At 36.2% G+C, this 123,310-nt stretch overlaps 8 protein-coding genes and 2 long non-coding RNA genes across 13 annotated transcripts; 6 read left to right on the top strand and 4 right to left on the bottom strand.

Annotated features, from left to right (window-relative positions):
• The first annotated feature begins 5,898 nt into the window (after positions 1–5,898).
• Positions 5,899–7,344, top strand: LOC124377286. 3 transcript variants are annotated; one of them, XR_006924085.1, is made up of 4 exons: positions 5,899–6,225; positions 6,532–6,637; positions 6,928–7,025; positions 7,182–7,344. It is a non-coding gene; the product is annotated as an uncharacterized LOC124377286 (long non-coding RNA). The 3 variants fall into 3 exon arrangements; XR_006924084.1 differs by having other exon boundaries at positions 5,899–6,637; XR_006924083.1 differs by lacking the exons at positions 5,899–6,225; positions 6,532–6,637 and having other exon boundaries at positions 6,806–7,025.
• A 13,362-nt stretch (positions 7,345–20,706) lies between these two features.
• On the bottom strand, positions 20,707–27,268 carry LOC124377275 (leukocyte elastase inhibitor-like). 2 transcript variants are annotated; one of them, XM_046836690.1, is made up of 8 exons: positions 27,113–27,268; positions 26,009–26,186; positions 23,628–23,732; positions 23,187–23,327; positions 22,356–22,473; positions 21,883–22,025; positions 21,378–21,545; positions 20,707–21,296 (listed from the first exon to the last, which is right to left on the bottom strand). In XM_046836690.1, exons 2-8 carry the CDS (start codon positions 26,174–26,176, stop codon positions 20,889–20,891), a joined length of 1,251 nt encoding a protein of 416 aa, XP_046692646.1. In that variant the 5' UTR covers positions 26,177–26,186; positions 27,113–27,268; the 3' UTR covers positions 20,707–20,888. The 2 variants fall into 2 exon arrangements, with proteins under 2 accessions (XP_046692646.1, XP_046692647.1); XM_046836691.1 differs by lacking the exon at positions 23,628–23,732.
• Positions 27,269–31,526: 4,258 nt separating this feature from the next.
• On the bottom strand, positions 31,527–34,457 carry LOC124377154 (syntaxin-11-like). The gene is made up of 2 exons (XM_046836514.1): positions 34,280–34,457; positions 31,527–32,629 (listed from the first exon to the last, which is right to left on the bottom strand). The coding sequence occupies exon 2, from the start codon at positions 32,625–32,627 to the stop codon at positions 31,806–31,808; it is 822 nt and encodes a 273-aa protein (XP_046692470.1). The 5' UTR covers positions 32,628–32,629; positions 34,280–34,457; the 3' UTR covers positions 31,527–31,805.
• Positions 34,458–38,722: 4,265 nt separating this feature from the next.
• LOC124376753 (syntaxin-11-like) lies at positions 38,723–41,258 on the top strand. The gene is given in 3 exon segments (XM_046835998.1): positions 38,723–38,897; positions 39,750–39,891; positions 39,894–41,258. Coding segments are annotated over 3 exon segments (912 nt in total). The 5' UTR covers positions 38,723–38,885; the 3' UTR covers positions 40,652–41,258.
• A 1,292-nt stretch (positions 41,259–42,550) lies between these two features.
• Positions 42,551–46,789, bottom strand: LOC124376755. The gene is made up of 3 exons (XR_006923888.1): positions 46,652–46,789; positions 44,409–44,533; positions 42,551–44,154 (listed from the first exon to the last, which is right to left on the bottom strand). It is a non-coding gene; the product is annotated as an uncharacterized LOC124376755 (long non-coding RNA).
• On the top strand, positions 45,933–50,078 carry irf4b (interferon regulatory factor 4b). The gene is made up of 9 exons (XM_046835997.1): positions 45,933–46,035; positions 46,350–46,547; positions 46,706–46,892; positions 46,989–47,074; positions 47,155–47,269; positions 47,388–47,495; positions 48,198–48,530; positions 49,345–49,457; positions 49,630–50,078. Exons 2-9 carry the CDS (start codon positions 46,350–46,352, stop codon positions 49,789–49,791), a joined length of 1,302 nt encoding a protein of 433 aa, XP_046691953.1. The 5' UTR covers positions 45,933–46,035; the 3' UTR covers positions 49,792–50,078.
• Positions 50,079–51,969: 1,891 nt separating this feature from the next.
• exoc2 (exocyst complex component 2) lies at positions 51,970–73,652 on the bottom strand. The gene is made up of 28 exons (XM_046835996.1): positions 73,501–73,652; positions 70,003–70,130; positions 69,695–69,871; positions 69,481–69,607; positions 69,062–69,175; positions 68,093–68,217; positions 65,863–65,943; positions 65,251–65,396; positions 65,014–65,095; positions 64,511–64,613; positions 64,318–64,436; positions 62,615–62,725; positions 62,396–62,520; positions 62,243–62,311; positions 61,954–62,111; positions 61,749–61,870; positions 60,603–60,664; positions 60,401–60,481; positions 60,208–60,267; positions 59,988–60,049; positions 59,091–59,157; positions 58,562–58,678; positions 56,808–56,949; positions 55,521–55,576; positions 54,362–54,484; positions 54,204–54,265; positions 54,006–54,065; positions 51,970–53,019 (listed from the first exon to the last, which is right to left on the bottom strand). The coding sequence occupies exons 2-28, from the start codon at positions 70,118–70,120 to the stop codon at positions 52,926–52,928; spliced, it is 2,763 nt and encodes a 920-aa protein (XP_046691952.1). The 5' UTR covers positions 70,121–70,130; positions 73,501–73,652; the 3' UTR covers positions 51,970–52,925.
• Positions 73,653–103,595: 29,943 nt separating this feature from the next.
• On the top strand, positions 103,596–105,067 carry foxq1b (forkhead box Q1b). Its single transcript, XM_046836526.1, has one exon. It carries the CDS (start codon positions 103,682–103,684, stop codon positions 104,648–104,650), a length of 969 nt encoding a protein of 322 aa, XP_046692482.1. The 5' UTR covers positions 103,596–103,681; the 3' UTR covers positions 104,651–105,067.
• Positions 105,068–110,442: 5,375 nt separating this feature from the next.
• foxf2b (forkhead box F2b) lies at positions 110,443–113,878 on the top strand. The gene is made up of 2 exons (XM_046836620.1): positions 110,443–111,734; positions 112,414–113,878. The coding sequence occupies exons 1-2, from the start codon at positions 110,816–110,818 to the stop codon at positions 112,614–112,616; spliced, it is 1,122 nt and encodes a 373-aa protein (XP_046692576.1). The 5' UTR covers positions 110,443–110,815; the 3' UTR covers positions 112,617–113,878.
• Positions 113,879–114,016: 138 nt separating this feature from the next.
• foxc1b (forkhead box C1b) lies at positions 114,017–120,276 on the top strand. Its single transcript, XM_046836619.1, has 2 exons — positions 114,017–117,778; positions 117,896–120,276. The coding sequence occupies exon 2, from the start codon at positions 118,364–118,366 to the stop codon at positions 119,636–119,638; it is 1,275 nt and encodes a 424-aa protein (XP_046692575.1). The 5' UTR covers positions 114,017–117,778; positions 117,896–118,363; the 3' UTR covers positions 119,639–120,276.
• Positions 120,277–123,310: the final 3,034 nt, after the last annotated feature.

The raw sequence follows: 123,310 nt of genomic DNA on the forward strand, positions 1-123,310 counted from the left end.
TTTTTCCTTTGTTTTTTATTTTGAAAGAATGGTTTTTCCTTCTTTTAATTTGAGTTACATGGTAGTGAAGTATGGAAAAGAAGCCATGTTGGTTCATTGGGCTTATTGACTGCTTGCACATAGGGGAGAGAATAGCTCAATGTGTTAAGGCATTGGTTTATCTATGTGCAGGTCCCCGCAAGGTTGTAGGTTCAAGTCCATGACACATACAAGGTAACAAATGTTTCTTTTTTTTTTAATCTAATAGTTTGTCTACATTGTGACATTAAACTGTAAATCTATTTAATAATTAAAAAGACCTGATTAAAAGATTGCTTTTTCCCTTTGTCTTTTTTGAAAGAATGGTTTGTCCTTCTTTTACTGAGTTACATGGTAGTGAAGTATGGAAAAGAAGCCATGTTGTTTCATTAGGCTTATTGACTGCTTGCACAACGGGGAGAGAATAGCTCAATGTGTTAAGGCATTGGTTTATCTCGCAGCACGTCCCCCCAAGGTTGTAGGTTCAAGCCCTGACACAGACAAGGTAACAATTATTATTATTTTTTAATCTAATAGTTTGTCTACATTGTGACATTAAACTGTAAATCTATTTGATAAATAAAAAGCTCAATGTGTTACGGCATTGATTTATCCATCAGCAGGTCCCCACAGGGTTGTAGGTTCAAGCCCCAACACACACAAGGTAAAAAATGTTTTTTTTTTTTGTTTGTTTTTAATCTAATAGTTTGTCTACTTTGTGACATTAAACTGTAAATCTATTTGATAATTAAAAAGACTTGATTAAAAGTTCGCTTTTTTCCTTTGTCTTTTTTGAAAGAATGGTTTTCCTTCTTTTAATTTGAGTTACATGGTAGTGAAGTATGGAAAAGAAGCCATGTTGGTTCATTAGGCTTATTGATTGCTTGCACAAAGGGGAGAGAATAGCTCAATGTGTTAAGGCATTGGTTTATCTATCAGCAGGTCCCCACAAGGTTGTAGGTTCAAGCCCCAACACAGACAAGGTAAAAATTTTTTTTTTTTTTTAATCTAATAGTTTGTCTACTTTGTGACATTAAACTGTAAATCTATTTGATAATTAAAAAGACCTGATTAAAAGATTGCTTTTTCCTTTGTTTTTTGTGAAAGAATGGTTTTTCCTTCTTTTAATTTGAGTTACATGGTAGTGAAGTATGGAAAAGAAGCCATGTTGGTTCATTAGGCTTATTGATTGCTTGCACAAAGGGGAGAGAATAGCTCAATGTGTTAAGGCATTGGTTTATCTATCAGCAGGTCCCCACAAGGTTGTAGGTTCAAGCCCCAACACAGACAAGGTAAAAATGTTTTTTTTTTTTTTTTAATCTAATAGTTTGTCTACTTTGTGACATTAAACTGTAAATCTATTTGATAATTAAAAAGACCTGATTAAAAGATTGCTTTTTTCCTTTGTTTTTTGTGAAAGAATGGTTTTCCTTCTTTTTATTTGAGTTACATGGTAGTGAAGTATGGAAAAGAAGCCATGTTGGTTCATTAGGCTTATTGACTGCTTGCACAAAGGGCAGAGAATAGCTCAATGTGTTAAGGCATTGGTTTATCTATCAGCAGGTCCCCACAAGGTTGTAGGTTCAAGCCCTGACACAGACAAGGTAACAATTATTATTATTTTTTTTTTAAATCTAATAGTTTGTCTACTTTGTGACATTAAACTGTAAATCTATTTGATAATTAAAAAGACCTGATTAAAAGATTGCTTTTTTCCTTTGTTTTTTTGAAAGAATGGTTTTCCTTCTTTTAATTTGAGTTACATGGTAGTGCTATTTGATAATTAAAAAGACTTGATTAAAAGTTCGCTTTTTTCCTTTGTCTTTTTTGAAAGAATGTGTTTACCTTCTTTTAATGAGTTACATGGTAGTGAAGTATGGAAAAGAAGCCATGTTGGTTCATTAGGCTTATTAACTGCTTGCACAAAGGGCAGAGAATAGCTCAATGTGTTAAGGCATTGGTTTATCTATCAGCAGGTCCCCACAAGGTTGTAGGTTCAAGCCCCAACACAGACAAGGTAATGATTTTTTTTTCTTTTTTTTTAATCTACTAGTTTGTCTACTTTGTGACATTAAACTGTAAATCTATTTGATAATTAAAAAGACCTGATTAAAAGATTACTTTTTTCCTTTGTTTTTTATTGAAAGAATGGTTTTTCCTTCTTTTGATATGAGTTACATGGTAGTGAAGTATGGAAAAGAAGCCATGTTGGTTCATTAGGCTTATTGACTGCTTGCACAAAGGGGAGAGAATAGCTCAATGTGTTAAGGTATTGGTTTATCTTTCAGCAGGTCCCCACAAGGTTGTAGGTTCAAGCCCCAACACAGACAAGGTAAAAATGTTTTTTTTTTTTTTTTTAAATCTAATAGTTTGTCTACTTTGTGACATTAAACTGTAAATCTATTTGATAATTAAAAAGACCTGATTAAAAGATTGCTTTTTTCCTTTGTTTTTTGTGAAAGAATGGTTTTTCCTTCTTTTAATTTGAGTTACATGGTAGTGAAGTATGGAAAAGAAGCCATGTTGGTTCATTAGGCTTATTGATTGCTTGCACAAAGGGGAAAGAATAGCTCAATGTGTTAAGGCATTGGTTTATCTATCAGCAGGTCCCCACAAGGTTGTAGGTTCAAGCCCCAACACAGACAAGGTAAAAATTATTATTTTTTTTTTAAATCTAATAGTTTGTCTACTTTGTGACATTAAACTGTAAATCTATTTGATAATTAAAAAGACCTGATTAAAAGATTGCTTTTTTCCTTTGTTTTTTGTGAAAGAATGGTTTTTCCTTCTTTTAATTTAAGTTACATGGTAGTGAAGTATGGAAAAGAAGCCATGTTGGTTCATTAGGCTTATTGATTGCTTGCACAAAGGTGAGAGAATAGCTCAATGTGTTAAGGCATTGGTTTATCTATCAGCAGGTCCCCACAAGGTTGTAGGTTCAAGCCCCAACACAGACAAGGTAAAAAATGTGTAGAGCCCTGTTAAATTAGGGTCTAATAATTATTTGGTTTTTATTTTCTTTTACACTACAGAGTTCAAACTTGTTCATTTGAAAAAAATATATATATAACTAAGGAAAAAAAACTTATAAAAATTGTTGTTTAAAGAATAAGGTGTTTTCTGACTGACCTCTGAGGTCAGAGGTGAGAGGGGAGGGAGGAAGTGAAGTGTGAGAGAGAAGGACGACACGAGGAGTCCGGGAAAAAAAAAAAGGGTGCGCTAATCGTTCGGTGCAGGTGTGAAGTCTGACTATTGGGTTGTGGACTATATACAGGAACACTGAACAGAGAAAAGACTGTTTAGAAACAATGTGGATGAACTCTATGTAGAGTGTGTGAGCTTAAGAGTGACGGGACTCAGGTGCACGCGTTAATGTGAAGGACAAACCTGACGCAGTTATCTGAATCACAGGACTACATTAGCTTCACGTGAGTCGTACATTTTGCAAAGTCATAAAGTTTGACTGTACAACCGTTGTGGAACGATTTGCAACGCGAATGGTCATGCAGTGAGTGAACAACGGAGACGGTGAAGGCCGCGCGATTTTTCCGGAGAGACCGAGGACACGTGGTGGCCTATGCTGCATCTCTGCCATGTTCAAAGCATCGGATGTATAATTCGCACAGTGCGTGTTCGTGGATAAACACAAGGGAAACTGAATCGATTGAACGGATAATCCAAGTGTGTGTTTCGTGTACAGGTTTCACTGTCCCATTGGATTTCGTGAGTACTAGCAACTGCACACATTTTCACATGAGCTCCAACATAGCGCGCCAACCAGAGACTTAAATCCCAGCTGGGTACTATTTCTTTTGTGGGGTTTTCTTTTCTTTTGTCTTCTTTAAATTTGTTTGTGTTAATAAATGTTTGTCCATACAATATATATTCTCAAGTTATTTCGGAATGATATGTCTGTTATTTCTGAATGAAGAGAATGTCTAAAAGAAACACTGAGGTCTGAAGCCCGAGGTAAATAACAGTATGTTGGGGTTACTTTGATAGCAAACAAATTACACCAAGTAAATTTAGATGTGCCTCTCACGTGTAAAACTACCCTAGACATAATTTGAGCCATTGAATCAGTGAGAGGGCTACAAATGTTTTATTTTATTTTTTTAAATCTAATAGTTTGTCTACTTTGTGACATTAAACTGTAAATCTATTTGATAATTAAAAAGACCTGATTAAAAGATTACTTTTTTCCTTTGTTTTTTTTTTTTGAAAGAATGGTTTTTCCTTCTTTTAATATGAGTTACATGGTAGTGAAGTATGGAAAAGAAGCCATGTTGGTTCATTAGACTTATTGACTGCTTGCGCAAAGGGGAGAGAATAGCTCAATTTGTTAAGGCATTGCTTTATCTATCAGCACCCACTTAATCTGTGCACTAATTGATCTGTTGGACTAAGAAGCCTACCTAAGTGAGTATTCAGGGCTGAAACAGTTGAGAGCCCACGAAAAGATCCTTTCTTTATAGTAGAAAGGGGGCCACCTCCGGGGTGAAGATCTGACTCACTTAACTGTTTTGTTTAGCTTACCCTGATACCTGCTCTAGGTCTAAATTCTATAACAATATGTGCATAGTTGTAACTAGACTCCGAATTTTTCTTATTCTCTTTGAATACATTATTCAGTGAGAGTAAACTGTTATGTATACCTTATAACACTGCTAATAGACATACTGAACCAGCACTGAGAAATAAATGTCTCATGATGTCTTGGAGAACGTGAAACAACTGCTGAAAAGTTTTTTTAAGAAGATTAAGAGTTTGTTTTTGTTTGTCTTTATCTTTTCATTTGCAGTTTGTGTCACCCTGTTCTGTTCCCCGGATGAACATCCTATGTTTTGGTGTGTGATGCTAAATCATAAATTATTTAAAGTGGCTATTGTTAGTGTTAAGATGGTTTTCACACTGTTTCACACACATTCCTTTGTCTGCTCGGTGTCTATAGAATATTTACGATGTTAGTCTGTAAGGTAAACAGGGAGTCCTTATCTGGACTCACACATCGCCAGCTAGTATATCCTCTTGTCTAAACAGGAAACAACTAGGTCAGGTTTCTTTTCTCTGTATGTGTATAAATACGCTCTGCTACCTGCAATAAACTGAAGAGGAAGCATTTGCTGTGTGTGGTGTGATTCTTCCCTGAATTCAGAAAGGCCTACGGGCATCGCAGATCGTATGGAAAACCTCTCCAAGAATTAAGTTTCGTTTGGGCAGGATAAAAATCTAACACTTTGTCTTTTTTGAAAGAATGTTTTTTCCTTCTTTTAATGAGTTACATGGTAGTGAAGTATGGAAAAGAAGCCATTTTGGTTCATTAGGCTTATTGACTGCTTGCACAAAGGGGAGAGAATAGCTCAATGTGTTAAGGCATTGGTTTATCTATCAGCAGGTCCCCATAAGGTTGTTGGTTCAGGCACATACAAGGGTAAAAATGGTTTTTTTTTTTTATCTAGTAGTTTGTCTACTTTGTGACTTTAAACTGTAAATCTATTTGATAATTAAAAAGACCTGTTTAAAAGATTGCTTTTTTATTTGTCATTTTTGAAAAACTTGTTTGGCCTTCTTTTAATATGAGTTACATGGTAGTGAAGTATGGAAAAGAAGCCATGTTGGTTCATTAAGCTTATTGACTATTATTGAATAGCTCAATGTGTTAAGGCATTGGTTTATATATCAGCAGGTCCCCAAAAGGTTGTGGGTTCAAGCCCTGACACAGACAAGGTAATAAAAAAATATATATTTTTTTTTCTAATAGTTTGTCTACTTTGTGACATTAATCTGTAAATCTATTTGATAATTGAAAAAAAGACCTGTTTAAAAGATTGCTTTTTTCTTTGTCTTTTTTGAAAGACTTGTTTGGCCTTCTTTTAAAGGTAGGCATGGTTATTTCTCTTGTAAAGCTTTTTTAAGTGTATTGTATTAAATTGACTTGTAATTGTATTTTTTAAGTGTGATCCAACAAAATATAATATTATTTTGGGAGCTGTCCTTGAGCCCGGGCACTGGACATTGGCTGTAAGAGGACTGCTCGTTTTTTTTGATAACCTTTGATAAGAATTTAAATATATCCAATAGATGTGAAAGAATATATGATTAATAACAATTTCTATAGGCAATCTTTCCATCTGAAAGAAGAAGCCTTATATTGGATCCCCTGGGAAATTATTCGAAAAAACTTCAACAGTGTTTGCAGTCCACAAGGTAACCACTGAATTTACCTGAGACAACTGGGCAAGAGCATCTCCAAAACTATAGCTCTTGTGGGGTTTACTAGTCTGCAGTGGCAGTATCTATCAAAAGTGGTCCAACGAAGGAACAGTGATGAACTTGCGTCTCATTGGCTGCTTGATTAAAGACTGACCTGTGTGGTCCGATCCAACAGACGAGCTACTGTAGCTCAAATTGCTGAAGAAGTTCATGCTGTTTACGGCTGTTTTAGCAGCAAAAGGGGGACCAATATGTGTAAACATGTAATTGGCATATTTTTACTTTTCTTATACCTTTTAGGGCCTTCATCAGAAAACAAGGCTGCCATGTATTCAGATGGGCATCCAGCACAGATGCACACTGTTGTCAGAAAGATGCCACCTCATGTGGGATATTTGTCCTGAAAGTAAGTTTATGTTTTTGTCATTTCGTTTGTCATTTCAGTCATTCTATGTCTACCGTATTATTATTTAAACAATGTTTTGATGTCACACATTCTTTGGTTTCTATTTTATTAACAGTTTGGTGGTCTATATTTTAATTATTTTCTAAACACTGATAAGATTGCAATGACCCTGCTAAAGAGACTGGTACTTTTCTTTTATTCTATGGTTTTAACTTATGTAATACATTATTTAAATGATTAACACATGCATGCAATTATTGACAAGTTGTATTGTTTTTAATGGTGACCAGATGACCTAACTGAGCTGTGCCACAACTGTGGGGAGAAGAGCAATGGGCAAAAGAAGACAGTGAGGAAAAAAAATGAACAACCCCTATCATCTACTTGGGTAAAATGCTGTTAAAATAAGGCAGTTCATGACAGTGTTCTGACCATTTTTAACCCCTTGTACATAGCATCTGTCTTAAAATAGAATATGGTGTATGTGGATCCCAGCTCAGATGTTTCAGATATTTACCTTGAAATGTTTACTTTGTTGTTACAGATTCAGTGTGACGTGTGTGACCGGTGGTTTCATATGCAGTGTGTTCAGGAGAGCGATCCCATCAAGTCCTACAGCTGTGCGGCGTGCACATTTTAAAATTCTCCTTCCTTCCCGTTATGATTTGCTATTAATATTTTAGTATTAAAGTTACCATTAAAACAAATAAGTTGTAAAAATGTGTCATTATTATGATTATCATTTTTAGCACAAGAGTATTAAAGTACACAGAGTACACACTATACAAGAGTATTAAATGGGATGTATGTTTTACATTTGTGGTTAAAATTAGTGGTTAAGCTTAGTGTAAGCTTGTCACTGTTGACTTGAGACCCGAATATTTTTTCAGGATATAATACAGAGAGTGTTAGGCATCACCAGAGTGAATATGAAGAACATTCAAGTTAATGCATGTGAGATATAGGGAGGTAACGTATTTTAATAGCCTTTATTAATGCCTTATCGAATTTGGTGACCCTGCTGTAAGTTTGTCACTGTTGACTTGAGACCCGAATTATTTTAGGATATAATACAGAGTGTTAGGCATCACCAGAGTGAATATGGAGAACATTTTAATCATTGCATGTAAAATAGAGGAAGGTAACGGATTTCGATAACCTGTAATAGTGCCTTATCAAATTTGGTGACCCTGCTGTGTAAGTTTGTAACTGTTCACTTTTCAGGATGTAAGAGAGAGAGAGAGGGTTCGGTATCACTAGAATGAATATGGAGAACAATAACAAATTTCAGTCTTTTATTCAGCACTTTATTACCGAATAAAAATAACTCCATACATTATATATATATATATATATATATATATATATATATATATATATATATATATATATATACAGTGGAACCTCGGGTTACGAACGCCCCTGGATACGTAAAATTCAGTTTAAGAGTCGCAATTCATAAAAAATGTTGCCTCTAGTTACAAGAAATTTTTTAGGATACGAGCGTTGCGCACAGAAAAATCGCAGGCAGGTTAGTTATTTTACGTATCACCACATGCTCTCGCTGCGCTCTCGTGCAGCACATACACATCCGCTCGTCGCTCTAACAGTGTGGAATTACTGAACTTTAAATACTGTACGTATTCCTATCACCATGCCGCCAACAAAGAAGCCTGGGAAAATTTGTATCGGGATACGAGCTTTTCAGGTTAAGAGTAAAGTGATGGAACCAATTAAACTCGTAACCTGAGGTTCCACTGTATATATATATATATATATATATATATATATATACACACACACACACAATTAACAGTCTAAAGCAGGGGTGGCCAACCAGTCAGAGAGCCACATTTTTGACTGTGTTACCGCAAAGAGCCACATCATACACATGGGCACACATGAACATCACCCATACCTTCCTCTTACACACACACACACACACACACACACACACACACACACACACACACACACACACACACACACACACACACACACACACACACACACCTCTGCCCCGCCAGATTTATTGTAAATGTCACACACAAACATGACTGAAATTGACTCCTACAGTTCTAAGACCACAGGCCAGTCATTTTCAACAATGAACATTGTGTGCACTGTCTCACACACACACAAACTCTGTTTAACCAAGTCCACAAACAAAAATATAATAATTTACAATAGCGTTTTTCTTTTACTATGCATGTTACTTAGTGGGAATTTTGGCATTCCTTGCCTTGAACAATCCCCTTCAAATCTGCCTCGTATTCAGTTGTTGCTTCTCGAAGCAAATTATTTCACATGGGTGTCAGTCAGAACAGATCGATGCTTTGATTTCACGTGTTTCAGGGTAGAAAACACAGACTTTGTGTTTTTTTTTATGTGCGTGTTCACTTCGCTTGAGTTCAATACGGTATTTTCGTCAAATGCGCATGTGCGTGAGATGAATATACCGCAGGGGTGGGCAATTCATTTTTTACAAGGGGCCACATGAGAAACCTGAATTGTGTCAGAGGGCCACACCAACGATAATATTTTAGAGATGCACCGAAAAGAAAATTCAATTCAAATGACAATGAAATATATAATTTTTTGTGTTATGCCTTTTGCCTTGGCACCATCACTGGAAAACTTTTCTGCCTTTTCAAAAACGTCCTCTACAGACGGAGTGCGCATGCTCGGATTGACTTTACTTTTCTGCGCCGCGTTCTTCTCATATTTAGAAGGCAATCGGGATGTTTGGATTTCAGGTGATAAATTAAACCCGACTTGGAGAAACTCTTTGCAGATACACCCCCTTTTGAAATTTCAGCACACCAGATTCTTGTGCAAGCAGTCAATAAGCCTAATGTACCAACATAGCTTCTTTTCCATACTTCAACACCATGTAACTCATTAAAAGTAGGCCAAACAAGTATTTGAAAAAAGACAAAGAAATAAAGCAATGTTTTCAACAGGTCTCTTTAATTAACAAATAGATTTACAGTTTAATGTAACAAAGTAGACAAACTATTGGATTTCAAAATAATAATAAAAAAAAATTCTTGGCAATACTGGGGCTTGAACCCACAACCCTGGGGGAGTTGCTGATTGGTAAACAAACGCCTTAACCAGTGAGCTATCAGTTCTGCTTTGTGAAAGCAGTCAATAAGCTGAATGAACCAACATAGCTTCTTGTCCATACTTCAACACCAAGAAACTCATATTAAAAGTAGGCCAAACAAGTCTTTCAAAAAAGACAAAGAAATAAAGCAATCTTTGCAACAGGTCTGTTTAATTTACAAATAGATTTACCGATTAATGTAACAAAGTACACAAACTATTGTATTACAAAATAAAATAAAAATAAACACTTGGCAACACTAGGGTTGAACTCACAAAGTTGTGGAAGCTGCTAATTAGTAAACCAACACCTTACCCACTGAGCTATCACTTTTAACTTATGCAAGCAGTCAATAAGCCTAGTGTACCAACATTGGCTTCTTTTCCATACTTCAACACCAAGAAACTCATATTAAAAGTAGGCCAAACAAGTATTTCAAAAAAGACAAAGAAATTAAGCAATGTTTTCAACAGGTCTCTTTAATAAACAAAATGATTTACAGGTTAATGCAACAAAGTAAACAAACTATTGGATGTCAAAATAAAAATAAAAATTAACCCTTGGCATCGCTGGGGCTTGAGCCCACAACTTTGTTGAGTACTGCTGATTAGTAAACCAACACCTTACCCACTGAGCTATCATTTCTATAACGGGTAAGCAGCCAATAAGCCTAATGTACCAACATAGCTTCTTTTCCATACTACAACACCATGTAACTCATTAAATGTAGGCCAAACAAGTATTTAAAAAAAGACAAAGAAATTAAGCAATGTTTTCAACAGGTCTCTTTGTGACAATAAACTGTAAATCTATTTGTTTATCAAAGTGGACAAACTATTAGATTTCCATATAAAGAAAATTACCATCCTTTGTGATGGCGAGGCTTGAACACACAACCCTGGGGGGAGCTGCTGATTGGTAAACCCACTGAACTATTAGCTCTGCCTTGTTTAAGCAGTCAATAAGCCAAATGAACCAACATGGTTTCTTGTCCATACTTTAACACCAAGAAACTCATATTAAAAGTAGGCCAAAAAAGTCTTTCAAAAAAGACAAAGAAATAAAGCAATGTTTTTGACAGGTATTTTTAATTAACAAATATATTTACAGTTTAATGTACCAAAGTGGACTGAAATTTCAAAATAAAAATCTAAATTAATCCTTGGCAAAATTGGGGCTTGAACCCACAACCATGGGGGAGCTGCTGATTGGTAACCACCACCTTACCCACTGAGCTATCAGTTCTGCTGTTTGCAAGCAGTCAATAAGCCAAATGAACCAACATGGCTTCTTGTCCATACTTCAACACCAAGAAACTCATATTAAAAGTAGGCCAAACAAGTATTTCAAAAAAGACAAAGAAATAAAGCAATCTTTTCAACAGGTCTCTTTAATTAAAAAAATTATTTATAGATTAATGCAAAAAAGTAAACAAACTATTGAATTTCAAAATTAAAATTACCCCTTGGCAACACTGGGGCTTGAACCCACAAACTTGTGGAGAACTGCTGATTGGTAAACCAACACCTTACCCACTGAGCTTTCATTTCTATCTTGTGCAAGCAGTCAATAAGCCTAATGTACCAACATGGCTTCTTTTCCATCCTTTAACACCATATAACTCATTAAAAGTAGGCCAAACAAGTATTTCAAAAAAGACAAAGAAATAAAGCAATGTTTTTAACAGGTCTCTTTATTTAACAAATATATTTACAGTTTAATGTAACAAAGAAGACAAACTATTGGATTTAAAAATAAAAATAAAAATAAAACTTCAGTAATACTGGGGTTTGAACCCACAAACATGTGGGAGCTGCTAAGCAGTAAACCACCACCTTTCCCACTGAGCTATCACTTCTGACTTATGAGCGTAATGTGTAAAAGTAGGCCAAACAGATATTTCAAAATAGACAAAGAAATTAAGGAATGTTTTCAACAGGTCTCTTTAATAAACAAATAGTTTTACAGTTTATTGTCACAATGTAGACAAAGTTTTTGATTTCCATATAAAAAAAACATTATCCTTTGCTATGGCAAGGATTGAACCCTCAAACCTGGGGGAGCTGCTGATTGGTAAACCAACACCTTACCCAATGAGCTATTATGTCTGTCTTGTACAAGCAGTCAATAAGCCTAATGAACCAACATGGCTTCTTGTCCATACTTAAACACCAAGAAACTCATATTAAAAGAAGGCCAAACAAGTCTTTTAAAAAAGACAAAGAAATAAAGCAATCTTTTCAACAGGTCTCGTTAAATAACAAATAGATTTACAGATTAATGCAACAAAGTAGACAAACTATTGGATTTAAAAAAAAAAAAATTAACTTTGCGATGGCAGGGCTAGAACCCACAACCTTGTTGGGATTTGCTGATCGGTAAACCAACACCTTAACAACTGAGCTACCATTTCTATCATGTGCAAGTAGTCAATAAGCATAATGAACCAACATGCCTTCTTGTCCATCCTTCAACACCATGTAATTAATATTAAAAGAAGGCCAAACAAGTCTTGTAAAAAAGACAAAGAAATAAAGCAATCTTTTCAACAAGTCTCTTTAATTAACAAATAGATTTACAGATTAATGCTACAAAGTAGACAAACTATTGGATTAAAAAAAAAAAAAAAAATTAAGCTTTGCCACGGCATGCCTAGAACCCACAACCTTGTGGGGAAGTGCTGATCGGTAAACTAACACCTTACCCACTGAGTTACCATCTCTGACTTGGGCGAGCAGACTTGGCTTCTTTGCATACTTCATCCACATGTAACTCATATTAAAAGTAGCCCAAACAAGTCTTTTAAAACAAACAAAAACAAAAAGCAATCTTTTAAACAGGTATCTTTATTTAACAAATAGATTTACAGTTTATTATCACAAAGTAGACAAACTATTAGATTTAGAAAGAATAATAAAAATGTTTTGCTGGCAATACCAGGGCTTGATCCCACAACCTTTTGCGGACGTGCTGATCAGTAAACCAACACCGTAATCACTAAGCTACCAGTTTCCACGTTTGCAAACAGTCAATAAGCCTAATGAACCAACATGGCTTCTTTTCCATACTTCAACACCATGTAACTCATATTTAAAGTAGCCCAAACAAGTCTTTCAATAAAGACAAACAAGGCAATCTTTTAAACAGGTCTCTTTAATTAACAAATATGTGTACAGTTTAATGTCAGAAAGAGGACAAACTATTAAATTTCAAAAGAGAAATACAATTTTACATTGGGGATGCTGGGAATTGAACCACCAACATTGTGGGAAGCTGCAGATCGGTAAATCAACAACTTAACCACTGAGCTACCAGATCTCTCTTGCGAAAGCAGTCAATAGGCCTAATGAACCAACATGGCCTCATATCAACCTCATATTAAAAATAGGTCAAAAACATAGTTAAAAAAAGACAAATAAATAAAGCACTCTTTTAAACAGGTCTCTTTGATTAACAAATAAATTAACAGATTAATATCACAAAGTAGAAAAAGTAGTAGATTTCAAAAGAGAATTAAAATGTTTAATTTGGCAATGCTGTGGCTTGCACACGCAACCTTGTTGAGAACTGCTGAAAAGTAAACCAACACCTTACCCACTGAGCTACCACTTCTGATGGGTGCAACCAGTCAATAAGCCTAATGAACCAACATGGCTTCTTTTCCATACTTCAAATACATGTAACTCTTATTAAAAGTAGGCCAAAAAAGTATTTCAATAAAGACAAAGAAATAAAGCAATCTTTTGAACAGCTTTCTTTATTGAACAAATAGGTTTACAGTTTAATGTCAGAAACAAGTCAAACTATTAGATTTTAAAAGAGAAATAAAAATTTTCACTGGAAATGCTGGGAATTGAACCACCAACCTTGTAGGGAGCTGGTGATGAGTAAACCAACAACTTAACCATTGAGCTACCACTTCTAACAGTTGCAAGCAGGCAATAAGCCTAATGAACCGACATGGCTTCTTTTCCACAATTCAACATCATGTCTTCTTTTTCTTTCGGCTTTTCCCATTAGGGGTCACCACAGCCAATCATCCGTCTCCATGGTCTTCCTTTTTTCCTCCTTCCTGGCGGCTCCCTTCTCATCATTCTCCTACCAATATACCATGTCCCTCCTCTGCACATGTCTAAACCATCTCAATCATGCCTCCCTCACCTTGTCTCCAAAACGTTCTACATGTGCTGTCCCTCTAATTAACTCATTTCTAATCCTGTCTATCCTCGTCACTCCTAACGAAAACCTTAACATCTTCAGCTCTGCTACCTCCAGCTCCGCCTCCTGTCTTTTACTCAATGCCACTGTCTTTAAACCATACAACATCGCAGGTTTTACCACAGTCCTATAAACTTTCCCTTTCACTCTCACAGATATTCTTCTATCACAAATCACTCCTGCTATCACTCTTCTCCACCCACTCCACCATGCCTGCACTTTTTTCTTCACTTCTCTAACACACTTTCCATTACTTTACTCTGTTGATGCCAGATACCTGAACTCCTCTACCTTCTCCACCTCTTCTCCCTGCAATTGCACCCCTCCACTGCCCTCCCTCTCATTCACACACATGTACTCTGTCTTACTTCTAATGACTTTCATTCCCCTTCTCTCCAGCACGTACCTCCACCTCTCCAGGCTCTTCTCAACCTGCTCCTTACTCTCACCACAAATCACAATATCATCCACAAACATCGTAGTCAATGGAGACTCCTGTCTGACATTACATTTACATTTGCGGGATTTAGCAGACACCCTTATCCAGAGCGACGTACAAAGGTGCTTTGAGTCTCTAGTAATGAATAAATCTACACTGGTACGCAAGATTACAAACTCAATATAAATATAACCCTTGAATTCTACAAGCTTGGATGTGCTAATTTAAGTATTTCAGGAAGAGGTAGGTCTTCAGTCGTTGCTTGAAGATAGTCAGGGACTCTGCTGTACGGACATCTAGGGGATGTTCATTCCACCACCTCGGTGCCAGAACAGAGAAGAGCCTTGAAGTGTACCCACCTCTCATTCTGAGAGAAGGAGGTACCAGTCAAGCAGTACTGGAGGATCTCAGACAGCATGGTGCAGTGCGAGATGTGATGAGGTCACTGAGGTAAGATGGTGCTGGTCCATTTTTGGCCTTGTAGGCAAGTATCAGTGTTTTGAATCTGATACGTGCAGCTACTGGAAGCCAGTGAAGGGAGCGCAGCAGTGGGGTGGTGTGGGAAAACTTGGGCTGATTGAACACAAGTCGTGCAGCTGCGTTTTGGATCATTTGCAGTGGACGAATAGCGTTCAGGGAAAGACCTGCCAGCAGAGAGTTGCAGTAGTCAAGTCTTGAAATGACAAGAGACTGAACAAGCACCTGGGCAGCCTGTGTGGACAGAAATGGTCGAATCCTTCGGATGTTATAGAGAGGAATTCGACAAGAACGAGCAACATAAGCAACATGTGGGAAGAAGGACAGTTCATTGTCTATAGTTACCCCAAGGTTACGAGCAGTGGCTGAAGGAGAGCAGAGAGTCATAAAGTGTTATTTGAAGATCTTGACCTGGAGATAAATCACCTGGGATGACCAGCAGTTTTGCTGGGGTTGAGTTTTAGTTGGTTAGCACTTACCCATGAAGATATGTCTGTCAAGCATGCTGATATCTGAGCGGAAGCTGTGGTATCTGATGGAGGGAAAGAAAAGATTAGTTGAGTGTCATCTGCATAGCAGTGATAAGAAAACCCATGCGAGGATATGACTTCGCCAATGGAGTGGGTATAGAGGGAGAAAAGGAGGGGACCAAGTACCGAGCCTTGTGGGACACCAGTGGTGAGTCTGCACAGGGCAGATGTGGATCCCCACCATGTTACCTGGTATGAGCGACCTTCCAGGTAGGAAGCAAACCATTCCCATGCTGTTCCGCAGATACCGAGGCTCTTGAGGGTTGACAAAAGTGTCTTGTGGTTGACTGTGTCAAATGCTGCAGAAAGATCCAGGAAGATAAGTACAGATGACAGCTTGGCTGACCGAGCAGCATGCAGTTTTTCAGAAACAGCCAAAAGAGCAGTCTCTGTGGAATGTGCTGCTTTGAACCCAGACTGATTAGGATCATGGAGGTTGTTTTGTGAGAGATAGACAGACAGTGGTTAAAAACAGTGCATTCCAGAGATTTAGAAAGAAAGGAGAGAAGTGATATCGGTCTGTAGTTGTTGATGTCTGATGGATCCAAAGCAGGTTTCTTCAAGATTGGAATGACCCTTGCTTGCTTGAAGGTAGTTGGTACATAGCCAGATGTTAATGACCTATTGATGATTGTGGAGATGAAGGGCAGGAGATCTTGTGTGATGGTTTGAAGCATAGTTGAAGGGATTGGATACAGAGGACAGGTGGTGGGATTGCAAGATTGGATGACTTGCAGTATCTCATCTTCTGTTAAGGTTGAGAAGCTTGACAGAGACATAGTGGATTGTTGGCTGTGTTGTGTAGTCATTGTTGGGGAGGAAGTGAATGTCTGGCAGATTTTCTTAACCTTCTCATCATAGAAGAAGGCAAAGTCATTAGCAGTCAGGAGGATGGAGCAGGTGCAGCAGGGTTGTTGAGTAGTGAAGAGAAGATGTTGTGAAGCTTACAAGGATCTTGTGCAGAGGCCTCAAGCTTTTCCTTGTAGAAGGCAGTTTTGGCAGAAGTCATCTCCAAAGAAAATTTAGTCAGGAGTGCACGGTAAGATGCGAGGTCTACATCGAGCTGTGATTTTTTTCCACTTCCTCTCTGCAGATCTGAGCTCTCGTCGACTACTGCGCAAAACTTCTGACAGCCACAGTGTTGGACAAGAAGACTTTTTGGGTTTTGTAGTCAAAGGGCAGAGGAGGTCCATGGTTGAGGAAAGAGATGAGAGGAAGGAGTCCGTAGCAACGTCTAAGGGTAGAGAGAAAAGGAGTCAGGGTCAGGAAGAGATTAAAGAGTACAGGAAGCTACAGAGGATGGGGAGATAGAATTAAGGTTAGGACGGATAAGAGAGACATGTAAATTATTTTTAGGTTGAATAGGAAGAGTGATTAAAAAGGAAACCAGGTGATGATCAGAGATTGGAAGTGGAGTGGCAGTCATGTCTGTAGCTGGAGTAGGGTGGGTGAAAGCCAGGTCCAGGACATTTCCTCCCTTGTGTGTTGGAGGGCAGCTGTTAAATGTCAAGGAGAAGGTATTCAGAAAAGGCAAGAGGCAAGATGACTGAAGTTTGTCAGATGGAAGGTTAAAGTCACCAAGAACTGTCAGAGGGGTGCTGTCAGAGGGGAAAGTACTGAGGAGTGTGTGTATCTCTTCTAGGAAGTCTCCAAGGGGGCCAGGGGGGCGGTAGATGACAATGATGAAAAGGTTAATAACTGAGGTAACTGAAACTGCATGAAATTTAAAAGAAGACATGGTTAAATAAGACAAAGGGAGAGGTGTGAAACACCATCACCATGATAAAAGTAGACCTGTACCACCACCTCTACCAGTTTCTCTTGGTGAGTGAGAGAAAGCATAGGCAGAAGACAGAGCAGCTGGTGTAGCAGTGTTCTGTGGGGATATCCAGGTCTCAGTAAGAGCCAGAAAGTCGAAGGTGTAGTGGGAAGCCAAGCCTGTGATAAAGTCAGCTTTCCTTACAGCTGACTGGCAATTCCAGAGCCCACCTACCACCGCTTTTTTAGATTGAGGCAACCAGGGAGGGTAGATGAGGGTACTGGCAATGTGACATCTGTTCTGTGGATGGGAACATCTGTGTCTGTAAAAGATGACTACACAAATGGGTTTGAGGCACATGACTGATCTCCCAATTTGAGATCAATGTGTTTTAAAAAAAAAAAAAAAAAAAAAAAGTACAAATAAGAATTTATAGATAAACACTAAGCGTTACTGGCTTAAGGGGGGCTACCTACAACTGCTACAGAGCACCTTCATAATAATAATAATAATAATAATAATTTGTTACATTTATATAGCGCTTTTCTGCAGCACTCAAAGCGCTTTACATATGAAAGGGGGATTCTCCTCAACCACCACCAATGTGCAGCATCCACCTGGATGATGCGACGGCAGCCATATTGCGCCAGAACGCCCACCACACACCAGCATATTAGTGGAGTATAAGTGAGTAAGCCCTGCCCACAATTCACACCTCAAGTGAGACTGAAACTACCCTTGATTAATCACCTGACCAAACTAATAAGCACAGACCAACACTCTAGAATCAACTGAGTCAAATAGATATACAAAGTTAGAAGTTAGAAAATTACTTTCTGTTGAAAGTAAACTCTTTGTAAACTTTCTGGCTCAGCCAGAAAGGGAAAAAAGTGTATTATCATTTAATGATCATGATTTAATAAAATTATAATAAATTACTAATACTACTAATAATAATATATTCTTTTAACCAAATCACATTAAAGTATTTTTTTTTACCTAAATTGACAATTAATGAATGTAGATTCCCCTGGCATATAATAATCCATGCGAAATAAGGATTAATAGACCTGGAGTTGGCCAACCTCTTTTTGCTTAAATTCCTATTGCCTTTAATAATAAGTGTTTACATATAGACAGATCCACAATAAATTACATTAAGGGCTTCAGTTTTAACAGATCTATTATATTAAATTATTTAATGCATTTTCATTTTTTGTAACAAAAATAATAATCTGTGGCTCAGTGTACCCAGAAGTTTCATTCTGGTGCATCAACAGTAAATGTACTTAATATTATACGTTAATATACATTTATAAGTAAATAGTATAATAATCTATTTTGTAATTATACATTACATTTATATTTTATTATTGACCAATAGATGGCGCTAGAGAGTGGGAAGGACACTTCCAGAACAATGTAACGGTGGGGTCGGCAATACCGTGTGTGACCTCTAGGGGCGCATAGATTACACAGTCACACAGATTTTGGTCTTGAAAATGGACCCCATGGGGTCTTCAGAGAAAACCTCACTGGGAGTGTCTAGACACTGTTTGGGAGGTGTTGTATGGCTTTGCTGATGGGTCCCCCAGAAGTGTGCATTCCGGTCAAAGTCCCCACCGGGATAGGAGAATGAGAACAAGAACACACACACACCCACACCCACACACACACACACACAAAACAGTAACTTGTAGGTTGTTATCTTGGACAGGCAGCATAGGGACCTTAATAATTTTACATTAACTGAATGACTCAGTTTTATTCTATACCCAATATCGCCATCTACTGGTCATTTCATATTAACCTGCTCATCACACTTGCTTTTATTTAAGCATAATACGCTGAACATTAATGTTAAAATGTTTATATGTAATTAAGAGGGTTTATATGGGGCAGTGACGTGACTAATTCAAATAAATTCCGTTGCGAGACAGAAAAAGTCCTAAGTCACAATATGCTAAGTAAAGAATACAATAACAAAGCGATGTTGGATAATGTCATCTAGGTCAGTGGTCCCCAACCTTTTTTTTGCTAAAATTGGTATTTTCTAAATATAATAATAAACGTGAAACCACTGAGTTGTTTTTTGTTCATCGTGATAGCTTGGGGGTTTAAATTTAGCGGTAATGTATTATGTGTTAGCTTCCAGAGCAGCAGCTTTAAGAAGGTAGCGGATGGAGGTAAGACATGTGACCAAGGCATCATGACATGTATCAAGAGTGAGTCATAGACAGATGTGGTAGAAAGAATCCGGTAATTTATCCCGAAATAAAACAAAATCAGATAATAAATAAAACGGAAATAATGCAAGTTATGTATTCTTTCTGTGCGGCCTGATAACAATTGACCAATGGATCGATGTCCAGATGGTCATTGGGACCGGTAAAATCATAATACAGGTCAGAATTATATAAATACAATAAAAACATTTTACAGTAATTATTTTACTGTGAACTTTCTGACGCGTTATTTCAAGCTGCACTTCAGATGTCCACTAAGAGAGGCAGACCCAGTCTATCTACAGTGCATGCTCTAGTTCTATTTGTCTCAAGATTATCACCAAACTTGAATGGCACCTTGTTGTCCACTCATATAAAATCAGTGGGATTACTACAAAGTGTATAAAGCATAGTTACACTGCTTGTATCAGGGAGAAATTGCTTAACACAAGGTCAAACCCCAGCACCACCAAGCTGCCACTGAGTGCTGTATCTTGGCTGAGCCTGTGTTCTGACTGAAGCTACCTAGCAAGGGATATGTGAAGAATAATTTCTCTGTGCTGTAATGTATGTGAAAAATTGTGGCTTTTCTTCCATTGTTGGTATGACTTGATATTAAATAATTTTTAAAACAAATATATATATATATATATATATATATATATATATATATATATATATATATATATATTAAATGGAAGACATCACCAGATGGTTCTGTTTGCAGTTTAAAAATAAATGAAAATCTCATTATATTATTTCATTATAAAGAAACACAGCTTATTTATGCCAAAGTAATGATTGCAATAAACTCTACTTATTTCTTGTGCAGAGTTTTAGACGAAGCTCTCAGTGTAGCCTCTCACAGGTATTCTCACACTATTTATTCGCAGGACAGTTAATACCAGTGGTACTATCTCGTCTGTCACAGGCAATACACCATAACAGGGCCAGAAGACCTCGCCACATATGATCTGCTTTGCATTATTGTATACCTACCTCTGCCTCTACGTAAATTCTTGAAACAGATTTCATATGTTTTCGCCTATGAACTATTGTGTATGACCTGGATTATTATAGAATTCTGACCCAATATTATATGATCTCTCATCACGTGGACCATATATGCGCACTCGTCTCCAACAGCAACACAATTTTACCGGAAAAATCATAGATCAGTTGATAGGACACATACCCAATCTTCTTTTCCCTTTCCGTTCTGAACCAGCAAATTAGATTTTTCTTGTATTTTTCTACCATTTTGTCTGTCACCAGCACTGTTGTGAGTAATGGTTAATATAAAACACTGACGTGTTGTGAAGAACATGTTTATTTCATTTGGTTAATGAATATCATCCCATTTTGCCAAAGTGCTTGCTTGAAAACGTTAGTTGATAATTGTACAAAAATTCATTATCTAAATATGTTTATTTAAGACACAGTTAACTATGACATCAACTAACTGCATAGCTTTATATTTGCACTTGAGGTAATTTAAGGAGAGCTGTAGCGTCCACAGAAGAGAATGCTCCTGGTTGGTTTGTGTTGAATGAAAAAGAGGAAGGGATGGTCCGCCCGAAATTGCTCCGGGGGTAGCATGGCACAACGCAACATCATGATAGCTGCAGTAGCCGCAGCGGCTTCAGTGCCTTCTTCATTCACCTCTACAAAGGATTTATGCACGACCTTGGAGAGCACCAGATCATCGCCAGGAGACATGCGTGAAAAATCACACTTGCAAGGGTTAAAGGCATCTGTCATGCCCATGCTGACAAGCAGATCTTTCATGTCGTAGGTTTCCTCCAGTTTGAACCGCGGCAAAGACACCTGCACCTCCACAGTATCCATCATTTCAGGCCGTGTCCACTCCATGTAATTCTCATAATTGAGCTTTTGCTCAAGCTGAGAGAATACATACATCCAATATATAAATTAATCATGGATTATAAGTAGATTTGCAAAGCATGCTAATTTATTATTTACCTTCTTAAGGCCGGTAGTGTCATCTTGGATGTCAACAGGTAGCATAATCAGCATGCTGAGCTCATTGCCGTTGTATGGCATTTCAAGAATCCTGCACTGCACATCAGGAATAAAGGCCAGGGGAAACTTTGCCTTCTGATTCATCATCTGCACTGGTTTGGTTTCTTTCTGCATATATAATCAAACATAAAATGTTAAAATATATTAATTAATATTAATTTAAATAAAATTCATAAAAAAATAACAAAAATATGAATGACATATTTTCATATCTTGAATGTACTGTGATTTTCACCTCCACTACATAGAATGTTCCTTATTCATGTCAATTGTCAGAACTTGAACAAAAACATTTAATATTTTGTTGTTTAGACATTAGATGTCAGTTCAATTTCTCACAAACCAAAACAGAACAAGGTAGGAGCCCACCAAAGATACACAGGAAAGAAGAGAAAGGAGGAGGGGAAAGAGTGAGAATGCAATTTAATAAGTGCATGGCACCCACCTTGTTGATCTTGAAAGGATGCTCCCTTGTTGCATTTGCATTAAACTGCTGCTCCCAGGTTCCCTTAAAATAGATGGCATTGACCAACACAAGTCTGGTCAAACTGTCAACGATTCCTTTTGCCAGCAAATTCTTGATCTTTTCTATTGTGAGCATTTCAATTTCAAAATAACATATGGTTAAGCAACATTCATGAATATAAACATTTTCTAAAGAAAATTTACTAATACTATTAATTCTATTCTTAATAGTGGTATTCTACTCCTGAAGGGATTTATATACTAGACTTTATATACTATATACTAAATAAAAATCAGTAAAATCACAAGGGAGGAAACTAAAAGGTGCACTACAGATAAACTAGCTTTATGGAAGGTAACAATTAATTCCATTGAAGCTGATTAATTAGCTTAACAAGGATGCATCAGAATATAGTATATACGCAAATTAGAATAACATGTTCGAATACTAACCATTTGTTTGTTTCTCCACCCAGTTATTAATATTGACACGTGCAGCTTCTGCATTTGCTTTAAAGTCAACAGTTTCCAGCTCAGCATTGTAGTGTGTTTTTGTGTCACTCATAAATTTCTGTTTAAAAAAACAAATCAAGTAAAAACAATGAAATATTTGTTACATTTATAGATACAACAACTGCTGTAGAATAAATTTAACTGAGCAAAAATGTCAAATTCTGGTACAATAAATGAATCGCAAGATTATTTTACTGTAGTTATAGAGTTTGTGCTGGGCTGTTACATTAGCTATATAGTTACACATAATTCACATTAATTAATTATTAATAATTAATAATTAATTAATCATGCACATGTTTTTATCAAGATCAACTTAAAAGGTTGTACACTAACATGGCTTTAGAGGCTTTTGATTTGGGCCCAACAGAATAGGAGAATGGGATAAACTGAAAACTGCACAGGACCTTAGCAGAATGTCACAGGACACTGCCATGTCCATACATCCTATAAAAATGACCTTATCATACTAATAGCCAGACAATAATTAATCAGTCAACTAAACGCTTAACCAACAAGTAGACTTTTTTCTTTGATCAAGACTGACTTGTCACCTTTATCTACCTCAATCCAATGATAACATTATAGGATATTAAATAATAGTTTATTACCTTAGAACTATAGGTTTTGACTAATATACTGAATACACTATCATACCTGATATATTTCTAATATATTTAGTAAGTTACTAAATCTACAACATGGGTTGTCAGATGTTACAAAGCTGTATATCATGTTGAAGAAAGGGCCTCTTTTTATCCAGACACTCACCTCCACAAATTGATAGGACTGCTCTCCATAAAGCCTGTTGGCCATGCTGAGGGAATATGGCGCTCCTGCTTTGTTCAATTCACTCATCAGCTTGCTCATGCTGGCATGGATATCATCCTTGACTTTGTCGTGGTGCAGGGTCTAGGTCAAATGGATGAAGATTAAATCGAAATAATAATAAAAAAAAAGTAAAAAAATCTATGTGGTAAGTAAAGATAAATTCCATCTTTTTATCCCATGTTTTTTTTTATATAAATCATCCTTTTTAATATGTAAGCTGTGTAGTACGAATGCAGAGGAAGTAGGGCAGCACTGGATCCAAGTTATCTACCACCAAGAAGGAGCAACTATATGTATGCCATATATTACCATCACCAATGTTATTGCCAAAATAATACCCCCACTTTGTTAGTGCCTCCACTGATTATTGCATTTAATAACCTTTTGTAAAGCCGCTGGTAACTGGACCTTCTGAGTTTGTTGTGCCTTTTGGACTGCTACTGGTTGAGCAGATTTAGGCTTCACTGGTTTGTTGAAGCACAAGACCTACAGTAACATGTTAATCATCAGAATTGCAAAACCCTTTTCATTGCATTCACCAGTTGTTTTTATGAACAACAGATTTTTTGGAGTCATATACTTAACATATAAAAGTGTATTTAAAAATCATAACCATGACAGTTTTTTATAATATGCAAATTCATGGCACAATAGGAACTGTGCTTACAGGCATTTAAACAGGTCACACATTTCACATACAAGTTTCATCACACTTCATGATCAACTAATTTTTGCACAATATGAATAAGTAAGCACAAAAGGCTTTTTTTTTCTTTTCATCTAAAATGAGTAAGGCAAACAAAATTTGACATCGAAAACTCGTAATTTCCAGGACTTGCAACACTTTGCCTTGCCCAAGTTAGCAAGAAAGGAGTGCCTGATAAAACATCATTTATCAACTACCACACTGTAACTTGCATGGACAGGACTTGCATGAAACGCAACAATACTGGAAAACAGATTGCAACAATTTCTATTTCAGTGAAGTGATTCACACTCAATCAACAAGCTGTTTTGTGAGCCAAGTTGGCTGAAGGACAAACATTGCTGTGACATTGTAAAAACCTTTGGCAAGACCAAATGAGCAATCTATTTGGCTATTGCACGTTACATCTTGCCATTTACTTGAGAAAAGTTGAGAAATTTTCCCACTCTCATGTGAATTGGAGGTGTGAATTTAGATGCTGTTATGATGTGCTTCTTTATCATGTGGACAAACTGAATCCTATCATATCAAACCAAAGGAATATAGTTGGTTACCAACTAATTAGACAGACAATTCAACAAAATAATAATAATAATAATGATGAATAAAAAGGCATGTTTTCAGCACATTTTATTATCACTGATCCTTGTGCTTTAAAATAATACCAAAATATAATTTAGATATTAGTAATACATACAGTAATACTGTACTGTAGTAGTATAATACAAAGATTCATGTTCATCAGCATCAATATGGCCTGATTTCATTTGAAGTTCATTGTCTTTTTTTAATGTTTTTCCTTTAGCATTCTCTTTGTTAATATATATTTTTTTGTACTCAGCATTTCTGTGTCTTTAACTGACTGAATAGTCTGTGGTAGTTTACAGATTTTAGTGAATCTGAACTGCAAACACAGTCAAAGCCTAAGGAATGTGTTATGTTCAAGTTCTGAACTGGTTTTAGGAGTGTAGAACACCTTTGGAAATCCATTCAAAATTGTACGTGTTTTATTTTCATTAATATTTACCACAAATCTGCACTTCACTGAGAACACCAAACGCCTAGTAGAGCTGTATTAGGAGATGGAAAAAGCTAAATCTGGCTGCAAGATACAGAACTGTAACAGACAAACTACGCCTAAGCCAAGTAAACATCACAAAGAGAGACACAAAGTTTTATTGGTGACAGCAATGGAGTAACTATAGAAACACAACAGAGTCACGCCTAAATGGCTGAATAACTATAAAGCTGTAGCATGTACTCAGTTCAAAGTTCACATGAACTTTGTGCTGGCAGGGGATTTTGTAACAATTCCACCCAACTGAATACAGTAAGATTGGAGGTGATCAACTTATCTAAAGACTTTTATCTTCAAAGTAAAATGTAGAAACCTGAGCTTTGAACAGACACTTGGTTGATAGTGGATTGATATGCAGTCTCAGCATGGTAAAAAATGTAATACTTATTTCTGTTAACAGCACAGTCGTTTTTGGGATCGGCCCTGCACAGGTTATACACAGGATTGATTCTGTTTGAGCAGTCACAAAAGTATGCAAACTAACAGGTTTGATTCATGATCATGATACCCATGGGTAAGGTATAGTTAAGCTAGTATAGGAAAACTAAAAACAGGCAGAGGATGTATTGGATATTTGTTTATTATCCAAAAAATTATGTCAATAGTGAAATAGACAGATGCCTTATGTAAAAATATGTAAAAACATTAAAAAATAAATAAAATAAATAACACAATATTTAAATTTATTAAAATAAACTCCTTCAAGAGACTCACTTTTTCTGGTCTGAGTTGTTCTCTTGTACCAATTATAACTCCAGACCTTAAGTTTAGTTTTATCTCATTCAACATCCTGTCTCAAAAACACATTTTCCCATGTGATAAGATGAGGGATGCATAACTAGTTCTCATACGTGTCTATTTTTTTTTCTCATCTTTGTTTACATTTATTGTCTTATACGTTATTACGTTAATAATATTATACATTATCATTATTACTATTTTTATTTTATTTATTATTATTATTATTATTTTTCTAACCTCAGACATTTGAGTTGCTGTGTTGCCTGCAGCTCCGAGAGACACCATGGCCAGCGCAGAAGAGATGCTGAGAGGAGAGTAGAAGACATTTTTGGTTTTGTTGCCCTCCTTGATCTTGCTGAACAGGTGAAGGGCAAAATTGGTGTTTGCAACTGAGATAGACTCCATTTTGCAAATTCTAAAAGAGAAATAAATAAGCATTTAGATACATAAAAAAAATCACTGATGTAATACACTGTTGATTTGCTGCCTGATTTGTATAAATGTGTAAGGCCATACTGGTGCAGCAGAGAAAAGCAAACATTAATAACATTAAATATTTAGTTTACCTCTAAACTTAGTGTTAGTTTGGTTGATATATGTTTCATATAATCATGTCTTTTGGTCAAATGGTTTCTGCTTGTACTATTTTTTAAATACCAGCCAAATTTAGCTATAAACTAGTATTATTAATTGGCTATATAATAGTAACAATTATGAAGAAGCCTTCAAATAGGCTTAACTAGTGCAATTATACCCATTTGCTTTATACCCAGCTGATGTCCACAAACGTTTTTGCACCACCGACCAGTTTCACGCACATAACCACACACAATAACGTGCATATATAATATGATTTAATCACAAATGTAATTATTGCATATATAATGAACAGGCACCGTATGCATAATCAGTGTGAGCTTAATTTATCAATGCATGGGGAAAAAAACTAATGCGGGAAACTGACATAAGCAGAAAATGTCAACATATAACAAAATGTATTTTATTATTATTCCTGCTGGCCCGGTGTTGGAGAACCCCAGCAAGCTGCGCCACGTCCTGTTCAGGAAGCTCCATGCCAAAAGCACTTACAGCAAAACAGTCTAATGAAAGTACAGAACAGGGCGTGTGCGCGAATAAGAAAAAGGTATTTAATCTAATACTGATCTAATCGATACGGAAGTAAAAATCTAATAGTTTTCACTTTCACTGAATATTTGTAAACAAGAAAAAAACTAAAAACATGGTTTGATGCTTCCTTGGTACCTGATACATGCGCTGCCCAAAATGACAGCAGAAAGTGACGCTTAAACTCCAAACCCCTCAACACTTCAGGACACTTACCGCACTTCCTACGATGTTCAAGTGATCTGATCAAATGCAGTCGGTCGCGATCCTCAATGTGTGTACAACTCTATATATATCAATCCTCAGCCCACCTCCTGCCTGAGTCAACTTCAGCAGAAGACTAGTCCGGGAAATGACGTCACGTGTCACGCGGAATGGATTCCACAATGGCGCAGTGCGTGTTGTGTGCAAAGATGCGACTATATACAGAAAGGGAAAAAAAGTTTGCATGGATTGAATCCGTAGTGTTGTGTAGCCTTTAAACGTTTCGAAACCAGTCTGCGCTAACATTCACGCACATTTTACCCTCTGTCTTGTGGGAACCAATCTTAATTTTCTCATACTTTAACCAAGCTGCAAATTGTGGGTGTGACACAATAATATATCTTCGCCAATTTGGTTCAAGATGGCCAAAATATTCTCTCCTTAGTGGACATTACAACGGATTTTGTAGGAGAGAGAAGCTTTTGATGGTGATATAGAGAAGGAGGTTTGAAAATTTAAGGATCACATTTCTGACAATGACTTTGATAAACAGGATGAGATTGAAATCCAGCTAGTTTCAAAACAAAGACCAGCCCCATGACCAGAAAAAAGCCCTTCAGCAGCTAGCAGGTGAAGAAATGTGGATGTAAAAAAATTGTGAAATTGAATGCTCTTCCCAAGAAATAAGCCACTCTGCATGACTGCCAGTGTGATATGGATGCAACCAAGAGTCAAGAGTGAGTCAAGAGGGATGATTGTTACTCATGTGCAGGACATTAAGTCTTCTTTTGAGCTTTTTATTCCAGATTCTATCCAGAAAATTATTTTGGATTGCACTAATTTAGAAGGAAGGCATGTTTTTGGAGAGAGGTGAAAGGAGATGGACCAAACCCATTTACATGTCTACTTTGGGGTTCTTATTCCTGCTGGAGTTTTCAGGTCCAATGGGGAATCCACAGAATCCCCGTGGGATGCAGAAACTGGCAGAGAACAATGTCTATGGAAAACTCCATAATTTCCAGGATAATCTGCTTTGATAACCAGTGTTGTGCTAGTTACTAAGAAATAGTAACTAGTTACAGTTACTAGTTACTTCATTCAAAAAGTAACTCAATTACTTTGTTGATTCCTTACACCAAAAAGTAATGCATTACTGTTAAAAGAAACTTTTTATTTACTTTATTAAAGAATGTTCTTTAATGTTCCCATGAATGCCCTTTTATGCGTTATGGTCTATACAAACACAAAACTGACTTAAACACAAAGTAGTTTTTAAACAGTATTTTATTTTAGTCAGACCAGCACAAACTGAATATATCACAAGCATTTCTGAAATAAATAACAAAACAAGCTGAATATTATATTCACAATCAAAAACTAAAGTGGCTTCTGCATCATAAAAGCTGTTGTGTTGAGCCCTTAAAAATGTTCCTTTCACAGCTTAAGTATAAAAATGATCAACAATGTAAACATAACACCGGGTTAGCTTCTAGCTTCGTCGAGGCATGGAGTTTCTGGAGGAGCTTCAACAGATTGGAGTTGCTGTTTATCGCAGTAGATACGACCTTCGAACCAGAAAGACACAGCTTACATTTGCCTAAAATGTTTTTGTCTTTATGCTCAACTAAAGTGAAATAATGATCATATTTCCACTTTGAGAAACTTGTCTTGCTCTTGCCTCGACTTGCCATTACTGCCGCACAGACCTGAATAAACAGAAACACGCCCTCAGTGCGTCTTCTTCGTGTTTACAATGGTTCTCATCCTACAATGTGTCGCTGCTGTAAACAGGTTAGACTGTAGGCTACACTTCAGCCGAAATTAATTAATTTAAAAAAGTAACAGACACCGCATTACACAGTAACGGAGTTAATTGATTTAAAAAGTGATGCGTTACAGTATTAGTTGCTGTCAAAAGTAACTGCGTTACAGTAACGCGTTATTGCCCTGTTGATAACCTAGATGACAGACCAGCTCGATGGCAGAGAGACAAGCTAGCTGCCATCAGTTCAGTGTGGGACAAGGGGTGCACCCCCCCTCACCGTTTTACAACCTGGAACCTAATGTCACCATTGATGAGCAGCTAATGCCATTTAGGGGCCACTGCCTCTTTAAGCAGTATATACCATCTAAACCTGCAAATTCTGGTATAGAGATTGGGGCTGCCTGAGACGCCTCATCCTTACAGGCTTGGAACTTAAAGTCTACAAGGGAAACCTGATGGAGGTGCCCGTGAGAATAATAAGGGAATGATAGTTGTTCTGGACATGTCTGTGTTCATTTTCTTTTTTTTATTAACATTTTATTAAAAAAACAAGCAAAAACAAATATATAAATGGTATAACAAAAAAAAAGGGCAAATAATAACCATATGTGCTTCTTATATTAATTGTATTTGGGATGAAGAAAAATATCTGTTGAGCAGTTCAACATAACATTTTTTGATTGTGTTGAATTAAAAGCCTCACAAAATGCAGCATCCACAAGACTCATAGACACTGGCTGATTAATAAAAATATGAACACCACCAAGGTTTAAACTATTCATACTAGTGACAACTATGCATTTGAATGTTTTTGGTTGGTGACCATAGAATTAGATTAGTGTACACTCAGGGTGCCTTTTATTATGAACATGATTTTATAGAGCAATATTCACTGTTTTAGGACTGCAACTAATGAAAACATTACAAATTATGGCACAATCGGCAGCTACACGGTAATTGCATATGTTACATGGATTGCTATGGGTAACCTGTGCATAAAATGTGTAATCTGTATAGTACAGTTCTAAATTATTTTAGGGGGAAAGCATTGTAATTGTTAGTTATCTGCCACCAAGCTCCTGCTAAATAAACCTTCTGGACTTTTATGCCCATTGGACAGTTGCTGGCTGATCAGACTTAGGCTTTACTGGATTGTTAAAGAACAAGGGTCAATTATAAAACAGTATTTTTCATTTTTAAGTTTTGTGCATGTATTGTACCAAAGGGCAGTATAACATCATGAAGATACAGGTCAGTAACCCTAGGTATTAGTTAAGCTTATGTAACCGTATACTTCTGTGGTCTGCGTTGTGTTGAAAATAACCGACAGGAGAACGCCAGATTTGGTCTGCATAGAGAATGTATTTTTATATACAGATTGTCACAACAGCTTCAGCTCACACACCGTCAACACTCTTCCGCTCGGGAGAGAGAAGGAAAAAAACCGTTAAAAGAGCAATCAGCAGATATGGCTACCTGGACTGAACCACTTTGTTGTTAAAGGAAGGGGGGGAAAGGAAGGTGAACCCATTATCTAATTACAGACCCTTTTTTTTTTTAAATGTATTTTACCAAACACTGATGATTTCAACAAATATAGAACCACAGTGAATGCATAAACAAGAAAATTTAGTGAAATAAAACTATTTCAACCTTGTTACACTTATGTCATAAATAGATTTTGCCAGTTTGGTGGTGGTGTTGTATGATGTGAAGGAAAACCTTTTTTTTTTTTTTTTATCAGAAGCTATGAAAGAGTGAAAATACAGCAAGACACCACCTGTCAAAGGCCTCCGGGAACAATTAAGTTTGTCTTTATAGTTTAAATAAGGCAGGAGTGCAGATGAGTGGTGCTACACACCACCATCATTTAATGAACATAAATCATAACACAGAAATTGATGGTAATGATTATGATTATGTAATATAGCTTAATTTGGCTTTATAGACAAGTGCTTTTATTTTCAAGTTGTTAGACATGTTTTTTTTTTTCTCAAGGTAGGTCCTAATGTAAAAAACTTTCTTTCGGCTTCTCCCGTTAGGGGTCGCCACAGCGGATCCTCCGCACGTAATGTATCTTCTAAATATTGCTACCAATACCATGCAGCTACCACTAGAGGGCGTATATGTCTTATTCGTGTTAACTTGATTAGCGCTGTTCTTTTCTTAGTAGATAGAAGCTAAAACTCCAAAACACTGCCTTCATATTACCTACTGTATATAAGATCACAACTATTGAAAAACTATTTATTTTTACACTATTTTAATGCACTATATATATATATATATATATATATATATATATATATATATATATATATATATATATATATATATATATTAAAAATAATCACTTGAGACTTAATGAACTAATAAGCATCACTGTAGTTACAGCATTGAAAGATCATATGGAATTTCCTGAAGAACAACTATTAAGTCATTGTGGATGAGATTATGATTAATTGTATTTATATATATATGTTTAGTTTTTTGAAGCGCTAAATATGTGTTTATACTGGAGTTGTGTCTAAAGCCTTCCCAGAAGAATGGAGACATACGTGTGGTGTGGTCAGGTATCCAGAAACTTTTATGCATACAGAATCTACTGATGTATATTGTACTGTATATGAGAAAGTTAGACACACACTCTAAACAATACTGTTCATCATTCATTAATTTACAATTTATTTATTACCTGCAAAAGTCACACATGCATACTTCAATTATTTCAGAAAACCTTTTTGTCCAGAAGGTTTCTTATACAGCTCGGCATTTTATTCATACACATATACATACTAATATATATATATATATATATATATATATATATATATATATATATATATATATATATATATATATATATATATATATATATAAATAAATATATAAAAGACAGCAAGCTAATTAAAAACAATAAACAATGCTATAACATGTTGATTAACGCTTCCTAAAAAAGATTTTCTTGAAGGGGTTATTATTATTATATTTCTTTGCTTTTCCAAGTCTTTCCAGCATCCCCTTAATATCTGCATCAGTTTTTTGGACATTTGTCTGTATGTAGTTAATCATGCTGTTCTGTTCTTCTACCAGCATTGCTATGTCTAGAAACACTTCATGGATGCTGCTTATGCGGCTTTCCAGTTCCAGCAGCTCAGCATGTCGACTTTCGATTTGGTAGAGAGCTGACTGTACTGTTTTCCCCTCTGTAACCACGTTTTCACTAAAGATGTTCCACTGGTCATTACTTAGCATTTCTTCAACCTGCTCACCTGTTACCTCTCGTCCTACAATCTCCATCTGCCTCTGAATGTGTAGTTTGCATGTTTCCCTGTAGCTCATTTCTGCCTTGTTGTATTCCATCATCACATCATGGAAGCTGCTGTTCAAACCAGCAAACTGTGTTCGTGCGATTCGATAAATTGCACTGTGGAGCCCATGCTTTTTCTCCAGCTCGTTAGAATGCATATCCATGTTGCGAAGACGTGAAAGTACGTCTTTAGCACGGGATTTGATGCTAGCAGCAATGGCATTAGAGTCTTGCTTTGCAGTGCTACAATTTGGTAGCTCATTCAAAATACGAGAGTTTTGCTCTTCAAGATGCTTCACATCTAAAAGGATGAGTTGAATGTCATGGCGAATGTTACTAGCCTCAACAAATATGGCTTCCATCTCAGGGTCGGTGTTTAGTTTCTGAGGAGGTTCTTCCATATGACTGCTGGATGCCGAAAAAGCATAAAGGTGGCTTAGTCTGTCCCTCATAGCTGAAAAAAGATGAATGGGCATATGTCAAAATACCAAAATAAATGTCATGAGACTCAATGAGAGTTCTCTTTCTTTTCTCCCAATCTAATTTGCATGTATTGGACCTGGCCAACAAGACAGACTAGTTTTAGTCTTTCACCAGCAGTGTTATAGTGTGTTTCTAAGGTGAAAATTTTCAATTTTATTAGGCACATTCTCCATACAAATGGACTTTGTACCTTTAACATCTGCTAAGAAAAATCTGCCATTATATGTGTGTGTGTGTGTGTGTGTGTGTGTGTGTGTGTGTGTGTGTGTTTCTATGTTGGGGGTAGGGAAACCATGTTATTATTGGAGGGGTTTTTGTCTTAAATTACTGGTGAATGCACACATATCACATAGCTGCATTAATAAAAGAATAAAAAAAAGTGTATTTTGTAAAAGAGTGTGCAGTTTAGTTCTATGCAACTCCCTGTTCAATCAAAACAGAACACCCACAATTAACCATGCTTATATAACCAGTCTACCTAGTTGGAAGTTTGAGGAACCTGGGAGACATGTATACTTACATAGCACAAAAAATTATCAAATGGAAATTATGAGCTGTTTAAACAAAATCATGTCCTACAACAATTTTTTTTTACATGCCTACAACTTTATGATTAAACTAACTAATATTATGACTATAACTATCACACACTACATTCTAGTCCATTTTTTCGAATAACCCTGTAATATGGCACAATATACAGACATTTGGCATACAGACTAGCAGCTCTTTTTAATAGGATTTTGGATGTACCAAAGGTGCTGTGTTCAATATAGCATGTGTGTTGCCAGTGTGAGGCATATAATGTAAAGCAAATCTACACTTTCCAGCTTCGAAACCAAACACAAGACCTGAAATTCACCCAAAAACTTAAAGCATTGGAAAGTAAGATACATATAGGCAAACTGTTTGTATGTACACATTCAGACATATTTTTTATATTCTGATTATCTAATAGGTTCTATCTGGCAGTTCTTTGAATTGTTGTATATGCTGTTCCACCCCTGAGTATGAGGCAGCTTGAATTGTGCACTGATGGGTCTTTATTACCGCTTTTTGCAGTATTAATATGTGACCACTAACTGCAAGCAAAGCAACAAAACATGTCAAACAACAAAATAATTTTAAATGCACCAGGTTGTAAATGATGAATTTGTTGAATGGCTGATGAGGCACTGGGTGGGAGTGGTGGTGGGACTTCCCAGGAACATTAGTAAATGATTGAATGACCCCATGTAGACAAAAGGCTCATGCACTTTGTGTTTTAGGTTTCGGGTATTCCAACATATCTGACAAAATTATCCAAAGCAATAACAATATATACAAAAAGAACTTTCATGTAATTAAAAGCATAACTGATATCTTATATCTAAGATCATACTCATAAGCATGTCCTGACACTAATGCGTGTTTATGGTTCTAGCTGTTTTTTTCTCAACCGTCGTCATGCAATCGATCACGTGACTTGGTTTTGTTTGAACTAGGTAATGAGAAAATTGTCGTATATAATTCTGCATAAACATATGTATGTGTGTGTGTGTGTGTGTGTGTGTGTGTGTGTGTGTGTGTGTGTGTGCATCCTACAGATCAAATAACCGAACACGTTAAAAAAAATACTCACTTTAATAGAAGACAGGTCGATACAGGCGCCAGAAACAGGTAAATTCATCACGTGACCATGGGGCGGTTTCAAGCGTCTGGGCAGACGTGCGCAGATGAGCTGAAAATGCCCTGTGCGCGTGATGGACAAATCACATTCTGCTTCCTGCTTTTTTGTGTGTAACTCCGCCCCAATGAGATCCTGTGACGTGTAGTATCCTGTAGCCTGCATAACCTGTGCATGTGTTTTAGACCTGTGCATGTTTTGCAAAAATACAACAGTGCAAAGTGACGCTATATGACTTAATATCTGATCTGTTGTTGTTTTTTTAACTGTTATATTAAATATTAAAACACTGTTAAGTACAGCTTTCGTTGATTTGACTATATATATATATATATATATATATATATATATATATATATATATATATATATATATATAGTGATCTGGTAGCTATTGTATAGCTATTATTATAATAGTTATTAATATTATTAATGCTGTTAAATAATTGGTTTTTAATAAATATTTCATACAAATTAAGGAGGTCTACTAAATATTAAGTCTAGTCTATTTCCTTCAGAGTATTTTTTTTATGTGTTTTTGGCCAGATGGGTAGAGGACCACAGATCTTAATACTTTTAATTAATGCAATACTCATACAGTAACTGATTCAGTGCTGCTGAGTGCAGCATTACAGCAACCAATTGTCTTGAGTGACAAGTTCAGCAAACACACCTCTCTGTTTGGTCATTTAAATGTTCCAAGTCTTTCTAAATGAAACCAGAATATACCATTCTAGTCAAAAGTTTGGACACACCTTCTTCTTCAGTGTTATTTATATTTATTTAGACATCCAAACTATAAAAGAACATGCTTCTTACTTATGAAACACTAAACGGTTTAGCTCCCATGTACCTATCCAGTCTTTTAACACGCTACAATCCGTCACGCTCCTTGAGATCTCAAAACTCGGGACTTCTAGTAGTTCCTAGAATAGCAAAGTCCACTAAAGTCAGTAGATTATTCTCACATTTAGCTCCTAAACTTTGGAATAGTCTTTCTGACAGTGTTCGGGGCTCAGACACACTCTCACAGTTTAGGTGAAACATAAAAACATATCTTTTTAGCAAAGCCTACACATAACACACATCACATATCATAACCTTGTGCTCCAGAACATCTGATTACATGCACATTATCAACTTGTGCTGTTAATATCATGAACAGCAGCTACTCTAATTTCTCTCCACTGCTTCTCTTTCTCTCCCCATCCCGAGGCATCCTGAGGTTTGGCCAGCTCCAGTCACGTCCCACCTCATGAAGATTATGGACCTTTAAAGAAATAGATGCGGAACTCGCAAATTTCCCATACCACCCAGAGACATACCAGTGCCAGCTGGATCCCACTTCATGTGTGGAGTTTTGACATTGGACCTCCTGGAGTGTTTAAAGGCTCTGGCATGGAGAAGCTGGTGCTGGATCTGTGATGATCGAAAATGTTGAGCTCTTTTATGAGTTGCTCAGTAACTTCTAGTTTTATAACCACAAATTACTGTATAAGACTGTAAAAAGAACATCACTTATAATCTTACACTCCAGTGCTCATGTTAGTTCCCACTCTACAGTGTTCTGTATTGTTTAAAGACTATGATCACACTCTTGATGTCACCCAAATGAGGATGGGTTCCCCTTTTGAGTCTGGTTCCTCTCAAGGTTTCTTCCTCATGACATCTAAGGGAGTTTCATCAGGGATAAATGCACACCATTCACCTTGACTGTTGATTTCTGTAAAGCTGCTTTGAGACAATGTCTGTTGTGAAAAGCGCTATAAAAATAAACTTGACTTGACTTGAGTTAAGAAAATAGTCAATCATTACTTTAAGAAATGGTCCAAAAAACTTTAAATGTATCTCTAAGTGCAGTCGCCAAAACCACCAAACGCTATGACAAAACATCCTCTTATCAGGACTGTCCCAGAGAAGGAAGACCAACAGCTACCTCCATTGCAGAGGATACGTTTATTAGAGTTACCAACCTCAGAAACCACCAAATTACAAAAATGCTTCACAGGGTTAAAGTGCCAGACATATTTCAACATCCACTGTTCAGAGGAGACTACTTGAGATAGGCCTTCATGATCAATTTGTGGCAAAGAAAACATTACTTCAAAAGATTAACAAGCAGAAGGGACTTGCCTGGGTCAAGAAATATAGGGAATAGACATTATATCAGTGTCCTTTGGTCTGATTAATCCAAATTTGGGATTTTTGGTTCAAACTGCTGTCCTTGTTAGATATAGATCGATTAAAGCAATGGTTTCCATTGTAAAGCATGAAGGAGGAGGTGTGATTGTACTGTTTACACTGTTGTTGACTTATAATCAAAATTGAGTGCACTCTTAACCAGGATGGCTACCACAGCATTTTGCAGCGACATGCCATCCCATCTGGTTTGCACTTAGTGGGACATTTATTTGTTTTCCAACAAGACAGTGACCCAAAAACACACCTTTAGGTTATTTGTTCAAGAAGGAGAACAACAGAGATCAGATGACCTGTCCTCCACAGTCACTTGATATAAATCCAGTTGTGATGGTTTGGGATGCGTAATACTGAAGATTGAATGAAAAGCAGCCAACAAGTATTCAACACCTCTGGGAACTCCTCAAGTTTGTTGGTCAGGAAGACCATTCCAGGTGACTACCTAATTAGGCTGACCAAGAGAATTTGTCATGAAAGCAAATACTTTAAAGAATAGAAAATATAAAATATATTCTGTCTTATTTAACATAATTTTGTTAAGTACATAATTCTATATTTGTTCTGTTGTAATTTCAATCTCTTATTGTCAGTATTAATATACAGTGTAACATTAGAAACAGTATAAATAAATACATTTTAAAAGAAAACATTAAATAGGAAGGTTTTTCACCTATTGACTTTTTTTACTTTTGGCTGGTATTGAATAACTTCTAAAAGTGCTAAATCCAGTATATTTTATACTTCTGTGTCAGTCTGACTGATGTGCTTCGGATCCGTGAATACGTGTACGCGCGCTCTCTTGCTACTTTCTCAATATGCTCTTTTAGCGATGACCTAGCGACACCTTGTGTTCCAACTAAGAACCTCAAATAATTTAACTATTTGAAAAAAAGAAATCTCAAGATTGACCCCTTTTTTAAAATAGTTAAATTATTAGAGGTTCTTATCTGTATATCTCCTGTATATATATCCTTCCGATCAGTAGCCCAGCACCTTAACTGCTGAGCTACCACTCACTTGATTATATTATATAGCTACTGATCAGAAGGTCGGGGGTATTGACGGTATCTCCAAGCTGCTCTTAGACAAGACCCTCTGTTCTGTGGGGGACCCTCTGTTCTGTCCGTATCATAGCCGACACTGCGCTTTGACCCCAGCTTCCGAGCAAGCTAGGATATAAATAAAGGCTATTATATTTCTATATATGTACAGTACAGACCAAAAGTTTGGACACACCTTCTCATTCAAAGAGTTCACTTTATTTTCATGACTATGAAAATTGTAGAGTCACACTGAAGGCATCAAGTGCTATTTGACCAAGAAGGAGAGTGATGGGGTGCTGTGCCAGATGACCTGGCCTCCACAGTCACCGGACCTGAACCCAATCGAGATGGTTTAGGGGTGAGCTGGACCGCAGAGTGAAGGCAAAGGGGGCCAACAAGTGCCAAGCATCTCTCGGGGAACTCCTTCAAGACTGTTGGAAGACCATTTCAGGTGACTACCTCTTGAAGCTCATCAAGAGAATGCCAAGAGTGTGCAAAGCAGTAATCAAAGCAAAAGGTGGCTACTTTGAAGAACCTAGAATATGACATTTTTCAGTTGTTTCACACTTTTTTGTTATGTATATAATTCCATATATAATTCCACATGTGTTAATTCATAGTTTTGATGCCTTCAGTGTGAATCTACAATTTTCATAGTCATGAAAATAAAGAAAACTCTTTGAATGAGAAGGTGTGTCCAAACTTTTGTTTTGTACTTTTGGTTTGTACTGTGTATATATATATATATATATATATATATATATATATATATATATATATATATATATATATATATATATATATATGTCTCCCATCTTCTGTAACTCTAGAGCAGCAACTCAAATAACAAACAGGGTAAATCAGCATATTTGGATGTGGGTCTTTCCACACATATATAAATATATATATATATATATATATATATATATATATATATATATATATATATATATATATATACACACACACACACACACACACACACACACACACACACACACACACATACTGTAAATCTGGATAAGAATGGCTCTGAATGTAAATGGTAAATGTAAGCCTAAAGATATGCAGCTCATCTGCATGCCACAAAGAAAACTTCACATATGCAGATATTTCCGCCTACAGTCAGTGACACTATTTTAAGTGCGGGTCTTGCGTAAAAAGGTGCGGTGGCGCTCTGTCACGCGCGCTGATGAGCGAGAGCCCTTCTGTACCTCACCAACATGAAGCACCCTTGATATGGCATCTGTAAGACGTGTTTCCAAAAAGGGTTAATACTGCTGACGGATCCGGCAAATCACCAAGGTATTGTGGAACAAAATGTTTCATGAAGTGAGTATTGCCATCATATTTTAAAGTCGGTCTAATCCATAATTATATACGTCTCTATTATTATTATTTTATTATTTTATTCATAAAGAGTTTTGGAAATCGAAGCAAATACCCTGGTTTTGTCTGTGGTTTTTTTTCTGTTTTGCACAAACAGAATATTAAATAAAAATTGTTTGTTACATTTGTTTAACAAATGCATTTTTCTAAACACAACATTTAACAAAGACGATTTGTTAAGTTAAACGTTAATCTTGAAGTGTTCCTTGTTTTTCTGTCAGGGGAAACCTATAAGGTCCTATACTGAACCCTGAGTGTTGTTCAGAAAATCCTGTAAATAATAATAATAAAGATACCCATAAAAGAACTTCAATTTCTCATAGTGTGTGTGCAAATTACCTAACATTTGCACATTTCCTAGCATTACTTCTGGATTAAAATACCATCATGCAAGAGTTCTAAAATATTTGTGCAAACTTGTTGGGTGAGTGACGCCACCCTGGAATAGTTTTGCTAAGTAAAACTTGTTGTGTGACTTTATTCTTTTGAGAGGTAAGAACAGGACACATTAACCCATTCCTTCCATTGACAAAAGTCATTCAAATAAATAGCATATTCTTAATCATTTGTGAAGTAATATTTTACAAAACCTCAATTATTTGTATAAAATATAGTTCCATGTCAAACTAAACTTGTTTCAATTATTATTATTATTTTTTTTTGTGTGTGTGTGTTAGATGTTTACTGGTATTTACAAAAAAAAAACAAGGAAGGATAGTTGTGTGCTTGAGGCACTTATGCTGATAATGCACTGTTTCAGGTATACCTTAACCCTTCTCTTTCCTTTCACCTAAGGCAGCCATGAGGGACAGACTCAGTCACCTACAGGAACTTTCTGTGTCCACAAATAATCTGGAAGAGCAGGAATATGCAGAGTCAGTCTCGGACTCATTTAGCAATGTGGAACTGGAAGAAGAATTCCAGCAGCAAGCCATCATTTTGACAACAATGAGATGGACGCTGTGTTTGATGAAGCTCAAGAGATAAGGCGTGAGGTTCAGCTCATTCAATTGGATGTAAAGCGGCTCAGAGAGCAAAACACACGCCTCCTAAGTGAACCAACTCGAACCAGCACAATAAAGCGAGACTCCAATGCCATTGCTGCTGATATCAAAACCCGTGGAGAGGATTTGCTGAAATGTCTTCGTAAGATGGACTCTCATGCCAAAGAGCTGGAAGAGGAGCATGGTATCAATTCGGCGGTAGCCAGGATTGCTCGAACGCAGTATGCTGGCCTAAGTAACAGCTTCCGTGATGTGATGATGGAATACAACGAAGCAGAGATGAACCACAAAGAAACGTGCAAAACGCATATCCAGAGGCAGATGGAGATTGTAGGGCGAGAGGTGACAGGTGAGGAGATTGAGGAAATGCTGGAGAATGGGCAGTGGAACATCTTCAATGATAACGTTTTGACAGAAGGAAAAACAGCACGATCTGCACTCAACCAGATTGAAAGCCGACACCGTGACTTACTGGAGTTGGAGAACCGACTCAAGAGTGTCCATGAGGTGTTCCTGGATGTGGCCATGCTTGTGGAAGAACAAGGGCCCATGATAGACTACATATTCACCAATGTTCAGAAAACAGATGCTAAACTCGAAGAAGTCCTAATTCGACTTGAAAAAGCAAAGAGACATGATCAAAACAATCCCTTCAAGAAAATGTTCTGTAGCTGCTTTCCATGCTATAAGTAATTTCTATGGGCAAAATAATCTGCCCTTCGATTATATGGATGTTCATGTACAGAATGAAATGTCTTTTCAGTTTGTTTTTAACAATTTCTATTTGGCTAAACTAAAAAATTACAGGTAGTCTTCATATAGATATAAAAAAAAAACATAATATAAGATAACAGTTTACACAGAGATTTGATTTTTTGCTCAACTTTGTTAAAACAACAGACAAAATGCTATTTAGGTGGCATGTGTGTGTAGCTGATGTTTAAATTGCACAAGTGCACATAATGAAGTATAAGGCTATATATGTACTATAAAATATTAAATAGCCTCATGACATTCAATCCTAGCCTTATTTCTTTAGAAACTGCACCTTTCAGTGATATAAGTTATAGTCAGACATAGTAAATGAAGTTACATTTGTTTAGGTATTTGCAAGAAAATATAAATTATAATGTTTCCAATGTTTATTACTCTTATGTAATTGTAACATGGAAATGGATTAAACAGTTAATACACTGTACAATATAAGACAATATAAGAATATCTATGTTCAAACATTGAGAGATAAAGTACCATAAATTTTAAATGAGTGTTTCAGAGCTTCTTGTAACTTTTCATTAAATGTTAAAGTATATGTGGATGTAGATGTGTGTGTGTGTGTGTGTGTGTGTGTGTGTGTGTGTGTGTGTGTGTGTATATATATATATATATATATATATATATATATATATATATATATATATACAGTACAGACCAAAAGTTTGGACACACCTTCTCATTCAAAGAGTTTTCTTTATTTTCATGACTATAAAAATTGTAGATTCACACTGAAGGCATCAAAACTATGAATTAACACATGTGGAATTATATATGGAATTATATACATAACAAAAAAGTGTGAAACAACTGAAAAATGTCATATTCTAGGTTCTTCAAAGTAGCCACCTTTTGCTTTGATTACTGCTTTGCACACTCTTGGCATTCTCTTGATGAGCTTCAAGAGGTAGTCACCTGAAATGGTCTTCCAACAGTCTTGAAGGAGTTCCCGAGAGATGCTTGGCACTTGTTGGCCCTTTGCCTTCACTCTGCGGTCCAGCTCACCCCTAAACCATCTCGATTGGGTTCAGGTCCGGTGACTGTGGAGGCCAGGTCATCTGGCGCAGCACCCCATCACTCTTCTTCTTGGTCAAATAGCCCTTGATGCCTTCAGTGTGACTCTACAATTTTCATAGTCATGAAAATAAAGAAAACTCTTTGAATGAGAAGGTGTGTCCAAACATTTGGTCTGTACTATATATATATATATATATATATATATATATATATATATATATATATATATATATATATATATGTCTCCCATCTTCTGTAACTTTAGAGTTAACTCAAATAACAAACAGGGTAAATCAGCATATTTGGATGTGGGTCTTTCCACACATTATTCCCTTTTACTTTTCTTTAACAAGCAATGCTTAGAATTTATTGATTTTAAAGTGTTTTACCAACTTGGGGTTGGAATAATGTTCTACCTTAAACTAATCCCTGTGTGTGATTCTGTCTTTTTATATATAACATCCAAGCTTCTAACACGAACATCTATAATCTTGAATGCTAACATATATGTTAGCATTCAAGATTATAGATGTTCGTGTTAGAAGCGGTGCTTGATAAAATAATATTACTTACTGTTACTGAGGGAGTAGCTTGGATGTTTATTATTCTTACGTAATTGTAACATCAAACCCTAACCCTTACACTGGATTTCTCTTTTAAACGTGAGCATAATGATTTAAATCATAGCTATTAAAGCATTTTGGGGGGAACTTTAAAGAGTCAAATAGTGTGTCTTTGAACTGGTATACTAGGAAGAGCACACAATTGTTGGTGTACACCACACACATTCCTTTTAAATCAGATAAACATGTATTATGTGTAGGCCAAGAGATGTACACAGTCTGCATTACAAGATTACAGGCATGCACATTCTTCCATCTTCTGTTCAAAACTTGAACAGAAACATGCATCCAGGAAATGTGTGGATGCTTATTGCCAATTATCAATCGTCATGCCTAAAAAGGACTGAAAATTGTAAAAATCTAAGATATGTTAACAGGCAAATTTGAAAACATAAAGAAGTAGCAGTGTAGCAGGTACAAAAGTTTCTCATTTGCTTCCTCTGCCAGAATGAAGAAAGGTTGGATGGTCTGTTGAGCATTAATGGAGAGGACTGAAAAAAAACATACAGCCACGCACGAGAAGAGGCATCAGGCAGTCATCTAGGAGCAAGAGCAAATTGGACATCTAAAGTCTAATTTCAAGGCAGAAGAACTGACATTGTATAAGATGTACATGCATTATAGGGAGAAAATCCACAATGAAAAACAACCCTTAGCTGAGTTATCCAATCATTTCCAGGCTTATCTTATCTTGACCAACAAGAACAAGAGAAATAATTACATATAGAAATGTAAAAATGTAAAAATACAATACCAGTTTTTCTAAAGACACAATACACATTTTAGGTTTTATGGATATTGGGGGAGATGGAAAAATTATAAAGGTTTGCATTTTAAAAATCATTATTTTGATCTTTTCACTGCAGACAAAAAAAAAAAAAAAACCAAACACAAAAGGCTATAAAGTGCTCTATTGAATATGCCTGAAATGTTTTCAAAGAATTAAGGTAGAATAACAAATACCAGGCACATCATGTCTGGCACTTCCTTTAGATTTTAACCTTCTTCACATGGCCAACCTGAATTCCAGCTAAACCTGTTCTTCTATCTTATTTCTTAGCAGATATCTTAGAATGTAACACTGAAAGCAGTAACGTTTTTAATCATGTAGCCAAACCTAGTATCACTTTTTGAAGAAAAGGCCTGAAACCTCAAGTGTTTGTTTTCAGGTTGGACAAGACAATCAGTCATTTTAATACAATACAGAAACACACAGACACAAGTGAAAAGTAGACACTAAACTAGGCAAGAAGCCATACCAATTACACTGCATGAAATCATAATACCCTCAAATACCCATCCTTTCATATAAGAGTAGCTTGATGACTTATCCAGATGAATAAGCTCACCTTGTTATTATTTTGTTTATACCTCTAAAAATGTTTACTTTTATTCTACTAATAACCTTGAATCTAAAGCTGTCAAAGCTTGTTCATCATTATTCTTTCTTTTTTTCTTTATTTTCAACATTTCAGAATTTTCTGGAGACATCCAAAGTATGAAATAAAAAAAAAAAAAACATGTATGGAATTATGTAGTAAACAAAATAGAATATGACCAACTTTTCCAAAGTAGTCACCGTTTGTTTTGACGACAGCTTGACATAGAGATGGTTGTTGGCTGCTTTTCATTTCGTTTACAATCCAACTCATCCCGAACCATCACAACTGAATTTAGATTAAGTGATTGTGTAGGCCAGGTCATCTGATGCAGAATTTCATCACTCTCCTTCTTGAACAAATAGCTCTTTCATAACCAAGAGGTGTGTTTGGGGTAATTGTCCTGTTGGAAAATAAATAATATTCACACTAAGTGCAAACCAGATAAAATGACATGTCACAGCTAAATGCTGTGTTAGCTATGCTGGTTAAGTTCCCCCCTTAAATTTGAAAAAGTAACCAACAGTGTCAGTGTCACCAGCAAAGCCCATCCATGCTTCACAGTGGGAACTACACATTCAGGAACAGTCCGTTTACCCTCTGTACATCTAACAAAGACACGGCAGTTAGAACCAAAAATCTCTAATTTGGACTCACCACTGATTTTTCCACTGATTCAATATCCATTCCTTGTGGTTCTTGGCCAAAGCAAGTCTCTTCCGCTTGTTGTTCTTTGAAGTAATGGCTTATTTGCCACAGTGGATGAAAAAATATGTCTGCCACTTAAATTTAAGAGAAACATTTATGTAAATCAGCAGTTTCTGAGTCTAATAATTAAAAGAAAAAATTATCCTCTGCAGCAGAGGTAGCTCTTCTTCCTTTCCATAGGTATTTATAAGAGACTGTTTCATGATAACATTTGATGATTTTGGGGGACTGCACTTGTGAAGACATTTTTATATTGGTAAAAGAATGCTGAGGATGGAGCCACCAGGTAGGAGGAAAAGAGGAAGGCCAAGGAGGAGGTTCATGGATGTGGTGAGGGAAGACATGCAGGTAGTTGGTGTGAAAGAGGCAGATGTAGAGGACAGGGTGGTATGGAGACGGATGATCCGCTGTGGCGACCCCTAATGGGAGCAGCCGGAAGAAGAAGAAGAAGAAGAAGAAGAAGAAGCACTTGTGAAGACATTTAAAATTCTTGAGATATTTGGGATTGACTGATCTACATTTCTTAAAGTAATGATGGAATGTCTTTCCTTCAGTGGTTCTCATTTATTGTTTATAAATCTCTCAAAATTGTACATTCATAATGAAGACATCGCTCGCGCTATGGATTCTTTAGCATTTTATATCCAGTTTCAAAAATTTCTCTTAAAAAAATTAATTCCTGACAATTCCACATATCAAAGTGAATTCATGAAGGATGGAAGGAATAACAGTTATAACAGTTAAGTAGATCATTCAAAAAATTTAAAACACACACACACACACACACACACACACACACACACACTTGTAATATAATAAATGAAAATAATTGTATATATATATATATATATATATATATATATATATATATATATATATATATATTTATATTTATTTATTTATTTACATTTTATTAAATCAATTTAATTAATTACTTAATTTAATCAATATAATGAAGTGTATGGCATTAATTTGAATCATTTTATTTGATTTTTAAAACATTATTTCATGTATTATTTACCCATTTAATTTTAAATTGATTTAATGATGTAAATTATTGATGGTCACAAATATAATAATAAACTGTGTTAATTATATATATATATATATATATATATATATATATATATATATATATATATATATATATATATATATATATATATATATATATATATATATATATATATATATATATTGCATTTCTTCCCTAACCGTACCGAAATTAAACCGAACTATGTCTTAAAAACCGAGGTACGTACGTACGTGAATTTTGTGTACCGTTACACCTCTTATTCTAACTGAATTGGTCGTGATTTCAGAGAACGATAACGATATTTTGAGCGAGAAAAAAAACAAACAAAAAAACTCCAGTCACGCCGCGGATGAACCCACGCGAGTTTCCCCCTGAGGGTTTTGCTTACGGGACGTTCGCTTCTGACACACCATGCACGTGCGCGCGCGCGCTCGGCAAATGCCCCGCCCCTTTTTGGACGCGCACCATTTAAGATAGTTCGCAGGTCGAGAGTGAACCTGCATCCCTCTGACACACAACGAAACCAGCCTCTGCAGCGAGGTAAGCACGAGCCATCTCAGCAAATCATACAAAATGACTGGTTGTAGAATGTAAAAGGTTATGTGCAGGTTTTAAAGTGCTATTTATATATATATCGTACCCAGGACTTGTTTTTTGACCAGTTTAGAGTTTTAGATCACATTCCCTACCTTTACTAGGCAGGTGGTCCCAAGGTGACACTGGTCTAAATTATCCATGAGCTTTGGATCACAGTGGATTCGAGATAAAGTTTTCGAGAGGAACATTTTTGTTGCTTTAGTTAGGGTTCTTTTAGGAACGCAGTCTGATCTCTGGTGGTGCATGTCTTGGGTTAGATGTGCTCGGATGGAGAACGCGCGCCGCTGGGCGGCTCGGGAAACGGCAAGTTGCGCCAGTGGCTCATCGAGCAGGTAGACTCCGGAAAATACCCCGGACTCGTGTGGGAAAACGAAGACAAAAGTGTGTTCCGGATCCCGTGGAAGCACGCGGGGAAACAGGACTACAACCGGGACGAGGACGCAGCACTTTTCAAGGTAGATTTTATTCGAGAGGAAAAAGCGACTAAACAGAATGCGCTCATGGTGCATTGATACCAGTCCGTACTTCAGTATTATATAAAATCAAGTGTATACTCAACTTTTCCCAGGTGAGTTTTCACCTGCTTGCGCTCACGTTTTCATCCTTTCCGTAGGCTTGGGCGCTGTTCAAAGGCAAATACCGGGAAGGCATTGACAAACCCGACCCTCCCACGTGGAAAACGCGTCTACGGTGCGCGCTGAACAAGAGCAATGACTTCGAGGAGCTGCTGGATCGCAGTCAGCTCGACATCTCGGACCCTTATAAAGTTTACCGAATCGTTCCCGAGGGCGCCAAAAAAGGCAAGTCATGTGCACAGAGACGAGCGCGCGCGCGCGCGCACCCGCCACCTGCAGACCCAAAACCTTTCCATTAAACCTCCGATTTCTGTATTACAGCCTCCAGATCTGTAGAGGACACGACCCCAAACCCAAGCCCTCAGAGTTATCCATTACATCCACCCTATGCGCCTTTGCAGAGTCAGGTAAGCGCTAATGCCACTTTCATTTTTGTGGTGACACGTGTGTGGATGCAAGCGAATCAGTAGTGAACCTGTGCACGCAGGTCTGCAGCTTCATGTCTCCAGCAGAGAGGACTTGGCGGGACTTTCTTCCAGACAAGTCTCCTATAGCTGATATGTCTTTCAACCAAAGTCCATACACCTCTCGGTGGGATGCAGGTACACTTAATATTGGTATTAAGGTCTTTCAATATGTGCCATGAATGTGTAAAACAAATGTATTTATTATAAGGGACTGCACATAAAGAAATGTCTGTTCCTCTGTTCTTCTGCTCAGGATACCAGTTTAGTGGCTCTTTCTACAGCTGCAGCGCCTCAGAACCTCTGCCATCGGCATTTACATTAGATGCCAGCATGAAGTCAGCAGAAGCCATGGCCCTCTCAGGTACCCATGCATTTATGCACATGGGCTTTTGGACAGTGCGGCTCTAGAAGGATGTATTATATTAAGAATGTCATAGTCAGATATTTTTGGTCATATGAAGGCTAACAACTTCCCTTATAGGACAAGCGGCTTTCAGACATGCTTTGTTCTGTTTGTAATACCCAGCAGATTTTAGACCAAATATAAAAAAAATTTAAGAAAGATGAATTGAACCAACATGAGCAAGATGAGCAAGGTATGTCCGCATGAATTACATAGGAGCAATATACCTTACAGATGTGGATGGGCAGACTTACTTCAGCTTGCACCTGCCACCCTTGCCAACCATGTGGCTGTACCCTGTGTCTAGTGTCATCAGATGTTACATCGAGTGCACTGTTAACATGGATGTAGATCAGATGATTAATCCCTTGTTTAAGCTTTTTTTGGATGTATTTTGTATGTTTTAAAACAGAGTTTCAATTAAGTTCCACCCAAAACAAATGATCAAACTTCTCAACGGTTTTCTTTTATTTAAAGATATTTTTTCCATTTAAAGAGTACCCACCTGTTTATTCGCTTAATTTTCATTCTACAATCAACTATTAGCTCTTATATGACTATAGCCATGACAGCTCTTCGAATATGATAAGACCCCTGACATTTATGAAACTTTAGCATTTGTTTAAATGTTGACCTTGTCTCCCTTCCTTTCTTGGTTAGATTACCGGCTTCATTTGGCAGTATATTTCCGGGAAGCCCTTGTGAAGGAGGTGACTGTGAGCAGTCTAGAAGGTTGTATTCTGGGTGCGAGCAAAGATGGTTTGCCATATGGGGCTTCTCAAGTTCCGGAGCTTGTGGAGCTTCCACAGATTGAACACAGCTCACTGGAACATGGGGTTCTGCTATGGATGGCACCAGATGGGCTTTATGCTCGCCGCTGCTGCCCCTGCAGGGTGTATTGGGAAGGAGGGCACAATCCCTCTAACAATAAACCCAACAAACTACAGAGGGATCAGACCTGCAAACTGCTGGACACTCAGCAATTCATCACAGGTTCGAATCTTATTTTCAAAAGATTTGAGAAATATAAGTTTTATTAAAGTTCAGATACTGTAGGAAGTGCATTCCTTTCATTTAAATGAACTTTTGAGTTTGTTGTATTCTCTTGTTCTTCCTTTCTTGTTCTTAGATCAACTGGTATATCTCTCATCTTCAGTTACAAAGCGAGTTACCACATAAATCAGCTAAAAGCTTCTAGATAATTTCTTTTCTGTGAATTTACCACACTGAAGACCACCAGGGAAATTATTTCCAATTATTACAGTAAATAAGGTCACTAAGAGTTACAGTAAACATTTCACCACAGCACACTCAGGATACTAGGCACCACAACAGATAATCTCAGTGTTCACAGAGGCCACCCACCTTTTTTACGTCAAGCTTGATTGGTTGCAGCACATTTGCATACATGCACACAGGACTTTCCAGGATGTGATTAGTGTACAGATGAGAATCCCCATCATGCCTCCATCAAATGACTTCTTGTAAAACAGATGGAGATTAGGGTAGAAAATGTGAGTGGCCTGTATGATATTTTAAACCCGGCTGACCAAGTAATTTCAAAGAATAAGCTGTTACTGTCATACCACTTTTGTGGGGAAATAACCTCCCAATTTTTAATGTGTATAAATAAGAACATTGGTTCAACAGTCTTCCATGAATAACCACAGTTTTGTTGTTTTTTGGCATTTCTGATCACTTAAGAATTAGATGTTTGTTTTTAATGATTTTTCTCAATTTTTTTTTTTTTTATCTGTAAGAAGTTTGTGTTCAAATATAGTGATCTGTTTTTCCCCCTCATTCTCAGAATTACAGAGCTATGCTCGACACATACGTCCTCTACCCATGTCCCAAGTGCTCCTGTACTTTGAGGACGACAACACAGAGCCACAGAGACCAGGAAGGACCCTCACTGTCCAGGTATTTTATTATGAAAAGTTGACTTTTCATCATTCACAATTGATATGACTAGATCAACATTAACTTAACTTTAAAAGCATCTTTTTAACACAAGATAACTGGCATGCTTTAGCTCTTATTTGGGTTTGGATATAGTGTGTAAACTGAAAATCTGTTTTCCTTTACATTCTAGGTTGAGCCGCTTTTCGCTCGACAGCTTCTCTACTTCACCCACTCGAGCAGCATGAACTACATCCGCAGCCACAACCTCTCACCTCTGAACCCAGAACACACAATATCCTCAACTCAGGACTTCCACAGAATCATCAGCCATCACCACAGCAGCAGTCTGTAAAATTTCACCTGGCAAAGCTATCACTGAGGAAGACAAACTGAAGAACAAGATGGACTCAACAAATACACTGTCATGGTTCATGTGTGACACAGAGTATTAACTTTACCAACTAATTTCTCCAAACGCACTCAAGCAGCTGGACTTTTGTTTGTAGAATGGACCAAAGATGCTGGTTGCATGTGTCTGATTAGCACTTGGCATTTTTTCCCCCCTTTATAGGTTTATAGTTCTTTAATATCATCTCAGGGAACTGTAATGAAAACAGTATTAAAAGTTGTTATATCAAAGTCTGATTTCATTGTGGTTTATATGTACAAATACATGCTTCCACATGCCTATAAAACATCTGAAAAGAGATTGATTGATCACTCAGGATGTTGAATGATAGCATTAGACATGCTGCTATTGGGAAGAAAAATGGGTAAGCAGTGTGCTATGTGTGAACATATAAATATATGTGTACACACAGGAAATGTGGTTTGTGAGACAGGATGGTGATGGTTGACAGACCTGAAGACTGATGACATCACAGGAAGAGGTAGATTTTTTTTTTTTTACCTAAATAAGTTTTTTGTTTCTGACAATAGTTAAGTCTCCAGAAAGGAAACTTGGTGTATGATCGTCATTATTTTACTTGCGACAAATATAAAATACCTTAGGGCTAGGTAAACAACAACAACAAAATGATACAGCCAGGTTGTTCAGTGTATTTTGTCCTAGATTATTTGGGCCACATATTGTGTGCCTGGCCATTTGATCATCAAAACCTTTTATACTGCTCCTATCTTGTAAGTATAGAATTAGTGGCTGTAGCCATGCACATGCTCTGCAAACCCCCCACTCCCCTATCAACAGCCAGCAACTAACACTGACTTTGCAGAGTTTGTTGCATTCGTATAAATGTATATGGGGCAGAACTGTTACTTGTTCACACTTCCTGGCTATTTAATTAGACACAAAGATATTTTGTTCATGCAGTCTGTTTGAGTCCAAAATATAGTAATAGCTAGTACAATAGGTATACCTGGTAGAATGTGTGTAGGTTGAAGATGTACCTAATAAACTGGCAATAACACAATAGATTTCTGAGAGGATAATAGCATTTTAGGAGAAAACAGCGAGATTGAAAAGAATACAGCTCACCACAAGTATGACCACCAGCATCATTTCAGAATTTCATCATATCTAAAATCTGATGTAATCTGAAACAACTGTTTTGTTTATAGCTGCTGCTATTGTCCACTATATATTCTAATATAAATATTTTCTATATTCTACTATATATTCGACTCTCCTGATTTTTTTTTTACATGCACACAAAATTGCTTTACTATCTTACATCTCAAATTAAAAGAAAGAAATATATACATAAAACAAAGAAAATAGACAATTAAAAAAAGAAATTCATAATTACAGCTCTGAATCCTTAAAACCTCTATGAAAATCACCCTCAGCTTTATATATAACCCTATATCAATTCAGAATCACCAGACTTCACTGAAATGAATAATAAGGGCAGGTATACCTTAATACTGAACATCTGCACTTGACATCCTCTCTGTGGTTATAATACAGAACTTTGTAAACATGTTTGGATCTACTTCCTTTTGCCTACGTATAATGGAAAGACAAAATCAGAAAAACTTCCCTTAACACCTTAACCTACACCCACTAAGATACCTAAAACCACACAGGGCTTTGAAAAAGTCCTGTCTTGAACCTGTTCCTTTAAATAGGACCTATGTTAAGTAGGTGAGCACTAATTATAGACAAGTAAATAAACAAGTCAAAGTAGCTCAGAGCATTTAGAAAAGAAGATGGAATGTTATTTCACAGAACATTTGCAGTTCCAGTAAGTAAATGTCATAAAAAACATAAACAGGAAAAAAGTTATTCAGCTTGTCATTAGCTTTAAATTTAATTATTTACAACAAATGGAACACTTTTCTGATCACTGGTGACTAAGCATGGTCTCTTTTTTTTCTACTGTGAGGATGATTATTTTCCATTTTTATGGTGCTACATCATTACCTTTTAAACATAAATAACATGCAGGTCAAAAAGCTACAATTAAGACTATTGGTTGCAGACAACATTTAGAAAAGTTGATTATAAAGAGCTCAGTGCAATTACCCCAAATTATTTTCAGGAGTCATTAATGGGTTAAATATTGAAATATTGTGTTAAACAAAATTACTTTTTAATAGTAAGACATCACAAAGGTCTAACATATCAACTGATGTTCTTTATAAAGCAGCTGATCAACAGAAATCTTTTAATTTCAGTTAGAAAATCCTTGCCCCAATGATGCAGCAAGAGTCCTATATGGTGGGGAGGGACAGGGTGTGAAACTTTCTGAATGATACTAGACTGGGTGTGTATCCATCCTCACCAGACAGGGTGTGTGCTGATGGTGGAGGCAAGGATGGATGAGCAAAGTTCAACTATACAGAATATTACTCACTGAGACAATTTTATTAATATTACAAATGCAAACATTTCATTAGTTTTCTAATATATATGTAATATACACAGTCAAATTCACAACTATAGGCTCCTCTACCCTCCCTGGCAAAATAAGTCCTGTAACTGTTATTAAAATTTAACATGAGTATAACATAAAAAACCCAAACTTCAACCATCTGCATCTCCAGTTTTTTCTATTCTTAGGGTAATACTTGTTTAATGCCCTTTTCAGTTAGACCACAGGTTTTTCATCTATTTCATATTTTTATCGTCTATAAACGGTGTTTTTGAATGCATACTTCTATTGAAATGGCCTTTTGAGAATAATTATTGTCAAAGAAATGTTGAGGAGTAATTTGACTAAACCAGCAAAACTGTGCAATGACTCATCTTTAAGGGGGCCGCTAATTCTGATGTTGACCAAGATTTGAATGGTATCCGTTGTACATCTGTGATGGACCACACTTGTATTTTCCCTGAATCTACACACATCATTGTTTGACACAATTGTTTGAGTGTGGATATATTTTAATGGACATTACAGCCAGTTGACAAAATTCAAGTATTAGGAGTATAATAAACTTTTTAGTCATGTACTATGGTGGAGTGAAATGCTTGGCACTGTAGATTAGTGTTTAAGCACAAGGTAAAGGTTATATATCATTGGCTTATCTTTTGATGGGCTGAACATTTGAAGGCTGGAAACAGGTGAGCTGAAAATGCATACTGCTCTTAAACTTGTTCAACAACTCCTCCAACAGCCTGAGAGACAAGAATAGAGAGAGAGAGAGAGAGAGAGAGACAGAGAGGGGTGGGGGGTGTGTATTGTGAAAAAAAATGCATATACTGCTACTTTCAAAGTGAGGTAACACCAAAGACAAACCACTTTTTAAAAAAAAATAATTATTAAAAAAAAATTAATTAATTAATTAATTGTTTTAATTATTATTTTTTTTTGTCCTTGATGGGAGCTCTACCTTGGTTAGACCAATTCCAAAATCCGTATTGTTTATTTGCTAGTTACAGCACTAATTCCTTCACTAAAATCCTACAAACATTCAAACACGTCTTCTTAAAATACCGTGCTAAAGAAAGACTCAGAAAGGATGGCCAACCCGTAAAGCATGCGCCAGTGTGACATTTAATCAAGAACTTTAATCAAAACAATTTGCATAGGACAGAAATCATTTTAATCCTTTAATTTGTCTCATGTGTGTAAATAGATTTTACATTTACCTGATGGTTTCCTATTTTAATAAGCAAATTAAAAATGTGTTATTCATGAAAGAATAATCGACGATTGTTTAGATGCTGAAGTCTTCTGTAGAGAGATGTTTATTAAACATTTACTGTGCCTCAAGTGTCAGAGCAGAAAGTTTTCCACCACAGGAGAGTCTTCAGGAAACTTTGAGCATTTCGTTATTAACTGTTGGATTTTTCTTATCGATTTTAAAGTAGACTAGAAAAGGGAGGCTGAAGTATTGAATATCAACTAATCTGTTACGCAATATTGCTGTTCATTTATATGTGAACAATTTTACCTGCAGTTTGCTGTGGTATGAGAAGAATAAAACAGCTTCTGGACTTGCTGTTATAGCAAAATATTATTCTAAGTGGATAAATCCAAAATTCATGATAGCAATTAGAATCCGTTTAACTGTTCCCCTACTGCACATATTTTAATAGTTACTTCAAACGACTACTAATGATGTTTGTTGGGTTAAAACAGATTTAAAACACAAACTCACTTCTTGTCAGCTCCACTGTGAAGCTGTGGCAGGGCCTCGACTGCTTGCTTGAAGCTAGCTCTGGGGGAGGGGATAATAATAATAATTAGTGACCAATAATCACATCTTTAAGCTGTTTAACTAAACTGTGACATGCTGACTCTCTGGCTGTGTTACTGCGAGTGATATTTCTTTGATAGAAGATGTGTGTGCTCTCACTGGCTGTCTGGAGTCAAGTAACAAACTACAGCGTCCCTCAGTGCGCAGATTTCCAAACGTGCCTAAAATAAAAAGCAAACAAAAGTATGCCAAAACATCTCATTTCATGTTGATATGTCAAGCCTTTGAATTTATATTATGTACTATTTTTTCTGTACCTGCAGTGCACCGTTCTTGCTAAAGCTTGACACACACTGCATTAGACGACTCATCTCTTCAGCCACAGATTCCACAATCTTAGACAGAACCCGTGAAACCAAGTCCTTAGAAATAGTGAACACCTAGCAGGAGACAGCAGAGACAGAAATAAGACATATCTGAGAAAATTCTTTTTTGATATTAGAGGGAATAGGTTTGGTTTACAAAGTTTGCCTCTGCATTTTTTAACTGGAACTGTAGATAATGTGGTACATCCACCCAACCATCTATCCATTCATTCATCTACTGTATATTACTGTATAATCTGATCGCACATTGTACTATCAACTGAAAACAATTCATACTGTCAAGTAAAATTATATCCCAATTTGGTAAACTTTCATCTTCCACCATGAGCAAGCTTTCCCAATCACATGACTGCTACCAGCTAAACGGGCTACCAAATACTTCCTCCGAGATAACACGTCACAGCTCATAAATGCCCATGAATGGTTGGTGATACATAAACTGTAAGGAGAGAGAGTGATGCTTTTATCGAAGAATACTCTTGCTCAAAGGCCTTGCTCAAAGTTGCATGATGTTGGCATGTGAAACCACAACCTTCTGATTAGAAAATTTTTCCAATAATCTAATTCCTAACTAAGAAACTTGCTGGCCCTAGACCAATCTGGCAACCCTGTCATAATGTTTTCTACGTATACTTTATGCTTATATAGAGCTCTACTCCACCTGACCAACATGGATAAGCCACCACATACATGTGTTACTGCAGCGACACAGTTGCTCACCAGTTTTTCATACATGTCTCTTGACGTTTATCAAAAAACGTGTCATGTTACTACAAAACCTAAAAATGTAAAGCTTAGGCTGAGGACTTAAACAGGCATTAACATAAACTTGTGATTTGTATAAATAAATAGCAGCAGATTTCTGGTTTTAAAGCACACACTGAAACCTTATTAAACAGTGTTCTGATTTGGGTTAAGTGTGTACACTGAGAAGTGCAAAGCACTTACAATTAATAAAAGTTGATAAAAAACAAGCTCACAAGATCACACCTTATCCCCCTTTAGGTTATTCATAGTGGTCAAGTGTGAATTGCAAAGATATAAAAAAAACTGAGACAGATCTAAAGTATGATGAGGTTTTATAGCTTACCTCAGCATGAACAGAGATGATGCTGACCAAAGCTTCCTTCAAATAACTCCGTACCCCTACGAGAGAGACAAACACAGTGAGTGAGACACAGAGAAAGAAAGAGAGAAGGCAAGTGACATGAGAGACATAGAAAGAGGCAGAATGTTAAAGAATCATGTGACATGAGTAAACACTCATCAGAGTACAGGGTGTTTCTCGTTCTCTCCCAAACCTGATGAACACTATGGGGATGCTTTAGGTGGTTTAAACACAAGACATGGAAATAAATGTTGCATATTTATTGCACTGTCATGGGTATGAACTGCGTAGCTCACATCTAACAGATGTTTAGGTTTCAAGCATATTTATAATTCAACTTAGCTTTTAAACAGAACATCTAAGGTGGCGATATGTATACAGTAAATGTACAGGCAATTCTTAACCCTGGCACGGTTAGTCAAATTGATAAGTTTTACTACTGAAGAGTGCGTCATTTTACTTTAAAATGAACAAATCCCAGATGTACAGTCAGCAGATACAGCAACATTCATTTTGTTAAAATGCATGACGCCTAATAAAGTACATTAACTTCTATACACTGTATGTATACAACAAATTCGTCCATCACTGAAGCAGCTACATTTTTCAGGCAAGAACCTACACTGTAATTTAAAACCACAGATTTAGTTGTTAGCTGCTTTAGATAAGTAGTGTGTTATCGGCAGATTTAGCAGGTTAAAAATAAATAAATAAATAAATAAATCACAAAAGAGAAGTGAGAGAATCTTTGTAATTAATCACTTTCTTTTTTTTTGTTTTTGATAAAGTGTATCCTGCACATGTGCTGCAAATAATTATTCTCTTTTAATCCTGGGAATATGATGAAATGGCTGTACATCTTCACCTCCACATGCAATAATCTCATGTTGAGATGAATAAACTACAAACACAACACTGATGAGTCAGGTGTAAATCTAATCATTATATCAACATTCACACACAGACAGATCTTGACTTTAGATAACCAAAGATGACTGAATGATTCAAATCGACATTTAAACTATATAAAAAGAGGTTCATTTCATAACGATAGAGAGCAAATGTGAAATTACAGTGAAATTCAAAGAAAATGTGCACTGGTGTGTGTATGTGTGTAAAATTTTCCATTTAGTCTCTTGAGAACTGTATTCTTTTTCTTTTGAAATGTGTCTGTGTGTAAAATCTCATTAATAAAGCCAGTCCAAACATGGATTTCTACCAGTGCATTCAATTCATCATTACATTTTATACATCAGTGTGCAGCAGTACCTGTTGGTGGTAGGCAGTCTTTCCAGTCAAAGTAGCCTGCATAAATTCCTGGCTCCAGAGAGCCCACTATGGGATCAGACTTCTTCTCAATGTACGACTCTAGTAGTCGTTCATCCAACTCACGAACTGCCTCAGTGCTCACCTAAAACAGACACACATGCAAAAATCAAAATACATATGAACATAAAAGTATTTATATGTTTGAATAATGCTTTTGAACTATACGAGAAATGGTTTTAAAATGGTTTTTATTTAGCACAAAACTTTCTCTGACACAGAGGTCACACACACACAAAATAAAGCATTCACTAATGCATGTCTGTCAGCTTGACTACATTTCCCTGAAGTCAAGAAACTACCATCACATTAATGAGAAATGTAAGCTTATTGATTACTAAGTGTGAAATCGTTTTTACATTCATTACCTTTTAATAATGAAACAATTTAATCCCAAGAACTGATGGCTTGGCCATATTTCACCAACGGTAATAAAGATATAAAACATGAGCTAGAAAAGCTTTTAACATTAATAACACTGTTATATTTATGCAGCAGTCCACCCGTGTGTCTGTTAACATGTCCATCCATCTCTTTGACTGGCTAAAATAAACATTATTGTTGTGTGCTGTCAAAGATGAGTGTATGAAATATGTAAATATGCATGAATAAAAATGAATGTAATGAATAGGTTCACATACTGTTAAGGTCAAATAGTCAATCAGTCTTTCCTCAATACATTGTTTCCTGTTTAAATAATATGTGAAGGTTATTTAAGGCACACATGCACTATAAGGGCAAAAGTTTGTAGAAGCGTGACCATAAGGTTCATATGTGGTTTTCGAACCAGCTGTTCTACATTCTAGTCCCTATTTGCTGTTATTATATCCTCCACTCATCTGAAATTTGGAGTGTGCTTGTGGAAATTTGTGTTCATTCAGATAAATGTACTTACATAGGTTTAGGAGGCCTGTAGTGCAGCCAGCATTCCAATACCATGTTCAATAGGGTTAAGGTCAGAGCACTATAGCAAGTCACTCAAAATGTTAAACTCTAAACCATTTAAACCAGATTTATATAGTTCTTGCTTTGTGCACAGTGACATTGTCATGCTAAAATATGTTAGAGTCTAATACTTCAAGTAAAAAAAATAATAAAATGAATGCTACTGCCTCCAAAGACATCCTATGCAATTGGGTACCTCCAACTTTGTGGTAACAGTTAGGAAAAGAACCACATATGACTGAAAAACCAAGGTATTAACCAATGAAGAGGTGCACAAAAAAACTGAAGAGGAAGCTTTGGCACAGAGACCCTTGCCAAACTAAAATTAATTTTTATTTTTATTTTTTGAAAGAAAGAAAAAAAAAAGATTTGTGGAAATGGAGTACCAGTTACTAAGTTGTGGCATTTTGTTTAATGACTTGTGACACAATGTGTAGTTGTTTAACAAAAGTATTTGTATTTATGTGTTTGGAACATTATAAGTAACTGTTTATGTTTTATACCACATTGTTAGTCAGTAAATTCAGTATGTCCTTAATGTTATTATTTCCAGTGTAATAACTTGTACATTGCCCTGTCGACCCATAGCACATATCATTGTGACATTAAAATGAAAACACTCACTCAACTTCTAAGAAATCCATATCCATGAATCATTTACCAAAAAGCAAAATAATAAAACAACACACACACACACACACACACACACATACACACACAATTCATGTGTAGGTGTGAGAAAGTGCGCTTACTCTGGTAATCTTTTCAGCTGTGGTAAAACCGTGTTTCTCCAGGTGCTCAGCAAGGTTAAGGAAGGTGTGTCTCTCCAAATACTGACAATTACTCAGAATTATAAGAAGGCGCTGTTCCTGCACACACACACAGTTTTAACTTCATTAACTGTCTATAGAACAGGCTTCTCTGCATTGTGAAGAAAAAAAGTCTATAATTACTTTATAAGTCTGCATTTTACATCAGATTTTATAAAACATATGAATCATTAAAGTAAGAAGTGAAGGGTATGCAGGATGAGTAAGAGATGTGTGATTGAAAGCACACAGACAGAACGGAGGGGAAATCAACAGTCTTTTCACCACATAGAAGGGAAAGCCCCAAACTTCTGCCTTGTCTATATCGCTGTTAAACCAGCTAATTCTGCAATTAGTCTATTTCTACCAGTTGGGTGTTATGGCATACTGTATGTTTTATATTAATAAAAGGTAGTAAAAAAAAAAAAACATACAAAATTAATAAACGGGTGTCAATTAAAAAGAATCTTACTGATGATGGACCAAAGTCTTCGTAAATGCTCCCAAAGAAATCAGGGGATGTCATATCCACAGACAAACTGAAATACACAATTGATATTAGAAATGATGGTGTTAGACATAAACAAAGGAGAAACATTTAAACTGTAACTAAATGCAATTGATTAAAAATGAACTGACACTTTGACCTGCTTTCACTTTAGTTTCGTACAGTGTTGGTTAACGACATGCTGATAGTCTTGGCAATGTAATTTTTTTCATATTCTACCATAATACCCAACCACTCAGTAGCTATATCTTTGCTGTCACAAATCTACAAACAGGGAAGGCGGGGTAAGCGCATGCTTCCACTGATGCATGCAAATCTTTTTAAACCGCTCAGGTGGCATCACAGAGCAGCATAACACACTCAGGGAAAAACACTGTCTGCCCTATTCTGCATGCTGATTCTCACAGATGCATATGCTTTCAGAAAGCACTTCCAGTCCCAGATGGCTGTGGCATTGTTAGGATTTAAACACACAATCTCAAAAAAAAGAAAAAAGAAATGCTTGAATGATTTTCTCTTGTGCCACTCGAGAGCTTTTGCAAGTGTTATTTGCTGTCATGTGAAAAAGAAAGTACACCCTCTGAATCCTATAGTCTTGTATATCAGAACATGATCAAAATCATCAGGCGTTCAAGCAAGTCTTGAACCATCGTTATGGAGGAGTTCTGGCTCACTCTTCTTTACAGCATTGCTTCAGTTCATTGAGGTTTGAAGAACTTTGTTTATTCTATCTTTTAAGGCCCTTCTGTAGAATTTCAAACAGTCTAATAAAGACTAATAATACTGCAAATTATTATAATTGTTATTTTAATTACAACAACAATAATAATAAGAAAAATCTGACACACACAGAGAACTTACTGGGAAGTATCAATGTCTCCATCCGTCTTGGTGCTTAGCTGCTCCAAACAGTTGATGAACACCTAAAAATCATTAGAATCACAGTCTTATCAGTGCCTCCACATATCGCTGTCCGGATTTATATTTATTTACAATAATGCTTCAGACCATTGACCTTAGCATCATTGCAACATTCGAACCACAACCATCAATGTGTGCCCTGTTTGCTTCTGCTACACACCTTCATGATGCCTGCACATAGCTCACAGGCTTTATTCTGAGCTAGCTCCAGCTGAAAAACCTAAAGAAAATAAAGAGGGTGAGAAAGTGAAAGAAAAGCAACATCACAACCACAACTCTGTTATGATTTTATTCATTCTGATCACATATGGTTTTGGGAGGTTTTGCATTCAGACATAAATAGTGTTTCTTACATTGATCTCTCCATGCTTGCACTCCATGGGCTCCTTGAGAGACTGCAGCATCTGCACCATGCACTGCTCAAACTGAGCCGGCTGGGGGACGAAAAAAAAAAAAAAAAAAAAAAAGTTAAAAATCTGGTACTTCTTTTATTAATTACAATCTTTAAGCTTGATCCGCATAAAAAAATATAAATAAATAAATAAAAAGCATCACCAGTGATGTGATTCCCTCATTATCTACTATCCAGTCTTCTTTCTCTGGAAGTCTCTTGACATCTAAATAAAGACAAAAACATGCTCAAAATTTACACTAAAGCGAAATATGCACAATTTGTTGCCTAAAACTGCAAATGAATGTCTAAAACCGTAATCATGATCATTTACTTAATATTCTAAATCTTATTTCTTTTGCACAATTGGTTTTAACCAAAAGACAAATATTTTTCATCACTCAGCATATTATGCCTATTATATCTGAATTCCTTTTACAGCCGCTAGCTTGTCTGTTATCTCTGGATGGTTCTTATTCTATAGTAACACTGGCCTACAAAGTTCAATGCAGACTGATCTAATACACCGACAAGCAAGATAATAAAAGCCAAATGTCAAATACTGCATTTTTTTATATTACAGTATAATGTCCTATAATATTCGGTGCTGCTCTGTACCTCCCCCTGCTGGCCTTTAGGGCCAATAGGACTGTATGGTGCAACAATATGTTTAATGTGTTATGAGGAGGTGAGGAGGAAAAAAATCCCTCATACATTTATACTTAGGTTGTACACATCCAGATAATTCTCATGGATTTTGTAGGAACCTCATGAAATTCATGGATTATTTTTTATATCAGTCTCCAATTCTCTGAAGCAGTCTCCCTGATTAAAATCTGTAGAGCTTCAAGTGGGGGGGAAATTTAAATGTTTTTCAGCTGTGGTAAAGATAAAAAAAATTAAGTATAATTTCTCTGTTATAGAGTCAAAGCAAGAGGTCTCAAAATGAAAAATCTTATTAAATCTGATCTATTGAGTCATGTCTAGATTAACCTAAAAAATCTGATAAAATTTGTGAACAAGAGTGAAAGTTTACTATTGAGAGCAATTAACGTGTGAAATTAATTTCAACTTTGTTAAATCAGTTGGCTGATAATCTAGTCATACAGTATTTATATTTTGGATATTTGCACTATTGTGTTGAATTATACTGGTTAAAAGGATGAAAGTGCTACCTACATAAAAGGGGCACCTCTGGAAATACTGCGACACTAGAAAGCATGCAAGTTCTTTATGACAAACTTCAGGTAATAGTTATGAAAATACAGAAATTGGTAATAGGGTCACTAGTGGCAATGGACATGACTTGCCTTCAGCAGTGTGCTGCAGGGTGATGAGCAGGCAGTGCATTCGCAGGTCAAGCAGCAAATCCTGAATCACCTGCAACAAATCATTGGGAATCTCTAAAGCCGAGAGAGCCTCATGACTCAGCCTAAAGAACAGATAAGAAAAAGTGAGTAAAAGGCTTTTTTCAGTTTTGGATGAGAATGTCACTTATCCCTTCTGTTCTCTCACCTGACAGTGTGTATGGTCTGTGTAAGCCAGGCCCCAGTGAGGGGGGGGTTGGTGTTCCAGCCTCCATATATACGCAGCTCATTCTCAGAAAGACTACTGGGCAACAGAGCACCACGCACAAGCTGAACCAAACGCCGAGTCACCTCCTCGATCATGCCCTACACACGAACACATTCAACAATTATTATTAATTTATACACAAATCAAGTAGCTTAACTAATTTTCAACGTAACAGGTTAAAAACAACAACTTTACGTGCATTCAAATTCATGTATTATTAGTTACTCACTTTAAAGTCATTTTGCCTCTGTCGGGCATTCTTCTTCAGCTTTTCCACCTGACTGGACTTCTCCCCTGTCTGTCAGAGAGCATGCACATTGTCAACTTTTTGCCTAATCAAATCAGCATTTCCCTTGTACACTCTCATCTGCATGAAACATACCTCGCTAAAAAGACTGCCGTTAACATAGGAGATCCACAGCTTCCAAAAATTCGGCAACTGACTGATGACAACGTCTGACAGCTTCTCCACAAATCTGACCTGCTGAGGGCTCTTGTATTGCCAGGCTGAGAGAGGATGATCAACATTACAACAAATACCTTTACTCACAATTATACATCAGGACATATACAACTGAACATTGGCAGGAAAACTTCTTACAGTCATCTCTAGGAGTCTGGAAGCTGCCGCCTCTGTTCAGGGAGGAAGTGTGACTGATTCTGCTCAGAGCTGATGAGCGAGGTTCTCCATCCAGCTCCAGTCCTCCACCCCCTACACAGGAAACGAGAGAATAGGGAGAAAGAAAAAATTAAAATGAGAACCAGGATATTTGTTTTCAACACTAGATGGCACTAAAGGACTACTAGTTACTGCATAGTTTTTACATGCCACCATGAAACAGATGTTCACAAAGAAAATACAGTGACGACTTATACTTACAAACACATACATTTACACAGAACATCTTTTCTTTTAGCAAAATAATCAGTGCAATTGCATTTCATAACTTTAGAAGTCTAGTCACTCAATTTAATTTGTGTCGTGCTTATCCTCTCTTATTTTTCAGTCGCTCTTATTTTCTCTCTCAACATTTCTCAGTGTCAGGCTGCTCCCCTCCTTCGCCACTCTGTGGAACCGAGGACATCCTGTTCTCTGTCAGGTCATGACCAGACCACACATACACTGCTCTCTGACTAAACACACAAGCGCACACCACATGGTCCTATGAACACAGTCCACTCAGAGAGATCACACAAGATAGTAGAGATTCTTCTATCAAATACATCTGAAAACCATAAAATGAGTGTTGGTCCACATCAAGGGCATGCAATGTGAAGATCCGGACCATAACTGGAGATCTCATGAGAGAGTCCAATGAGGGGCTAAGACTTAAACCTACTTATTGTTTCGTAATGTTTAAGTGTTTCTAGCTCTGTAGTAACCAGATAAACTTATAGTTTAAAGAATAACTAATTTTCCACAGTGGCAGTACAGTATACAGTAGCCTCTGAACATTTTTGAACAGCAAGGGCAGTTTTTTAATTTTTGTTATAAATGTTTACATTTTCTTTCATTTTATTTCCTGATATTTACGTCTGAATGTGTTGGAACATGGAACAAACTAGTTTTTAAGTGATTAGAAATGTGGAAAAAAGTGTTTCTTGTGGCCCAGTTGTGCCCTTTTCAATTTACAATAAAAAAAAAATTTACCAGCTCTAACAGTGTCTTTCTGAATGTCTATCAAAAGACTATCAGGGTACAATTTCCTCTAAATTGTAGTCAAATTTTCCAGATTGTTATAGTAAAAATAATAATCTGATTTGGAGTTCCCCCTAAAGCCATGGTCCTTTAAGAACACTAAAATATCTGAAAGATAACATCACCACAATGCAATTAGGGGTTCAGAGTTGCACCAGGTTCAGAGTTCAGCCACTGAACGGCATAACTCACCATTGCTTGGCAACAACTGGAAACCCAGGATTTTGCATATCCTGCCTTTGTGTGCGTGTGTATATCGCATTCCCATGAAGCAGAAAGCAGATGTAAATTTAAACAAGCATTAAAAAAACCTCAACTCTTGTAAATCAATCAGTGGTCTGCAAGTTTTTTAGTGCCACCTGGCATGGCTAGTATTGTACCAGGGTTTAAAAAAAATAATTAAATACATTTTGCACTGGAAGCTGTTCTGGATGAAAATTATGTAAAAGCACAAAAACCACTGCAAATCCACCTGCACATCAGACTCTAACTGACTGTTACCAGGCTCATTATATATATATATACTTGATTTGCCCCTGAAACTAGAGAACTATAAACTCAGCAATGCTGGTGTGCACATGTTTAGAGTGTGTCGTTTTCCAGACCTCTCTGCTCCTTAATGAAGTCTTCTTTACAGTTCTGCATCAGCTGTAGTATCCACTTGTGTTGCGCCACGATACACTGCCACGCTGGGTCACCTGAAGCATGCAAGTCTGACAGGTACCTGTTATTCAAACATACATGAGTAAATGTTCATGCCATGCTATAATGAATAGTAATGGCACAATATCTACCCACCTGATGTAGCGTTTCTGATCATGCAGAGTAGAAGGCATCTCCAGTAGTTTATCCAACAGTAGATTCCTCAGAGCACCGATACGGGTTTCCACCTCAGTATACACTAAATTAACACACAAATTCATATACATCACACAATATTCAATGTAATAATCCATTATAATACATGAGTAAGGTATGATTTTTTTTGAGAGAGGTTTTACTGTGTAATAATGGTGAATGTATTGTAAGAAGATGCTGTAGTTGCTTCTGCTTTAATCACTAGTAATATATCCAGATCACCACTATTTTAATGTCATTGGTCAGTGCACCTGGCATCTGATTTGGGGCAACTTCTACAAATACGAGTCTGATAAGTAAAAGTACAAAAAAACGAAAACAAAAAGATGCTCCACAGTACTAACTAACAGTAGTAATGAATCTTTGATTATTGTTATATTAGAAAATAAAAGATAGCATTATGTATTGCGAGTTATAAACTCACAACGCAAAGTTTTAGGTACCTTTTTTAAAGACAGGAACCTCTGTGTTTCCAAACAGTGACTTGGCTTTTTCATAGTCATTAATGACCACATCATAATCCCCCTAAAAAAAAAAAAAACAAAGGCATCAGAAATGACCAAGATGTTAAAATTTGCAACAACACAACCCAATATCAACAGAAGCTGCTACACATTATATGCTACCAATCCATTCCCCCACCAGTGGACCCCTTGTACATCAAGCGTTTTCAGCTCTACCTTCTGAATATTGCGCTCAATGTTGAGTGGCAGGTTGAAGAGGAATTTGAAACGCTGCAGTACGTTGAGGGCATTGCGTGTCGAGTCTGCTTTATCCTTTCGGCCCAAAACCTCCTGAAACAAAGTGTCAGCTGTATTGCTTGCCCCTGAAAGAGGGAGAACACATGAAACAAGGGTTACAGATCTCTAGCATGCACACAGATGAAATCCATTCGGCCTGTCTCTCTCTGCTTGGGTGGTCATGGCCCTGTTGTATGCACTAGGTCAGATTCTTTTAACTAGAACAAGACCTTGAACCACAATAATAATAATAAAAAAAAAAAATCAGAGCAGCTGGCCAAATTATTCACATTTTCCCCACATTGTGCCCTGCACCGGCTGAGCGAGAGACAGTCAGGCACTAAGGGCAGTTAGAGATAAAAGCTTGTCAGTGTGATTGGTTTATTTACATGTGCTGCAGGAAACGAGTGTGTTTATTAATCTTTCATCACAACAGTCAATTTAGCATCCAGCAGGGGAGAACTAGGGGTCTCCTTTTAACTGTGAGATTGGGTGTGTATGTTTGTCCATGTTTATTTATGTGCCAAAGAGGGAGCTTCTTAATGATCTTACTGTTGAGGACATTTTCTAATTGCCGAGTCATGGAGCCCTCCACCTTCTCTGTGCCATCTGATTCGAGCTTTTGATGAATAGCTGTAACAGACAGATAGAATGACACGTCATTTGTGGATTATACAATCTTTTTTTGCTACCACAGCACAAACCAAAGCAGAGATAGAAATGCACACGCACACTCATAATATGACCAAAAGTATGTGGACAGCCGTTTCTAATGTTGCTGTAACTTTAAATCTCCCTTTAACTGAAACGTAGTAACACAAACTAGGTATACGATAACAATGCCCATGTGCCAAAGATTCATAAACACATGGTTTGCAAAAGATAAAGTGAAAGAAGTGTCCAGCACCTTAGACTCTACACTGACTGGTGTATGACATCAGTGTCCGATCTCACATTAATCTTCAAGTTGAATACACAATTCCCTACAGACGCTCGAGAGGGTTATCCATTTTTTCAGCAGAGTGAAGTCTTTTATAACAGCAAAGAGCGGTCTAATACTGGAATGCAATGCTGAAAAGCACATATTGTATGGGTGTGATGGTCAGGTGTCTGCATACTTTTGCCCAAACAGTGCACAGACACAGACGCACACATAGACTGTTTCCTGTGTGCCTCAAGACAGTACTCCCACATATGATTTTAATGAAGATCTGATACGCAGCGTGCTCCCACACACATACAATACACAAACCCACACAGACAGACTGGTGACGGCAGAGCTAACCTCCAGGCCCCTGAGGTCCTCAATGCTGTGCGGATCATTTCCTGTGTCCTTGTGCTGTGTTTTGACTTGGGCTATATGAGTTTTGGAAATTTTCTCTGGGAATCTGTGCAGCATCCTTTAAACACACCCCCACTTCCTTTCAGGACAATGTTAATACAGTAAATTAATAAACTAGGGGTGTAACGGTACATGCATTCGTGCCTAAATTCTTTTCGGTACAGGGTTTACTGTTGGATGCACATGTGCACCAAATGAAATCCTTTTTATGTGTGGAACATGGTTAAAATCTGAATTCCCTCAGGAACATATTGAAGTGGTGGACTGCAAGTTTGATTAGTATCTGCCTCACACTGTTGTGTAGCACAGTTTATTTTTTTATTACTTTTAATCTTGAAAACAAACACAAGACTCTAGAGTTAGCGCAGTGCCACTGTGGCTACTTACTCCATAAAAGAAATGCGATATGTAGTGCCTTGTTTTGCGCGTGCTTTTGCGTTTTATGTCCAGCTTCAAGACTTTCTCTTAAAAGGAGAAAATCCTGACAATTCTGAATATAAAGACAGTGAATGTATGAAGGATGGAAGGAATGAAGACATTTGTTAAAGTATGCTGAAATAAGTAGAACATTTTTTTTTTTTTTTATTAAATATTAAATGTAACACACACAACTGTACTACCCAAATAGGGGTCAAACAAATGTAAAATATTTAATAAAATTATTTATATAATTATATAATCAATTTAATGTGCCAATTTAAACAATATAATTTAAAAAAGTTTTTTGCATTAATTAGATTTATTCTATTTAATTTTTTGGTTTTATTTTTATGAAATATGATATTTATATATTATTATATATTAACCAGGTGTTTTCTTTAAAATTGTTTTTAAACTGTAAACTGTTGATGAATTGTTAATAATAATAAACTGTGTTAATAAAAAACAAAAAAATATATATATATATTTTGCATTTCTTCCCCCTAACTGTCCCGAAATTGAACTTAACCCTGACTAAAAATCTGAGGAATGTATGAAACCGTGACTTAAAAATCGAACCATTAATTTTGTGTACCATTACACTGGTATATAATAAACCTATAATAAACCTGATTCAAACACCATCCTTACAAACCCTTCTGACCAGCCACATACATGTGTATTGTTATTTAACCTCAGTGGGACTTGCCAACTTGAACTGAAATACTGTACAATCTTAGAAGAATGTTACACAATTTACTCACAAATTAGGCTTTATGAGCATGTAACTCTATACCTTCAATCTCATTAAAATGTCATACACTACAATGCCACAATCTGTCTGCAATTACCCCACTTTTGACAACATAATCATATCATGATTAATCCAGTCATATTAGTTCCCATTAGAAGCCATGCTGTGTCACAAAAATCAGAATGAGACAAAATTTTCATATTTTCATATCATGAGCATAGGAATTTAGTAAATGCACCATAATGAATGTGATGGTCCGTGCATACCTGCTAGAGCATCCTGGGCTTCAAAGAAAGTACTAAGTCCTCCTTTCACACAGGCCAGACTGCCCTCATTCTTCTTACTTGCCTGCTTTTTCAAATTCCCCACTGCCACACGCAGCTGCTCAAAACTAGCAAAGCATAGAAAAATGCAATACATTAACGAGCAATACAGTGAGCTCATTTTCAAGCTCAATATGGTGAAAATCATCTAGATTAACACTTCAATAATTGATTCTGAAGACTTGGTACTTAGAAAATAAAGTTAGCCAAAACTTGTTATGGAGCCTATTAAAGATTTCTTTTTTCTATCATGAATAACACAAACACTGAGTGCAACACTATACTAACACTGGGTAGGATGCATTGATCCATGTGAGATTCTGGTTTATGTTGACTTCTGTTGATTGCATCACACAATTTTTCATGTACACTTTCATGCTGCGAAAGTCGCATCCTATCCTCTTATCTTGAAAGTGTTCAACTGAATCAAAGAATGTGACTGGCCATTAAAGAATATTTTACTCATGTTCACTTATGTGGAACCCAACAAAGTAATTTGCTATTGTAGGGTATTTGCCCTACAAATGCCATTCTGAGTCATTCTGAGTCACTGACATTCTGAGATACTTTAATTACCAAGTAAGGATTTAATACTCAAGGTTTCATTCATAATGTTCATGATACAAAGGACTTCTTAGGTCCTCGATCTGCCACAGTCACTCTAATAAATGCCCCAGTGTGAATGGTGTAAATCACATCTGACTGTTTCAGATTAGTGAGTGTAGCTCGTTTCTAATAATTTAGGTGCACATGGTTAGTTGATTAAAATGGATTTTTCCTCCTTTTTGGTTGGAATAAAAATCGACAGCTAAAACAGACTGCTGCAGATAAGATTAAACAACCTATATTCCCTGTTCCATTTAACATCCATAATTACCATATAATATGTATATTGTCCTAAAGTTGACTAACCTGGTGGTAGAGTGGTTCTCAATCAGGTACCAAGTGGCAGAGAAATTCTCACTCGTGAAATCTCCGCTCATCCCCGGAAACCAGCTCTCCAATTCTTTCTGAGTATATTTTCCCCTACAAAAGAAAATAACAACAATTAAACCAAGCTTAATTTATAATCTGCCATATATTTTCAGTGTGAGATATCTATAAACAAAGACATCTATTCATAACCTTTTTGAAATCATAACCCAACTTCTTTTTGTCGTCTTCTTATTATAAATCACTTGTTAAAATCACTCAAAAATGTCACTGGTTAATGTTGATTTGACAGGGGAAAGAATATTATCCCACCCATCCATTTCTATCTAATTAAATGTTAATATTTTTAGAACTTGTGTATGTTAACAACAAAAATGTCCATGTCTGCTTTGACATACTTATCAGTTTCGATGCCCAGTGGGTCGGCCTGGCGCAGAGACAGGGGTGAAATGCCTTTGTTCCGGTTTAGTCTCAGGTCGTAGTAATTCACCTCATCTACCCATACAGCAGATTGCTCCAGAATGTCTGAATGAAAAATTGTGCACGTGAGTTACATCAGCTACAAGTATGCACACGGATGCAGAACATCATGAGAAAGAAGAAAATTCTAACCTATCTTATCAGCTTTGAGGACTTTGAAGGAGACAGTAGAGGTGCCTAAGCCTCCACTCCTGGTCGTGACGATGATCTCGCCCTTGTCGTCTTTAGCAGGACCAACGCGGCACACAATCTTACTAGCAGACATCCATTCAGCAGTCAGCAGACAGTTATGCCCACAGATAGACAGCCCTGATGAGGTGTTACATAGAGACTGATAAGTACAGTTTCTCATTTTCTACTCTTAGACATAACAGTTCAATCATACAATGATTTTTGCTGCATATAATGCTCCAAAAGAAGCAAAAATAATATTGACTTACCAATAAGGTCTTTGGGTCCATTTCCCAGGTTTTCACCACGGATCGTGACTTTGGTCCATGGTGTGCCTTCATTGGGTGAGATTCCAGTAACTAACGGAGGCTGTCGTGCTTGAGACATGGCTCACACACTGTGGAGAAAAACAAAAAGACAAAGACTGACTGAAAAACTTTATAATGTGTTGCCCTCATACTGTACAGTTCATTGGGCAAAAATTCTAATGGCTAAAATGAATAAATGAATGAATGAAATTATACATAAATAAATAGTTATGTTAAGTTAATTGAAAGACCAAATTGAAATTGTAAGGGTTTCACTTGATGTCAGGTCCACACATATAACACACAAATAAATCCTCTTAGGTATACGCATCTACAGAGCAGGTAAAAAAAAAAAAAAAAAAAACAGTGCAGACAAGAACAAACTAATCAATTCAGACCTTGATGAAATGAGAGAACAACAGCCTCTTGCTGTAATCACCAATAATGTTGAAAATGTCAATAACTTTTGGTCCCTTTTTACCATGAAGAATATTTGAATCTACTTTAATGCTTCTACACATTTCTATGATGAACTGTGCGTTGTTTGGCTTCAAATTGAGTTTAAATGCATATCTGTGGCTGATTTAATGCTGCCCAAACAGAGGCAACCAGGCATTACAAAGTGATTTACTCCTCAGCAATTTGTAATTGATTACAAATTTATTTTTGATTTTATCCACTTATTTATAGTTAGATTAACACTGTGGCCGATCTAGAAAACAGGCTATCACTAACAATACAGCAAATAGAAACAGTCAGTCCATCACACAAGACAAAATATTCAGCTTCCTAATGAGAAACTAAACAGCAACATTCTCTTTCCGGAATCACCGACACTGGAAACTCGTTTTAAAACTATGAAATGAAATGTTTCCTATCCTATAGTTTGACTAACAGTTGGATTTTAAAGTTTTTAATACTCTAATCAACACAGGCATTGACACATTGATGCTTTTTGCAAATGTATGTTTATTATTAGTGAAACCAAACTCAACATAGAGCATGAAGACAAAATATTCTTGCGAATGTTTTAAACTAACTATGGCGTTTTTATTACATAAATCATAAGTAAACAAAATGGAAATTTTGGTGTTTCCACACGGACGTTTTAATTGCCGGGTTGTGTGCATGATGGCGGATTTTAGTGCTTGATTTGAGACTTGGTGCATCAGTAAAACTAATGTTTAGTTATTAGGAATTATTGTACACCAGAGTTTATTATTAAACAATTATAATATATATATATATATATATATATATATATATATATATATATATATATATATATATATATATATATATATATATATATATATACACACAGTGAGGAAAATAAGTATTTGAACACCCTACTATTTTGCAAGTTCTCCCACTTAGAAATCATGGAGGGCTCTGAAATTGTCTTCGTAGGTGCATGTCCACTGTGAGAGACAATCTAAAAAAAAAATCCAGAAATCACAATATATGATTTTTCAACTATTTATTTGTATGATACAGCTGCAAATAAGTATTTGAACACCTGTCTATCAGCTAGAATTCTGACCCTCAAAGACCTGTTAGTCTGCCTTTAAAATGTCCACCTCCACTACATTTATTATCCTAAATTAGATGCACCTGTTTGAGGTCGTTAGCTGCATAAAGACACCTGTCCACCCCATACAATCAGTAAGAATCCAACTACTAACATGGCCAAGACCAAAGAGCTGTCCAAAGACACTAGAGACAAAATTGTACACCTCCACAAGGCTGGAAAGGGCTACGGGAAAATTGCCAAGCAGCTTGGTGAAAAAAAAGGTCCACTGTTGGAGCAATCATTAGAAAATTGAAGAAGCTAAACATGACTGTCAATCTTCCTTTGGACTGGGGCTCCATGCAAGATCTCACCTCGTGGGGTCTCAACGATCCTAAGGAAGGTGAGAAATCAGCCCAAAACTACACGGGAGGAGCTGGTCAATGACCTGAAAAGAGCTGGGACCACCGTTTTCCAAGGTTACTGTTGGTAATACACTAAGACGTCATGGTTTGAAATCATGCATGGCAAGGAAGGTTCCCCTGCTTAAACCAGCACATGTCCAGGCACGTCTTAAGTTTGCCAATGACCATTTGGATGATCCAGAGGAGTCATGGGAGAAAGTCATGTGGTCAGATGAGACCATAATTCCACTAAACGTGTTTGGAGGAAGAAGAATGATGAGTACCATCCCAAAAACACCATCCCTACTGTGAAGCATGAGGGTGGTAGCATCATGCTTTGGGGGTGTTTTTCTGCACATGGGACAGGGAAACTGCACTGTATTAAGGAGAGGACGAGCGGGGCCATGTATTGCGAGATTTTGGGGAACAACCTTCTTCCCTCATTTACAGCATTGAAGATGGGTCGAGGCTGGGTCTTCCAACATGACAATTACCCGAAGCACACAGCCAGGATAACCAAGGAGTGGCTCTGTAAGAAGCATATCAAGGTTCTGGCATGGCCTAGCCAGTCTCCAGACCTAAACCCAATAGAGAATCTTTGGAGGAGCTCAAACTCCGTGTTTCTCAGCAACAGGCCAGAAACCTGACTGATCTAGAGAAGATCTGTGTGGAGGAGTGGGCCAAAATCCCTCCTGCAGTGTGTGCAAACCTGGTAAAATACTACAGGAAACGTTTGACCTCTGTAATTGCAAACTAAGGCTACATTACCAAATATTAACATTGACTTTCTCAGGTGTTCAAATACTTATTTGCAGCTGTATCATACAAATAAATAGTTAAAAAAATCATACATTGTGATTTCTGTATTTTTCTTTTTTTAGATTATGTCTCTCACAGTGGACATGCACCTACGATGACAATTTCAGACCCCTCCATGATTTCTAAGTGGGAGAACTTGCAAAATAGCAGGGTGTTCAAATACTTATTTTCCTCACTGTGTGTGTATGTATGTATGTATGTATATATATATATATATATATATATTAAGCACTGTATTGAACTAGGCTGAACAGAACTGATCTTTTCCTAACATTATTTCTAGGCTAAATTCTAAGTCACTTTATTTAAAACGGATCTCACTAAATATATGTAACAAAGGCACGGTTTTCCTGTAGACCCTCTGTAATTCACCTAGCAAAAGAGTAAGTAGCTATTTGAACTTCAACCCCAGCAGTGACTCGTTTATACTGCGCGCGCGTGTGTGTGATAGCAGAATAATGCTCATTTTCGTGTTCATACAGAATAATAGTACAGATCAGTGAGCTGATGTGCCGCTGATTAGGACGTCAAAGCGCCTCAGCTGCTGTCAACGGAATCCCGCTAGCAAGCTAAAAACACTTAGCCAACAGCTAGCTTTTCAAGCAACCAGGGAGGAAACAATCCTCAAAACCACTTCGAGAAAGTTTTAACGGTTATTATAACTCTCTGGCTTTCTTACTCCAGCGTCCAGGATATTTTACGAAACATTATTACATTATTACTCACGAAATTGCCGACAGCTCAGCTGTAAGCAGGGTCCTGATTGTTTTTGCACTACTGACAGCACTTCCGGGTCACGCGGTGACTCGCCCCACCTCCATGAAACACAACTGTTAAAATGTCCTGAATGGGAAGCGGATTTATTGCCTCAGATCTCTGTTCCTGAAAAGCGGAATTTTGGTGGGAAAGGTCAAAGTTCACAACAAAGAAAAAAAACATTGCCGAATGTTTTTTTTTTTTTTTTACCTTATTATAGCAATCATATCAGTAATGGGATGTGTGTTTGTGTTGTATGTAAATGCAAATAATGAAAGTACATAATATTTATTATCATTTTCATTATTATTTTCACATTTCAAGCTCCATATTAAGTCTGGGACCTCAGCCCTGAAATTTATAACTATTAATATATTAACATCCACTGTGCAAATAGGTACATAGGCAGACAAAAAGACAGAGAGAGAGAGGGAAAGGAGGCATATTTTGTTCTGACATAGCAATTTAAAAAAAAAATCCAGATTATATGAATAAAAAACAAATTAGAAACCTCTGGTGTGCACATCTTTGAAACATTACAGTCTGTATTTTTGTAATAAAAACACTTTTACATGTTCAGTCAATACTCATCTTTAAAGAATAAACCAACCATTGCAGTGACAATATTTAGACTTTTTTTTATAAAGAACACATTTTATACAGTTTGGTTGCTTTAAAAGGATTATTCAATCAGACACAATTCATATGTGACTTGCTCAAGACGTCAGTGCGTTGCTCGGTGCAGACCACCCATCCAGCATGTGCTGTTATCTGTGCAAGGCGAGGAAACTCTCCCTTTGAAGAGGGCTCATGGGAAGTGAATTCTTTCAATTATTTTGGTCTAATCAGAAGAATCAAAAACAATTTGGCCTTTGTGGTTTGAGCACATTGTGTTGTGTGTGGCAAAGTGAATATTGTGATAGTGATGTCTCTTGGGAATTATATCCATCTCATGATTTCCTGTACTTTTCACGGAAGAATTGCGTAATTACTGCAATCCCTACACGTTAACACCCCACACATATTACATCACTGAGTGGGTGGTTTATTGAAGGGCTCTTGGGATTTATGCACAAGTTTAGCTATAGCATACCTGATCTACTACATGAAAGTCTTAACAAGAAGTTGTGTATAAGGACCAATTTGCTAAACAGTGACAATGAGTTGGGGAAAAGTTCTGCTACTTTTACAGGGGCCTTATTGAATTCACTACAATAGTTCAAGGTCAAGTTTATGTCTACAACACTTTTCACAATCGAAACGGTCTCAAAGCAACTTTACAGAACCTAAGAATTATAGAACAAAATATAGATGAATTATGTGTATACAGGGAGTGCAGAATTATTAGGCAAATGAGTATTTTGACCACATCATCCTCGTTATGCATGTTGTCTTACTCCAAGCTGTATAGGCTGGAAAGCCTACTACCAATTAAGCATATTAGGTGATGTGCATCTCTGTAATGAGAAGGGGTGTGGTCTAATGACATCAACACCCTATATCAGGTGTGCATAATTATTAGGCAACTTCCTTTCCTTTGGCAAAATGGGTCAAAAGAAGGACTTGACAGGCTCAGAAAAGTCAAAAATAGTGAGATATATTGCAGAGGGATGCAGCAGTCTTAAAATAGCCAAGCTTCTGAAGCGTGATCATCAAACAATCAAGCGTTTCATTCAAAATAGTCAACAGGGTCGCAAGAAGCGTGTGGAAAAACCAAGGCGCAAAATAACTGCCCGTGAACTGAGAAAAGTCAAGCGTGCAGCTGCCAAGATGCCACTTGCCACCAGTTTGGCCATATTTCAGAGCTGCAACATCACTGGAGTGCCCAAAAGCACAAGGTGTGCAATACTCAGAGACATGGCCAAGGTAAGAAAGGCATGATTACATGATTTTCATGTAATCATGAAACATGATTTTCATGCAGGACAATGCTCCATCACACACGTCCAAGTACTCCACAGCGTGGCTGGCAAGAAAGGGTATAAAAGAAGAAAATCTAATGATATGGCCTCCTTGTTCACCTGATCTGAACCCCATTGAGAACCTGTGGTCCATCATCAAATGTGCGATTTACAAGGAGGAAAACAGTACCTCTCTGAACAGTGTCTGGGAGGCTGTGGTTGCTGCTGCACGCAATGTTGATGGTGAACAGATCAAAACACTGACAGAATCCATGGATGGCAGGCTTTTGAGTGTCCTTGCAAAGAAAGGTGGCTATATTGGTCACTGATTTGTTTTTGTTTGGTTTTTGAATGTCAGACGTATATTTGTGAATGTTGAGATGTTATATTGGTTTCACTGGTAAAAATAAATAATTGAAATGGGTATGAATTTGTTTTTTGTTAAGTTGCCTAATAATTATGCACAGTAATAGTCACCTGCACACAGATATCCCCTAAAATAGCTAAAACTAAAAACTACTTCCAAAAATATTCAGCTTTGATATTAATGAGTTTTTTGTGTTCATTGAGAACATGGTTGTTCAAATTAAATCCTCAAATAAAATTAATCCTCAAAAATACAACTTGCCTAATAATTCTGCACTCCCTGTAAATGCGTTTTAAAACAATATGTGTCTGGACCCTACATATTTTTTTCTGATTTTGCCTTGAAAACCATATAAGCATATCTGCTAAATCTTTTTTGACAATGATACATGACTTGTAATTTCTAAATAAATACAATCTTTGTTTGATGATCATACAACAGATTTTTATTTTTAATGATCCAGACAGTGTATGTATAAATAATATATAATGTATATATATTTCCAAATTCAGGCTGAGTCTAAGCACCGATTATCCAGTTTGAACAATAGGGGGAGGTGAAGAAACACAGAGAGAGAGAAAAAGAAAGAGAAAGAGAGAGATTCAAGTCAATCATACGAAGCACTGATTTATTTACAAACACCACTAGAGAGACTTTACAAAGTATAAGAGACAAACGCGGTTGTAGCAGGAAAGTAAGAGCCACTAAAACCCAACTATTTTTTTGAAGTTGCTCTTTGCATCCACATGATATGCTTTTAGAAACAAACCTCACAATATAGCTTGAAATTACGCACGCACGCACGCACGCACACACACACACACACACACACACACACACATATATATATATATATATATATATATATATATATATATATATATATATATATATATATACACATATATATATATATATATACACATATAGTAAAAAACATAAACAAACAGCACATAATAGGTTCATTCTACTGCAACAGACATGCACAGCAAATGACAGAGTGAGATTGCATCTTCACCCACACTATGTAAATCACTCGGAAATTTTCCTGCTAATGTAAACCTGATAAATCAACAACCCACTCAACTTTCTGTCAATGATCATTCAGATTATATTATTGACCCATGGCAAAATTTAGCCTTTGAGAAGTTATAAAATAATACTTTAGCTCTAGAGCACTAGAGAACTCTGTTCCCAGTCTATAATGTATTATGGCTGAATCACATTTTAAATAAAGAAATAAATAAAATCGGAAGTGCACATGTAAAAGACCAGGACCTAATTGCCACCTGTTTTCAGCAACTAGTAATCACCTACATTAATAAGAGCAGTAGGGGGGAAATGATGAGTGAAGAAGCATAGAGCCATAAGAATATTATTCCTAGGTAGACAATTTCAGAGAAAAATGACATACACATTTCTAAGATTTTATTAAGAGATGACATGTCTGACATTTAAAAAAAATTAAATGAAATTTATGGTTCATTCAGGTTATAGAGGAACAGAGAATTGAGTAATTTTGTCCAAAAATTTGGAGAAAATATGTCTCTTCCCTTAAATATGTTATTTTCTTTACAAACTCTAATCATCTGTATATGGATCAGCGGCAATTGATAACGATCAGTTATCAATTGATCATGTAGTAATGCGTGACCTTTAATTTGCATGGAAATAAATTTGATGCATTAAATTATTGTGCAAATGATAGAAACAGGTTTGTCAAAAGTTTATTATAAGCCATTAAATGTAACTAGTTGACTAGTTAATCTATCTTAAGCCTGACAATGTGTTAAGTTCTTCCTCTTAATTATATGAATCGCTTAAACGCAAACACACACACGTTCACACACAGGATAGAAATGACTTTGCTCTTTACAGTCTTTGAAAAATCAAAGAGACGTGGGATGCAGAGGTTGGGACTCATAACAGCACATGAAACGACTAATGATTCATTGTTCTCTAGCATTTCTATGTTTGTATGTGACCTGGGGGATAGCATTGACAGGAACACTATTTAGAACAGTGGGAGGATGCAAATAGTCTCTGCAAAACTATAGAACACACTGGACAGATAATGGACACCATAAAAACATGAAACCGAAGCAGTGCACACACTGCAAACATGAAATCCATTAAATATCTCTCTTGCACATATAATCCTATGATTTTTAAAGAATGTGTGGCAATTTTTTTTTTTTTTTTACAGAGACATGATCCTTCATTTTAAATAAAATAGCCTGACCATATATACTGTATATATTTTAAGATCTCTGTGCACAGAAAAATAAACATATCAGTGAAAGCTGTCAGTAACCTTCTCTATTAGCCATGTAACCACACTACAACAAAAAAATTCCAAACAAAGCATGTGCGTGTGCACGTGCGTGCATGTGTGTACCAGGAACTCGGATTCCATAGTGTAGGCGTTAAGTGGAATGAGAACAGAGGGAGTTTAGGTAAATTGGACATCAGTCTCCACCTTTAGTTTAATTACCTTCATCTTTCTTCCCCTTTGCTACAGGAAACAAAATAGCAGGAATTTGCATTGACTAGTATATTCCATAATTACAGCATTAAGGGCTATTTAGTGCAATAATAGACCATATGAAGTCATGTATGTTTGACATATGTTGTAAAGATGCAGTTATGAAAAACAGGGGTTATTTCATTACTTTTTAAAGATCAGGATTACAAGTGTGATAGAAGCCCAACTCAAACTCAATCGTGATCAAGATCGAAACCTACTCTACCTATATTCCAACCATGATCAACACAGAACCCTACAGTAGCTCTATTCTTACTATAATTAAGACCTAAAAGTTCAGAAGCTCTATTCCTAATATAATTGACACCTGAAACTACAGTAGCTCTATTCTTACTATAATTAAGACCTAAAAGTTCAGAAGCTCTATTCCTACTATAATAACACCTAAAACTACTGTAGCTCTATTCTTACTATAATTAAGACCTAAAACTACAGTAGCTCTATTCCTACTATAATAACACCTAAAACTACAGTAGCGTTATTCCTACTATAATAACACCTAAAACTACAGTAGCTCTATTCTAAATATAATTGACAAACGCGGTTGTAGCAGGAAAGTAAGAGCCACTAAAACCCAACTATTTTTTGAAGTTGCTCTTTGCATCCACATGATATGCTTTTAGAAACAAACCTCACAATATAGCTTGAAATTACACACACACACACACACACACACACACACACACACACACACACACACACATATATATATATATATATATATATATATATATATATATATATATATATATATATATATATATATATATATATATATATATATACATAAACAAACAGCACATAATAGGTTCATTCTACTGCAACAGACATGCACAGCAAATGACAGAGTGAGATTGCATCTTCACCCACACTATGTAAATCACTCGGAAATTTTCCTGCTAATGTAAACCTGATAAATCAACAACCCACTCAACTTTCTGTCAATGATCATTCAGATTATATTATTGACCAATGGCAAAATTTAGCCTTTGAGAAGTTATAAATTAATACTTTAGCTCTAGAGCACTAGAGAACTCTGTTCCCAGTCTATAATGTATTATGGCTGAATCACATTTTAAATAAAGAAATAAATAAAATCGGAAGTGCACATGTAAAAGACCAGGACCTAATTGCCACCTGTTTTCAGCAACTAGTAATCACCTACATTAATAAGAGCAGTAGGGGGGAAATGATGAGTGAAGAAGCATAGAGCCATAAGAATATTATTCCTAGGTAGACAATTTCAGAGAAAAATGACATACACATTTCTAAGATTTTATTAAGAGATGACATGTCTGACATTTAAAAAAAATTAAATGAAATTTATGGTTCATTCAGGTTCTAGAGGAACAGAGAATTGAGTAATTTTGTCCAAAAATTTGGAGAAAATATGTCTCTTCCCTTAAATATGTTATTTTCTTTACAAACTCTAATCATTTGTATATGGATCAGCGGCAATTGATAACGATCAGTTATCAATTGATCATGTAGTAATGTGACCTTTAATTTGCATGGAAATAAATTTGATGCATTAAATTATTGTGCAAATGATAGAAACAGGTTTGTCAAAAGTTTATTATAAGCCATTAAATGTAACTAGTTGACTAGTTAATCTATCTTAAGCCTGACAATGTGTTAAGTTCTTCCTCTTAATTATATGAATCGCTTAAACGCAAACACACACACGTTCACACACAGGATAGAAATGACTTTGCTCTTTACAGTCTTTGAAAAATCAAAGAGACGTGGGATGCAGAGGTTGGGACTCATAACAGCACATGAAACGACTAATGATTAATTGTTCTCTAGCATTTCTATGTTTGTATGTGACCTGGGGGATAGCATTGACAGGAACACTATTTAGAACAGTGGGAGGATGCAAATAGTCTCTGCAAAACTATAGAACACACTGGACAGATAATGGACACCATAAAAACATGAAACCGAAGCAGTGCACACACTGCAAACATGAAATCCATTAAATATCTCTCTTGCACATATAATCCTATGATTTTTAAAGAATGTGTGGCAATTTATTTTATTTTTTTTACAGAGACATGATCCTTCATTTTAAATAAAATAGCCTGACCATGTATACTGTATATATTTTAAGATCTCTGTGCACAGAAAAATAAACATATCAGTGAAAGCTGTCAGTAACCTTTTCTATTAGCCATGTAACCACACTACAACAAAGAAATACCAAACAAAGCATGTGCGTGTGCACGTGCACGTGCGTGCATGTGTGTACCAGGAACTCGGATTCCATAGTGTAGGCGTTAAGTGGAATGAGAACAGAGGGAGTTTAGGTAAATTGGACATCAGTCTCCACCTTTAGTTTAATTACCTTCATCTTTCTTCCCCTTTGCTACAGGAAACAAAATAGCAGGAATTTGCATTGACTAGTATATCCCATAATTACAGCATTAAGGGCTATTTAGTGCAATAAGAGACCATATGAAGTCATGTATGTTTGACATATGTTGTAAAAGATGCAGTTATGAAAAACAGGGGTTATTTCATTACTTTTTAAAGATCAGGATTACAAGTGTGATAGAAGCCCAACTCAAACTCAATCGTGATCAAGATCGAAACCTACTCTACCTATATTCCAACCATGATCAACACAGAACCCTACAGTAGCTCTATCCCAAACATAATCAACATAAAAACTTCGCTCTATCCCAATTATGAGCATAACCAAAAACTACAGTAGCTCTATTCCTACTATAATTAACACCTAAAACTACTGTAGCTCTATTCCTACTATAATTAACACCTCAAACTACAGTAGCTCTATTCCTAATATAATTGACACCTGAAACTACAGTAGCTCTATTCTAAATATAATTAACACTTAAAACTACAGTAGCGTTATTCCTACTATAATTAACACCTAAAACTACTGTAGCTCTATTCCTACTATAATAACACCTAAAACTACAGTAGCTCTATTCTAAATATAATTGACAACTGAAACTACAGTAGCTCTATTCTTACTATAATTAACACCTAAAACTACAGTAGCTCTATTCCTACTATAATTGACAACTGAAACTACAGTAGCTCTATTCTAACTATAATTAACACCTAAAATTACAGTAGCTCTATTCCTACTATAATTAACACCTGAAACTACAGTAGCTCTATTATAAATATAATGAACACCTAAAACTACAGTAGCTCTATTCTTACTATAATTAAGACCTAAAACTACAGTAGCTCTATTCCTACTATAATTAACACCTAAAACTACTGTAGCTCTATTCTTACTATATTTAAGACCTAAAACTACAGTAGCTCTATTCCTACTATAATTAACACCTAAAACTACAGTAGCTCTATTCTTACTATAATTAAGACCTAAAAGTTCAGAAGCTCTATTCCTACTATAATTAACGCCTAAAACTACAGTAGCTCTATTCCTACTATAATTAACACCGACAACTACAGTAGCTCTATTCCTACTATAATTAACACCTAAAACTACAGTAGCTCTATTCCTACTATAATTAACACCTAAAACTACTGTAGCTCTATTCTTACTATAATTAAGACCTAAAACTAAAGTAGCCCTATTCGAAATATGATTGACAACTGAAACTACAGTAGCTCTATTCCAACTATAATTAACACCTAAAACTACAGTAGCGCTATTCTACTATAATTAACACCTTAAACTACAGTAGCTCTATTCCTACTATAATTAACACCTTAAACTACAGTAGCTCTATTCCCAATATAATTAACACTTAAAACTACAGTAGGTCTATTCCTACTATAATTAACACTTAAAACTACAGTAGCGTTATTCCTACTATAATTAACACTTAAAACTACAGTAGCTCTATTCTTACTATAATTAACACCTTAAACTACAGTAGCTCTATTCCTAATATAATTAACACTTAAAACTACAGTAGCTCTATTCCTATTATATAATTAACACTTAAAACTACAGTAGCTCTATTCTAAATATAATTGACATATGAAACTACAGTAGCTCTATTCTAAATATAATTGACACATTAAACTACAGCGTTATTATAAATATAATTAACACCTAAATCTACAGTAGCTCTATTCCTACTATAATTAACACCTAAAACTACAGTAGCTCTATTCTTGCTATAATTAACACCTTAAACTACAGTAGCTCTATTCCCAATATAATTAACACCTAAAACTACAGTAGGTCTATTCCTACTATAATTAACACTTAAAACTACAGTAGCTCTATTCTAAATATAATTAACACCTTAAACTACAGTAGCTCTATTCTAATATAATTAACACCTAAAACTACAGTAGCTCTATTCCTATTATATAATTAACACTTAAAACTACAGTAGCTCTATTCTAAATATAATTAACACCTGAAACTACAGTAGCTCTATTATAAATATAATGAACACCTAAAACTACAGTAGCTCTATTATAAATATAATTAACACCTAAAACTACAGTAGCTCTATTCCTACTATAATTAACACCTAAAACTACAGTAGCTCTATTCTTACTGTAATTAACACCTTAAACTACAGTAGCTCTATTCCCAATATAATTAACACCTAAAACTACAGTAGCTATTCTACTATAATTAACACCTGAAACTACAGTAGCTCTATTATAAATATAATTAACACCTGAATCTACAGTAGCTCTATTCCTAATATAATTAACACTTAAAACTACAGTAGCTCTATTCCTATTATATAATTAACACTTAAAACTACAGTCGCTCTATTCTAAATATAATTGACATATGAAACTACAGTAGCTCTATTCTAAATATAATTGACACATTAAACTACAGCGTTATTATAAATATAATTAACACCTAAATCTACAGTAGCTCTATTCCTACTATAATTAACACCTAAAACTACTGTAGCTCTATTCTTACTATAATTAAGACCTAAAACTAAAGTAGCCCTATTCGAAATATGATTGACAACTGAAACTACAGTAGCTCTATTCCAACTATAATTAACACCTAAAACTACAGTAGCGCTATTCTACTATAATTAACACCTTAAACTACAGTAGCTCTATTCCTACTATAATTAACACCTTAAACTACAGTAGCTCTATTCCCAATATAATTAACACCTAAAACTACAGTAGGTCTATTCCTACTATAATTAACACTTAAAACTACAGTAGCTCTATTCCTACTATAATTAACACTTAAAACTACAGTAGCTATATTCTTACTATAATTAACACCTTAAACTACAGTAGCTCTATTCCTAATATAATTAACACTTAAAACTACAGTAGCTCTATTCCTATTATATAATTAACACTTAAAACTACAGTCGCTCTATTCTAAATATAATTGACATATGAAACTACAGTAGCTCTATTCTAAATATAATTGACACATTAAACTACAGCGTTATTATAAATATAATTAACACCTAAATCTACAGTAGCTCTATTCCTACTATAATTAACACCTAAAACTACAGTAGCTCTATTCTTACTGTAATTAACACCTTAAACTACAGTAGCTCTATTCCCAATATAATTAACACCTAAAACTACAGTAGGTCTATTCCTACTATAATTAACCCTTAAAACTACAGTAGCTATATTCTTACTATAATTAACACCTTAAACTACAGTAGCTCTATTCCTAATATAATTAACACTTAAAACTACAGTAGCTCTATTCCTATTATATAATTAACACTTAAAACTACAGTCGCTCTATTCTAAATATAATTGACATATGAAACTACAGTAGCTCTATTCTAAATATAATTGACACATTAAACTACAGCGTTATTATAAATATAATTAACACCTAAATCTACAGTAGCTCTATTCCTACTATAATTAACACCTAAAACTACAGTAGCTCTATTCTTACTGTAATTAACACCTTAAACTTCAGTAGCTCTATTCCTACTATAATTAACACCTGAAACTACAGTAGCTCTATTATAAATATAATGAACACCTAAAACTACAGTAGCTCTATTCTTACTATAATTAAGACCTAAAACTACAGTAGCTCTATTCCTACTATAATTAACACCTAAAACTACTGTAGCTCTATTCTTACTGTAATTAACACCTTAAACTTCAGTAGCTCTATTCTAAATATAATTGACACATTAAACTTCAGTGTTATTATAAATATAATTGACACCTGAAACTACAGTAGCTCTATTATAAATATAATTAACACCTGAATCTACAGTAGCTCTATTCCTAAGCTGAATTTAAACCAAAATATTATAAAAAAGTTACATCTAAGACAAACAAAATAATTTCTTACACATGAGTGAAATGAGAATTTTAGCTATAATTGTTTGTTATTTTACTCTTCTAAAATGCACTTACCTGTATAGATAGGGCCAGGTTTAATTAAAGATAAGATAAGATATATTACTATTGCGATTTTAATTGTGTTGAATTATTCATTATTTCTTTACAGAGACATAGGTGTATTTTGTTGATATTAACCAGTGTTTCTTATTGTGCAACTGTGTTATTCCATATAACTCTGTAATTTTATAATTGCACCTGGTGGTCAAAAATGAAAACTACAACAAGCACTAACAGGCCCAAAGTTATTATAATTGCTGTGCTATGTTCACACTATGAATGTTTATGATAGGGGTCGACCGATATAGGTTTTTTTCTGGCCGATGCTGATATTTAAAAAATCAGGGCACCTGATGGCCGATATAAGATGTCGATTTAGATTTAGCAGAATTTATTTTTTCCCCCCTCATGTCATAAAGTCTGATCCTTATGTAATAAGACGTGATACAGAAAATTGCTTTATTTTAATATATTTACTAAACCACAAAAGCCTCTCCTTTCAGTGCACTGGTTACCAGGTTTTTGTACCCATGCCTACCTGTACCCTAAAATACAGTTCCAAAAAGCTATTCGCATTTTCTCTACAAATGTTCTCATTCGCTCTCCAAAAGAAGCGTCATATTCAACCAATAAAATATATAAGGCTAAAATAATTAATTAAACGAATGATAACATGACGGTGGCAGTCGGGGAATGTCGGGGGTGGTGTGGGGGGTTATAGGGTTTTAGAGTCGGTCGGCTCTAGTCGGACGACATCAGCTGTTTCTCGCTCGTCGCCGAGAAAGAGAATCCGATTGGCTAATTAGCTTAGCAAATGAACACATGAAAAAAACGGAACACGCTTGTTCTCATTCTTGCTCTTGATGATAAAAAAAATTGCTACATGAGTCCGTTAGTAATGATCGCAGCAGGTGGGAATGCTGCCTTCTTTATATACTTCCAGTTCAAGCTTCCGGTTTCCCTGTTTGGATGCCGAATACAGACTACTGACACCTACTGGTATGAGAGAGTTATGTTCTCTCACTCAAGCGCAGAACGTACACGCAAGTTTGGTGTGTCAGATGTGTCTGCCTTATAGGCCTAATTTGCAGCACAGTCGGTCGATGCCGAATGATTAAAAAATGACCTCTAGTTTATGATTGGGAGAAGAGCCATGGGCAGGACAGTTAACGATTTTACTCGTTTCTGTGCTTTATTCTACTATACCCCTGTATGTAAAAATTACATTCTGACATATTTTTTTTATTCCACCTGCTTTGTGCATGTGTACTAGGGACATAAAGGACTGATTTTAAAATACACAGTCTTCTAGCATGTTTAAAACCTGGTAGAGATTAACAGGATATCTTTGTTGTTAATCTGACTACTCCACATATAAATAAAACTAATTTGATCTCAGCAGGTTCTAAAAAAAAAAACCTGAAACCCAGCCCTTCTGGCACCACCAACTTTATCACAAGTTAAATAATATCAAATTCAAATCATTCAAGATCAAAAAAAAAAAAAAAAAGATTCTAGATCAAATTGTTCTGATATTTGATGTCAACATTTATGGAAATTCTTGACTTGTATCTGCATGATTTTATGCAAAGTGGAGGGTAAATATATACTGAGCTGAGATACCCAATATATGTCCATTTTACAGTCATAAAGTCTGTATGTAGAAAGGTTAATGCCTAGATTGCTTACATTCCAGAAATGTAAATGTTCTAAACTTGAATCCTTTTGTACACAAATACGTTTAGTTGATGTAAATATGTATCTTCGCCTATACTTTATATCTACACTTTATGCTGTATAATGCTGGCTTTCTAAAATATTTCAAACATGTATAAGACAATTCTTTGGGTTAAGACACCGGAATGGCACGTTGATGGGCATAAAGAAGATAAATGAGCTGCCAAACTGAAATAACTGATGATTTTTGAGCCATTAATTCTTAATTGTCTCTGGCCCATCCTTGCCAAATGTCTAGCAGTGGTTTGTTTGTAAATAAAAAAGATATTTCACATCATCCTCTCATAATGTAACATCTTCCTCATACTGGTTGAGTCTGTTTCTATGTATTTTGTGTGACATTAAGTGGGGAATGTGATAAATTAACATCTGTCCTGACTGTCAGCTAGCATGCGTCAGAAGGAACAGCTATGCACACACATATCTGCAATCACAGACGAGATGTCTTGCACTGATATAATAGCCCCACCAATAGGGTTGTAGATCACAAATTGTAATCACTGGTTACCTTTGCCTTACAATAACACACACAGAGCAAGAAAAAAGGGAGACAAATCTACTGCTGAAAGTGCATTAAGCTCTTCTACAAGTGTATGCTTAAGCTCAGCTTCATCCCATTCATCCAAGGCATATATCTGTACCTTAAAATTATTAAAACAAAAAATAAAAACAAACATCTAACAAAACTATATATATATATATATATATATATATATATATATATATATATATATATATATATATATATTACAATATTCCAAAGTTTTTTTTTTTGTAATGCACATATCATGAAAGAGTACAAATGGAGTGTTTAGCATTTGGTACTGGGAATTAAGTTGTACAGTTACCAAACATGACTTTAGTGAAAAACAGATCAATCACAGAATTTTAAGCCTGTTCACAATGGGTTGTAAATGCACACAGAAATGTATTGAAGAAGATAGATGTATAAAGCTAAAGTACTTTGATGAAAAAATGCTTAAATACCTCTGTCACCAACATTTGCAGCCTCTCATTTTCATTATAAAGCCTGCATCAGGTAGGAGAGGGAAGGGAAAGGACGTAGGATTATTTCTGCTGTGTGCTCTAATTTCTAAGAGTGTGTGTTTATGTGCCTATGCTGCTTTTGTGCCAATACACTTCTAGCATAACACACACTAAACTATTTAAAACAAAAAATATTTTGTCCTAAAAAGGCTCATGCCATTATGACGACCACACACACACCCACACACATACTGTAAACGCAAAAGCACACATGGGTCCTGACCTCCCTTACAGATAAGCTTCTTGCACTGTGCTACTGTAAACTAACTGTAAATCCAACATGGAGTATCTCAGCAAACAAGTTGCTTCTGTCTGACCATACTCTGCACAGCGTACCAAGCAGCTTAATCTTAAAATTATGAGTCATCTGAACGAAGTCTACATCCTTACACCATGACTGCATAGACCAGCAAAGCTCTTCAACACCAGTAGTAATGTGAAGGCGAAAATAAATCTTGCACACACATTAATAATTAAGTTTAGCTTATCATGAAGCAAATAAAGCCTAATGGTCCTTTTTATCATTGATTTTGATAGGCACAAACCTTTAGCATTAGGAACTGGTTGTTTAGTGTTTGTATTGAACAAAGGAACAGATTACATAGCTTACGTAGTTTATTGATTACTGTTAATTATTAGAGGTTCCACTAATAAAAGGATAAGGAAATAATAATAAGGAAAGAGGGTTTATAGTCAAGTAAGAACCAAAAGACGATCTATGACAAAAATATTCACAAATCAATGTCATGCAACAAAAAAACATTTTCAATAGAGATGGAATTTTATATATATATATATATATATATATATATATATATATATATATATATATATATATATATATATATAACAAGAAGACCATCTCTTTATCACTTAGCCTCCGGTAATAAATCTTTACACTGCACTCACAAGTCAAAATCAATAAAACACCTGAAGCCTTATCATCTCTGTTTCTGACATGTTGATATGTGCTGAAGTTTATGAGCATACTGCTGTATATGTGTGTTTATCTTTATCCTTAATAGCTATATTTAATTCTGCTTAACATTATTAATGAGAGCAAGTTTCAATGCCAGAGTCAAATCAGTGGAAAAACCTGATGCAGAGGCTCCTATTGGCCAGCAGTCTGATAACACAGCCGTGGCATGAGTATAGCTTTGCACATACTGCTGGACTGAACTGTGTCCAAATCTAGTTGACAAGTTTATTGTTTTTTATTATCATCCCTTCCATAAACACATTTATAGTTGAATAAAATGGCATTTCACTGCAGATTCACATGGTAATAATACAAAAGGACATAGACTGCATACAGTGTCAAGCAGCAGTGCAACAGTTTTTTTAAACAAAAAATAATTTGTATCAATTAATATGTGTGTTTTAAGGGATAGATTAAATAAATTTGCAGCAGGGATAAGACATCTGTCTTAAATATAAGATTTTCCTTTCCTATCATATTATTATTAAGATTTGTGAAAAAATAAAATAAAATTGCAAAATTGTCACAAGTGCAACAGAACCACCAGTGGTTGTAATACACGCAATGCATGCAATAGTTTGTAGAAAACATTCTAAGACTGATAACTTCCTAGCTCACACTGTAGATTCATCCCATCTATACAGTACTATGCTGAGTAAATCAATTGGTTTTACCTATCACATTACTTCCTGTTTCCACTTTCATGATGCAATGCTAATGGTTATTATGGTTATTGATATACAGAATGAATATAAAAGCAGACTTCCATAGCACTGTATATGGCTCACTTTCTTGTTGTGGGTGCTAGTGTTAAGGCATCACACAAAAATGAGCAATTGTTGAGGAAAAAATGACAACTGAGCAATTGAGGATTAAGGGTCTTGCTCAAGGGCCCAGCAGTGTCATCTTGGTGCTGCTGAGATACACAACCGTCCAATCAGAAGGCCAATACATTAACCACTGAACTACCACTTTCTCCAGTATAAGTATAGTTTCTTTTCCAAACCATGCCAGAATCAGTCTTGAGTGCAGACTCAAGTATTTAGACTAATTTTGAAAACGCCCTAAAAGTAGATAGACTAAGCATACATTGTATGTTGATTGTGTTTCAATCAAAGTTCAAAGTACGAATAAGACAAAACTGTCATCTGTTTAATATCTCTTTGATATGAAGCAAGGTATCACGACTTTCTTGTTTACCATGCTTGGCATTCAGAGTATATACAACATAAATATATTAGGGAACCATGATCACACTTGTGTGTGTGTGTGTGTGTGTGTGTGTGTGTGTGTGTGTGTGTGTGTGTGTGTGTGTTTGTGCATTAATTTGCCCCACATCAATCTTTATATGCCAACAAGACCTTCTGATATAAAGCATTGCTCAACCCTAATAGGTATTAGAATTTAGCCTTTGAATCTGATCACCACCCCTAAAGATAATTATAAAAAGTATTAATGCAAATATGAACATAGACTTGTTTTACAGATATTCCACATTATTAAATGTATGAACTGTACTATATGTTTTTCTAGCATTTAAAAAAGTCCTCTCCTTAGTGTATTACTTTTCTTTAACTGTATATGCAAGCATGTTATATAGATATATATATCTCACAAGCAACTCTCTTTTTCCCCTTCTACATTTTAAAAGAAAAAAACCTCTGACTGTTACTCAGCACCAACACTGCCATGCAAATCCTAAAGTTACTTTTAATATAATATTGTGTTGGAATGAGTACATTAATATAAACTTGTGATTTATCATAACTATTGTCTAGGCATTGATGTGACAAAAAAATCTATCAGACAACCAATCAGGACTGACAACTCAACACCGCTCTAGTGTAAATCCACTATAAAAGATGAACATTTATTCATTGTTATTTTTTAATTTTGAGTCAACATTCCAGGTACTGGATATAAGTATCCAATGACATTTGTATTTGCAGTGGTGGGCCGTTTCAATACATTTTTCCCAATAGTCTAATCTCTTAATTTCGTAGCGTTTCTCTTCTAGTACGTGTATGTGGAAGTTAGATTTTTGTCCAATTAGATTTTAGCCTCTATGTGCTGCCATGTCACTCTAATCTGTCCAGTGCCTTCAGAATCAGTAGTGCTGGCCAATGTACCTTAGACTATATTAGCAATGGGTCTGTTACTTTAACCAATCAGATTTTAAATTCGACTCACTCAGAATAGCGTCAGCATTTTTCCGTCCTCTGATTGGTTAGTCTGTAGTGTTCTGCACACATTAATACATCAGAGTTCAACTTTTTTATGCCTACGGAGGAAGAGAAATTGTTGCCACGCGTTGTTATATTGCTTTTTGTATAATATTGATGGTTTCTATAATTGCGACGTGATAGTGGTGGTATAAAGAGGTGGATTAAGTCAGGTAAGTCTTTACTGAAGGCCCAGGTACCAAATGCACGGCCTGCCACTGTGAATTTGTATTGGTTTTCAAATTCAAATTAGACCAGTCAAGTATAATTCCATGAATTAACAAAGTTATTATTCTCTATTAATATAAAAATTTTATTTGTAATTGTATGATTGTGTGATTAATGTTTTTGAAATAATAGTATTATTGTACAATATTTTTTGCAGCTGTCACAGAGTAAGCTTTTCAGTGTTTACACACCAAAACACACAAAGAATATAAATCTGAGGCACTACTGCAAACAAGGAAAGCTCATACAGATGATGAGCAGAGACAAGTGACTGACTTGTTTCATTCATTCCTTCTTGTAAATCCATTTATAACTAGGCAACACAAAATTAAGAGATGAAACTCTTTGTAAATGCAAGATAAGGGTCTTATTATTAATTACTAATTCACTAATCACTAATCAGAAAAACATAAATTAGACATAAAAAGAACAGTAATATGAAAGAGATTGTTGTATTAAAAAAATCCATCTATCTAGACAGAAACAGACAGTTGAAATCAAGAAATACTGTTATTTTTAGCTAGATAGTCCATACCACCTACTGACTTGGAATGGGCAAATAAAAGTACCTTAGGAAATGAACTAGTAAGCAAAATTCAGGTAATATATAAAATATTCTTGTTAATATTCTTATTTTTTCATATTTCACATTAATGTTAACTGAATGGGATTGATAAAACTGGAGTCATTTTAGCATTGTACTACTGAACACTAGCATGCTGCTGGCATGTCAGATTTATTTAAAGTACTGCTTCATTAGACTTTTATCATTTCTTTTATCATTTTAACTGTACTGTGTTGTACCACACAGCTCCTACGCCTAAAGATAGAGCGATAAAAGTGAGAGTTTTATAGTCAGGTTAGAGGCGTGTACATGTGTTTGTGTATTTGTATTAATAACCATATAAGATATATTTAAATGGGTATGAGAATGGCTCATTGTTGTCTACATATACAGCTTTAAATCTAAGGAATATATCAACATGCTATATATATCTATACCCCCCCACCCCCCCACCAAAAAAAAAAAAAAAACATTCTATTTCTTCAGATAAGCCACTTGTTAATGTAGGAGACATCAATTACATATGCAGCTTTATGTCTCTAACAAGTCTATGTAAATAAATGTGTAAATATGTCATTACACTAAAGTTACAGACTCCCCAACTCACATTTTGACAGTCAGGGGTTTCCCTCCACTGATAATAAACAGGATGCAGCCATAGTAACACAGTGTTTAGTCATGACACATAACTAATATGTTGTGTTATCATGTGACAATTAATTTGATTCTAATAAATATGTGTATATGAGTGTGTGTGTGTGTGTGTGTGTGTGTGTGTGTGTGTGTGTGTGTGTGTGTGTGTGCAAGACATGTTTCCTTGCATCTTAAAGTAAACACACCTGGGGCACGCCCAAACCCAAACACTAACAGAGCCTGACAACCACTTCAAAAAGGAAAGGTGAGCAAAGCTGCAAAAGAAAAGTGATGTTTGCATGGGGATTGTCTTAGAAGTGAACAACCAAGTCACCCTAAACACTATTTGATGCTGCTGTGTATGACTTAATAGAACCGAACAACCAAAACAAAAATAAAAGAAAGAGGAAAAAGTCAGATAGCAAGGGAGAAGGAAAGGAGACAGATAGAGTAAGAGAGAGGTAGAGAGAGAAGTGCAGGGCAATGTTTAAGAGTGTATATCTTCTGTTAACCTGCGCCAAACAAAGGAAGGTTTACACTGCGCAGGAATTCTAAGAACTTTTCATCAGAATAAGAAGGAGACAATGGGAGCAAAGCCGAAAGCGGGGCCTTTTTCTAAATCGAGCACATTGTGTTGCAGGCTTTGATCCTGCTCTACTTGCTATGCATGTGTATGCTTTTCACAACTGCCACTTTTTAAATGCCTTAAGACCTAAAGCACAGACTGAATATTTGCTCAAAGATTAGTTTACATAAAAACAGATACAGAAAACGAGCCGATTTAAAAACCGCAACAGACAGCCTTGTCTACTACTAACAAGAGTATCAGAACTTTGTGCTGTGTGTGTCTGTGTGTGTGTGTGAGGGTCTCACATAATCTCACATAAAACATAAGCAGATCAAAGGATTCTTATGTGTTCAGCACTGAAGTGTTTTATATGAATATGTGAAGCTAGAGCAACATTTAATCCAGCAAGTTGCAAAGATATACATGTGACAATCAAAAGCACTTGCAGAGAAATATGAGAGAGAGTGTGTTTTATGCCCAAGTGAATAAGCACATTGTGTTTGTCCCACATCATATTTTAAAGTGCACTGGAGCATAAATGAGCAATTTCAATATGCTTAAATGCAAACAATACAGAATATCTTACTTGAGTTCATAAGAATTTCCTGCTAAGTAACTATTTACTGTTTGTTGTGTAACAAAACTCCAGAAACACACCCAGCATGAACTGTAGCTTGAACCAAGGATCTTAAAATTACTGTAGCAGACCTGATAAGCATATGAAAGTAGCAAATATTTAGTGATAATGAACATGAAATAATGTGGCAAAGTGGAATCTGTGCCAAATCCTCTCTTGCAGATTTATTAACCATAATATAAATTATGTAACCAGTAATCGTTATCTTAATTATATACCTGAATTCAACACATGAGACCAGAAAATAAGAACATGGCTAAATACATGAGCTCAGAAGACTTTTGTACATATATAACCATCTGTAAAGTTTTTCTTATTATTACAATGCTGAAGAATTTTATTTAGTATTGCCTACTATGAGATTATAATAAACCAGACACAAGATTATTAAACCTAGAACCTATTATTGTATAAGCCTGCTTAACCTATTAAGCCTTCTATAGTTTTGTATTAATTTCAATCTTGATCTGGTTACAATGTTACAATAATCAAATAGCTATCTATGCTTATGTGCTGAAAAAAAAGCTTTAGGTCATAATTTGACAAACATACTTTCAACTGTTATAATGAGTTCTAGTGCAACTAGTTGCCATCGCAAGTTGAACTGAAAATACTAGCAGTCTGATCAACTCTTTTTGGGAAATATTATAAGCACTCAGACAAACACTCAACCTTTTTACTTTAAATCAGAATCATGAGGACCAATGGGGCACCAAAGCATGTTCTAATAAAGTATCAGTCAGGGTCAATGGTGATTGATGCTATGAAGGCAAATTACTCCAATTTCTGTTTACTGCACCTGTTGATCACCTGTTGTTCTGTCTCACTTCCTCCTCCTAATGATTTGCGCAAATAGGAAAGATGAAAACCCGATCAATATGAGATGGCAATAGCCAACAACAGCATCTGCCAGCACTCCAGTGTCGCTAACTACCTTCTTTTGAATCAGCTGTATGTATCAGTCTGTCACTCAATCTTCTTCTAAACATGTAAGGGTTATAACTAGACAAGAGAAATTATTCTCTGGTCCCCTCACAAACAGGCAGGCAGATTGGCTACACCAGCCTGACTTTAGGTGGAAAAGAATCTATCATCGAGGCAGAGATCCACCACAACCATGAGCAGGGCAAAGACGTTACTGAAGACAAATGAATGAATAAATGCTGTTTCACTGATTGACTACTGTATAGTGGCTGCATGAAGAAATTTAATATCCATTGCATAGTTTGCATCAAAGCTGTTATTTTATAAAATAGTCATAGGTCCTACAGTGTAGTGGAAACTCATAGACAATGAATTCATCAACCACAACTCCAACAATAATAACAACTGCACTGTTCTTCTTCAAGAGCAGTGCATGAGAGAATGACTAAGCATTTTTCAATCTAAAAAGCAGTTGCAAAAACACTTTAAAATTAACAGAACTGTACAACTGTGATTTATGTTTGCTTTTTTGCTGTGGAGACTCAAACAAATAACAGGATAAAATCCTATGTGTGCATTCAGTCGCACACTGCTAACAATAGTTATACACTGAAAGTTAAATTAAAAGCAGGCTACATGTAATAAATTGAGAAGATTTAAAGGTTCTAAATATTTGAGAATATCTTGAATATATCCCTTGAGATAAGGTTTTAAATAGAACAATTTCAAAGGGTTTCCTTTTACCCTTGACTGTCCAAGATAGTCTTGATGATCTTTTATATTGTAAACTTTTTCCTTCTATAGAAGTACTAATTCAGCACAGTTGTACATGTTAATACAGGGTTTAAGGCAGAGCCTGTTTTACTGAGACTTGTTTCTCTAGGCCTGCTTGTTGTGTCGTACGCCCGGATGTGTGTATATGCCGGGTGGAGCGTGCCGTGCGAAGCACTGCACGTCAAAAGCGTGAGTCTGTGGATCTGATTTCATCTTTTGACAAAAGACTAGAGAGCAGCTGTTGACCTTTGCTGTACATGGTTGCCTGGTCAGACCTGTATTTTTGGGCATAATTAAAGCTTTTAATATTTTTTCTAAAATAATAAATTTCATTTACTGAAAGTTGTGGATGTCATTTAGATTTTCTTTTTCCTGTTTGGTTTGAAGAAAGGGACTGAGATTTCTGTCATAGCACTGTGGCTTGGGTCTCATATCAGATGGTAGGTTATCAGATATTTTGGAAAATATGCTTTTTCTTTTTCTCTCTGAGCTGAATTCTACGGGGACATGGCGTGTGAGGAATTGAGATAAAGGGTGAGAAAGTGTCTGAAGCGTCTAATAACTTCTATAGACTATCCTCTGACGGCCTATTATAGCAACACACACAAAGACATTCCTTAGCCCAGAATCTCTCTCCTTTCACACACACACACACACACACACACACACACACACACACACACACACACACAAAACCTCTCTGTGACCTCTGTTCTTGCCTGTATCAGCTAAGAACTTTCAATGTAGTGCAGGTGAACACAGTGAAGACAGACTTGTTTTTAACAGACAGGGAGCATTTAAAATTCCTCTTGCATGAATACACACAGTTCAGTTTAAACCATCAAACAGCCAAACCTCAAGCAAGAATTGTTCTAAAGCTATGCTTTGCATACCAGACTGAAAGACTAGACAAGATTTAAAGTGGCAGCTCAATTTTAGATCAACAATAACTAACATAAAGCTTTTCCAGACAAAACACCATGATCATTCAATCTATGCCAATTTAATCTTTAAAAAACCAATAACAAACAAAGAATGCACTCTAATACATTGATCATGTTATAGCAATGTGAGATTCATATGAGGATCAAACATTATTCTGTTGATATTGTAGAAGTATAATAGAATTACTACTGCATTAATATATCAGTCTTTCACACTGCTTTTACACTTATTGAAGAAATATCACTTGAAGATATAAAAGATCGATATAATGAAAGCCCAATTCTGGCTTTAAAACCTCAGAGCAGTGTGCAGATGTACCCTTTTATAAGGCTATGAACATTGACTTGGCACATGAGAGAAATATCATGGGACAAATAAAGCTGATAAACCATAAGTTCCAAAAAACATTTTGATGGAAAGATAAAGTATAGTTTAGTATGGAGAAATGAAATGCTCTATGAAATACTTCTACAGTGAATCACAAGTCAAGAGAAACCATATGGGCGCATTTTTCATGCGGCTGCCTAATTGCGGGATGTGTTAAATCTTGTGTTAGAATGGAGAACACAATATTGTGCAGTGTATTTTCAATGCATAACAACTACATTACTGCTTAAATTATATTTTTTTGTAGTTCTATAATTACCATTCTTGAATGCATTCAGGGAACAATAAACAAGCCATCCTTATTTAAAACTAGCAGAGAAATGTTAGCAAAATGTGTTTAATAATTTTAGTTTGTTTATCTTTTAAAAATGCAGACTGGGGTGTCAAAAGAGGTCTGTCTCCGATCAAATACCCAGACACACACACATGAAGACAAACAGTGAAATATAAAACTCATGTTCTGTAACAAATAAGAAAGGAGAAAGAAGAATATTGCAAACAAGCAGGATGTAGGTTTACTGAGAGAGCACTAAAGAGAAATAGACCTAGCGACGCATAAAACAGGTGCAGTAGCTCTAACAGAAACTCCATTTAAGGGCAGGTGTGGTTTTGTATAAAGGATGTAATTAAAACAGGGAAACTTTCTCTGACTCGTGCAAACAAAGCAGTATTACCACCCACCACCAGTTGGCCAGAATTCTGTTGTTGTTTTGTTTTGTAACCCTATAATCAACATTTTTTCCACAGATTTATGCTTAGCTGTATACTCACCGGCCACTTTAATAGGAACACCTGCACCCCTGGCTAATCATGCAATTATCCAATTAGCCAACCATTTGGCAAAAGTGGTGTGCATGAGAATTATGCATTTACAGGTCAAGAACTTCACTTTATGTTCACATCAAATATCCAAATAGGAGAAGAATCTGATCTCTGTAATTAGCCATAGCATGGTTGTTTGGATCACCAAAACACAAAAATCATTTTTTCCCATCTTTAAACTATCGGTTTCTGTGGTCAAGGATTCTTGTTTTTAGCTGACTGGTGTAAAAAATAATGTGGTCTTCTGTTGTAGCCCATTTACCTCAAGATTTAACATGTTGTGCTTTCTGTCAATTTTGACCATTGTGTGCTAACTCTATAGACTGTTGTTTGTCCTAGGAACTCTTCTGAAATACTTCTGAAACACCAACCTGTCTGGCACCAACAACCATGACACGGTCAATCAATGAGATCACATTTTTTATTTGAGCATTAAGTGAAGCTCTTGACCTGTTGCTACATGATTTCATGCATTGCGCTGAAGGCATGAGATTTGCTGATTGGAGAATGTGCATAATGTACAGCTGTTAATATTTAAGTGGGTTTCATGGGTTGTATCCAGATTTTTTTTTACTTTAACAATGAGAGAAGAAAATCTAAGGTTAAGTTACATTTAATAAAGATGATAGCTGCATAATTTCAATCTTTACTAATATGTTGATTCTTGTAGAAAGAAAAAATATCACACAAGCATTTGATTGCCAAAGCTTTAAAGTGTCATGGCAGACATGAAACACCAAAAGGTCAATTTAGAAGGAGATTATGCAGGCTCAAACAGTACTTGGATACAATCTGTAATGTTTTTTTTTTTTGCGCTTTAATTTTAAATGAAATGTTGTCTCATTACATGTTTGTTTAGAAGCTAATCTAGAAGAGTTCATAAGAAAAAGAAGATTATTAAGTGTATAGTTTCTCCTATTTCCATATACTTCTCTTCAATAAAGTAAAAGAGCAGATGCCAGAGGAAGAAGATTATTGTGTAAAAATTAAGTTTATTCAGGCCAAAGTCATCACTGACAAATTTTCAATTCATTGCATTGCCTAACTACAATCTAAACACCATGTGTTCTTTGGTAAAATTATACTCTTTGGGGGAAAATATGTATGTTTTAGTTGCAAAGCACACAACAAAATAGATAATCATTGTGTTTCATCATGTGGAACAAGCAATCTATGTCATTCTATTCTCCTTGCTATAAATGCTGTTCTTCTGCTCCAGAGGCAGGTATCAGAGTTCATACCCAAAGCAAAGTTCTGAATAACAGCTGTATGTTATCAGAAAACAGCAATGGATGGCAAAATCTGTTCACTAAATGAGTAATTGTTGATCTTAACTGTACCAGATTTAATTGTATTCAGTACAATTCATTTTTACAGCACTAACAGATGTTGTGTGCAGATTCTCTGTATGAATATAGGCTTCAGATAGCAGATTCAAATGGTGCAGTTAGATCTGTGTTTTTCATTTTCTATGAGATTTATAGTCTCATAACTCGTGTCATGTAAAGTACCCCCTTTACTACATTTGTCAGTCATTAAACATGCTTATAAAATTTCAAAAGTACAGTCAAGACATACTTTAAATGTCAATGTCAAATTTGATTGAGTGTTTAGGCTGCTGGAAGTTATTATGTTTAGGAAAGGGAAGGGAAATGACTAAACACAGAACAGAAACTCAATCTGACTAAAGTGGTCCGGAGCTGTTCTTCAGGCCAAATGAACAGATTTGTATTTGTTTTAGTTATGTCTGGGAAATCAGAAGCAGCTGAGGCGTTTGCATGCAGGCAGGATTATTCATATGCATTGTAATTGCTCAACAAAATGTGGTTGGTTTTGTACATCAGGATGTGATTTATTACAGAACGATTCATGAAAGGAATGATTGAAATAGAGCCTAAGTCACATTGTTTATAAAAAAGGTTTGACAGCAAAAGTGAATTGTTTAGAAATAGGCCTGATAGCTGGGCTTAGATTGTCTTTTACGATCAGAAGTAGTACAGAAGTGTAAAGCCACTCAGATCAGTATATACAGTATATATATATATATATATATATATATATATATATATATATATATATATATATATATATATATATATATACCTAGTCTGACATATGTTTCAAGTACTTAATCTGATCTGACCAATATCCACATGTAGATTACATTTCACTATTATTTACATAATAATATTTTAAGAATTATGACCTGCTCTACGGTTTTAATGCCTCCTCATGAATATAATGTTTCAAAAAGTATTTTCTGGAGTGTATATTTATACTGTAACAATAATGATATGAATAATTATAAAAAGGCCTGTGTTCATTTACTCAAGCATTACTGAAATTGCTTGAGTATTGTACATTATATTAACACAAAACAAACAAACAAAAAACCCTATTTTTACTACAGTTTTTTATCAATCTTTAAATTACTTTTCTACAAATATGTAATGCAGTGAGATACATTTCTTTTAATTACTGTGATATGTTTTGCTGAGGTTACTGCCTCCTACATAATTTAGTAATTTACTTTTATAATTTAGTTCAGTTTGGTTAAAATTGGGAATTAAATAAATTAATTTAATTTCTACCCTGAAACACATAATAAATATAAAATCTTGATGCAATACAAAACAAATATATGTGTTTGCATTATATTAGTGTTTTGTTTAGTTAAATTCGTATATGGACAAATCATTTATTGATTTTTACTTCATTAACAGAAATGAATCAGAAAAAAGACATATTTACTCTTGTACCCAGCTAGCCAGATCACGATCGATTTGTACGTTCCTGTTAAAAATAGTAAAAAATACTTTCATCTGATTCTATTGCTATATATACAGCTGTATCTCAATACATTAGAATATCATTGGAAAGTTTATTAATTTCAGTGATTCAATTCAAAAAGTGAAACTCATATATATAGAGTCATTACAAACAGACTGATATATTTCGTGTTTATTTCTTAAAATTTTGATGATTATTACTTACAGCTAAATTTCAGAAAATTTTAATATTACATAAGACCAATAAAAAAAAAACATTTTAACAGGAATCTTGGACTACGGAAAAGTATAAACATGTACAGAACTCCTTGGCCGGGGCTCCATTTTTGTCCTTAGACCAGGTAAGCCGCCTCTGACATTGTCTCTGGTTCAAGAGTAGCTTGATTAACTGATTAAAGTGTGACACCACTAGTCTCCAATATTGAACTTTTTTACAATAGTCAAATTTTCTGAGATACTGAATTTTGGGTATTTTTTAGCTGTAAGTCATTATCATCAAAATTAAAAGAAAATAAACCCTTGAAATATTTCAGTCTGTGTGTAATGAATATATAATGAGTTAAACATTTTTATTAAATCACTGAAATAAATCTACTTTTCGATGATATTCTAATTTATTGAGACGCACCTGTACTATATATAGCAATAGCATGTAGCTTAACTTGACTACAAAATTAGTTGATTTTCACCCAACTGAAAATTTCACCCAAATTCATACTATTGGTTAAGGTAATTAAGTAAAACTCTGGATTGTATAAAGTGAACAAATGTTGGAAAAGTGAAAATCTGTAATATCTTAGAAACTTGCTACTCACTCGATTGCTCATTTGGCATCATTTGAAATAATCCAATGCCATCTAGTCATTAATTCTCTCTCTTTGTCTCATTCTCTCTGTTTCATGACCACATTTTGAAATGTGTGTATGTTATGACATTCGATATTATCTGGATTAACAAAACTTCACTTTCTCGGTTGTTGAGATTGACTCCTTTTTAAAGTTATGTTCTCTAAAGGTGTTTTAGATAAAACAATGAAAAGTTCATGCCACCAATTTGATTATAAAACTTCCAGTGACTTCACTATTCACTCATTCTGTGGTTTTGTAGTATGCACCCAAAAGTTGCAGAGGCTAGTTTGTTTGCCCGATGAACCTGGTAAAATACACACTGCTAAAGAAAACTGGTTCACATGGAAAAGAAACATTCCGTAGGCTGTGTATAGGTGTGGCAGTGAAGACAGTTTAATGATTATCACTCGCCTCATGGCACGCAAGGAACTCCACTGACTATAATTGACCTTTTACAGCAACCTCAACTCTGATTATGTTACCTCTTAAAAGAATCTAAACAAAAGTTAAGAAAAAAAGAATCAGTAAAGCTAAATGTCAAAAATTCTTATTGGTAATGCAATCTACATGGTCTATGCTATGATTTAGCTCCAGAGGGTTTAAGACAAGCATAATGCACACTGACAAGCCTGGTTTGTGTACTGGTGCTTGAGATACATCACTATTAAAATCAATTATTTTTAATGTCATATTCATTGTTTGTTGAAATTAAACGGTGGTATCTCTTTTTGAAGACCCTAAAAGATAATTATTCATTCATTCAAACCACTTTATCCAGGTCAGGGTCATTTTGAATTCAGATCCAACACCAGGAAAACTTGACAGGAATATACCCTAAATGTAATGCCAGTCCATGACAGGGCACCATGCACACACTTATGTACACACAATTTTGTGTAAAAAAAAGCATGTTTTTGGACATGGAATGAAAACTTGAGAAATTAGATGAAGCCCACATGAACACAGGGTAAACAAGCCCATTCCAAACTCCAAACAAACACAAAGCTAGGCTGATCCTGGAGCTGTTATGTGGAAATGTTACCAGCTGCACAATTGGGTCGCTCCTGAATAACCAAACATTTTCATGCCACCATCAGGGTGCCAAAATAGTCTTTATACTTGTCTTCATACTCATGTCATGTAGGGTCATAGCACATAAGAAAGAAATCATAGCAGAATATTTAGCTAGTGACTTAAATCTGGTATAGGGTAAGAACTGTAATGTGGCCCTGCAGATCAGTAGTTTTCTATTCAATCTAGACTTTAAAACCACTACATTTGAAGAGATTAAACAGATAGACAGTAACTGTGTGACCTGTCAGTGACCTTGTGCTCACCTGTACTAAGAGAAGATTTCTCCCCTTTAGCTATGTTCTTAACTGCACGCATAGCTTTTTACTTTGGCAGCCATCCAAAGTACATGATGGCAGCTTTCCAGCAAGCATGCCTAACATCTATTTACTTGCATGCTAACAAGTAACAAGGTTTAGCCAATATGGTGAATTGTTTTGAATTGCTTCCATTTTCATACTATGGCACTGGGATAACATGCTGCATAGCATTGCAGGAAGGTACAATCTGTTTTGACACATAATCATTGTACTATCGTTGGTTTCATGTTCTTTTAAATACCAACCACTTCCACCCAGCAGTGAATTCACTTACACAAGAATGACTAAACAATTTACTTACACACTTATCGCCTACACTTATCACAAAGTCTTCATGGGTTTCTTGGTCCATTGGTTCATTTGATCCAGCAGTCTACAGAAAAGTGCTCCTAGTAATCCAGACTGGTGTTTTTCTTGTTTAATCAAATAACTAGTAAATAGTTGGTGAGTTGCATAAAGGGACTTCAAGGAAGAGACTTTATCATGTTTTATCATACTCATGCCTTTGGAATTTGTAAACTTAACAAACACTTTTAGTAACCACTTTATCCTGATCGGGGTCACAGATGATCCATGGTTTCAAGATTTCTGTGGATGTGATTGGAATACACCCTTGATGGGATGCTAGCCACACACTTATTTACAAACTGAATCACTTCTTGGGGCATTTTATCTTAAACAATTCATTTTCTGCCCTGGTTTGGGAGGTGAAGGAAACCAAAGAACTTAAACAGGCATAAGAGAACATGCACAGAATCTTCACAAGGAGTAAGCTTAACTCAAGATTGAACCCTGTGGGCATTGTGACAACAACAATACCCACTGTGCCACCGCACTGTTGTACAGTGTCATATAAGCTATCCTGCGAATAGTGTACCAGCAGGATAGATGTAAAATCCATACTGATTGATTGGCAGAAGAGTTCACATTGGGCCTCCAGGACTATCAGGGGTCCCATCATTTTAAAGCAGATGGTCAAAACACAACTATTATAAAGCTTAAAGTATCAGGCAGTGCTCCATTGTGACTGTGAAGAAATAAAACTAAAATTTGTTAAATGCAAAAAAGGAAAAGCAGAAAAGGAAGAACCAGATAAGAATTGGGGGGCAAGAATTCCGTCCTAATTAACTGGATTTAATCAGTTTGTCGTTTTCCTTGTTTGTTGTGGTGACTAAATGAATATAGCTAGATAGTGTGTTTGTTAGGATAGTACATTAAGATGTTAAATTGTGACTAAGGCTATGAAGATATTTGATTTGACATTCCACACTCAACCCCACACACACACACACACACACACACACACACACACACACACACACAGCAGGTGAATACGCTGTATTTCAGCACGTTTTAAACAAGACCCGCCCCTGTAGGATGTCCTGGAGCGGTTATTATATTTAACAAGCTGTTGCAGTAGCGCTCAGTTCTCCAGCGCACTACTCCAGAGATTATAGTAATACTTTAATGCGCGTCTGAACTCTGAAGTGCGACAAGCCAATCATGAAGCTGGAGGTTTTCTCCCCCACTCGCAGCAAAGACCCGCTCGCTGAGCCTGAAGTGAGCTCTGTGCTGTGCGCTGAAGAGGAGCTGGGCTCAGACGGAGACTGCGCGGTTCACAGCCCGTCCCCCGCGGCGCGCGTTTCCGGAGGCACAGCCAAGCCGTACACACGCAGGCCAAAGCCACCATACTCGTACATCGCCCTCATCGCAATGGCTATTCGGGACTCGGCCACGGGCCGCCTCACACTGGCCGAGATAAACGAATACTTGATGCAAAAATTCCCCTTCTTCCGTGGCAGCTACACGGGCTGGCGGAACTCCGTGCGGCACAATTTGTCGCTGAACGACTGCTTCCTGAAAGTGCTGCGGGATCCGTCGCGTCCCTGGGGGAAGGACAACTACTGGATGCTGAACCCGCACAGCGAGTACACCTTCGCGGACGGCGTTTTCCGCCGCAGGAGAAAGCGCATCGGGAAAAAATCTCTAAATAATTTGGAAACGCTCGCAAGGGACACCAGCGTGCCAGGGCGCGAGGAAAGCACCAGAAACGGAGGCAAGTTTTCCAGCTCATTCGCTATCGACAGCATTCTCAGTAAACCATTCAGGTGCCGTTCAGATGAAGCAACGGAAAGACTTTCTAGTGACTCTGAGTTCATGTTGCCCGCAGTGTCACACTTCATGCCGCTGGTCATGAGTTACCCACTGGTCACTGTACCGTTATTCCATGTCGGTTCTGAAGTCCAACCTGCGCCTCTAGGGGGCAAATACGACTCCGCGAACTTACCTAAACACCTGCCTGATTACCAGAGCCACCTCCGGGATCTGCAACATCCCCAGATTCCCCTTACAGTGCCCAGGAGGCCCGGTACCACCCCTTCAGAATTGACTCTTTACTGTCCTGAGACACACAGCAGTCCCCCATGTTTATGTGCACTTTCTCTATTGTTTGGTTGGAAAACTTTAAGGTGATTTGCTGTAACTAAAATACATTCACTGTTCCTGGGAACGCAAACAGTCTTCTAAACGAGTCCCCAGCGTCCAGCCACTGCGTTCACCTGTGTTTACTAATTACTCATTTTTAATTTATCATGAACGACTTCAGAAATGTGGTGTGTATTTAAGTGTGTATAGTTTGTATCCGTGACGTTGTTTGGTCAGAAACGTTTGCTGATGTTTTTTATGTGGAGATTATTTGTGTGAGCTGCGCTCCAATAGACGAACTGAACTGTCATGAAATGTTTGTAATAAAGAAAGAAATGCAACCAAGAAAAACGCGTGGCTTTTTCAAGTAAATCTTGGGACCAACTCGAGATTAGCTGCTGTTTCGGATAAATGACAGAGCAAATACCAGCATCAGTTTTCAACCTCTTCCTCTTCTTCTTCATCACCACCACCATCAATAGCACCACCACCATCACCACAATAAAAATAGCAATACCACTGCAACTTGTAACCAGAACAACAACAACAACAATAATAATAATAATAATAATAATAATAATAATAATAATAAAATTAATAATAATAATAATAATAATAATAATAATAGCGCAAATTATGACAAGGACGACAATTTCTGTTGTTGTTATTATTATCATTATTATTATTATAATTATAATTATTTTTTTATTATCTTTATTAACATCATTATTAACATCAGTGACAATGTGAAAATGTAAAATGCAACCTTTTTAATAAAACGTTTAATTACTTTTCGTTCATATCATTCATACTATTTTAGTATCTGGGGCCTGATATGAGCACAAGCGCTGTCGATGACTGGTTAAATAAAAAGATGTAGGACTAAGAAATCACTTTTTCTGCGAGTGTATTTGATGATGATGATGATGATGATGATGATGATGATGATGATCATGATCATGATGATGATAATGATTATTATTATTATTATTATAATTAGTAGTAGTAGTAGTAGTAGTAATAGTAGTAGTAGTATAATTAATGAATAATTAATATTACTCAAATAGAACGTTACGAAAAGATAGGAAAAAAACTGCACAGATTTTAGTCAATGGCCCTGCAAAATGCCTAAATACAAGACAAGTAAATGTAAGAATATGTTTAAGCTTACACATGTCTCTGCAGCATGGTATAAGAAGACATGCTAACGTTAATGCGTTCACCATCAACATCAAGGCTGAAATGCCATTTTTATTCGACTGTGATTTCGATTAATAAACGTATTCCATAAGTGGAGTAATGTATGTAATGTTTTGAAAATTGTGCGTTTGGTTAAATAGACCAGGTAATGTAAGGTGAGCCCAAAGAAAAAAGTTATAAAGAAAATGGCACAGTGCTACATTGATTTGGTGAGGATCTGGCATGGCAGTTTGAACTGCAGGCATAGTCTGCAAAAATGCCAAAAAATTAAGAATGGTTTAAGATAATGCATTATCCTCCCATATCCGATATTCAGGTGTGATGCTGCGACCTGCAGGTCAACTAGCAAAATAACTACTGCGTACCTCTATCCTGACTCTAACAAAGTTATTTATTGCTATGTATTTCACTCTTTTATTTCTAGATGTATTTAATGATGAAGAGGCTGTTATTCAGTTTGTGCTCATTTGTTGCAATTTTCACCCTAATCCAAAAAATTAGACATAATGAACTATACTACATTATATACATGTGTGGACAATTTATTTTTCTTTAATTTAAGCATTCCAACTATTTAAAACTCATTTTGTCCAGATGATGATGATGATGATAATAATGATGATGATGATGATTGTTGGTCTTTTTTATTAGGTGCCAAGGGCACTGAAATATGTAGCCAAATATATCATGTAGCCATATAACATCGAAGGAAACCTCTTGAAGTTTACTGGTGATCAACATCATAATCAACTTTAGACTTATGCATTAATAAAAAATAAATCACGATACCATTCCCACTACAAACTGCACAGTGTCAGGTTTTGTGTCAGGAATACATTCTGCTACTCTCATCCATCGCTTGCATTTATCATTTACCATTCATACTATTTATACAACTCTCATACCATCACCTGTCCTCTGCCACTTACCCACATCACCCATCTCTCACACTTGTCACTGGATACTTGCCCCATTACCCACCATGCACAGCCATAATTCATCACTGACACTCTTCACTCAATTCTCCCATGCATCAGCTGCCTCTCACACCTATTACTTGTCATTCACACTTATCACTCACAACCTTAAAATGTCAGTCACACCATCACCCAACGCTCACCCCTATAATTTGACACTCGCACTTATCACTTTACATTCTCACACATTACTTACTACTCATACCTGTCACCTGCCACTCACAACTGTTATCTGCAACTCACACCCGTCATGTGCCACTTGCACTTCTCACACACAAATCTTGCCACTCACACCTGTCACATCAAATTCACACCCATCTAATACCCCTCACACCTGTCACTTCCAACTAACACCCATCTCTTACCATTGACTCTCACAACTCTGACAACCATTTCTTGCCACTCACACTAGTCACGTGCCAATCACACCCGTCACACACAAATTTCATGCAGCATGCAATTGGGACTCATTTTTGAACTTTTATTTGCATTATATAAGTGGAATTAGGTGTGTAATTCTCTATTCACTTGAACATACATCAAAACACGAAGAGTGAATGCAACTGTTAACACAATTATGTATTCCAAATAATCTCTTTTTTCGTAGACTATTGTTTTATATATTTCTGGAATTTACATTTATATACTTGATCCACTTAATAAAAAATAAAACCTTGTGTATGGTTAGATCTTCAGGAAAAGGGATCGTGTAGGGGTGTTTTTTTTTGCTGATAAGTAGAACCTCGTAAAAATGACATGGAAAAGTGCGTTTTGAAACTTCTTACAGCTTGAATTAACATAATTAACAATTACATTTTACCTTATATCTGTTCCATTTAATAATTTTATTATTATTATTATTATTATTATTATTATTATTATTATTATTATTATTATTATTATTTGAAGAAGAAGAAGAAGAAGAAGAAGAAGAAGAAGAAGAAGAAGAATACAACTGATGTATAAATTATCCAGGAAAGTCTGTTAACGCAATAATGTATTATATGCATCAAGTAGGCCATTTTAACATTTGCTTTTAAGTCGTTCGTTGTGTTTTCATGCATTTACTGTGCCATAGTGGTCGCAAAATTGTATTTATTTATTTCATTATTTAATTGTATTTATTTAATACTTTACCACCTTCCTATTCTTGTCATGATATGTATATATTTGTTTTAAAAACAAATATATGGCAAATTTCATATTTTATATTTCAGTGACTCTTAATGAATGCAGTTTTGTTTTCCTCAAAGGCATATCAGAAATAAGTTTTAAATCAAAATTACATTTTGGACTTGAAATCAGTATGAGGTAACATGCTTACGAAACTCTACCAACGCCCGGTTTTTCAAAAACACAGAAAACACTGTCTAGTGTTTGGCAATCCAGTAGTTTAAGGACCAAGAACTGAATTTGGGGAGAAAACCATGACAATTAATGACTGACAATAAGTATATAAGCACATTTGACTCCATTTATCAAGCTGACCAAATCCGCAGGTTTGAAAAAGGTGGAACAGACACTAAAATGCGCACAGGTTTCCCAGACTCTAAGAAACCAAAGCCAAACCAGGATAAAAGTCCATTCTCATTTTCACCTTCAGACGCAAAAAAAAAAAAAAAAAAAAAGTCAAGGCACTTAAATGGCTACAGCTCACACAATACAAAGGTCATATCATGGATGAGACACGTACTGAAAACCAAGTAGTTAATCTCATAAAAAATTAAAATAGCTACAGTACAGTGTGTACAGTCTGCATGAAAATAGTTCCGTGCGTAAGAGAACACCGGTGAGTCTTTGTCTAAGTCAGAAACTGTAGCTTCAAAGTACAGTAGCGCAGAGCTGAGCTTCCTTCAGGCTGACTGGACATCCGGGACTCAGCGGGGGTGGAAGGAGCTCCACGGGCGGCGGAAAACGACCCGAAAAACTCGATCTGCGAACGTTTCTTCCACATCCTTATCGAGCTGCGCGCAGAAAACATTGCTGTTGCGCGTAATGTATTTACCCTTTCACTTACACTTAGCCTTAAAGGTTGTGGGGGTTAAGATATTGTGTGCCCTTTGAACAGACTAAGAATAATGTACATAAGAACGACCCCTCAAAAGTATTTGGACATATAGTTGGTTCTGAACGTATAGGAAAGGATTTCTCTATCAAAAAACACTTAAGAGCTCTATAATTAGGTATTTTACAAAACTGTAATAACTAAATCAGTTAAACAGGTGTAACTTTGTACATCTTTAAACCCCATTTTTAACAATTAATAAAAAGAAATATCAAAATGTACTTTATCACAAATTAAAATCACTATCAACTGTCTTATTTCATTTATTTTAGATGGCAAAAGTACACACATCCTTCACTTAAGTAGAAGTACAAATGGGTTTTTTAAGACTCTGGTAAAAGTTGAAGTATTGACAATCCTTTTCTTAACTCAAGTTTAAGCTCTAACATGTACTTAAGTAAAAAGTAGTCATTACTACTACCTGTTTTAGTGTCACACTGGTAACTGGACCGCACATCATATTAATATATTAATACAAAAAAAAAATCACATTTTTTTTATCTAATGAATGTATCCAGGCTGAACAATCACTTATAGAACACAAGCAGAGCAAAGATGGTGATCAGGTGATCAGTCATGTTTACATCACTGACTCCTTGTGTCTTATCCACGTTGGACAAAAAGCCGCGCAATGACAAGAAATCGGTTGATGGGCTGAAAACGGCGCCCAATGAGAATAAAAATATTGTTAATGTCACCAAATCTTTTTTACTGTCAAATGATATGGAGAAGTGTGTTTTGAAACTTCTTACAGCTTACTTCTTAAGAGCATGATAAACCTGATGTATATGCTTGAATGTACCATTACATTTGATCTTATATTTTTGCCTACATTATTATTATTATTATTATTATTATTATTATTATTATTATTATTATTATTATTGTTATAAGAAGTATATAAAGAGAAAAAAGAATGCAATTGATATATAAATGCATAAAAAGAAAACATAAAAAAATAGGTCTCTTTAGATTAAAAATTGTAAGAAATAAAAAATTAAATTTCAGAAAGCGGATGATTATTGTGTGCGGACTCGCCGGACTAATTGGGTCTTTGTTTCCTTGATAAATGTAAAGCTCGGGGGACTTGCTACGGACTGAAGTCTGATACTGGCTCTCTGTGTGTGGTTCTCAACAAGGGGACTGGTGGGAAAAAGTCTGTTTCCACTCACGTCAAAATCATTTGTAATAAACAGTGTGCCCCCACCCTGTCAAACAAATGGAAGCCGAAAAAAAAAATCTTTATTTCAGTCTCTTGGTGGCTAGGTCTTTACTGAGTTCAGTACAAAATATATTTACAATTTTTGTTAATTATTTAGTCTCATTTAGACACTCACACCGTCTATTGGAACATTACGCACTTTTCGCTTACAAAGGTGTCAATAAATATTGAAGATAATACAATAAAGCCTATAAAAGTGAAAATATAAATTGCACTCTCTGTAAACACTTATAGGGTGTGTGCTTGGCATGGCTATGTGTCTGCTTCGTGTTTGAAAAATGATAAAGCAGTTTGAGAGGGTGGTTAGTATGGGGGCTAAGTGGGGGAGATGCCCCGGACGAAGGCGGGGAAGAAGGAGGAGGGAAGCTGGAGCGTTAGTAAGCGCTCAGCTCCCGGGGTCTGCTTAGTTGGGGGGTCTTGGGCATCGATTTCTTTTTTCAGAAGAGGAATATGGACATCCTGCTCAACACTGAACAGCAGCGCAGCGCAACTAAAATCCAGCTGCATGATAAAGAATCAACAATGACGCACGGCTTAACTTCTTCAGCACGTCGCTTTTTCTGACTGCTAAGCTTTAGGAAACGAAAATGACGACTCGGAACGCCAGTTTGAAAGATCGACCATATTTATTTTAAGATTTCAATGAGGCCAGTTAAAATAAATAAATCTACTGTTCATCACTGAACTTTGCTCCGTCTCCTGTTGGATAGATTTTGCTGAACCTGAGCTTCAGAGTTGAATGTATAAGGATGACAACTGAGAGCTCTTTGGAGTCCATCAGCCCCATGAGGACGGGTTCGGCGACAGATGGGATGCATACTGGATTAATAAACACTCAGAGTGGTCCCGAAAGCCAAGGAAGTGTGGCGAAAGGAAAAAAGAATAACTCTGGATTGCGGCGTCCTGAAAAGCCACCCTACTCTTATATTGCGCTCATTGTGATGGCGATCCAGAGCGCACCGACTAAGCGTCTCACTCTGAGCGAGATTTACCAGTTCCTGCAGACGCGCTTCCCTTTTTTCCGAGGCTCCTACCAGGGATGGAAAAACTCCGTCCGACACAATTTGTCTTTAAACGAGTGTTTCATTAAGTTACCCAAAGGCCTGGGGCGCCCTGGAAAAGGGCACTACTGGACCATAGATCCTGCAAGTGAGTTCATGTTCGAGGAAGGCTCCTTCCGGCGGAGACCGAGGGGATTTCGTAGAAAATGTGAAGTCCTGAAGCCCATGTACCGCATGATGAATGGCCTTGGGTTCACTTCCGCCATTTTACCCCAAAACTTTGACCTGCAGTCTTCAACGTGTCACGCTAACGGCTACAATGTAGACGTGGTATCAGGATCTGTGTCGGGTGGCGGATATGACCCCCTGAAAATTGGCCACTATGGACACATGAAGAACTGTCCACTACCGACAAATGGAAACTATGGGGCAAACGCTAGTAATTCAGACACCTTTTGCCCTATAGGCAGCTCAACTGAAGGCCATTCGCAGTATTCTGGTACAGCTCACCACTGGCCTTCCTCTCCTTACCTCAAGCGCCCTCTCATTAGCCCTGGCAGTCCGGGGTCTGCAGCACAACAGCAAAATACATCAGCATTATCTTCATCTTACCCGATGGAGCAAGCCTATCTGCAGCCGAGCAACATGCACGGTGCAGACATGACAGGTATATGATCTAGAAAATCTTTTTATCTTTGACATAACATAAATAAAATGCATGATCCTAAAGTATACGCAACATGATTAAGGAAAAAACATATACGCTGAACATGCAGCACTGGGCTGTGTATTAAGTGTCATTTCAGAACAACAAACATGATAATTTCTTAATAAATGGGAATAAGCCATTTTTTAAAAGACCAACTCTTTCTACTGCAGATGTCATTGATGTCTTTACAATGAGTTACTGAATTAATTGTATTTTTTTTCTAGTCTACAATCTCAAGCTCAATTCATAAACAGAACCTTGTAATGTCACGATTTTTGCTTATTTACAGCTCAGTATTAGATATTTTACCCAGTGTGTAACTACCTCTCCATGGCCAATAATAAATATTTTAAAACCAAATTCAAGAAATACATGAATTTTCATGACAAAGTGAATTTTCATGAAGTTCTCCATTGTTTGTTTTATGATCAATTCCTGATTATACATGTATAATGACATTTTCAAGATTTCCATCATGGTTAACCCTGTGCATATTTCAGATTTTGATGTAGTGTGTGTTTATTGGTTGTGAGTTTACCTAAACGAATTGTGACTTACAAAATGTTAATAGCGATACTCTAAATACTCTAAAATACTAATAGTAGTCCACTTTTACATTTGTCTGTTTGTTTTGTAGTGGGTGTATCTTGCTATCAGCCCCATTCCACGCCTGTGGATGAACGAAAAGACTTTGTGATAAACTTCAGTGGAATCTCATCTCTCCATCCATCTGTTAGTGGATACTATTCCCATCACTATTATCAGCATCAGCAGCAGCAGCAGCAGCAGCAACATGGTCACCCGAGTGTTCAGCAGGACATCAAGCCGTGTGTATTGTAAAGGAATTAATCAAACTCTGGTTTAAAATACCTAAATGGACTGAATCTGAAGGCATTTTTGTTCAACACACTCAAGTCAATGAATTCAGTTTTTATTCTTCTTTGACTTTTCCACAGGGCTTGTAGCAATGTCCATATTATCTGCTCTTTTGTTTATTTATAAGTTGACACAAGTGTTTAGGGCAGGGTCAATATCTAAGCTGAGACCTCCTAACCAATGATTTATTATTTGAGAACAAACAGTGCATGCAAAAAAGTGTTACAGCTGTCACTGTTAGCTGTTGTACTGAAGGCGGGGCTTTGATAACAACAACAACAATAACAACAACAACAATAATGATAATAATAATAATAATAATAATAATAATAATAATAATAATAATAATAATAAAACAAGGATGATGCAATCTCCTACAGCCGGCGATAAAAGTATAGAAATTAAAGGCTATTACATAAGTAGATTAGTTATCTTTGACTTTACTACATGCTATATTTACAAATGTAACAGGCCAAGGCAAAAAAGCATGGGCTATTGTTTGAATCTTGCTTGTGATCCTTAGCTATATCTTTCTTTAGAAATGTACAACTACAAGGGTGCAAAGGTTAAAATCTGGAATTTTAGTCATAAAACTTCATATGTGAAGTTTTAAAGGCCTTTGGAGTAAATCTAGGCGTATAGAACGACAACAAAAAGATGGTGTTTCTGCCATCTAGGGGCGAAGTTTTGCTACTGCTGTGACAACTTTTTTCATGTTCTGAACTAAAGATTTTTGATCAGTGAGATTTCAGGTTAAGAAATAAATAAATAAATAAATAAATAAATAAATGTAAAGCTTCAGTAAAGAGGCATAAAGGCATGGGCATAATCAGCTATGCAAAATTTTTGAATTAGTTAATTAATGAATGAACTCGTGTGGAAGAAATTATCTTAGACGGGTTGTATCTAGGGCCAGCAGAAGCAGTGAGCATTTGCGTCGTGCCCACCAAATCAAAGTATGATTTTATTATTTTAGCCAAATGGAAGAAAATAACTTAGAAGCCTACAGCCAATGAACAATGATCAGTCTGTAACACAACCATACCCAAAGCCGGAGCCCTGCAGCATAGATTCGTTTTTCACAACTCACGTCACACACTACATTTATTTTGACATGCTTACACACTTTAGCTCCATACTGCCTTTTTTAAAGTTTGCCTAGTATTCTCAGTTTTTTATTGTAACGAATGTGCATTTAACCGACATTAAAATTGTATTGCACTTTATTCAGCTGCCGTTACAGCCTAGCGTTTGTGAGTTGTGGCTATTTAAGCCTATAAGCAATCCTAGTGTTGCATGTATTTGTAGCGATGCTGCTGTTAGCACATCAAAGGCTACGGCCAATTTCAGTTTACCCTCCACGAACCCTGCTCCTAATCAGTCCTCAACAAATGCTCCAAAGCAAACCGATCTCCTGGCTGTTTCAGCCCCACTTCAGGTGGTTGGCGATTTCAATAACGACCCTCCAACCCAGTATTAGCTAATTATCCAAAGCGTGCTATCGGTAATGTGTACTTCTTGAATCGTTCATGTCCACTGTGTAAATATCTGCAGGAGTATAAGGAAGCTTTTCCTTAGATGCATACATTTTATGTAACAGGCCTTAAAATAGGTGTGTCTTTAACATCATGTTAGAGTTCTTTCTCCACACTGTCAAGAAATTCTCACCCACTATCGCACCATGTTACATAAAAGCAAGAGGAATTTTGAGATCTTGGCCCATGAGAAATCGATAACAAATACTTGAGACATAAACTTGTAAGGATTTTTGCCAAGTGAAATAGGAGACTAATGTTGTGGATAGATGGGTGGATGGATAGATGAACAGAAAAAAATAAATTGAGATAAAAAAAAAAAAATACATTTTTATGTTGCTTTTGGTTATAAAGTAATAATGTGAGGAAAAAGTTGCATAAAAATGAAAGTGGTTATATAATTTTCTAAGATACGAAAATATTTCAGAAAATAAAAAGATCTATAGAAATGGAAACTTTTTTTATAAAATGTTGATTTTATACTGAAGTTTGACAATACTCAATACTCAAATTAGGCCTATCCACTTTTAGAAAAAGCTGTTTTCTAAACCCTACATTTGTGCAAACTGAAAGACATTAATTCATCTAAAAAACATTAATTGTACGAAAACTCGTGGAAGAATTTTTTTTTTTGTAAGAGTTAATGGTGATAAATCGCAAATAATTAACCATAAGTGGAATAAATCAATGCAATATAATCCAATAAACTGAGCAGCATATAATATACATAAAACTTAAAGCTTAGTGTACACACTCGAACAAGCGGAGTATTTGTTATGGAGCCTGGACTTTTCGCAATACTACACTGCCCCCTTGTGTCAGATAGCTGTAATAATCAATTGTATGTGAATAGTAACTCATCAAAATTTAAAGAAGGAGCAGCAATGTTCCGGTCACACATTTGTATTATTATTGTTCTGTTTTAACAAAGTCTATGTGTATTTCACAACGTTTTTTATAACTAAGAAAATAATTTGAGGTAAATATTTAACCAGTTATTGTTTAATTAGTTTCAACTGGCAGTTATATTAGATACAAATCACATACAGATCCAAGTATTTCCTTTGGCATCTATGCATGTCAGAGCCCTCTCTTATATACTTCTTTTGCAGCGATCCTGAAGGTCCTGCAGTATGCAGTAGTAGATCACAGCTGGAGTTTCTCCTGCAAGACAGAGCAGCCTACTCTTCAGCTCCTCCAACACCTGAACTTAGATCAGTGTTTTTAACTCCTGCTGTAGAGAACATACCTACATATTTGGAGATGGAAACCTCTGTCTAAATCTATCTGACTCTGGCAGCCAATGCATGCTAAATATAGAAGCTGACTGAGGGATCTTTCTGGGCTAGTTGTCTAGCCGATCATATTGCAAGCTGAAAACAAGATTATATGGTCATATTCAGCCAAAAAAGAATGAATATATAAAATGAGTCAAAATGTAGGTTCTTTTTATTAGTTCTGTTTTCATATTCATTTTGTTTATTTAGGAAAACTGTTAAAGAAACCCCAACTGTCAATCCTTACTTAAAGATGTATTAAGAGAATATGGTAGTACCGCTAAAATAGTTTAGCACATGTAAAACAATCCAGTAAAAATGTTGATATGAGAAAGTTTTACAGATTAACAGCACCTTTTCCCCTCCAAAGAGCACAATTTGGTTAATATTTTGTGATTTTGTTAATGAGGTGAATGAGATTACAAATAACAGACATGGCCAAATATTAAAAAAACACATACTGTATAATTAGAGAATTATGTTTACAACAAATTATTTGTTATTTTGTCAGTCAATGAAAGAAAATCTAATCAAAAGGAAACAACAATACATGACAAAGATCGTCGTCTTCTTCTTCTAATCAATAGTCTTTTCTTTTCTTTTTTTAAATATTATATTATATTATATTATATTATATTATATTATATTATATTATATTATATTGTTAATATCAAACATTTAGGTTTAGGTAGGAAAGTTTATTTCGGATGGAAATATATTTAAAAAAAAACAGCGAACATTAGCATTAGAACTTTAGAGTCAAATTTAAGAGTCAAAATAAAAAGAAAGAAAAAAGAGTTCTTTGAAAAGAGTGGTTTGCAGTTAAAGAACAGTGGGATTATACATTTACTACTACATCATTAGCAATTTAGTTTTTAATGAAAACAATTAGTAGATGCAAAAAGAAATAAGAAAAAAATAATCATGCTATGTGTTATATAGATCATTCGTTAAAGTTACAGTGTAGGAAAAATATATAAAAAATTAACTGAACTGAAATCGAGAAAAATGAAATGAAATGGAAATGTACTGCCATCAAACCTACACTAAAATTAAGAAGAAATAAGAAGCTTGCTCCAGCGTTCTACAAGAAACTACAGACACGATCACAAACCAATACTCACATTCTTCATATCCTTCACTGACACTTTATTCATCCAAGAAATTAACATCACAACATGTTTTGCTTATTTGATTAAACTTTGTTATTTTTATAAACGTCAAGAGATACTAACCTATAATACAGATTCTGTTGACTACACACATTCTTAATAGAAGACACAAACATTCTTATTATTCTAAAATAATCGTTTATTAAGACCTTAACATTGATATTAACTGCATTTGGGTGATGGTTTTAAAACAAAAACAAGTTTTTGTCAGGCAATTGTCCGGATATCACTGCCAGATTTGAACGCTTGATATGGCAGTGAATTATAAATAACATTTTGAATAAACGAATAAAATGCATTTGGTTTAAAATGCATGAACAGCTCTCTCCTTTTTTTAACCCACAATGTAATTGTTCTCTGATGCTTATATTAATATTTATATATTCCACGAGGGGGCAGCCAATGACAGAGCGGACCTGACTAATCAATTTATTGTTCAGTAAAATCAAATGCAGTTTTATTCACTCAGTGGCGAAAATATTAAAAGCTAGCATTAAATAAATGTTCAGGATTAGTACTATAGTATCAGATCAGTACTATCAGAAATAGATATTAATACTCTGCTCGCTACTAGATTAAATACAATTGTGGATTTAATATTAGAAATTAGTAGTTTCCAGTGATGCCCGACAAATTATCCACCACCCACACTGAGACTTAAATATATACATCACTTCATAACTACACGCAAATACATCATTAAGTGCATAAATCCCTTGCTCGTGCTCCAATAAATCCATGAGGCTAAAAGTGTGGCCAGTAGACCAACGGTGTGTGAGAAGATTAATTGAAAGTTTCCTTCAATAAATGTTTAAATAAACACAATAAGAATGTACAATCAAACAAAATAACAACCAAAACGTTATGATCCTGCATAATCTTTCAGAAGAAATCCATCCTCCTCTGGCACACACCAGGCGGTGGTGTCTAATTTCAGTGCAACAGCTATACAATAAAATATACCAAAACTAGTGAAAATATATGACAATGGGTATACAGTTTACGAGAGTCTTGAATGTGATAATAACTACAGTTTTTGTGCAGGTCCAGATAAGATTATCCAAATGTGTGAAGTCCCATGGATTGTTGTGCCCCTTCACACTGCCAACTTCTGCCACCTCACATTTTGTCTTTTTGATCAGGTAAACTGGGATGAGTTTCTGAACGCATGAATACTCACAGCACTTACAATCATTTTCAAAATTGTTCAACTATTCAATTTCAATCTGATACTGTGATGTTCCCTTAACTGTACCCAGCACAACACGTGTGCGCGCATGATCTGTTTTGGTGTATGCACGCCTTCAAACTTAATTAAGAATCCTGCCTCCATGGACTGGGTGAAAAGTGCTACGATCCTGCAAATCCATAAACAGCTCTGAACGCCCATTGGACACGGGCTGCTCTCTGGGAGGAGCACTGACACAGCCAAAAAGCTCGAATTATGTTTTCGGTCCAAAAGGTTTCTCTGAAGTGACGGAAAGTGCGGGAAGTTCACAAGTTTTGTCTGTTTTCAATGACTGGTGCACGGGTTTTTTTTAACGCAACGCACGACTGACAATCACCGCGCAGATTAGTTTCCTAACTACAGGTTTTAGAAACAGCAAAACCAAACAACAAGGGTCGACATTGAACTTTTGGATGATTTGAGTAAAAACTAGAAGGCGACACGGAGAGGAGCGGGCAAAGTTTTTTTGCGCCCTAGAACCGTGAAGTGAGGGGGTACAATGCACGCGCGCTACCCAGCGTCCAGCCCCAGTTCTCTGGGTGTTGTACCTTATATCGCGGGCGAGCAGGGTTACTACCGGACTGCCAACGGAGCTGGTTATACTGGCATCACGGCGCCGATGAGCATGTACTCACACGCTGCGCACGAGCAGTATCCGGGTGGCATGGCTCGTGCCTATGGCCCCTACGCGGCCACTCAACAGCCCAAGGAGATGGTCAAGCCTCCATACAGCTACATCGCACTGATAACGATGGCCATTCAAAATTCGTCGGATAAAAGGGTCACGCTGAATGGGATCTACCAGTTCATCATGGAGCGCTTCCCGTTTTATCGGGAGAATAAGCAAGGATGGCAGAACAGCATTCGCCACAACCTGTCGCTCAACGAATGCTTCGTCAAGGTGCCGCGCGATGACAAGAAGCCGGGAAAAGGCAGCTACTGGACTCTCGACCCAGACTCTTACAACATGTTCGAGAACGGCAGCTTCCTGCGTCGGCGGCGCCGCTTCAAGAAGAAGGACGCGCTGAAAGAGAGAGAGGAGCGCGAGCTGCAAGGCAAGGAGGCCCGGGCCCAGGCTCGCGAAGCTCAGCAGCCGGTCAAACTTCGGGACATAAAGACTGAGAAAGGCGCCTGCACGCCTCCGCGCTCTGGCACTCCAGGCATCGCGTCCGTGACCAAAACCGAAAGCCCGGACAATGGCAGTGTGACCGCGTGTGACGGGAACCCACAGACGCAAACGGCACAACAGGCCTTTAGCATGGATAACATCATCGCGGGGCTCCGTGGGTCACCGCCGCAGGCTGCCGAGTTGCCGGTGTCGCGCGCTGCTTTACCGAACTCTGTGCCTCTTGGTTACTCGCCCCCCACGCAGCCGGCACACTACAGTCCTCCCTGCGGCCAGGCGGCCGTATATCAGTGCGACATGTATGTTGGTGAGCGCGGGCACGGGAACGAAGCTTTACCGGATTACACAAGCGCAACAAGCGCAGCCGTCGCCTCCCACGCGACCCTGAGCTCGAGCCAAGAGAGCCAGCACGTGCAACAGAGTCGTCTCGCGCCGTGGTACCTCAATCAGAGCGCAGAAATGGCGCAACTCGGAGCGAACTATGGATCACAACAATCAAGCTTTCACGCGGCTTTCGAGGCACAGCGGCTCACGCTCAACTGCTCCCCCGCGGCCGGAAGCGACGGAGGCTGTCAGACACCTTTTTCTGGCAGTCAGCCACTGTATCGGGCCTCGGGAACTTTCGTCTACGACTGTAGCAAATTCTGACCAAATATCACACGAGCCAAAATGCACACTTGATTTGGCGCACAGACTCGCATTTCAAGCCCAGTTTAAATAATTTAATGCAGAGCTATGAGCCAAAGACGGTGAGTACAGGAGGCTGAAGCACTTCGGACTAAAAGGCCTGAAAAATCGAGTAAGATTTCGGTTTTCCCGGAATCGCTTCAGTAGGACTTTTTATCACTAGATTAATTTATTTCTTTAAGAATTAGATGGACCAACTTTCAAGCAAATGTTAACCTTATTTATATTATACAAAACGAAAGCTAACTGTGTACAAAATCTGCGATTTTTAAAAAATACTCAAAAATATATTATTTGTTAAATAAATTCCTCTCCTGTCTAAGTAAAACAATCGAGTGATTTATCGGCTTTGGTTTTTCCCACAACCTGCAGTAACTCGCCGAAAAGGTTGTATTGTGCATGGATCATGTTTTACACTATTTACAAATCTCAAGTTTCAGGCCTGCTGTCAATCTCACCATCAGACATATATAAAAGAAAAGAGAAATGTTAATCCTTAATTCATTATTATTTCTCATAAAGTCATAGCACCCGAATATATCTAGATGGTTAGTTTATAATAATAGTAATAATAACATTAATACTACTACTACTACTACTACTACTACTAATAATAATAATAATAATAATAATGATAATTAATAATAATATTAATACTATTAGTAATAATAATGATAAAAGTAATAATAATAATAATACTTATTATAATCATCATCATTATTATCATTTTTATTATATTTGAGGCGACATTTTTATATTACTCGGGCCTTATTTTTTTATTACTACAAATAACGTCACCACTATCATAATAATAATAATAATAATAATAATAATAATAATAATAGCATTCTAAATTCCATTAGCAACATTAATATCTCACTAGAACAGTTCCTTTTCTATCACTTATGCATTTATTAGAAATTTTTGCATTGCAATTTTCTATTTATTTAATAAATTACCCAGACTTATCAAACCCCTTTAATAAAGTAGATGTAATGTAAGTAAAAGTAATGGACAGACTTGTTTAGACTCGGGGTACACCGGGTTAAACTAATCACGTGCGCAAACCTAAAATTTGAAGCTAATCCCATGAATTGCTGCTGAATCACCAATCCACCGCGTTGTTCTTATGTGGGGACTGAATGTAATTAGCACAATCAGATGAGTGCGTTTAGGCGGGGTCTATTTTAAGCATCATGCCCAACGCAGCTCCCAGATGCTCTGCGCCCTGTGGTCACATCTGAACTTCATTTTTGTGTTATTTAACAGACTTTAAACAAACCGTGACATGTAAAAGTAGGCTGCGATTACATGCTAAGCACATGTAATTGGACAACATAAATAGCGAATGCAATTCCGTTTAGGCCTTTTGGAAATAAAAACTCAGCGGACACTTTAAGCAGCAGTGGGGTTTATAAACACGGCCTCGTGCGCGTTTTCTGCTCGAGTGCGCGCGTGCATGTTTGGATGCTGCTGTTGGGGTTGTATAATAGCCCACCAGGTTTAGAGCTGAGCTGCATTGGGACAAAACGGACACTGGATAGGAACGTAGATTTAACAAGTTATTTTTATTGCTTTATTTATTTGCTGTGGTTTCACGTGTTCGCACAGATAGAAATATCAAATGCATTGCAGGTGAGCGCGAGGGCAGTGATGAGGCTCGCAGCAGCGGGAAGAGTCTTTGTTGTGATGGGTTGGTCGGCTGTAGGCCTTCGTTAAGCGCGAGAGGAACACGACACCGCGCAAAAGGCCCTCCGGTAGTTCAACTGCCAAACACTCGTCAGGCACATGCTCACTCAGCAAAACGCAGGAATCATCAATGCAAGCTAACGACGAGTCAGAGTTTTTAGTTACATCGAAATAATTTATAGACAATGAAGCATTCATCTGTTTGCAAGATTAGAATATAAAACGTTTATACTGAACTAAAATTTCAAGTAGCAGAAAAAAACCCGCACTAACAATCGTGTTAAATTAAATACATTTTGTATCTCCATTACTACATTAGATAATTAGTTAACACACACACACACACACACACACACACACACACACACACACACGTGTGTATATATAGGGAACATAAATATACATTATATACATATATATACGTGTGTGTGTGTGTGTGTGTGTGTGTGTGTGTGTGTGTGTGTGTGTGTGTGTGTGTCCACTTGCCTTTAATTCATGATTAATGTTTCATGTTCACTGACCTTACGGTATCATAATTTAGTTATAGAATTTTAAGACAGTGGAGTAAATTCATTCAATTATAAATACTTTTGGGACACAGCCGTTATTTTATTTTATTTTATTTTATTTTATTTAATTATTATTATTATTATTTTAGTAGGCTGAACTGTTAAAGAGGCAGTGGAACACTACCGCCGTGTGCGAGCTGAAGACTGCAGATCGGTTATATCTAATAGCTTGTGTAAAAAGGAATATTAAGCTGTGAAGTATAATTCATTATTTTACCCAAACACACGTTTTTTTGAGTTGCACGACTGCATTTGAAAAGTATAAAAACAAATGAGTGTGATTTTAACAGTCGTCGTGGGTAAAAATTAAATATCGGTTTATTGATGAATTTCGATATAAAAGCTGCTTTTTTTTAACTAACAACAATGAGGCCTGCATTCGCACATATCTTTCTTGTGCATATAGATAGATAGATAGATAGATAGATAGATAGATAGATAGATAGATAGATAGATAGATAGATAGATAGATAGATAGATAGATGGATAGATAGACTAGGAAAGCATGTAATGTTTTCACTCTCATATATAAAAAATACGCGATCAGATTCAAAAGTCAAAACCTAAACTCAGTAAACCAGTGCGGGAAAAAGGACAAAGTTTTAAGTTATTATAGAAGAAAAAAAAAGATAGCTGCCCTCATCACATAAAATACCTGCAGAGGCTTTTTTACTCTAAGACCAGCACCTAGTGTGTATTGATTATTGATTAGTTTGGACTTAATTAAGAGTTTAATTAACATAAAATATTTCTTTAACCAAACTCAAACACAACCGGAGAGTCGGTCTGAGACAATCTGGCATGATAATGGCGAAAAACCATTTAATTCTGAATAATCCGTTTGGCGCAAAAAAAAAAAAAAAGCCAACAAACCAACAAATCATTAAACAAAACAATTAATTCGACTTTTGACTCTCATTTTCACTGTTGTTTTCATTTGGTTTTATTATGTCGTTTTAATTTTAGTCACTGTAATGATTTCCTCCGTTTTCTTTTTCCCGCACCTACAATTATTTGTATTTTATTGGCAGCATGAATTGAATTATTTTGGTTTCTTTCTGTTTTGTGCGTTAAATCTTAGGAGGTGGTTGGACATTGAGCAGGAGTGGGTGTTACAGATGCCAAGACAGAGTTTGCCATATTTAGGATAATATTTCTTAACTATGTCTGGCGGTTTGGCTTAACTAACCCTCCTAACTTGGTTTTATAAGAACTAAAATTCTCTGTCAGCTGTCCAAACTCCAGAACTGACACAGTAGTAGCCATACAGACCCCCAGAATATGGTCTGCTTTGTGGCCCCTTTGCACCTGTGTGTGTGTGTGTGTGTGTGTGTGTGTGTGTGTGTGTGTGTGTGTGTGTGTGTATGAACACAGT

Source organism: Silurus meridionalis, chromosome 23 (assembly GCF_014805685.1).
Source record: "Silurus meridionalis isolate SWU-2019-XX chromosome 23, ASM1480568v1, whole genome shotgun sequence".
Lineage (NCBI taxonomy): Eukaryota > Metazoa > Chordata > Actinopteri > Siluriformes > Siluridae > Silurus > Silurus meridionalis.

Excerpts from the sequence above, each read along its gene's own strand:
- LOC124377275 (XM_046836690.1), bottom strand. The coding sequence starts at position 26,176 with ATGGAGTCTATCTCAGTTGCAAACACCAATTTTGCCCTTCACCTGTTC. Across the intron at positions 23,328-23,627 it reads TACCAGCGGCTTTACAAAAG|ACCCTGCACCACGACAAAGT; the intron begins GTTATTAAATGC and ends CATTTGACCTAG. Across the intron at positions 22,474-23,186 it reads AGTCCTATCAATTTGTGGAG|AAATTTATGAGTGACACAAA; the intron begins GTGAGTGTCTGG and ends TTTTTTAAACAG.
- LOC124377154 (XM_046836514.1), bottom strand. The coding sequence starts at position 32,627 with ATGAGGGACAGACTAAGCCACCTTTATGCTTTTTCGGCATCCAGCAGT.
- irf4b (XM_046835997.1), top strand. The coding sequence starts at position 46,350 with ATGTGCTCGGATGGAGAACGCGCGCCGCTGGGCGGCTCGGGAAACGGC. Across the intron at positions 46,548-46,705 it reads AGGACGCAGCACTTTTCAAG|GCTTGGGCGCTGTTCAAAGG; the intron begins GTAGATTTTATT and ends TCCTTTCCGTAG. Across the intron at positions 48,531-49,344 it reads CACTCAGCAATTCATCACAG|AATTACAGAGCTATGCTCGA; the intron begins GTTCGAATCTTA and ends CCTCATTCTCAG.
- exoc2 (XM_046835996.1), bottom strand. The coding sequence starts at position 70,120 with ATGTCTCAAGCACGACAGCCTCCGTTAGTTACTGGAATCTCACCCAAT. Across the intron at positions 62,521-62,614 it reads CCAGACTCCTAGAGATGACT|CCTGGCAATACAAGAGCCCT; the intron begins GTAAGAAGTTTT and ends ATCCTCTCTCAG. Across the intron at positions 53,020-54,005 it reads CACAGTGGAGCTGACAAGAA|GCTGTTGGAGGAGTTGTTGA; the intron begins GTGAGTTTGTGT and ends CTTGTCTCTCAG.
- foxq1b (XM_046836526.1), top strand. The coding sequence starts at position 103,682 with ATGAAGCTGGAGGTTTTCTCCCCCACTCGCAGCAAAGACCCGCTCGCT.
- foxf2b (XM_046836620.1), top strand. The coding sequence starts at position 110,816 with ATGACAACTGAGAGCTCTTTGGAGTCCATCAGCCCCATGAGGACGGGT. Across the intron at positions 111,735-112,413 it reads GCACGGTGCAGACATGACAG|TGGGTGTATCTTGCTATCAG; the intron begins GTATATGATCTA and ends TTTGTTTTGTAG.
- foxc1b (XM_046836619.1), top strand. The coding sequence starts at position 118,364 with ATGCACGCGCGCTACCCAGCGTCCAGCCCCAGTTCTCTGGGTGTTGTA.